This window comes from Somniosus microcephalus, chromosome 19 (assembly GCF_052327205.1).
Source record: "Somniosus microcephalus isolate GS21.2 chromosome 19, FLI_Smic_1.0, whole genome shotgun sequence".
NCBI lineage: Eukaryota > Metazoa > Chordata > Chondrichthyes > Squaliformes > Somniosidae > Somniosus > Somniosus microcephalus.
The window spans coordinates 21178049-21298539 of record NC_141005.1 but is presented as its reverse complement, the minus strand read 5'-3'; the positions used below and the strand labels follow the sequence as shown (position 1 = coordinate 21298539).

Sequence of the window (120491 nt, the reverse complement as noted above, 5' to 3'; positions counted from 1 at the left end):
AGGGGTCCCGACCCCATCCCGCTCCCAACCCACCTCCATGCCAGCTTCAAAGGAGGCGGGTACCCGCCCCGCACTGGGACCCGCCTACCCGAGGCGGGAAGGGATTAGTGCCAATTAACTGCCTGTTAACAGGCAGTTTTTAGCCTAATCCCTATTTTTAAGGTTGAAGTGTGGGATTCCCGACGGCTCCAAACCACGCCAAGTTAGAGGAGGCGGGCCGTCCGGTTGAAGGACTTAGAGGGGTCGAGATGTCGGTGTTCAGGTGAGTGATGTGTGCATGAGTGCAAAGGTAAGTGTGTTTGGTGTGTCTAAAGTGATTAAAGAAGTTTTACATACCTTTTCTTACCTTTTCAGCCTTCCTTCCTTTAGGTTCCGGGAGTCCCTCATCTCACCAGCACAGAAAGCAGAATGGCTGCGAACTGTCAAAAGTGACAGCCTTCAGCTTTCTGTGCAGAAGAGATTTCTAACTGAGTCTGTGGAGAAGAACTCAGGTTAGAAGTAAGACTGTCAGTGCTTGACAGCTTCAAACAGCTTTCAAACACTGATATTTCATCTGTCAAAACCTCTTGACAGATGAAATTTCAGTCTGTGACGTCACCTGTTGCCGGGTGGCCCTTAATTGGCCTGCTGAGCCCGCTGGGCAGGCTCAACAAGGTCAATCAAGTTAAAATCACGTGGATTGGCCGCATCTCGATGGAGGCGGGACTACAACCCCGAAAGTTGCAGTCCCGCCTCCAACCCGACTCCTGAATGAAAATCCTGCCCTTAAACTCCAAACAGAAAATGCTGGACATACTCAGCAGGTCAGGCAGCATCTGTGGAGAGAGAAAAACAGAAAACGTTAACTCTCTTTCTCTCTCCATAGATGCTGCCTGACCTGCTGCGTATTTCCAACATTTTCTGTCTTTATTTCAGATTTCCAGCATCCACAGTATTTTCCTTTTTGTAAAACATTTGCCCATATCTGACTGGACCTCTGAACTTTTCTTCGAATCTATCCGATCTTCTCCGGCCTGTAACCTCTGTTTGTCAGACTTTCTGTTTGTCTGAGATTACCTGCAACCTTCTGCCTTAGACTTAGAAATTCAAGTAATGCAAGTCTATGTCGGGGAGCTAATTTCACACCAACTGTCTAAATTTGACGCAGATAGTTTCATGTTGAGTTACACTTCAGTTTGCATCGATAGAAAGCTAAAGCCACATTGCATGGTTGCAAACTGCACAGTAACGAGCCCTTGCATCTTCTTGTAAGAACATGCCTATCCTGAGATGAAAATAACATTTTTGTTCTCCTCCATGATTAATGAGTAATTAAGCTGTGACTGATGACATCAGCGAACTGCAACACACAGCACCTTCAACAGCAAAATATCCCAAAGCAGTTTACAATTAGGCATAGACCCCAGCAAGAGTAGAAAGAGGACCAGCAGAGGTAGCTGAAGGTGTAACTGAAGTAGGTTTTAAGGTTTTTAAAGGTGAGGTGAGATATCGGAAGAGAGTTCCAGAGGGTGGGGTAACGTTGGCTGAAAGCTCTGCCACCAATTGCAGAGTAGAACGAAGGGGAAATGCACAATAGATCAGAGTTGGAACAGCAGAGGGTGCGGGCAAGGTTGTAGGCCCGGAGAAGATTGCAGAGTTAAGGAGGAGCAAGGGTCATGGAGAGATGAGGGCGAAGACTTTGAGATCAATGTACTGAGGTGACAGGAAACAAATGGAGGTCAGCATGAATAAGGAATGTAAGTGAGTGGGATTATGTGTAGGGTAGGATGTGGGCAGCAGAGGTCTGGATGTGTTGGAGTTTTTGTAGGCTGGAGCTCAGGAAGCAACCTGGGAGAATATTGGAAAAGTCACGTCTGAAGCTCACAAAGGCACAGATGAGGGTTTCAGCAGTGGACATGAGGTAGGGATGGAGACTGGCAATGTTTCAGAACTAGAAGCGGGGGAGCTTGGAGACCAACTGGCAGCATGGGCAGAGATGTAAAAATGGGTTCCATAGGTGTCTTTTCAATCAGGCAATGGTGTGGACACAGAAGAACCTAAAAGAAAGGAGGATAAATTAATGGAGGCAGGGGAAGAATGAAATTGGTTATCACAATGTAGAGGTACATTACGGGCTTTGACTTCACTATCAAGCATGATAATTCAGTGCACTCATACCTGAAGAGCTTATCAAAACTAATAACTCATCCAATAATAATCCAATACCAGTGCAATTTCCCAGTTCTCCCATACACTGTCAGCATTTCAGCGCTGCTCTCTGTACAAACCAGCACACAAGTGAAACAAAAAGAATAGAGATTTCTTATGAATATTGTGAGGGCTGAGGATATGTGCCTGGGGTTAAGAAGAGCTTTAGCACAGGCACCAATTGATCAGATTTCCATCAGTTTCGGAATTTTCACAATTGTCATTCTCCGTCATACTCCAGGCAAAGTAACATTTGATTGACAGCAGCTCCGTCACATGGTAAGCACCGCAATTTAACAACTGTCTGTTCCCATCATTCACTCGGTGGGAAATAAAACTCAATTAAAAGAGACAAGGCCATTGCTCGGCTTACCTAGACTGCATCAAACATAATTGTTAAAACTTATTTCTTGGGTTAAAATCAGGTGAAGCAACATTGACTTCAATGGAAATAAAAATCGGGAGAGATGTAAAGCGGGCTGCCGACTTGCTATCACCCGTTTTACACTAGCGCACAAAGTAAAGATCGATCCCCATCTTGTTTACGTCAAGTCAGATGACCCACTGATGTGGAAAAGGGCGCCGTTATTTATTTTGCAACATTACGTGAAGATAAGTGGGGTTGCTTGCACTAATTGAATCTGATCATACCCGTTTCTCTGTACGTTCATTTGCTGTGAAATAAAACAGCTTAACCATTAATATCAAGCCTTGCCTCACCAAGTGTTTGCTTGGCTCACCATCACAGGTTGCTTAAAACCAACAAACACCAACAGCCTATATATCCTGGCGGGTATCACTCCCCCTGATATAAGAAGAGCGGTAGCCAGCAAGAAAGAGCGACTCCGTCAAACATCAGATGAGAGGCACCCTCTGCATTGTCACACACTTACACCCAGCCGCCTAAAGTCAAGGAAGAGCTTCATGAACAGTGTTGTTCCATTACAATCAACCTCATCTGAAGCCCGCATCGCTTTGTGGAAAGACCGGCTCGCCAGTCTTGAACAACCCCCAGCGATGGAAATTTTACCTGATGAAAGCCTTCCCCCAGGAGCTAATTGCAACTGGGCAACCTGGAAGTGCCTTAACAGACTTAGGACCGGTGTAGGTTGCTCAAAGGTGTCACTAAGCAAATGGGGATATTCAACCAGCCTGACAACTTGTGACTGTGGAACTGCGGCACAGACTATGCAACATCTCCTGCAATGCCCATCGTTAGAGGAACCCTGCACTGTTGCAGATCTTGCCGAATTCAACAACAAGGCGCAAAAATGTGTCCCGTTCTGGCTGGGCTATGTATAGACTGTCCGTGGACACGATAAGAAGAAGACCATCGGAGAGACTGAAGAAGTGCACGTGCAAGAGCAGCATTGGCAGAGACCTGGGAGTCAATCTTCTGCCCGTGCCTAGGAGTAGCTTGTGGCCTGAGGAGACCTAAGGGAGATCGTGAGTTCAAATTCCACCATGGCAGATTGTGAAACTGAATTCACTAAATCTGGTAATACATGGGCTGGCACCAGGAAAATGACCATGCAAGCAGCTGAGTTGTTGTCAAAACCCAACTAGTTCACCAATATCCATCAGGGAAGGGAACTAGACCCCCATCTGGTCTTCCCTACAAAGAATCTTAGAAATTTACAGCACAGAAGGAGGCTATTCGACCCATCGTGTCTGTGCCGGCTGAAAAGAGCTATCCAGCCTAATCCCACTTTCCAGCTCGTGGTCCATAGGTAGGTTACGCCACTTCAAGTGCATGTCCAAGTACTTTTTAAATGCAATGAGCATTTCGGCTCTACCACCCTTTCAGGCAGTGAGTTCCAAACCCTCACCACCCTCTGGGTGAAAAATGTTCTCCTCAAATCCCCTCTAATCCTTCTACCAATTACTTTAAATCTATGCCCCCTGATTATTGACCTCTCTGTTAAGGGAAATAAGTCCTTCCTATCCACTCTATCTACACCCTTCATAATATTATACACCTCAATTAGGTCTCCCCTCAGCCTCCTCTGTTCCAAAGTAAACAACCCCAGCCTATCCAATCTTTCCTCATAGCTAAAATTCCCCAGTCCAGGCAACATCCTCACAAATCTCCTCTGTACCCTCTCTAGTGCAATCACATCCTTCCTGTACTGTGGTGACTCCAGTCCCACTCTCTGTGGTTGACATTGAATGCCCTCAGGGAATATAGGCAATTTAGGGGGTGAAATTGGTCTTGGATGGTAGTGCAAAGCGGACAATAGCGAATCAGCAGCCCAGGAAGTCAATGGATGCCATATAAAAGGGACCACCGATTGGCTGTTGCCCATTTTGCGTTACCGCCCAAGATCAATTTCACCCCCTAAGTGTCACCCACATCCCATGAACAAAGATTCTTTTTAAAATTACGGATCAGATGCACTCTCTGTGCAAATAATTCCCAATAGTTTTAAGGGTGATGCATATTTCAGAGATTTTCCACCCTCACTGTATTATCCAGAAGACTGGATGAAAGTGACTTATTAGCACTGAGATCATTTTACTTTCCTAGTTCTGCCTTTTCCCAATAGTGCCATTTAAGACAAGGGAGGGCTTAAGGTTTAACTATGAATTTGTGCCAGCGCTACTAAAAGTCAAGTTATTTTCAACACCGCAGCTGATAATTACTTTTGTCGAGGTGGACCAGCACTTTCCTAACAGAGCCAGAACCACTGCCCACGTAATATTGACATCATCAATGTCTGTTCTATGTAAAGGAAATCATTGTTTCATTGCAGTGCTCTTGATGTGGAAAATAAACATCAATATAGTAGAAGTGTATTCATTAGAACGCTCCCTGTGTAAAACAGTGTACTCTTTATGCAGTCATTCCAAATCCGTGCTGTAGGATGCATGAGAAATGAGTTTTGACTGGACCAAAGTAATCCTTTTATACAGTTGTTCCCTGTATCGGAGTGTCCAGAAATTGGCATGTTCAGTTCCCTCATGAACAAATGATCTAAAGTTGGGTTTTCTATTTTGTTATTGGTTGCAAGTTAAAGATTCTATGAACAAACCAATGAACATTTTTTTTTTTTAATTCTTGGGATGTTGGTGTCGCTGGCAAGGCAGGCATTTATTGCCCATCCCATTGCCCTTGAGAAGGTGGTGGTGGGCCTTCTTCTGGAACCATTGCAGCCAGTGTGGTGAAGGTGCTCTCACAATGTTGTTCGGTCAGGAGTTCCAACATTTTGACCCAACAACAATGAGGGAAAAGCAATATATGTCCAAGTTAGAATGGTGTATGACATCAGTTTTACTATGGCTCCTTGGTGCTATACTCGGTCAAATGCTGCCTTGATGTCAAAGGTAATCACTCTTACCTCAGCTCCTGAATTCAGCTCCTGTGTCCATGTTTGGACCAAGGCTGTAATGAGGTCTGTAACCGAGTGGTCCTGGAGGAACCCAAACTGAGCATCGGTGAGCAAGTTATTGGTGAGTAAGTGACACTTGATAGCATTGTTGATAATTCCTTCCATCACTTTGCTGATGATTAGGGAGTAGGGTGATAGGGCAGTAATTGTCCAAGTTAGATTTGTCCTGTGTTTTATGGAGAGGACATAACCTGGGCAATTTTCCACTGTCAGGTAGATGTTAGTATTGTAGCTGTGCTGGATCAGCTTAGCTGGTGGTGTGGCTAGTTCTGGAGCACAGGTCTTCAGCACTATAGCTGGGATGATGTCAAAGCCCATAGTCTTTGCTGTGTTCCATGCACTCAGCTGTTTTTTGATGTCACATGGGGTGAATCGAATTGGCTAAAGGCTGCCATCTGTGATGATGGGGACCTCAGATGGAGGCTGAGAAAAATCATTCACTCTGCACTTCTGGTTGAAGATGGTTGCAATTGCTTCATCCTTGCCTTTTGAACTCATATGCTGGACTTTGCCATCATTGAGGATGGGGATGTTCATGGAAAGTCCTCCTCCCATTAGTTGCTTAATTGTTCACTACTATTCACAACTGGATGCGACAGGGTTGCGGAGTTTTGACCTGATCTGTTGGTCATGGGATCACTTAGCTCTGTATATAGCATACTGCTTTCCCTGTTTAGCAAGCATGTGGTCCTGTATTGTAGCTTCACCAGGTTGTCACCTCATGATCAGGATCACCTGATGCTGCTCCCAGCATCCTCTTCTAACTCTCCTCATAAAACCAGGAAGGAAAGGAGGCAGATTGGGAACCAATAGCTTTTAAGGTAAACCATTAAGCTTCCATTCAGAGGACTCTAACTCTAATAGCACAGCATTGAATTCCTATGCATAATACCCAGCAGCTTAGAACTAGAAACTCAATCGGAGGGCTCAGAAGCTTTAGCAGGAGAGTGTTGGACTTTTATTCAGGATTTAGTTGCTCTTAACAGTACAGACTTACTTCCCATTCAGGAGTTACACATGAATGAAAATAGTCTTTTTACAACCTTGTGGTTGAAGACTTAAATCTCTGGCTTGCCAGCCAAACAGATCCAGCAGCCATTTTCATGACCATGTCCATTGTTGGGTCAAGTGCCATGTTTTCCTCCTGCCCCTCTTGTGGTCTCTTCACTCACACCCCCATCTGCGGGCAAGAGGCTGGGAAGGCAACCTGCTCCCAGTTTTCTAACTGTGCTGTTCTGTTACTGGCTGCAAGGAGACATGAAATGGTAATCCGCTCAGGGTAACTCTCCTCCTGATTCTCTTTCTTTTCCTGCAGGGCAACACCCTGACTTTTGCTCAGCAACTCCTAGCATCAGCACAGCTGTGGTCTGTAACTCAGTCTGTGGGGAATCAGGGATGTAAACCTATGCATTACCAGTCTATTAAACGGTGTGTTGGATCTCCAATGGTTAGGGCCACCAAGCTATCTAGTCTTGTGAAACTACCAAGTGCAGGTTTTCCAATAGCATTTGGATTATGGAAGAGCAATATTATTGCTTTTCTGAAGGCTCTCTAACTAACTGCTGCAGTGCAAGAAAGCAATATAGTGGTTCAATCTCAAATGATCTGACCAATGAGGTCACCCAGTTTGTTTCTTGCCGTGGGTTTTCTACTTTGCTGCTAAACATCACAGCTCTAACTTTGCAAGCTCCTCACAAGTTTGCTGCATGCTGAGCATAAGATCATCAAAACAACCACGCCTTGAAACCACATGAATAGTGGTTTTTGTGACTTGCTTGGGTCTGAATCAGCGCGAATGCTGTCCCACAGTAAAACGGAAACACAGCTGATTTAAGACTGAGGTCAGGAAGCTGAGAGAAAGCATCATATGCCAAAGAAAACACGGCAGAAAGATTATGTCATCCTGCGGATTAATCTCAGCCTGTAGTTATTGAACCAGAAAGTATCGGAACCCAAGCTCAGGATTTCAATGACATAATTAAGATTAATTTATAGAAAATCAATAGGCTTAAATTCAATTTCCCAACTAGGAAAGAATTCCAATATTGACACTAAAAGCTGCTTTTTAATGTTTTTCTCTAGTTAACTTTGGCTGATAATATATGGAGCACTAACTTTATATCAAGGGTCACAATCCCAACCATTATCTTGCTCAAGGTCTACTGTCAGGTTTGTAGCACCATAGAGGGATGGGATGTAGGTCTGTACCTGTGATTCCCTACACAATGGGGTCCTGATTTCAATCCTACCACAGTGGGTGCTTGCTCACTGTAACAACTTGTGAGGAATAACTCTGTGTTCCTCCAACTCTAGCTTCTTGTCCATCCTCCCCACTCCCTTTGCCTCACCGTTGTTAGCCGTGCCTTTAGCCGTCTAGGCCCTAAGAACTGGAATTCCTTCCCTAAACCTCGTTGCTTCTCCTCCTCCTTTAAGACCTACCTCTTTGGCCAAGCTTTTGGTCACCTGTCCTAATATCTCCTTCTTTGGCTCATTATCAATTGTCTGATAATCGCTCCTGTGAAGCGCCTTGGAATGTTTTCCTATGTTAAAGGAGCTATATAAATGCAAGTTGTTGTAATTCTGCCTCACTTTGATTAAGGGGACAATTAAAGGGGTTTCTTTTCTGTTATAGTTTACTGGCAACGATGGTGGAGATGGATGTTAAAACTGACAGGAAATCATCTGATACGACAGTTTTATCAGTTTCGGTGCTACAATCAATTTTCTGCCTAGTGAAAAAAGCGACTGGATTAGTTAAGAAAATTTCATTGTGAAATCTGCCTTAGCTCATCAAGACCAATTAAGGCCCTGTTCATTAATTTCCAGTAGAAATTTGAATTATTTTCTGCTGAGTTTTTTAAAATGAAAATGACCGGGGTTTATTGAACTCACCTGCTAAGTTGGAGTTATTTCAATGGACAAGCAGCTCAATATGGATTTTGGGTGCCACTGCCATGTTACTGGTTAAGCACTTGTGTCAGTGGGAGAGAGCTACCTGGAGGAGCAGGCAAGACTAACTACCTACTTGAACAATTACCATCATGGCTTTGAAACAGTTTATTGCTCCTTGTACAGCACGCACTAAACAGCTGAGCAGCTCTCGGGTGATGGGCCCTTTAAACAGGCGAGCAGGAAGCTCTTTACAACCACAGTTTCACCTCGTGTTGCTCGCCTGTATATTTCATTTTCCCCAAGGAAATTTGAGAATCTCATGGCTTGCTTGTCTAAATAAATCATTACAAGTACAAAGCAACGCAAGAAATTAAATATCATTCTAATTACAAGCTGCATAATCAGATAATGGATTTTTTTTTAAATTAAATTGATTTAACATCTTTATTTCTGATGTGAAAATGCAGAGGCTGATAATACACGCAAGAGCAAATGCTTTGATTCGGATATCTCTATATCGGTAAATTAACCTTTCAAAATCAGCGATCCGAGACTGTACAAATTCCCACATTACCACAGTGACTACACTTCAAAAAGTACTTAATTGGCTGTAAAGCGCTTTGGGACATCCGGTGGTCGTTAACGGCGCTATGTAAATGCAAGTCTTTCTTCTTTCGAATTCACAGTTTTGCTTAATTTCTTAGTTTTCCAATTTTCCGGACTGGATTAATGTATGTGGCTGTTACTTGACTGGTTAAATGTTCTTTCGGCCACTTGAGAAGCATAAAATGAGAATTCTTACAAATGTTCCTGGTTGGCCAGATTTCTGGCACAAGTGTCATCAAAATCCTAATGGATGAACTCAGTCTGCGGTAAACAAGGGGAAGTAGCAATTCTATTTGTTGCTAACAGTTTCAAAGAGTAAGATTAACGCTCCTATTTCTAAAAGTGGAAAATATAGTCCCATGGCACTATTTTGAAGAAGAGCAGGGGAGTTATCCCTGGTGTCCTGGCCAATATTTATCCCTCAATCAACATCACTAAATACAGATTATCTGGTCATTATCACATTGCTGTTTGTGAGAGCTTGCCGCACGCAAATTGGCTGCCATGTTTCCTAAAAAAGAAAGACTTGCATTTATATAGCGTCTTTCACGACCATCGGAGGCCTCAAAGCGCTTTACAGCCAATGAAGTACTTTTGGAGTGTAGTCACTGCTGTAATGTAGGAAACGCGGCAGCCAATGTGCGCACAGCAAGCTCCCACAAACAGCAATGTGATAATGACCAGATAATCTGTTTTAATGATGAGAGATAAATATTGGCCAGGACACCGGGGATAATGCCCCTGGCTCTTCTTCGAAATACTGCCATGGGATCTTTTACATCCGCCTGAGAGGGCAGACAGGGCCTCAGTATAATGGTTCATCTAAAAGACGGCACTTCCGACAGTGCAGCGCTCCCTCAGCACTGCACTGGAGTGTCAGCCTAGCTTTATGTGTTCAAGTCTCTGGAGTGGGACTTGAAGCCACAACATTCTGACTCAGAGGCGAGAGTGCTACCCACAGAGCCATGGCTGACACTGTATTACAGCAGTGACGACACTTCAAAAGTACTTCATTGGCTGTAAAGCGCTTTGGGATGTCCTGAGGTCGCGAAAGGCGCGATGGAAATGCAAGTCTTTCTTTTCTTTTATGGAATGAGTTTGCGTAGTGTGAATGCTAGTGGGCCCAGGCTTACAGTGCAAAACTGATCCTAATTTGGCACTAGATTGTCAATGTCACTTAAAGATGACATAAGGCTATTGGCAAAGAAAATGCAATTGTGAACCACAATAGGAGGTGTTCTTCTGAGGTATGGGCCAGGGCAGAAGAGGGGGCTTTATTCTTCAGCTTCTATATCTAATCTTAGAGTGCTTAATGTTGGCTCTGGATGCTTAATATAGTAATGTTTTACATTTTATAATGCTAACATCCATTGATCAGTAAAAAAATCACCAAACAAATTAGGCAAAATAGTCGAGCATAGCAAGAGATGAAGAGGTCAAGGAAGAGAAATGAAGCCAGAAGTTTGTAAGGAAAAAAAACAAGGAAAAATAATAGTAGAGGAAGAAAACAGAGAAACAAGAAACTCTTAAACAAAATCCTATCCTTTTCAACTTTAAATGAGTGCATGTAAGAAACAAGTACAGCTAATGTGCTGCCACTTTTAGTATGGGTTTCAGAGTTTCAAATTGAGGAATATACCGTTCACTGATTTGACAGTTGCAGCATGAATTGAGTGTGGGTGAGTGCATTGGGACTGAGCTGCTGGTGGGCACCACGGTTGGCTGGCACTGCACTATAGCAGGTGTGGTTCGGAGCTCCAATGTTCACTTTTTCAATTGGGCCAATTTCACATAGTTTTCTTGATGGTTGACCACCTGACAGCAGGCCTGCCGCAGGCCCGAACCTGTCATAGTTTGTGGTCCGTTGGAACACTGATGTTTAATCTGGAGTGACACAAGGAGTTCTTTTGGCCGTTCAGTGTGGCGATGGAGAGTGTTTCGCTCGGAAAGAAAAGTTATATAGCTCTTTAGCAGAGCGCTCTCATCAACCCTTTGTTGTACCTTTTCTTAGCTTGCATGTTTGTGGATACACATTTGTCTTTGTCAACATGTATGCTTGTGTATTTATGCCTCCGTTTATATTTACATGCATGCAGTAATAACTCATACTTTTCTAGCACCTCAAAACTGTAGAACTCCTTGTTTCCTTCAGTCTTCCTTCTTCCTATAATTTATGGCCTAGAAATTCCATGAGCATTTTCCCACTCTCCTGCTGTAACTTCAGCGGGAGAGTGACAGAACCTCCCCAGAGAAATATGGTAACTAGAGATCAGGACAACCCCTGCGGAGTTTCGGGGGCTAACATGCCTTCAAAACCCAAACTTTTGTGTGTTGATCTTTGGTGATTGCGGAGTGTTTGTGCAAAACTTTCCCTCAGAGGGATTAAATATGTGGGTCGCGTTCATATTAGGGGAGGTTGTATATGATCTCTGGAGGAATTGGGTTTAAAAACAAATGTATTTTTTTCTATTCCGTGCGCTCTTACATTCTGATATAATTTAGAAATCTCACTCAGATAGGCCATGAAAATGGTTGGTATGAAGAATAGAAAATGTCACACTCGTGCAACAATGTTCTCCCATGGTTCTGCTTCAGATGCATTGTTGGAGCAGAGCAGAGACAGCTTTGTTGTGTTTTCATATATCTGTATCATAATTTAATGCAGAAATATAAGTTAAATATATTAATACAAATATTACAAGAACATGGCTCTGAGAATTTAACTGCTATGTCCTCGGAGAGAGGGGTTATGAAGCCTAATGGTTTGGGAGTGAGCTGCCTCTTACTCTCCGCAGCTCACCCGCATCATGGAAATGAGGCCCGAGGCCCAATATTGGGGGTACCTCAGGCCTCACTATGCAAGGCACAGGGACTGTAACCTGCACCGTCCGTGCACCCAAGAATGGCTGCGATTGAATTTCTACCCCTATAGGTCCATCTAGCCAACCTTCCTGCTGTCCGAGCAGTTGTAACCGATGATGTGTTTCTCTTTGCGATGCTTGTCTAATTTAATCTCGAAGAGCTCTAAGCTGCATGGCCCTACAATTTCCCCTGGTACGATCAACCAAAAACTGACCACCCTCTCACTGAAGTAGTGCTTTTTTATGTCCTGCCTGAATCTATTCCTTTTCAGCTTACGATCATGTTCATCCGGGAAGGCGCCGAACACCTCGAGTCACTTCGCCGGGAGCAAACGCAAGCAGCGCACGTCAACCCGAGCACCCCACCCACCCGCCCCTTCAACCACCGTCTGCCCCACCTGTAGGTTCCACATTGGACTCATCAGTCACCTGAGAACTCATTTTTAATGTGGAAGCAAGTCATCCTCGGTTTCGAGGGACTGCCTAAGAAGAAGGAGATGTTCCCTTGTTCTACTGTGCTATACCAAATCAAATATACCAGACTGATGCTCTACATCCTTGAGCCTTATTAATGTGAATACCATATATCATATCTCCTCAGTCTTCTCCTTTACAGTGAACAGAGTCCCAGTTCTGTGACCTTATTATCATAAGTGTTATTCTCTAATCCCGAATCATTCTGGTAGCTCTTCTCTTCACTTTTTCCAGCTCAGCTGTCATCTTTCCTGTAGTGAGGGGTCCAGACTCCAGACTACACATAGGCCTAGAAATTGAGTTTTGGCGCAGCCAGGGCTTTAGCGCCGGAAGTTAGTGCCGGAGCTAAGTTGCGCTGGTCGGGCCCAAAATTCAATAGTTCTGCGCCCAAACGGCTGCCGGCGCTGCTGAGAGCTGTTTGCGCCTGAAAACTGGCGCAACGCGCTGAATTTCGGCGCTATTCCGGCGCTGCGGCGCCCGCTGCGGTGCGGCAGCTTCGGGAAGTGCAGGCCTCCTCCTTCCCTTAAGGAGGAGCTGCCTGCACCCGGCCGCGGCCGGCGAAAATCTTTTTAAAAATGAGCCCGGCACCTCGGACAAGTGCCGGGCTTGCTTCTGTTCCGGGGGGGGAGGGGGGGAAGTCCGGGGAGGGAGCTGCGGCCAGGCGGCCGGCGGGAAAGCGGCCGGCCGCCGCGGGGCCTTTAATGCGCCGGCGCAAAAACATGTTGGACTCTGTTGCCAGAGTCTTAGTTGCGGCTGCCACGGGCGAGGCGGCCGCAACTGAATTTCGGCGCTGGGGCCCGTCGGCATGGCAACCGGGACGCTGCGCACACCGATGACGTCATCGGTGCCGGCGCAGCGCTACCGGTCTACTGCGGCGGAAGGGCCCCAGGCAATTTAGGCGCCGGCGCCAATTGCAGCGCTAGGCCCTCTAGCGCAGCAAAATCGGCGCTAAGGGCACTGAATTTCTAGGCCATAGTATTTCCAGTATGACCTGACCAATAGTCTATGCTTTTCCTACACAACCCAACTACCTAAGATCAACAGATCACTCTGTCTTAGAGAGTCAAAGCACAATTTTGCTTATTCTATCTCCTGCCATTCCAATTAGTATATGTTTCCAAACTGCACTCGCATCATTCCATCAGAATTCCACTGTGTTGTCAGAAAGGAAATGGGCTTACGCATCCTAGCTGAGTCACTTCCTCCCCATGATCAAAAATGAATGCTCTTTTGAAAATAAAGCCTAAACGGAAATAAAAGTTGATGGCCTAGAAATTCAGTGGGTTGCGCCAGCCGCTAACGCCATAAAAGGGCTCTATTTCCGGCGCTAGACACTTAGCGCCTGAACGCAGTCCGATCTGCGCCGACGCCCAAATTCAGTTGACATTTAGCGCCGGCGCAAAGTGTTTGCGCCCGCTCAGGTGCGCGCGCAGCTTATGACGTCACATCGTCACGCAACGCTGTTTGTGCGCCCCAAACCGGAAATTCAGTGGCGCCCGCCCAATGTGGGCGTGGCGCTGCTAAGAACTGTGAGGTGGAACGCAAAAGAGGCCCTGTGGGCCTCGGGGAGCGCAAATTAAAGGGCACTTACACTGACCTATAAAGCCCAGCCATTTTGCTGCAATGACTTTACTGCTTTGGATTTCTGGACAGAGACCAAGGGACAGAGGTTACAGATTTGGGACAACATAGGAGAGGTATTTTTGGCTTCTGGCCAGTGCTTTGACATTTGATTCATTGTGATTTATCTGTTCTCAACTTTATTATGGGGGCTGTATGGGGGGCCAACCCTCAGTTGCAGCATTATGTGCGAAGGGCTCGCAGACGCTGTGAGAGAGGGCCAGCCATGCCTAGACGCAGAGGGGCCATCAGGCATCGGCAATGTAGGCCTTACCCACTCAGGCAATACCGGCAGCAGGTGTCCTATCTCGCCATGACTGCGGCGCATTGTGTGAAGAGGCTGCGCTTCAGAAGGGAGGTGGTTGCAGAGATCTGCCAGCTGCTTCACACAGATCTGCGTCCACAGCTGATGTGCAGGACGTCTCTCTCGGTGGAAGTGAAGGTCACGGTGGCTCTGAACTTTTATGCAAGCGGCTCCTTCCAAGCCGCTGCTGCGGACATAGCGAACATCTCCCAGTTCGCCGCGCATCGCTGCATCCGGCAGGTCACCGATGCACTTTACGCGAGGAGACACCAATTCATCTCCTTCCCCATGACCCGACAGAGGCAGGAGCAGCGTGCAGTCGGATTTGGCAGGATCGCGGGCTTCCCCATGGTGCAGGGCGCCATTGACTGCACGCATGTGGCTATGCGGGCACCTATCCACAATGCCGAGGATTACCGCAACCGGAAGGGCTACCATGCCCTAAATGTACAGCTGGTGTGTGACCACAGGCAGCGCATCCTAGCTGTCAATGCCCGCTTCCCAGGAAGCAGCCACGATGCATTTATCCTGCGCCAGACTACTGTGGCTGACATGTTCGAGGCACAGCCTCCACCAAGGGGATGGCTTATCAGGGACAAGGGCTACCCTTTGTGTACATGGCTCATGACCCCGCTCCGCGCGCCCAGGACCCCAGCGGAGGAGGCATACAACGAAAGCCATCAAGCCACAAGGAACATCATCGAGCAAACGATAGGCGTCCTCAAGCAACGGTTCCGCTGCCTGGATCGTTCCAGAGGATCTCTTCAGTATTCGCCAGATAGAGTCTCCCAGTTCGTCGTCGTGTGCTGCATGCTGCACAACCTGGCTATCCGCAGGACTCAGGCACTGCCACCTGGCATTGCACCACCACCTCAGGAGGATGAGGAGGAGGAGGAGGAGGAGGAGGACCAGCCCAGGAGGGAGCGACAAGGGCCAAGGGCCGTCCGCCGGGGGCTTATTGATCGACACTTCTAGGCCCCCTGTCAGGGAATGGCCTGTGGCAATGAACGCACCTGAGGCAGCCGCTCCGCAAGCCCTCAGCCGGTTAACGCAACAACCACTTCAAACATGACACCTGGACATGCTGAATAAATCAAAAGCTTTATTTCACAAACTCAGGGCCCTTCCCACATGAAACAGAAAAACAGACAAGACCCCCAAAAAACAGTCAAAAACATCTGTCACTCCCAAAACCTGGGGAGGACTAACAAAACTTGCCCATCCAAAAGGCCTTCAACAGCGGCCTTACAAAAATAAGCCCCCCCCCCCCCACAACAGAGACACCCCCATGAAAACAAAAAATGCCTTGATCCTCGGCCTTAACAAAATAATGCCCCCCACAACACAAGCCCCCCAATATAAAAGAAACCGCTCTCACCACACTCTAATGGGTGTGCCGAGAGGGCGAGTCCTTAGACAGGCTTCTCCGGCCCCTGGCCGACCTGCTGCTCTGCCTCAACCTGGGCCCTGCAGGTGTGGTGAGGCTGGGGGAAGGCTCATGAGGGCCACAAAGCGTGTCGGCAGATGCCCTTGGGGGTCGGCCTAGACGAGGCCTGGCCCGGGAGGGGCCGGCTGCTGACTGCTGCAGCTGTGGCTGGGCAGCATCAGTCTTAGCAGCAGCTCATCGCACCTTGGCTGCGGGAGTGGCAGTGTCGGCAGCACCATTGGGGGCAAGCTGGCTGATGGCAGGTGCGCGCTGCTCGCCAGAGACACTGGCACTCGGCCGGGCTGGCAGTGTAGCAAGCGCAGCAATCTGGGGGAGGCCAGACCGCTGTGCTGCAGCAGGGCGGCGGGTGCCATGGCGATGCCTCCGTGCCACAGCGAGTGTGGCAGAAGTGAGTGCCCGAACTGCCCTGGTATGTGCCCGCATCAGCTCTGCCAGTGTCTGGACGGCACCACTCATCTCGCGAGTCACGTCCTGCGCTGCCGCCAGTTGCTGCACACCCGCGTCCTGCGCTGCCGCGAGTTGCTGCACACCCCTGTCGTGCACTGCGGCCAGTTGCTGGACACCCCTGTCGTGCGCTGCCGTGAGTTGTTCGAACCCCCTGGCCTGTGATTCCCCGAAAGCCACCACACTCTGAGCCAGGGACTCAATGGCGTGAGGCATCTGTTCGACCACCCCCATGAACTCTTGGTGGCGCCGCTCAGACGCCGCCGACATCTCATCAAGGACGCGCACCTCCTGGGCGAGGACCGTGTCCGGACTGGAGGGCGGACTCTCCCTCCGGGGAGAAGGCCACCGAGCTGGCCGACCCTTCCCGCGTGCGTCGACCCCACTTGGGCCAGGTTCTGCCCTCCCCTCCAACACCTCCCCCCTCTGGGCAGAAGGCCGGCGTGCTGCCGGAGCCTTCCCGCGTGCGTCCACCCTACTGGGACCAGCTTCGGCCCTCCCCTCCAACACCTCCCCCTGGCTCTCCTGCAGGCCAGACGTCTCCCCTCCATTGCCATCCCCTGGCACGGAGGAGGGTTCCCCCGATGTGCCGCCTTCCTCCTGGTCCTCGACGTCCTCCTCCTCCAAGGGCCTGGCTCTCTGCGCTTCAGGGACCACCTCCTCCTCACCAGCTGAAAGCAGGAAGGCACAAGAGTAGCTTTAGAGTGAGGACAGGCCATCAGCGAGGGAGGCCTGAGTGGTGCATTATGCGCATTTGTCGGTCAGTGGGAAAGGATGTAGATCTGAAGCGCGAGGGCAACGAGAGAGGTGCAACCGGTCATGTCCTTACCAGTGGGTACCAGTACAGGGTCCACCTCGCCGATCGCGACAGGGCCAGTCACCCGGCCACGCATGAGTCGTGCCACGCTCTCCTCCAGATCAGTGAGCGCCTGGTACTCGGGACAGCCTCCACCAGTGACAGCCTGGCTCCTTACATTGCTCGCCAGCTTGGCCTGCAAGAGAAAGGACGGCCTCTAAGTACAGTGTGGTGCCCTGTCGCTGTGTGCACTGCCTCCCATGGTGGAATAGCTTGGCCAGTGTGGTGCCCTATTGCTGGGTGCACTGCCTCCCATGGTCGAATAGCTTGGCCAGTGTGTTAAGTGCAGAAAGTGCTATTGATGAACATGCAAGTGCCATTGCTGCGGGAGGAGGGCTGCCCATTAGGCCTTTGAGGTCCCTTTGCCCATAATGTGAGGTGCACATGCAAGGATGAGGGGGACACTGGAAAGGGTACTCACCTTCACCATCCGAGTGAGGTCGTTGAACTTCTTGCGGCATTGGTCCGCACTCCTGGGGACATCACAGGTGGATGACACCCTGCGGGCGATTTTGCCCCAGGCTCTCCTGTACTGGCTCCTGGGAGCCTTCCTGCCACTGTCCGGGCACAGGATCTCTCTTCTCTTCTCCACACCATGAATGAGCACACTCAGAGCATGCTCTGAGAAGCGCTGCGCTTGCTCACGTGCCCTCTCCATTGCTCCAGGCGCTATTTTGGCACACCAGTAGTGCTGAGGCCTAGCTGCAGGGCTCCAGTATGCAGGGCGTGGCAGCAGTCAAAGTTGACCCTGCCCCCTTTAAGAGCTGGCCAGCGTCAGGGTGTCTGCTGTCAATCAAAACATGACCGCACCTGCGCTGCGCCCGGCTTCGGCGTTATTAGGCCGCATCGCCGGCTTAGCGCCGGAACACAGCATTTCAATGCCAGTTTCAGCGCTCGGCCAAACTTAGGGCCAACTCTACTGAATTTCGGCGATGTGGCCTACACTTTCCGGCGGGCGCTAACTTTAGCGAGCGCCCGACTTTAGCGCCCCAAAAGTGTCCAGACTGAATTTCTAGGCCGATGTTTTTTGGAATGAAATGGCGCTACGTTACTGAAGGGAAATTTTTCTTTTTCAGTTTTTCTCCTGAAGATATTGACCCCATTCTTCAAGTATGAGCTGACAGTGAGGGGGCGAAACTCGGCTCCTTTGCGCCTGCCGTTAGTGCCCCCAGAGAATGCCGCAAAGGGCTTATCGGCCGGGGGGGGAGGGGGGGGTGATAAAAGCGCCTCCCGAGAAATTCGGTGGGGCGTTGCTGAGGTGCTATCCGATAGCGCTGCACCCCTGCCGGTAGCGCCCCGAGCCGCTGTGCCGCCGTGATGATGTCATCGCTGTGCGCCGTGACCCCTTAACGCCCCGCAGCAGAAATTCAGTTGTGCCACGCGAGGCTGCCACGGGCGGTGTCAGTGCCAGCCTTGCGGGTCATGAGCTGGGCTGACCTCCGCTAGCGGGGCGGTATTTAAAGGGGAGGTGCGGCCGTGACCTGTGTCCCATTTTCTTTCTTTGGCCGTCGTCCAGGTCGGCCCTCCATGGTGGGCCATGGTGTGATCCTGGCCACCATCGCGCAGCCCAGCACTGCGTCACAGTGCCGGACTGCTGCCATGGCACCACGCCACCCTAATGGCCTAGTGTTGGCCATCGGAGGCCCTGCAGAGTGCACAACAGCCCTCCCCTTTAACTGAAGGGGCGGGGTGTTGAAATGCGGCAACGCTCCGTGGAGCGCTGCCGATCACACCCCGACATCACCTTGGTTACCGCCCCACCAGGAAGTGGAGTGTCCGAGATTGCGCCACTTCCTGTGTGGGGCGGTAAGCCGAATTTAGCGGCCGGGGCGGTACTTCCGCGCCAGGCGCTAAATGTCCGGCTTTAACTCGGTTACCGCCCCCAAACAGGGCGCAACCGAATTTCACCCCTCTGAGTGGTCAGTTAGCTTTTCAACCATAGTGGGCGTCACAACTAAATCCGATCCCGTCCTCATTCAATATCCATACATATGTATTTCCCAGCAGGAGTAACTAGAAAGAAAGATATCAGGACATCCCAAAATGCTTTACAACCAATGAAGAACTTTTGCAGTGTAGTTATTGTTGTAATGTAGAAAATGCGGCAAACGATTAGCTTCCACACACAGCAATGTGATAATGACCAGATCATCTGTTTTTGTTATGTTGGTTGAGGGATAAATATTGGCCCAGACACCGGGGATAACTCCCCTGCTCTTCTTCGAAATAGTGCCATGGGATCTTTTACGTCCACCTGAGAGAGCAGACGGGACCTTGGTTTAACATCTCATCTAAAAGACAGCACCTCCGACAGTGCAGCACTCCCCCTGGACAGCACTGGAGTCCCAGCCTAGATTTGTGCACTCAAGTTTCTGGCGTGAGACCTGAAACCACAACCTTGTGACTCAGAGGCTACCCACTGAGCCACAGCTGACACTACTTTGGGAGTAGGGACTCTGGCTGATTTTCCCTCTCCATAGCCAAATGGCACTGAGGCTCATTGCAGCACCCCCTACTGCTACACCAGCTGAGATCAGCTAACTCAACACAGACAAAGGTTCAAACCTGATTTGTATAGTTTAGTACCACGCTGGGCGATGTCAACAAACGTCAGCAAAGTGAAGGGGGAATTACATCCCTTTGACCAGTTGATTTAATGTGTGCGAAAACACAGAAACAAGAGATGGAGAGGCACCAGTAACTATAGATATACGTAGTTACAAAGCAATTCAGTGAATCCACGTGCCCTTTAACTAGAGAAGCTTGCTGAACTTGCAGTGCCTCTGAAGGTAGTAGTTTCTAACGGATATGGGACAGTCAGTGAGATAAACGGATTGTGTGTAATATTCCATCAAAATTGATCAAGAAAACCATCCGCACCAGCATCAGGATCCCTGTTTTCATCTTGTTTGTCCCTGTTTCAGCCCTTTTCACACCTGTAAAGTGGAAGCTTTACTCAACGTAATAACAAATAGGTGCATTATAGGTTCAGGTACGTTTCTTGTGTGAGTTTCTGACTGAGCCAGTTGACGCATCTGTTAAAAATTAAGGATTCATGTTTTTTTGTATATTCAGTATATGGAACAGGCATTTTTGGCACGCCCCCATAGAGTAGGAGGAGTTCCTAAGTTGTTTCAGGCCCACTGCTGATGGAGTCATGACAACGTGCCCAGCATTATGCTAATCAGCTGACTTCAGGATTTCTGATTGGGTCAGCACCTGTGCATAATGACAAACCCCACCCCACCGCAGTTCCAGCAGCAAACTCCAGAAGCATTAACCCATGCATTTTAAATGCATTAAAGCCTCTATTAAAGTAATGGTCAAAGACACTGCATACAAATGTGTTTGTACGCTAATCTTTATGTAGCATAAAATTTCAAGGGCATGATTCGGTATAACAACAACTTGCATTTATATAGCACCTTTAACATAGTACAATGTCCCAAAGCGCTTCACAGGAGCAAAGAGAATGTGACACCGAGACATTAGGACATGCGTCCAAAAGCTTGGTCAAAGAGGTAGGGTGTTAAGGAGCGTCTTAAAGGAGGAGAGAGTTTCCATTTTCTCCAGTTGCCACCGAGTGGATACTGGCCATTTCTCTACAGAAAGAGTCCAAAAACACAGAGGGAAATTATCCAAGACCAACCTCACACAACTCTCTGAAGCCAAATGCAAAGCAGTGCTGCACAAAATTAAAGGAACGGGTTGCCTACACACCCTTGCCCAGGTACATGATACATGACAACAGAAAAAGGAAAAGGAAATATTTTAATGGAAGAATAAAATGAAATAAAACCTCATCAATACAATGCATGTTGGGTTTCTTGAAAATGCCACCTGAGATCAGTCAGGGGTTTATCGTGCGATATCATACTGCCCTCTGTTGGCTTATAACATACATATGGACTGAGTATTAATGGATAACGGTCCCTATAGGATAGTAGAATACGGGAAAGACAAATATGGAACCAAATGTCACGTTAAATTGGGGAAAGGAAAATTTAGGATTGATGTCATGAAGTTCTTCACATGGCTGGACTACTGGGCACAAAAACCTTGCAATAATTTAGGAAATGGTCAGATTCTGTGATTGAAGGTTTGTTCTGGGTGGATGTGCTTGAATATGCCAAATGGCCTTCCTCATTTACATCTATTCTGGGATTTTTGGGGGGGATTTGTGCGTTATTTCTGAACTGATCATTGCTTAACTTCCAAAAAATGCTGTAGTTCATCATGCCAGGCGTGGATATATAATAGTTAACAAGGATAGCAGCATCTTAACGTGTCTTTTATGATTACTGCAATTATAAAAGAAAACATTTAAACATGCAAAAACACTTCTCCAATAGCTCAGACACTAAATGCACTGCCTAGTGCGGTACTCAGCCATTCAGACCAGAAGACCCCAGCTTTGATCTTGATTTGTAGTTAGTTCATCGCAGCTGGGGTGGCGGTAGGAGCGGTAGAATTGGACTAACTGTCTGTGGGCTAAGGAGAGGGGGAAATCAGCCAGGGTTCCCTAACACTATCCAGTGAGCCCTCTTGGAAATTACATGCGTGTGGTAGAATCGGGCTGGGCTGGGCTGTGCCCCCATGATCCAATAGCCTCACTGATTATGTTCACACATATGAAGAAAGGCTACTGTGGTGAGGCTACTGCGGCGAGGGCTGCCGGCATAACTGAAAGGGTCTTTGCACTTCGGAGGGAAAAGAACAAATGTGGCGAGGAAATAAATAAGATTTGCCAAAGGACTCACTTGTTCGTCAGAAAGTAAACTGTTAGAGAGACCTGTGTCTGTAATCCACACCAGTTATGCACCCGCTGTCATTCAATGCTTTCTTGTTTATAGTAAATGACAAAGTCCTACTGTGAATCTTGGGTACAAGTTTCCACTGGTAAAATGGACCCCTTTCCTCCTTATAGTTAGGAAACCGGCAAGACTACATTTGTTCAGCTGGCAAATGACAAATGAAACCCAACACAGTTTTGGAAAACATCATTAGATTAAAAGTAGCAGAACAGCACACTGTGTAATGTAAACATTTGTTCATTAACTACTTTGTTATCCAAGGGCTCAGCTGCAGTAATTTCAACACACCCGTGAATGCATCATTACCCCGGTTTCCTCTCACAGCCACAGTAATGAACTCATGTCACGGGCAGTGAGTTTCATTGCTGCACTCCTGCGCCTGACCGACTGGTGTACAATAAGCCTTTCCTTAATGATGACATAAGGATATAAAAGCCAAAAAAAGTCTTTTAGAATTCTGATTCTGTTCTTCATCAACTTTATGAAATAATCTCAGATAAGATGAGAAATGTTATTCAGCCCATCTAGCTCAAACTTCCATACGAACATAAAAATTAGGAGCCGGAGTTGGCCATACAGCCCTTCGAGTCTGCTCCGCCATTCAGTAAGATCATGGCTACTCTTCGACCTCATCTGCACTTTCCCGCCCGATCCCCATGACCCTTGATTCCCCTAGAGTCCAAAAATCTATCTAGCTCAGCCTTGAATATACTCAACGACTCAGCATCCACAGCCCTCTGGGGCAGAGACGTCCAAAGATTCACAACCCTCCGAGTGAAGAAATTCCTCCTCATCTTAGTCTTAAATGGCCGACCCCTTATCCATAGGAATCTACTCTCCCCATCACAGGATCTAGCTGCCTCTTGAATGTTTTCAGAACTTTTGTCTCAACTGCCCTCTCCAGAAGACCACTCCAGGTATGAAATGAAGAAGTACTTTCTGACATTATCCTCAACTTGCTTTTTATCAGTTTGTAACTATCTTACCTTACCTACCCAATTGTAGCCAGGGCATCTCCAGCAATGGCTTCGCTTCCCGCCACGGCACAATTAATTTTAGATTCCTTTAAGGACCTGTCTTTGTCCCCTCCTCTTTTTCATCTACATGCTGCTCCATGCCAACATCATCAGAGGACATAGGGTCAGCTTCCATGTGTATGCTAACGACACCCAGCTCTACCTGTCCACCTGTGTTGCAACCCCTCCATTGCCTCTGTGTTATCAGATAGTTTGTCCAACATCCAATCCTGGATGAGCTGCAATTTCCTTCAGTTAAACATTGCGGATTTGGCTAATGGAAGGAATCGTAGCCAGGCCAGAATAAATAAAATATTGTAGTGCCACAGGAATTTTAACATGCACCTAAACCAAGGTTTAACATCACATTCATAGGATGCCGTCTCCAACAACAATTCAATGAACAACACCAGAAACAGATGGACATTCATCTCACTGCTGTTTAAGAAACCTTGCTGTCTACAACAGTGGCAGCACTTCAAAGTAATTCATTGTAAGTTTAAATACTTTGGGACATCTTTCAGAGAGGCAATAAGATGCTAAAAAATGCAAGTTCTTTTTTCTTTTGGAAAAGGGACATTGAACAATGAAAAGGGTAACTCATGAAAAGCTGTAATCTATAACATAACTTTCAAAGCTCCAAAACTTGATTGGAATCAGGGGTCTTTCTACACCGTAAAAATCTGATCAATTCCTGAATATTCTTGTGGTTTCTTTTATACATATCTTTACAAGGTAACAGTTGCTCCCTCGGGAAATTAGTGAAACTAATCCTGAAATGGCATGGGCATCATTTATTTCAGATTCCACTGGCCAATCAGCTTGCATAAAAGCCACACTTACTCAAGATACTCATGACACTCAGGGCAAAGGTTAAAGGTGTATTTATTCAGTTTGAGGTCATTTTTTACCATGAGTGCAAATGCCAACAGAAAATGGACTACATATAATTGACGTCTGACAACATTCACATCAAAGGGTTAATGACTATGATATCATTACTACAAGTTTATTAACAATGAATTTGCATTTTATCACTAGAAAATGATATTGCCTGAATATATTATCAACTTTAACTTTACCACTATTACATTTTATGTTCAGTAAACCCTATCAAATTGCACTCTGGTACAATATAGTTCAAGACCTGGACAACATTCAGATTTGGGCTGACAAGTGGCAAGTAACATTCGCACCACACAAGTGCCAGGCAATGACCATCTCCAACAAGCGAGACTCTAACCATCTCCCCTTGACATTCAATGGCATTACCATCGCTGAATCCCCCACTGTCAACATCCTGGGGGTTATCATTGACCAGAAACTGAAATGGACCAGCCATATCAATACTGTGGCTACAAGAGCAGGTCAGAGGCTGGGAATTCTGCGGCGAGTGTCTCACCTCCTGACTCCCCAAAGCCTTTCCACCATCTACAAGGCACAAGTCAGGAGTGTGATGGAATACTCTCCACTTGCCTGGATGAGTGCAGCTCCAACAACACTCAAGCTCGACACCATTCAGGATAAAGCAGCCCGCTTGATTGGCACCCCATCCACCACCTTCAACATTCACTCCCTCCACCACCGGCGCACTGTGGCTGCAGTGTGTACCATCTACAAGATGCACTGCAGCAACTCGCCAAAGCTCCTTCAACAGCACCTTCCAAACCCGCGACCTCTACCACTTAGAAGGACAAGGGCAGCAGACGCATGGGAACATCACCACCTACAAGTTCCCCTCCAAGCCACACACCATCCTGACTTGGACCTGTATCATCGTTCCTTCACTGTCGCTGGGCCAAAATCCTGGAACTCCCTTCCTAACAGCATTGTGGGTGTACCTACACCATATGGACTGCAGCGGTTCAAGAAGACGGCTCACCACCATCTTCTCAAGGGCAATTAGGGATGGGCACTAAATGCAGGCCTAGCCAGCGACGCCCACATCCCATTAAAAAAAAAATTGGTCCCTCTCTGCCGTTTACCACACATACTTTTGGTGCCAACACACTGTTCAGCACATCTCTTATCTGGGGTGTGACCCAGGTGCTACTTGCAAGACTCTATATAGATAAATAGATCGATAGAAAGATTGGACCTAGATGTGTGAGTGTGCCACTGTATGTGAGTGTGTGATTCTTTATGTCAGTTTTTCCTTCTGCACCCAACATCAGACTGTTGCTATCACGTCTCTCCACTGTATGTGCTTATTTGTTTGTTAGTACAGTCGCCTCTCTGCTGTTCAAATTCTTTAGAACTGACACACACTGATTATCCGAGTTGATACAAATTTTGCCTCGAATCTCATCTCCAGACCCCCTCCCCTTTTTTTCTGTCAAATCAAGTGCGTGTTGTACAGACAGATTTCCAGTGCGGATCTATGCGGTGCAGTTCAGGGTTGAGCTGATCTGTGGTGGCCTTGTTTGGTCCTCAAAGAGTGAGTAATCCTGGAAGACGGGAGCAAATCCGGGATTTGTCAGTCGCTTATGAATTTTACTCTACCACAAAAATTTAATAATTTGTACCCATTTACTGTTTTTATTTGATGAATATCCAATGCACGAAAATACGCGTCACAAATTACTAACTGTATTTTCGTTTAAAATAAACCCAACTCGGGTTTAATAAACATCAACAGTGTCTCTCCATTTCAGATTTTGGCAGTGTCAGATCTGAACAGTGTGCTTCTCTCGTATGTTAATGTGGCACTGATTACACAGTCCGTGAACATTGAAGACATGCCGTTTATTTGCTGCCGTACAGTGTAATATGTTTTAAATTAAAATAGAATGCCACCTTCTTCTCGGGGCCTTTTTATATAAATTGGAAAAATCTAACTGAAGGACCCGGACCCTCGCTGCTAGTAGACATTGCCAGGGTTGAAGAGTTGGAGATAAACCCAGGTCCAACTTAAAATAGTATTGATTGGGTGAAGGCAAGCTTGAGTATTGTAAAGTGCAGAGGGGGAGTGAGGAACTGTGTTACCCCTGTGTGTTCTGTTCTGGGACTGCTTGATGCTGACACTAGATGCCAAGAAATCTCCTAGTCTTCAGCACTCGCCATCGCTCGTACTGATTCTCTCTCACAAACGTTGAAAAATTGTTTCCAAAACCCATTTCCAAAATAGTATTTCGGGACTTTGAGAATTTATATTTAAAGATATATGAAGGCTGAGGACAAAATAATTTAGTTGTTCGGGTTTCACTGATGTGAAATTAATTTACAGACTTAACAGACAAGAATTAAAATATAGATCCATGAAGCAGAAAGTTTCTGACTCCGTCAGTCTTTGTCTATCTGAGGGAGCTTTGAAGAAGTGTCAACGGTAACACTGGATATGTCTAGCTGAAAAAATAAACATAGAAAAATACGAAATCAAATCCTCACAAGCTGTAGTATTGCAGGTTCAATGCTAAATTCTCATGGAAGGGCCTCATTTTAATTTTTATTAGCCATTGTGATTTTTACTTATTTGAACCATTATTTGTGAATTATTGCATTTAACAATGTTTCGTTTACAGCCAGATATTGCACTGCAAAGGTTGACTGGACGAATTAATGACCAGATCAAGAAAGTATTCCCTTCTTGATAGGCAGATAGGTGTATGTGTGAACCGATGGATATTTAATCAGAGTGGAAATAAAAAGAAATATAAACAGAAAATGCTGGAAACACTCAGCAGGTCAGGCAGCATTGGCGGAGAAAGAAACAGAGTTTGTTTCAGGTCGATGACCTTTCGTCAGAACTGTCATCGACCTGAAACGTTAACTCTGTTTCTCTCTCCACAGATGCTGCCTGACCTGCTGAGTGTTTCCAGTATTTTCTGTTTTTATTTCAGATTCCCAGCATCCGCAGTATTTTGCTTTTGTATGTGGGGAAATAAAAAGAGCCCGGACAGCTGGAAATCTGAAATACAGCAGAAAATAAGGAAATGTGAGGAGAAAAGATAGGTTCGTGTTTGAGGTGTAGACACTTCGTTGTGAGTCAGAACGTCAAGGAAGGGTCAAACCCCAAATATTAACCCGCCTCTTTTCTCTTTTGGGCGGCGTTCCACTTGCTGAGCATTCCCACCATTTCTAAGTTTATATTTTTTAATCAAAGTGGTGAGTCTAGTTCTTTGTGGCTAAGTGATTGACTTTTAATTCAGCACTTTTCCCAGGGTGAGAATGGGGCTTCTTCATGGGGACATGGGACATCCTGGTCTGAAACGTAGTTTACATCTCTTCCAGGTCGCTGTGGGGATTGGATTCGTTATAATTAGCCAGGCAGGAAAGGGAACCCGAGATAACAACAGAAAATGCTGGAAAAACTCAGCAGGCCAGGCAACATCTGTGGAGAGAAATTAGAGTCGACATTTCGGGTCGAAACCCTTTTTCAAAACTGGAACGGAAATTAAATAGATCGAAAGGAGGGCTGGGGAGGGAACAAAAGAAGAAGAGACATTAAGAGGTATTCAAAACCAGACGAGATGGTGATAGGACTAGTAAAGAGACAAAAGACGGCTCCAGATTAGGTGTGAAATGTACTGGCAGAATGAGAGACAGCTGCCATGTAAAAAAAAAAGAGGAAAGGGGGGGGAGGGAAAACCCAAAACAAAGGGGTGGGGGAAAGAAATATATAAGTAAAAATGTAATAGGGGCCGAGGTTATGATCTGAAATTGTTGAACTCGATATTGAGTCCGGAAGGCTGTAAAGTGCCTAATCGGAAGAGGAGGTGCTGTTCCTCGAGTTTACGTTGAGCTTTCGTGGAACAATGCAAGAGGCCAAGGACGGTGAGGTCTGAGTGGGAATGGAGCGGTGAATTAAAATGACAGGCGACCTGAAGCTCGGGGTCACCCTTACAGACTGAACAGAGGTTTTCCGCAAAGCGGTCACCCAATCTGCGTTTGGTCTCCCCAATGGGAACCTGAGAACTCGGCACACTTCGTATTAACACCCATATGTCCTCCCCACTGGGCTCGGTGCAAATCCAGCAACAAAAAAATGTCGGGAATGAGACCAATGAATGAGATGAGGTGGGTCGAATAGTGTTCCTCATCCGCTCCCCACCCCCACCCCGTCTATCTTGCAATCTTATAAAATCAAAGTGTGTGTGTGTGACCAAATAATTCAACAAAGAACGGCTGAAGCTGTTTTAATGCAGGGCACGTGGATACAGCAAACGGGCATTGTATTCTGTGTGATATAGAGGGCAAACATGGTTAGGCAGAATGAGACCTACGAACCGCTTAGGTGCCCAAATAATTAGTTAAGGATGTTTATTGGTCCAGTGTATTCCGTTTGTCTTGGAATTGTTGATTTCGGGCACACTAGCCCTTCGGTTCTCAATACTATGTGTGACATTTCAGCGGCATTTCTGGTTATTACTGCAATTAAAGTGTTAATTATTGTTTCAATCCATAAATCTCTTCCATTTTGAGGTATTTTAAAGGCAAATGAAAAGTCTGCCTGTTGGATCTGATGCGGATCTTGGATTTGGAAATTGTGATTTTTTTTTAAACGGCTGGAGGTTTTCACCTGGATTTGAACAAGACAGTTTCTGATTCCTCAACATTTGTGCTCGACTATTGGGAATAGGAAATATTCGTTTTCCGGACACTGACTTGCAATTTTCTCAGTGTAGTTGGGAAATATCTGCAAATCCGTCATCGTCTTAGAAATGTTAACAGCATGATTTTTGAAAAGAGTGAGGCAGGTCACAACCCCACTGGAATACACGGAGCTGCGTTTATTTTTTAACAGTGAAATACATCAAAACGGATGATATTTTTTTCGAATAAAGTGAGCGAGTCTCGGTCCAAAGACGCGAGACACCTGTTGCCGAGGCAAGAGAAACAGATTTTAACATTTCTGTGATTAAAAAAAAAAGTTTTACATTGTTACAAAGCTTACAGGGTCTATTTATTCGCCAAAATATCCAATGCAAAATTTCGTTTTATATAATTTCTAAAATACACTTTTTAGTGTTTAAATAATTGGTGAATTCACCTGTGGATTTGCTGAAGCTCTTTCAGACTGTGTTCTTGGCGAGATTCTTTCCGTCACCCTCTCTGATTCCACCGTCTACCCGCCGCTGTTATTTGCCTGCTTATTTACCCCTTTTCGTGTTGTCTCTTCTAACCGTTAACACGGCCGGTCTTATAAGTTCAGCTCTGTCAGAATTAACTTTAAACTAGAAATCTTTCCGAATATAGAACGTGCAATTTAAAGGTGAGATTATCAGGTATCAGCCGGTCTCGAAGATATATTGCAACCGTTGAAAATAACTTTGGAACTAATATTCACACCATCAAAGCGAATGGGATTTACTGTTGGTTCTGTATATTTCAACCGGTTCATCTGCGGATACTCGGACGAGAAGGATGGGTTTTGTCACAAATATAAATACGAAATATTTCTATAAAGCTGCGAGTGATCATTGCAGGCAACTTTTATTTATTATTTGTAAATGTAACAATTGCTTGCAGTTCTGTGCGCTTGTTAGGATAACTCAACTTGTAAAACAAGTTAACTTCTGGACAAAAATGACGTACAGAGCGAGTGTAAAAAAAAAACTCACTAAATCCGGCGCAAGCTTTTTGAAAGATGCGAGGGTAAGAACATGGGGGGACATCGCTAGTTTCTGTGCTGCGGTGCTGCAGCATGTCTGAAGTTGCTATGGTTTCACTCACAGATGAAGAACCACTTGTTTTTGTTACCTGTCTCTATAGACCGATCCCCAATATCAGAATTTAATTAAACTTCGTGTTGCAATCACAGTGGCCTTTAACTGCCGCTAGTTTCCTGCAACGACTTGTTGATTTGAGAGTTTAGAATGAATTAATTTTTAAAGCAATTGGATTTTTGCGGGGTGGGGGGTTTATTTGCTTCGCTTGTGTCCGTGCACAATCTTCCTCGAGTTTCTCCAGGTGTTCCTGTGATGTTGGATGTTTCAGATGATTTACGTCACATCGTCATGGAAACCTGTTAAATATGTTTGCGACAAGCTGCATTTTATTTGCCTCTTTTGTTGCGACTTTAATTACCGACCTGGAGACGGCTGGAAGAGCTGGGGCCGGATCCTGCAATCTCTTGGGAGTTGGACTTGGAATTGTTGCGCTTAGATCTTTTGGACTCCTTCACCTCCACCCGCCCCCCCTCCCCAAAAAGAGGAGGGGGATAGTGTGCGTGATCCACGCTCGAACAGAAAGCTTTTCACTTGGCATCTTCTAGGTGAACAGAGGGGTCCATATGGAAAGCGCTAGGTACAGCAACTCACAGGACAGCGCCGACCTGGTCACTGGACAAAGTGGTTCCACTCCAAAGGGGACCTCATCAGCCAACGGTGGATCCGAGTCGGGCAAGACCTGCCCGGGAGAGAACGGACTCCTGATGCCAGCCAAGAAGGTCCGGGACGGCGTGGCCGCCGGGGACAAGGACTGCCCGTGTCCCGAGCGCCGATTCTCCCCGGGTTACGCGGTGCTGTCGCACAAGAAGGAGTCGCCGGCGGCCGCGGGCGGGCAGGGCGCTATCAGCGCCGACCACCAATCCCAAGCCCCGCCGGGCCGGGCCCCCGACCAGAGGGACAAGTGGAGCAAAAAAATTGACTTCTTGCTGTCAGTTATTGGGTTTGCGGTGGATTTGGGCAATGTCTGGCGGTTTCCTTATGTCTGCTATCAAAACGGTGGCGGTAAGCTTATAGTTATTGTACACAGGCCTCTCTGCAAACCCATCTCACAGTTGTTAATATGTCTAAACAAATGAATTTAAGGATTAAGGTTTACTTTCAGCAATTAAGGAATTGAACAGATTTCTTGGAACAAAAGACACATTTTAAACCCATTTAAAACATTCAAACACGATTTTTGCTTTTGGTTGAAACTTACCTTTCTATTGTACTTACATCCGTTTAACGTTTACAAAAACATATTTAAAACTTGTGGTGGGGGCGGGGGGGGGGGGGGGGGGGACATGCTACTACTCACTGTGTCCCTAACATTTTAAAGTGTTACGAATAGCGCTGTTACATTTCATAAAACGAGTCCTTGATGTGTCTTGGTTTAGTTTCTATTAATTTATTTTTTGTCCATTGGATGCAAAGGGCAAATATTAGTTATCACAAAACCGTAAAAATAGTTTAATTTAAAAAAATGGTCGTCGTGGATTGCAACGAGTAAGCGTGTTTCGGAATGGCCATTCAGCCCAGCCACCTCTTCATGGTCCCCACTGGTCAGATTCCATCTCCCTGGTCTCAGTCCTGAACCAGGAATCTGTGCGGTTCGCTTTTCATTTACTTCATTATTGTAGGTTACTGATGTCGTTACACTTTGGCGCCCGGACCTTTACAAGGTTTGTCACACACACACACACACACACAGTGGTGCCGGGATAAAGCTGCCTGGTGCAGAGTCAGACCGAATCCCTCCGGGAGTACAGGGTCAGGGAGCAGCTCGGTTTTCAGTCAACTGATCCCTTCTGTGTGGAACTGTCGCCTTTGTCCACTCTGCGACAACTTGACGGGGCGATGTCATCTCGGCTCTCAGCTGTTCTCCCGGTCAATACTATACTATACTGGTAGGTGCAAAGCAAAGGCAGTAGTTTTGATTCCCATTAGTTAAACACGGAATACATTGCCACAGTGTGTTGGGAAGTATAGGATCACGAGCTAATAAGTTTAGAGAGAGTAAGATAGATAAGCTAAATACGTGGCTTGAGCAGTGGTGCAAGGGAGAGGGATTTAAATTCCTGAGGCATTGGAACCAGTTCTTGGGGAGGAGTGACCTGTACCAAGGGGACGGTCTACACCTGAACTGTGAGGGAGCCGATGTCCTCGGGGTAATATTTTCTAGGGCGGTTCGGGAGGATTTAAACTAATTTGGCAGGGGGATGGGAACCTAGGTAGTGGAAAAGAGGGAAGTCATATGAAGTCAGAAATAGATGGTAGAAAGGTGAGAAGCAATAAGCAAAGGAGAGAAACACAAAGGGCCAAACTAATTCATAATGAGAGTGTGAAAAAAGCAAGCCTGAAGGCTTTGTATCTTAATGCTAGAAGCATTAGGAACAAGGTGGATGAATTAGTTGTGGAAATAGAGGTAAACAAGTATGATTTGATTGGGATTACAGAAACGTGGCTGCAGGGTGGGCAAGGCTGGGAACTTAACATCCAGGGATATACAATATTTAGGAAGGATCGGCAAAAAGGTAGGGGAGGTGGGGTAGCATTGCTGGTAAAGGAGGGGATTAATGCAATGGAAAGGAAGGATATTAACACGGATGAAACGGAATCTGTATGGGTAGAAATGAGAAATAGCAAGGGGAGGAAAACGTTAGTGGGTGTGATATATAGGCCTCCAAATAGTAATATGGAGGTGAGGGAAGGCATAAAAAGGGAAATTAGAGAAGCGTGCGATAAGAGCACAGCTGTCATCATGGGTGACTTTAATTTACATATTGATTGGACTACCCAAATTAGTAAAAATTCTGAGGAGGAGGAATTCCTGGAATGTTTTCGGGACGGTTATCTGGACCAATATGTCGAGGAGCCGACTCGAGATCAGGCCATTTTAGACTGGGTATTGTGCAATGAGAAGGGACTTATCAGCAATCTTCTTGTACGAGGCCCCTTGGGTCAGAGCGATCATAATATGATCGAGCTCTCAGTCGAGATGGAGAGTGAGGAAATTGAATCAGAGACTAAGGTCCAGAACTTAAATAAAGGGAATTACGAGGGTATGAGACGGGAATTGGGTAAGATTGATTGGGTGGTGTTTCTGGGGGGATTGACAGTGGATAGACAATGGCAAGCATTCAAAGATAGAATGGAAGAATTCCAGAACATGTTTATACCGGTTTGGCATAAAACTAAACCTAAAAAGGTGACTCAACCGTGGATAACGAGGGAAATTAGGGACAGCATAAAATAAAAAAAAAGGGCATATCAACTGGCAAAAAAAAGCACCAGACCGGAAGATTGGGGGCAGTACAGGATACAGCAAAAGAGGACAAAGGGATTAATCAGGAAGGGGAAAATAGAATACGAAAGTAAACTTGCAGCAAACATAAAGACAGACTGCAAAAGCTTTTATCGGTATATCAGGAGGAAAAGACTGGTAAAATCCCAAGTCGGTCCCTTGCAGTCCGATTCGGGAGAATATATAATGGAGAATAAGGAAATGGCAGACCAATTAAACTCATACTTTGGTTCTGTATTCACAAAGGAGGACACAAATAACCTCCCAGGAATATCGGCAAACATAGGGACTAATGAGAGGGAGGAGCTGACAGAAATTAGTATCTCTAGGGATATGGTGTTGGGTAAGTTGAGGGGACTGAAGGCCGACAAATCCCCGGGGCCTGATAAACTACATCCTAGGGTACTTAAGGAGGTGGCCCTGGAGATAGCAGATGCTCTAAGGATCATCTTCCGGAACTCCATTGACTCGGGAACAGTACCCGTGGATTGGAGGGTAGCTAATGTTACCCCAATATTTAAAAAGGGGGGTAGAGAGAAAGCAGGGAATTATAGACCAGTAAGCCTTACATCGGTTGTGGGCAAAATGCTAGAGTCCATTATTAAGGATAAAATAGCGGAGCACTTGACAAATGGGGAAAGGATCGGACAGAGTCAACATGGATTTACAAAGGGTAAATCGTGTTTGACTAATCTGCTGGAATTTTTTGAGGAGGTAACTGGTAGAATAGATGGGGGAGAGCCAGTGGATGTGGTGTACCTTGACTTCCAGAAAGCCTTCGATAAGGTTCCACACAAAAGATTATCATGCAAAATTAAGGCTCATGGGATTGGGGGCAAAGTATTAACGTGGATAGAGAACTGGCTGGCAGATAGAAAACAGAGAGTTGGAATAAACGGCTCGTTTTCGGAGTGGCAGGCAGTGACCAGCGGGGTGCCGCAAGGATCTGTCCTGGGACCCCAGCTGTTCACAATATATATAAATGATCTGGATCAGGGAATTGGATGCAATATTTCCAAATTCGCTGACGACACTAAACTAGGAGGAGGGGTGGGCTCTGATGAGGATGTCAGGAGGCTACAGTGCGATTTGGACAGGTTGGGGGAATGGGCGGATACGTGGCAGATGCACTATAATGTGGATAAATGCGAGGTTATCCACTTTGGGGGTAAAAACAGGAGGGTAGATTATTATCTAAATGGCAATAGATTGGGAGATGGGGAAGTGCAGAGGGACCTGGGTGTTCTTGTGCACCAGTCACTGAAGGAGAGCATGCAGGTGCAACAGGCGATTAAGAAGGCAAATGGTATGTTGGCCTTCATATCAAGGGGGTTCGAGTATAGGAATAGGGATACCTTACTACAGCTGTACAAGGTGCTGGTGAGACCGCATCTGGAGTATTGTGTACAGTTTTGGTCGCCCCATCTGCGGAAGGATGTTCTTGCCATGGAAAGAGTGCAACGGCGATTCACCAGGCTGATACCTGGAATGGCGGGAATGACCTACGAAGAGAGATTAAATAGTTTGGGCTTGTACTCACTGGAGTTTAGAAGATTGAGAGGGGATCTCATCGAAACATATAAAATTATGGCAGGCCTGGACAGGCTGAATTCAGAGAGAATGTTTCCAATGGCCGGGGAGCACAGAACCAGGGGCCACAGTCTAAAAATAGCGGGCAAATCATTTAAAACAGAGATGAGGAAGAATTTCTTCACTCAAAGAGTGGTGAGCCTGTGGAATTCCCTGCCACAGAGGGCTGTGAAGGTTAATTCAATAAATATTTTCAAGAGAGAATTGGATATATTTCTGAAGGCTAAGGGGATTAAGGGTTACGGAGAAAAGGCGGGGACGGGGTACTGAACTGGTAAGATCAGCTATGATCTCAGACGAAGATCAGCCATGATCTCATTGAATGGCGGAGCAGGCTCGAAGGGCCGAATGGCCTACTCCTGTTCCTATCTCTATGTATCTATGTAAATCCAGCATGTTATAGGTAGGTAGCTAGAAGAATAGACGGATGGACAGATTGTTCAGATGGAGAGGTAGATGGATGGATGAACAGGGATAAACAGATCGATGGCTAGACACCTGAAGAAGGAGCAGCGCTCCGAAAGCTTGTGATTTCAAATAAAGCTGTTGGACTATAACCTGGTGTTGTGTGATTTCTTACATTAGACATATATAGACAGTTGGATGGACAGATAGGCGAATGGATGGTTGGGTGGATAGACGGGTAGGTAGTTAGACAGCACGGATAGGTAGATAGAAGTAATGCTAGACTTAAAGCATTATTATTGAGCACGAAGTGCCTATTCCTGATCCCACTGAGTTAGTGTTTCCGTTCCCAGGGAAAGGGAAACGCGCCAATTCGGTAACAGTTTGAGTCATTACAGCTGGAAAAATTGTTATAGTTGGTTAAATAACATAAAACACATTTAGAAAAGATCGGGAATGTAAAATCTAGGAAATGGGGCTACCCAGATTACTACTGTTGGTGTGTATGTGAATACTGGCGGCGTCACACTCGGGAATGGTTCACTTCCAGTCCACTTGTACCCTCTTATCTTACAAGAATCTGTTGCTACAGAAGATTTCATTTTAAAGGGTAATTTTTACTTTGTAAATCTCACACCTTGCGGCATATTCTGAGTTATGGATGTGACAATTACAATATATATAGCATCTTGTGCTATATATACACACACAGGCATAAGTCACTGACAAAATGGAGAGTTCATATCGACTTTAATAGATACAAGGTGAAGTGGACCCTGTGGGTTCGCCCTGAAGAGACTTACTGGGCATTTAACAGCTCCCAGTGCGAATTCTATCCATTTCCTTCCCCTACACTCGAGCGGAGCTCCTGTCCAGGTTTTCGAGGCGATATTCCCCATAAACCTGTGTCTGGAGCAAGCTGAGAATGATCCCAAAGAAGCAGGAGTTGAATCTTCGTTTGGAACTGATTGGAGCGGCGCTTATAACAATTTTAAGTGTTGGTCACATTGAAAGTAACAAGACTGCAAGAAAAATACCCAAATAACTAAAACAGAATACTTGTTCTACCTTTTTATACCGAAATCTGAAAATAGTGTATTGAGTCTTTTTTGGTAGTATCTAATACATGTAACTTTTTTTCAGATTACATGTCCTGAGATATAGTTATAGAACTATTTCCCTCTCTCTCTATCTCTGCTATTAAATGTAAGTCTATATGTGATTGAAAATGAACACTAATCTCCCAACTGCGCGCCTTTGTGTCAATTTTCCCTTATAAATGTTCCAACTTAAACACCTTGGCCCGGAGAGTGGACAGTTTCCATTGTACACTGGGTGGTTGTCATTGCACCTTAGGGTAGATGTCACTGTGCACTGGGCTAGTTGTCATTGCACGTTTGGGACGCGTGTCTTTGTACACTGGGATGTTGGTCATTATACAGTGGAGTGCCTGTCATTGCACATTGGGTAGTTATCATTGCACAGTGGGCTAGTTATTATACATTGGTGTATTTACTACATCGGATTAAATGTCATTGCACATTGGAGTAGTTGCCATTGTACATTGCCGTAGTTGTCACTGTGCAGTGAATAAGTATATTAGAAACTGGACAGTTACCATTGTACATTATGCGGTTTCTATATCTCTACAGAGTACTGGACCCTGAGTTTAATAGATTAGTGCTCGATGACTTGATTATTTCTCATACTGTTTTCATAAATTTGGTTCCTGTTGTTAATTCCAGGTGCTTTTCTCATCCCCTACACCTTAATGGCAATGTTTGGGGGAATTCCTCTGTTCTACATGGAGCTGGCCTTGGGACAGTACCAGAGAACAGGCGTCATTCCAGTTTGGAAGAGGATATGCCCAATATTTAAAGGTGAGTACACCAAAAGCAGGCATCATTATAGCATACAGCAATTATAAAATCATTGCATCTTGTATACAAACAAGACACACGGAAAAGAGCACTGAAACAATAAACTGGAAAACCTGGTCAATTGGTATACTGAAGTTGTGTTTACCGGAAGTAAAGATTCTAACAGTTCAAACGCGGGATTTTAAGAAGTACAAGTTTTTATTCAAAAATGAACAATTGAAACAAGTTCTTATATTTGTGAAAAAATCTAAATTCCAGCTATGTTCAGTCCTTCTAATGTATGCAAGAGTATTGTTACTGAGTAAAAAAATAACTTGTTTCTACTAAATTACTCTCTTCCTGCCCACTGACGTTATGATAATCCAGACTCAGTATTCTAATCTAGTTTTTATTTAATGTGCTCTAAGCTCCCACCAAATGGCGTTGTGGGTAAATGTAACATGTAGATTCGTAAGGAGTCATACAATCAGGAAGGTCCCAGTGTGGATCCCCCAGGCAGTGCTGAGTTAGCCTATGATGACCAGGACAGTAGTGGTGGCATTAAATTGCCTCCAGCACCCCTAGGCTAGAGAGGTGTTGGCGGGGAAACAACAACACTCAGAATTAGTGATCTTGGCTGCAGGGCTGCCAATAAAATAATTTCTAAACAACATAACTGAAGGTTAAGCCCCAAGTACAAGAAGAGAATGGAACAATTTTTGACTCACCTGGTCTTCCATGGGAGAGATCTTCTTTGGGATATTATGTTGCAGGTAAATCAACTAGTTGTAACCCACTAATCATTCAGCAAGTGCCACAATCCCAACTAATGTCTTCCTTGAGAGTTACTTTCAAGAAATATCCTCCACCACACATGATGGGAAATGAGTCTGTGCCTGTGATTTTTGGCATGGTGGACTCCTGATTTCAGTAATGCCATTGTGGGGTGTTTCTGTGTGGAGGCCATCAGGGGGAAAAAAACTACAGGACTACAATCCTATTACAGAGATAGAGTTACATAGAATCTACAGCACAGAAACAGGCCATTCGGCCCAACTGGTCTATGCCGGCATTTATGCTCCATACAAACCTCCTCCCACCCTACTTCATCTAACCCTCTCAGCATATCCTTCTATTCCTTTCTCCCTCATGTGCTTAACTAGCTTCCCCTTAAATGCATCTATGCACTTCACCTCAACTATTCCATGTGGTAGCGCGTTCTATATTCTTAGCACTCTTTGGGTGACAAAGGTTCTCCTGAATTCCTTATTGGATTTATTAGTGACTATCTTATATTTATTACTTCTAATTTTGGACTCCCCCACAAGTGGAAATATTTTCTCCAAGTCTACCCTATCAAATCCTTTCATTATCTTAAAGACCTCTATCAGGTCACCCCTCAGCCTTCTCTTTACTAGAGAAAAGAGCCTCAGCCTGTTCAGCCTTTCCTGATAAGTAGATCCTCTCAGTTTTGGGATCATCCTCGTGATGTTTTTTACATCTTCTCCGGTGCCTTTTTAATAATATGGACACCAGAACCGTGCACAGTACTATGGGGTGACTGGGTCACAGCGGGGTGACTGGACCTTTTCACTTCCTTTATGGAAACTGCGATACCAAGGGTAAGCCTGCCTCCTAATAATGTTTCCTTGTCTTCTTTTGCTAAAGAGCAGCAAAGGAGAAGGAATAATATTGAATTTAAGTGTGGACAATATCAGACAACCAGGCAGACTTTGAATAGTGGAAAATAAAGCAATAAGGTGGTTGAGAGCCACAGGTCGAGGCAAGGCAGGTTGCAAATGGCTTCCAGGCCACATTATGAGTACCATTGCTAAATTCAGCCTCTCCAAATTACCAACGTGTATTGTTTTTTAGGGATTGGATACGCGATCTGTATCATATCTCTGTATGTCTCCTTTTACTACAATACCATCATATCCTGGGCTCTCTACTACTTCTACTGTTCATTCACGGCCACCTTGCCCTGGACTAACTGTGACAATCCTTGGAATACACCCAACTGCACCAACTACTTTGGCAAGAATAATGTCTCCTGGAATAACTTCTCCAAATCTCCAGCTGAAGAGTTTTTTATGTAAGTGCATGTAAGTGGCTAGTGTTTAAGCAGTGATACTGATTCCAAAGGGCTGGGGGGGGGGGCGGCGGGGGGAGGGGGGTTTATATAGAAAATAGAAGCTAGGAGCAGGAGTAGGCCATTCGGCCCCTCGAGCCTGCTCCCCCATTCAATGAGATCATGGCTGATCATTCAAATTCAGTACCCTGTCCCTGCCTTCTCCCCATATCCCTTGATCCCTATAGAAAAAGTTTGTGGGGTAAGAATGGGGAGGGGGAGGTTGTTGTATTTGTCAAGGTGGGATTTAAGTTCTTGGGAATGAAAAATTATCCATTTTTTGCACCCAATGCCAGCATGAAGCATTCACCCAAGTGGACATTCCACATAGAGAGTGCTGTCAGGCTATTCATCTTTTGGATCCTTCCAGTTGAACAGATTTGTGTACTCACTCAGCATATCTACGTGCTCATTTTCCAATCAGAAGTGGGATCCTGGCTGATTTTACTGGTCCCTAGCCAAAGGACACTGAGGCCAATTGTAGTGTTTGGACTGAGATCAATTAATTGAGAACAGACCGGGAATCAAAACCGGCACCTACCTGCTCTGTAATGCTGAAGATCACATTGGGTATTGCGTCTAACCACTAAGCTATCATGGGAGCATGTTAATCTGCCATGTTCTGGATGTGGCTCAGTGGAGATGTATACCATGGAGTGAAACCACCGAAATGATGCCAACAAGGTAAACTGGAGTGACAGTACTGTAGTATCAGTATGTAAACTGCTCACTGCCTGTGGAGGCAAATAACTTGGTCACTTCTGAGATCGTGGTTGAAGTCCAGCTCTCAGGAACCATTTGCATTTATATTGTGTTTTATCACATCCTCAGGATGTCCCAACGCACTTCACTTCCAATGAAAAAGGACCTTGCATTTATATAGTGTGTTTTTATGCCCTCAAGACATCCCAGAGCACTTCACAACCAATTAATTACTTCCTGAAGTGTAGTCACTGTTGTCATGAGGGCAAACAGCAGCCAATTTGAACAAAATATGGCCCACCAACAGCAAATAACTGAATAGTTAGATAGAAAAGCAAAATACTGCAGATGCTGGAAATCTGAAATAAAAACAGAAAATGCTGGAAATACTCAGCAGGTCAGGCAGAGTCTGTGGAGAGAGGAACAGTGTTAATGTTTCAGGTCGATGACCTTTTGTCAGAACGTTTCATCAGAATAGTTAGATTTTGGTCATGTTGGCTGAGGGAAGAATGTTGGCCAGGATACCTCTCTGCTCGTCTTCAAATAGTACCATGGGATCTTTCATAGCCACCTGAGCTGGTAGATAGTTTTAACATCTCACTTAAAAGACAGCACCGCTGAGAATGCGCCAATCCTCAGTACTGCGGTGAAGTCTCAACCCAGATATGTGGTCAATTCAGCAGTGGGACTTGTTACCACAACCTTCTGAGTCAGAAACTGACACCGACAAATTAATTACTTTTGAAATGTGATTACTGTCGTTCTATAGAAATTAGTGATGTATATTCTTCGTTTATGTTTTTCTCTTGCTTTTAGACGGAATGTTCTGGAGATTCATAAATCCAAGGGGTTGCATTATGTGGGTGTGGTCCGCTGGCAGCTTCTCTTGTGCCTCTTTGTTGTATTTACTGTTGTTTACTTCAGCCTCTGGAAGGGAGTCAAAACATCTGGAAAGGTTTGTTTGATGTGTCAAAGCATCTGGTAATGTCTTTTTGACGAGATGGCTATTATAATCCATGATATCTCACAAGAACATAGTGAAACTGCAATGAATAAGCCTCTGTAACAGTTTATTTGGGGCACCATGAAAAGTGTTACAGGGAGGAGCATGTTACAGAAAGGGGTCAAAGAGAGAGGCATGTCATACAAAGCAGTGTCTTATAGAGAGGGATGTGTTACAGAGAGGAACTGAAACGCAGAAAGGACAGCATTACAGAGAGGGGTGTATTATAGAGAGAGGGGTGTATTATAGCAAGAAGGGTGCTTTAGGGAGGGGCATGTTACAGAGATATTGGGGCAGAATTTGTGGTCGGTATGATAGAGTATGGCGCCATACCACCTTTGAAATGGGCAGCAAATTCAGGATTTCCGCAGGCACTTGCGCATGCACTAAATCCCAAACTTGTGATCTGTCAAGTTCCTGCTTGACAGATCATCCGCTCCGACATTGAAATCCTAATTGCTGGCACAGAGTTGGGCTAATTGCCCACCAATTACGCCTGAAAATTTTACGGCTGGTGCAAACAGGCGTAGGAGCATGTTTGCACACCATACTTGTGAATTCTACAAATTTGAGTGATATCCTTATTGGTAGTGCCAGAAAATAAATGACTCTGCTATGGTTTTAAGTGGGTCCACAAGTTGTGCAGATTTCTTCTCACTGTGTAAATACAGAACAATTGTGAGGAAAAGATCGACACTTCCAAAGTTGTGGTCATCCTCCTGCCAGCTTTTCACAAGCAACTATTTTTGGTGACAGTAAACCGACAAATATATTTCTGCTAACTTCTGTACGTTGTTAAACAGTTTAATTTTGGGAAGCTTTTCTGATACGGTCTGACTGGATGTGGCTGTGATTAAACACTGCAATGTTCATAGCTGTAACCCCAATACTTATAAGAGGGTAGAAACCCATCAAGGAGATCAAAGCCTCAGTCTTAAATTGGTCCAAATACGCGTCCAACTTTCATTACACATTACAGAAAGGTTCCAACTTTTAGTTTTTTAATCCAATATCTTGCATCTGTTGCAGATAGTCTGGGTGACTGCCACACTGCCATATCTGGTGCTTTTCATCCTTTTGGTGCGGGGAGCCACCTTACCTGGAGCATGGCGAGGTGTGGTCTTTTACCTCAAACCGAACTGGAAGAAGCTGTTGGACACAGGTGTGAGTACACATAACGAAGGAGACAGAAAAGCTCTGAAATAATTATTTTGTGGTCAAGAATTATTGCACCCACTAGGCTTATATCATACTGCAGTTTTAACACCTTCTAAAATCTATATTTTTTGTTAGGATATATAAGTTCCAATTTCTGTAGGGGTGCATAGGCATATATTTTTATGTTATATAGGAGGTTGGATGGTTATTCACTCTAACCTGATGACTGTTTTTATGGGGAGGCATTTTGAAGGTTGTGGTGTTGATTATCTAAGACATAGGGTTAGACCAGTGTCAAAATGTACTCATCTGGATCAACCCTATATTTTATATTCCTGTACTACTTTGGTCTGGTATTAGTTCCAAGAACATCTTTAGAAGACATAGGAAAGAGATTGGATATTACCATTTCTTGGAAAGTTGGAACTTTTCTTGTAATGGTCCTGCACATATAATGCAAGTATTGCCTATACAGGTCAGGTACCTGTGCAATAATCTGCAACAGCACTGGCCCATCTTTAGCCAGCACTAATATTTACAAGCTGCACTGTGCTCCATTCTTACAAGCACAAACCCTCTTATTTCTGGATTAGCTTGCAGTTGCACAGTTAGAAGTTCAAGTACAAAAAACAAAGAACAGCAGAAATAGCAACACCATTTTTTTGTTCCCGTGGATGGGTCAAAAGTGGTGACGAACTTGCCATTCATGATCACTGAAGAGCTAAGCTGCAGTATGAGAAGGATGTGCTGAAAGTATTACCAAATTCAGCATTCTCCATTATTTCCCAGAGACAGTACCACACATAGGTTTTTATCTCCTCCATGTACGTGAGTGAATCGACAAGTTGAGGGAGGCAGAGCTGCTGAGTCATCTTCACAAGATAATTATAGATGAAAAAAGATCAATCTTTTCATTCATAAAGACCCCCACTACAACATCCAAATATATTTTAAAAAATGATTTCAGGGTTCTTGCCTCCGCAACTCTAAGTTCATTCCATAAGTTGATCGCTCTGTGTGAAGAACGTCCCAATATCTGTCCCAAATTTACCTTTTACTAGTCTGGACCTGTATTCCCTTGCCCTACTCTCGCAATTGAACTATTCTGTTATGTGCCTCTATAAGATCACCTCTCAGATGCCTTCTTTCCAGGCTGAAAAACCCAAGTGCATCCAGTATTTCCTCATAAATCAAATCTCTAACACCAACAATCAGACTCATGACACTTCTATGCACTGCCTCCAGTGGATAAATGTCTTCCTCCTGTCTCAGTCACCAGCAGTATTCAAGATGTAGTCTGACCAGAGCATTGTCCAGTTTGATCATGACTTCCTCTCGCTTATATTCTACTGTTTTGGCTATATAGTTCAACATTGTATTAGCTTTGTTGATTGCTGCTTTTTGTGTGTTGACATATTCAGCATTAAGTCAACTGAGATCCTTAGGTGTCTTTCAACTTCATCCTTAGCTATTTCTACACATTCATGGAATACGCATGTCGCCACTTTTTCCTTTATATGTGCATCGTTTTACACATGTCTGCATTAAGTTTCATCTGCCGTTGCTTTGCTCACATATGTATTTTTTCCAGCTCATACTGCAGTTTCTGAGCTGCCTCCTCTGATTTGGTGTACCAGGCAAGAATTACAGTGGGGGATGGAGCAATATGAATCTTGATTTTAATGCAGTGAGATTTCAGGAGAGTGCGTGGGTCAGCGTATTTGTAGGTTATGAGAAATAAGAGATAAAGTTAAAAATCATAATAACCATAGTGCTTTGATAAAATAGAGAAAGAGAGAAACAAGAAAAGTTGCAATGGAGGGAGAGGCTGGAGACTAGAGTTGAGAGAAGGATCATCTACAATGCAACTAGCTTTCCTTGCATTCCATTTATCTGATCTCTACTTCTGGACTGCAATATGTTGCAACACTCCTGCCTTTTCCTTACCTTCCATTAAGAGTGGTACTCTCTTCATAAATAAACAATGGTTTACATACATGTGCCATATAAATATGAATCACTTTAATATAGAACATCCTATTACTTTCTCTTAATGCCGACATGAAACAAAATGATCCATATCTCTTCCAGCTCTACTTTCTCACTGGCCAAAAAACTTTTTCAATGAAGATAATGCCCTTTAGTATATCACAAATCTATTTAACTTTCTGCATGGTGCAAATGGTTTCCAGCATTGCTTATAACAGGGACGAGAGCTGGTATCGTTGCCATCATAAACATATTTGTGAAAATTTCTTTGGTGAGTATTTATAGTAAAAAAAAATGCCTTTATGAAATACTGACCAGCAAAATCTTTACGATGTCATTACACATTGCAAAATGAGCCATCCTTCTTCAATGTTGGTAATCATTTCTTCCAAATATTGATATTTTTTGATAAAATTAAATGAAATCTAATTGCACAATCTGGCCTGGATTGTAGCATCTTGCTACATGAATCACTGTTGCAATAGCACTCTTGCTCTCACGTTCATTATGTGCCTCATCCCTGCAGACAGCTGGGCTCTTTTTATCCATTAACCACAGGCTTAGCTACAGACAAGTGCTCATCCCTGGGTGGATGGGAGCTCTAAAAGGTAAATGAGTTTATTATTCCATCGGAACAAGAGAGAGGCCCTTGCAAATGTAAATCATATATTGAAGCACACATCTGGTTTATGTGCAGCCTTTGTTCATGCGGTTCTTGCTTCGTGATGACCGTTTTTATAATAGATTTGCTTTCTGTAATTAAAGACTGCTACCCGAGAATTTCTCAACTGCATCTCCCAGTCTTTCCTTCCTCCGACAGTTTACAAATTATACAGGCATTTAAAACACAACCTTGGTGTCATCTAGCCATCATTTCCCAATTTATGTCATCTTTTTTGCTACTCTTTTCAACCTTGGTGATGTCCAGCACTATGGGGGAAATATTCAGTATCACCCCGTTTGGGGCACCATTATCGGCCGTGCGCAAAGTTTAGCGCCTGGCGCTAATTATCGCCTCCGACGGCAAACTTGGCTTTTATTGCCCCTGGAGGCGATTGGAGCGCTAAATCAGGTGCTTCACACCTGTCTTAAAGCGCAAAGGCCGAGGAGCGAGGCGCAACTTCAGAGCGCTGGCGAAGCAAGGAAGGGCAAATCAAAATGAACCTGCAAAGTGCTGCTCAGTACCCAAAACTCCTTCACACAGCGTTGAATCTCTCCAGAAGTCTCTCTCTCTCTCTCTCAGAATGTGTGGTGCAAAAATGTCACCAACAAAGAAAGGTAGGAAGCGGTCGCCTTTAAATAGCGCTCCCCCAGTTCCTTCCTGACTGCAAAATGCTCCCCTCAACCTGTCGTTGCTAGCGGCAGGCGGTAAGGCAGGGGGCGCCACTCAATATCCGGTTTGGGGTGCTACCAGGGCGTTGCGCACTCGACTGACGTCACGATCTGCCGGCGCAGGAGATCTTGGCGGTAGTGTTTAGCGCCGCTGCAAAATGTCTAGTTAATTTCGCGAGCGGCGCAAACATCGCCGTGCCCGGGCGCTAGTTGCTTTGCGCCCCATTAGCGCCCTCTTAAGGCGGGAGGCGCAAACAACTGAATTTTTCCCCCTATGAGCCTTGGCCCTTCCCCTTGATTTCTCAATATAAAACAATTGTTTTGCAAATTTAACTCAACTTCTGTCCGTTTGGAATCTGCAATAGGGCCGACACACACAAGGATGTTCAATGCCTCCTCATGGAATACTATTTCATTTCCACAGGTGTGGCTGACTAGATAACTGACCAGCAACAAAAGTGTAAGTGAGTTGCAACAATCTCAAAGAATTGGAGAATGTTCCCTTGAATGGTGTTGTGGCTAAATCCACCTTCTAGTGTAATAATGAAGCATACAGAGTAGAATACCTTATGTTTGACTCAGAGGGCACGATCTTGCCAGCCCTGGGGAGAGGGGTCTGGAGGCGGGCCTGCCGGGAAAATGGCAGAATTTTGGGGGCTGGTGCCCAACCCGCCTCCATGCCATCTTGTCAGGAGGCGGGTAGCCGTCCAGCGCCGGGTCCCGTCTCCTTGGAGGCAGGAAGGGATTACATCCACTTAACTGCCTGTTAGGCAGAAAATAGGACTATCCCCTTTTTGCCCACACAAGTGCGGACTTCCCGAAGGCCCTGAACCCTGCCAGGTCACTGAGGCGAGTAGTGGGTCTGCGGGGGTCGGAGGGGTCCAAAAGTGTGCTGTGGAGGTGAGTGATGGGTGCAAGGGTGGAGAGGTGAGTATCTAAGATAAGTGGAAAGTGTTAGAAAAAGTTTACTTACCTTTGTTTCTTCCTGCAGGCTTCAGTCGGTGGGTATGCAGAGAGTCTCGCACCTCCGTGGCAGAGATGACAGATGGCCGTTGCATTCTCCAATGCAGCAACCATCTCATTTCTGCAAAAGAAAGAAGTTTGATGAGGCCTTGAATTCAAGACTTCATCAAACTACAGAGAATGTCAGTGTTTGACAGCTTCACAGAGCTGTCAAACGATGACAATTCATCTGTCAAAAATTTTTGACAGATGAAACGTCATACGTTGACGTTCTCTGCAACTAGCTTTCCCTTAATTGGTCTGCTAAGCCCGTTGGGCAGGCTTAACAAGGTCAATCAAGGGAAAATAGCGTGGGTTGGCCAGAAGTTGATGGAGGTGGGACTGAAACTCGACAAGTGGGAGTCCTGCCTCCAAAAGCTCCCCATTGAGAAAATCACCCCCTAAGTCTGTGTTTAGTTAGCAAAATCAGGCAGAGTTCCTGCCCCGGATCACCAGCCAGTGCTGGAAAGTGTGCAGGTGTGGACATTGGCTGTGAGTAGGATTGGACTCAGCTATGACACCACCCACAGTCAAATAGCCTGCCAGCACTCACTGTCTAGGGCCACCATCTGAATAATGGCCACTCGGGAGAGGTCTTGTAGGGCTGTTGGCATTTATGGAACCATAATGCGGCAAGTGTCAGCACCTTCAGGGCAGAGAGCAGAACATCAAAGGGGGAAAGGGACACTAGGGAAGATTTTCTCAAGTTGCTACGTACTGGCAACATTGTGAACACAGTGAGAGGCTTTCCTTTGTTTGCTATTTCTAGTGAAATAGTAAATGCATTTTGCAACATGTTTATGATTTTGCTAGAAACAGTAACCAGTGGAAATCCTCCCTCACAGTCTGCGCCTAAAAAGAGAGAACAGAAAAGCTGCACCTCATTTTTGACATGATGGTGCCACATGTAAGTAGCACAATTACATTTTTGTGACACAGCAACATGCTTTGTTGCAACATAACAACACACGGTTTAATAAACATGTAAAGAACGCACAGTTTAGGGGACACCCAGGTTTACAATGAACTGACCGTGCAACCTCAAAGGAACTAGCTGATGTGGTTTATTCATTTATAAATGTCACTTACATTCATGCATTTTGTTTTAGTCTCCTCTAATTCTTTCGAGCCACAATGTGCGGGGGAGGATGTTAACAGGCACTCCTTCCCCAGGTTCAGGTGTACATGGATCTCTTTCCCCAGGTGGTAGGGAAGGATAGCTCTTCTTCCTCACATTCAACAGGTCTCATATTTCAGCTGATAGGGGAGGAAGTTAAAGGGTCCACGGGACTCCTTCTCCCGGGGAAGGAGGTACGATTCAAACACGATGATCTGGATGACACAAGCTTCCTTTCTACCTATGAACTTTTCCTTTATTTAAAATGGCACCATCCTTACAGTCATGTGGTGCTCCATCCAGCAGTTCAGCTTAGCCCTAGGTGAGACCAGCAAGCTAAAGTGACAAAGGGGGAAAAATTCAGTATCGCCCCGTTTGGGGCGCCATTATCGGCCGTGCGCAAAGTTTAGCGCCTGGCGCTAATTATCGCCTCCGATGGCAAACTTGGCTTTTATCGCCCCAGAGGTGATTGGAGCGCTAAATCAGGCGCTTCACACCTGTCTTAAGGCGCAAATGCCGAGGAGCGAGGCGCTACCTCAGAGCGTGGGTGAAGCAAGGAAGGGCAAATCAAAATGAACCTGCAAAGTGCTGCTCAGTACCCAAAACTCAATCACACAGCGTTGAATCTCTCCAGAAGTCAGTCTCTCTCTCTCTCTCAGAATGCGTGGTGCAAAAATGTCACCAACAAAAAAAGGCAGGAAGCGGTCGCCTTTAAATAGCGCTCCCCCAGTCCCTTCCTGACTGCAAAACGCTCCCCTCAACCTGTCGTTGCTAGCGGCAGGCAGTAAGGCAGGGGGCACCACTCAATATCCGGTCCGGGGCGCTACCTGGGCATTGCGCACTCGACTGACGTCACGATCTGCCGGCGCAGGAGATCGTGGCGGTAGTGTTTAGCGCCGCCGCAAAATGTCTAGTTAATTTCACGAGCAGTGCAAACATCGCCGCGCCCGGGCGCTAGTTGCTTTGCGCCCCATTAGCGCCCTCTTAAGGTGCTAACGGGAGGCGCAAACAACTGAATTTTTCCCCCAAAGTGTCCAGGACAAGAACTTGCTGCTTTGCTGGCTGGGAATCAAGGGCTCAAAAGTTACTTGGCAATCAGCAAGTAGAAATTCCCAGAAGAACATATACTATCCATTCACTACAAGTCAGTCAGCTGCTCGCAAGGCCGATTAGATGTTAGGTTGTAAATTCCAGATGTTATAAATTAGTCTCCAATATTAGCTGTGATGGGTATCCTTCGATCTGCACAGGTAATTTCTGACCTTTTACTCTTTCCTTTAGGTGTGGGTGGATGCAGCTACCCAGATTTTCTTCTCTATGGGCCCTGGATTTGGAGTCATCATGGCTTTAGCGAGCTACAACCAGTTCCATAATAACTGTTACCGGTAGGGCAAAATAATAAACAGTGTCCTAAGTGTTTAAAATCATATTACAGACTTCCCTGACTGCTCAATGATACTGTTCCAAACAGACCAGGAAGGTTCCAGGTTCAACCATTCATCTGTGCTGAGATAGCTGATCCCACAACACGCAAATGAGGGAGGTATAGCTTCTCTGGTGTTATTTCCAGGGCCTGAAATAGGCCTGGGGTCGAAGGGCATCTCCAGGGCTCACCTTACTGGGGATCCACCCCAATCAAGCAGGAGGGGGCAGAAAGCCTGGGCCACCATAGTTGGAGATGGAGTTGGGCAGTTCACGCATCCAGCCTCTTTAAATCTGATGTCATGAAAGGAAGAGGGATTGGCGATGACATGACCTGTGGGAATTCTCAGCAGTCCCGCCTCTGGTTCCCACAACATAATGCAACAATACAGGAAATTCTTTGGTATCCGGCACCGACAGGACCGGCGTGTTACCGGTTGATCAAAAATTCTGGATGATGGAGAGGGTTATCTACCGGGGCTATTTTTAACAAAGAAAAATTAAAAAATCAAGAAATGTGCAGTATACAATAATTGGGTACTCGCCTACAGAATGTTGTGTTAAATGGATGGTGGAAGATGCTTGATTAAGTATAGTACTGCCAGTTGAGGGTAATGCAATGCAATGACTACCAGCAGCGTGGGAGACACACAGTACCCCTGTAAAATGGCGGCTCAGAAGAGACAACCGGCAGCGCGGGAGAGTCAGACTCCTGTTACAGGGGTATTGAGGTGTTCCGACTTCCGACAGCACCAAGAAGCCGAGTAGTGGCAGTTTGGAGAACTACCCCCACTGACTAACTCGGCCACCGCGGGAGACTCGGACTCGGCAACATTGCCGGTTATTGAGGTGTTGTTTTCAGAGTGAGAATTTTGCCGGTTAATAGAGAATTCCAGATATTTAGGTGCCGTTTAAACGAGAGTTTCCTGTACAATGCTTCAAGAAAGCAGAAGTGGGATCTACCAAATTTAGAAAGGTTGGAAAGCAGTTAGTTGCTGTAAGGCAACTGACCTTCATGAAAAAGGGCCAATGTTTTAATACTCTTCAACACTTGACCCCAGTGGATGTTGAACACCACAAGTCCTACCCTCCCCCACCTAGCTGGGGCCTCAACTGCACTGGTGCAGACACCTGCCACTTTATTTAAAATTGCCTGATCCAGGGAATTGTGATGGGGGTCAGCATGTGAATAGCCAGAACAAGGGAAGTCCTGCTCCCTCGTTGCTGTGGCAGCGGAGTGGAACCACGAGCCCTCAGTCTTCAACCAATCAGAAGGTTACTTGATAATATATGGAATAATACACATGGGAGGAAATTTCCTGGGTATGCTCTGCCAGGCCAACGGGGATACTTTCCTGCCCGTTGCGCATATCAAGAAATCTCAGGGGCACATTGAAATCAATGGATGGAAACCAAGGGCACTGCTCCTGCAGCTTCCCGACATGCACAACCAGTGGGTGAAGCTCCTTGCCTCATAAAGTGGGATCTATGGAGTCAACCGCATTTTCTTGTTGGCTTGTCAATTTGACTGCTTTTTTCCTCCCCCCTTGCAGAGACGCAATTGTCACCAGTTTAGTGAACTGTCTGACTAGTTTCCTGTCCGGCTTCGTAATTTTCACAGTGCTGGGATACATGGCTGAGATGCGCAATGTTGAAGTGGAGGATGTGGCAAAAGACAAAGGTTTGTGAATTTGAGCAACTCTGTAACAAAGCTAATCTCTGTCAAACGCAGAAAGAGACTTGGAACAAAGTCATGAGTGGGTTGCAAAGATGTCACTTTCCTGAAATGAACTAAAGTCTATTTTCATGGAAGAACCTATGTGCGTTATAGAAATAGTGAACTTGTAGCACAGCTGGAGGCCATTCGACCCACTGTACCTGTGCCAGTGCCAGTGCTAGCTCTGTAACTGGAGCTTGCTAATCTGATCAATTTTCTTGTTCTTTCTCATATCCTATTATATTCTTTCTTTTTCAAATACAGATCCAACATTTAAATGAGGACTGGGAGTTAAAATACCCCAGGCCTCATTTCTGGAGTGTCGGGTTGAGTTTCTAATTTACACCACTACCCACCCACGGAAAACTGTTCCAGAGTTAAAATTGAGGCTATGGATTTTCAGCAGACCAACCAGACCATCACTTCCCAAAAGGCAACTTCATAAGTCACTCTTCCACATCCAACCCCCCGATCCCAACGACAACAACAACTTGCATTTATATAGGGCCTTTAACATAATAAAACATCCCCAGGCACTTCACAGGAATGATATCAAACAAAATTTGACACCAAGCCACCTAAGGAGATATTAGGATGGATGACCAAAAGCTTGGCCAGAGGTAGGTTTTAAGGAACATCTTAAAGGAGGTAAAGAGAGGTTTGGGGAGGGAATTCCAGAGCTTAGGGCTGAGACAGCTGAAGGTCCACTCTGCATCCTCTGTACCCAGTTCACAGGGACAGTGTATCCCATTCTACTTCTTCAGAGGCTCTCATCCCTCCTAGTACATATTGGCACTTTTTCCCCCTCAATCCAATCTGGCACTCTTCTACCCCTTAAACACAATTCAATCTGCTACGACTCCAACACATCTCTGTTCAAGCTGGTACTCTTTCCCCTCCTATTCGTGTTGAAATGTTTCTCCCCTCAGTTTATACTGGCACTCTTTCCCTCCCCCAATTAATGTTGACACTGATCTTCCTTCTCCACCCCAAAATACTGCTTCCAGCTTCCCCCTTCTTCCATTCCAAAGCACCACTCCCAACTGCTGGCCCCTCCTTTTCAATTACCACTTCTCTCTTCCTTCCACTGCTATCCATTTCTCTCTTGCCCTTCTACAGCATGGGTTAGATGCAAATTCAATAAGAAAATAACATCCTCACTCAGTACAGGACCTTGGGGTCTCCCACTTTACTAACTTGCTGTACTTATTCTGTATCTTCATAAAAAATGAATACGTCTGCATGTTTTTTTGGGTCTGCAGGTTCCGGCCTCCTGTTTATAACCTATCCCGAGGCTATTGCTAACATGGATGGCTCCCCATTCTGGGCAATCCTCTTCTTTCTCATGGTGATAACGCTGGGCTTGGATAGTACAGTAAGTAAAATCTTTAGTAAAGCCAATTTGAAAGGAAACAGTTAGAGTGTCACAATTGAAAGAAAATAGATTCCAATTGAAGAAATAATATTTCAGATGGAGCTTTTTGTAAGCTCTGTGCTTGTTGCAATAAAGGTTAACCATAAGAAATATCTGTGTCAGCAAATGTATTATTGTCAACATTCGGCACTCCCAGATCAAGTAGAGCGCTTGCTACCCAGAGACCCTTACTGAAAAATGCATGAAATCAGCACATCGGGCATTTTGTATGGAGGCTATTGTGGGGGCTCAAAAATTGGCAGGTCCTTAATGGCACCAGCAGGATTCTAACAGCTGCTCGTGCCCACTAACCCACCCCCCTTGACTGAGGCACCCTCGCAGCGCCTCTCCCAGTGCATGTGTAGAAGTCAGGTCAGGGCACAATCAGGTTCAGCTGTTGTGTTGTCCATAATCAAATAGTCTGCTGACACACTATCTAGGCATGACCACCTGGGAGAGGTACTGGCGCGTAGCCAGTGCGCAGGGAACAGCAAGGAGTCAATGTCCAAGGCAGGAGGAGAAGAAGGAAGAAAAGAAAATCTATCCACTCCATGTTCTATAATCAATCCAGTCTACTGGGTGACTTTTTTTTAAAATATCTTTATTTTGGGCAACACTGGCAAGGCAGTCATTATTGCCCATCAGTAGTTGTCCTGAGGACATTAAGAGTCAACCACATAGTGTTGGACTGGAGTTACATGTAGGCCAGACCAAGTAGAGGTGCCAGGTCCCCTCCCTGAATGGGGTTAGGGAACCAGTTGGGTTTTTACAATAATCCAGCAGCATTCATGGCCATTTTTCTGATGCCAGCCACATGCACTGCAGTGTTCAGACACCCCAGACTTCATTTTCAGTCCTCACTTTACATTCTGCAAACACATGGCGACCATTTAGAGTCAGGTATAAAACAAGGAGACGTTCCAATCTTGTTGATTCGGCGGTTTTCCCATTTTCTTGTTTCTGTCCAGATTGAAAATAATATTCCCGTAAACTGTAGAAACCCTGTAGATAGCTGAGGGTTGACAAATAAGTTGCTTTGTTTCTGTGTCCTTCTTCCGTATGGAGGTGGATCAACATTTGATGTTTTTTGGGATGAGATGCAGGGTGATACATTGTGGTATTCTTGTCAACAGTACGGAGGTCTGGAGTCTATCATCACGGCAGTGATAGATGAGTATCCTCATCTGTTTGCTAAAAGGAGGGAGCTGTTTGTTTTGGGACTGGTCATTGTGTGCTTTATGGGCTCTCTCAGCACTCTTACTAATGTAAGTACAATCCTCAAAAATACCTTGTGATAATTTCCTATTTATTTGATTTCAGATTGTCTGCAATATCAAAGAACACCCAATGTTAGTTGTTGAATTGTATGCGAGTGTGCGCTTTTGGAGGGGTGGCAGGACAACAAATGTACAAGTTGTTGTAATGCCTTACCACGTGTCCCAAAGACCTTCACAGCCAATGAATTACTTTTCAAGTGTAGTCACTGTTGTGTATGCAAGCATGGCAGTCAATTTGTGGACAGCAAGATCCTACAAACAGCAATGTGATAAATGACCGGTTGATCTATTCGGGTCGTGCTGGTTGCGGGACAAATGTTGGCCAGCAAACCAGGAGGATTCCCCTGCTCTGCTTCAAATAGTGCAATGGGATCATTTAAGTCCACCTGGAAAGGCTGAGAGGACCTCGGTATAACACATCATCCAAAACACCTCCGACAATGCATCACTCCCTCAGTATGCTAATGAGGCCCAGCCCTGAAAATGGACCGGGCCTCCAGCAGGGACTTTCGGACAACTGGCGGTTGCGTTCTGCCGGCAGTTCGCCCGAAGGCCACACCGCGGAAAATCTACCCCACGGATTCAACACTCTCAAGTCAGGTACAGCGCCGGTGAGGTGCAAAGCAAAGCTACCGCTACTCTACATAACGAAGGGCCTGAACCCCAACTCTTTCATTGTCAGTGAGACATTTTTAGTTTCCCACACCACTCGCCTTTGCGGGCTTTTTGAGTGGGCTTGTGCAGAATTATGCACAATTAGAATTGTGCCAATGATTAACTGGGTTGATACAGATTGAAACTTTTCTACGCAGGGCATTCATAGCCAGCAGAAAATAAGACCTTCATCCCATCAGTTTATGCTGTATTCAAGGCTTTGTCTCAGAGTTAAAAGACCAGTGTATTAACAAATTGCATCTCCTGCTTCCCCTATTCCTCTGGTCTGATTTGAAATGCAATTGAATTTTTCAGGGAGGGGCATACGTGGTCAAACTGATGGAAGACTTTGGATCTGGCTCCTGTCTTATTGCTGTGGTATTATTAGAATCCATAGCGGTGTCTTGGTTTTATGGTAAGAGATCCACCATCACATCAACTCCGCTGTTTGGTTAAATAAAAGTAGGAAATTACGCAAAAAGAAGGTTGCTAGAAATTGGTTCTCGGGCCTCAGCTATATATACGGGGCCAGCAACGAGAGACTTCAATTTCGGCCTTCGCATAAGTCCCGGGAAGGGGAGGAGGACAGCAGGGACAGGGGCCATCAGGAGTGCTATGGAGCCAGGACGAGCATTCCTGGTCCACATTAAAAGTTTAAAAAATATTATACTTACCTTTTTGGCCGCTTGCTAGGCCACATGGATGCCTGCAAATCCTGAACGGAGCAGGTCCAGCTGAGGACAGTGTAATCTGGCACATGGGTCCTTCGACAGGACTTCGGCCCCTAATTACCATGTGCAAGGGGTTTAACGCCTGATTTAGGCGGCCGCTCAGAATGCCTAAATTAGCAGTGATATTGATGTGATTTTCACACATAACATGTGGCATTTTACATTGGAAGATGAGCCCAAACCCCAGCTGAGGTACATGCATGTTATAGGTAAAATGCAAAGTATATATAGAGGGCATTACCACTACTTCAAATGCACACTAAGAAATATTACCATTGCTCACCTGAGCTTAGAGTGTTATATGATTTTATTGTCAGTATTTTTACGAGCTCTGAAAAATTCTCTCCCTTGATTTATGTGCAGGTGTCCAGCGATTCTGCAATGATATCCATACAATGTTGGGCTTCTCACCGGGACTGTTTTGGAGAGTTTGTTGGGTGGGCATCAGCCCTGCCTTCCTAGCCGTGAGTAACAAGCCTAATGCCACCGGTTGGTTTGTATATCATAAGGAAGTATCTCTCCGCTCCCTATTAAAGAGTGTTCCTCCTGCCGTATTGCTGATACGGTATTGATCACCCCCAAGGTCAGAGCACATCTGCACTGTTAATCGTTTCACAAGGTAGATACAAACAACAGGCCCAAATTTTCTGGGCAGTTGAGGGCATTTCAAAAACATAAGGCATATGTGGGGGGGGACTAGAATTTGGGCTAGGTCTTGGTTCTGACCCCTTTTTTCCCCACAATGAGAAACTCTGATGGGGATGTGGGCACTTCTTGACTTTCCCCCTTGTGCTGTTGTCAGAAGAGGAGGTTCCATCTTCTTTGGCCCTCATGCAAAGTGCACCTGCATCCTGCAGTCACACTTGCATGCCACCCTGGCAGAAGTGGGGCCCATAATTGATTGATTTACCTTTCGGAAAGCAACTACCGTGACATTAAAAAAAAAATTTGTTTATGGGACGTGGGCATCGCTGGCAAGGCCGGCATTTATTGCCCATCCCTAGTTGCCCTCGAGAAGGTGGTGGTGAGCTGCCTTCTTGAACCGCTGCAGTCCGTGTGGTGAAGGTACTCCCACAGTGCTGCTAGGTAGGGAGTTCCAGGATTTTGACCCAGCGACGATGAAGGAACGGCCGATATACTTCTAAGTCAGGATGGTGTGTGACTTAGAGGGGAACTTGGAGGTGGTGGTGTTCCCATGCGCCTGCTGCCCTTGTCCTTCTAGGTGGAAGAGGTCGCGGGTTTGGGAGGTGCTGCCGAAGAAGCCTTGGCGAGAAATAGATCTGCTTTTAAACGAAATCTTCCTTTGGGTGGAATGGCTCACCCTCTTTGACTGGCAAAGTGCCACTCAGAAATTCCTGCTCCCCCCTGGGGCAGATTCCCAGGGGGCATTGTAAGTAGCACAGGTACCCACCCACTTTATAGGAAAGAACCTTTCTCTAGGATTTGGGATGGGGTCGAGGCTGCACATCTGGTGGGGGAACAGGCCTCTGTTCTTCCATCCTAACTCATCAATCCAGAAAGATTCACAGCAGACCCCACCCCAACACCCCTGTTATAGTTTAGGCTTCAACTGTACAGCTTGATTATGGTTTCCATTACTGACTCTGTATATTCTGCCATATTTGGGCTAATGTACTCCAGACCTAATAGTTAACCCTGATCGCAGTAAATTGCTTAATGGAGGGTGCCGACTACATCTTCTATCACCTTGGATGTCAGAAATATTATATCGTTAGATTACTTTATTTTATACAGCTAAACTACAGTTCCAAATTTATTTACAGATAAAGTAATAAATAGAAGCAAAGAGACATAGGCAAAATACTAAACAACTCAGTACTTATACAAGAAAACTATGGGTATGGTAGCATAGTGGTTATGTTACTGGACTAGTAATCCAAAGGTTTGGACTAATACTGAGTTCAAATCCTACCATGGCAGTTTGAGAATTTAAATTCAGTTGTTAGAAATCTGGAAATAAAAACCTAGTATCAGTAAAAGTGACCATGATGCTATTGGATTGTCACAAAAACCTAACTGGTTCACTAATGTCCTTTAGGGAAGGAAGCCTGCCGTCCTTACCTGGCCTGACCTCGATGTGATTCTAGTCCCAATCCAATGTGGTTGATTCTTAACTACCCTCTGAAGTGTCTGAGCAAGCCATGCAGTTGTATCAAAACTGTTCAGGAAGACAGCCCACCACTACCTTCGCAGGGCAACTAGGGATGGTCAGTACATGCCAGCCTTGCCAGCAACGTCCACCTCCTAAGAATAAATATATTAAAAATTGGAATTAGTCTACAATGGGTTAATGTATTCATTTTAGAAAGTCACTTCTTTAGTTTCTGGGCACGTAACAGTTCCTTTGATCAAATCAGCGGAACCTTCCCATTGCTTGGTAAATGGGCTGCAGATGAAATGCATCTTTCAAAACAAGAGGTAGAATACGAGTGACAAGCCTCCATCGAGCCTGAATTGTCTCTTCCAGAATTGCTGACTAATGAACTCTTCACATACACCCTTTTTCCCTTTGAACACAGAACTGTCAATCAATCACGATTAATGGAACACTGCCCAAAAAAACCCAATTACATGAAATGCTAATGAGAAATTAAACACACAGCGTCTGGGGCTCGAGCACCTGTCAAAGCCCTTGCACAGTATGCAGTTCGATTTACACCTAGATGAAGGCACCTTTATCAAAATTGATTCTGATCAAGGAGTTTTTCCTTTCTCGTAGCCTGACTGACTGCTGCCTTTCATTTTGTAACTAGCAAAGCAGCAGCCTGCATTTTAAATCCTAGTTATTGAGACTATGTAAAATTACAGCTAGAAACCCTTATCTGTCACATACCATCACAGCTGCTTTTTACCTCTAGTACCCTACCCACTAGTCCATTCTGTACATTGATCACTCTCTGTGTAGACCAATATCAGTCCTAAGTGCATCTTTTGTCAGTGTGCCCTTGACCTGTTGTGTTTAATTTGAAGTTGTGTTGACGATTTACCTTTCCTGTACCACCTACTACTATCTTATACACTTCTATGCACTCCTATCTCAGTTTCTTCCTTTCACACTTCTCAGTCATTCCTCATAACTCAGTCTTCTGGCACTAGGGATTCATCTTATAGCTCTTCCTACACCACCTTCATGGTTTCAGTAGCTCTCAGATAGAGTAAATAAAGAGAAACTGTTTCCAATGGCTGAAGGGTCGGTAACCAGAGGTGATTGGCCATAAAGAACCAGAGGCCCCATGAGGAAAAACATTTTTACACAATGAGTGGTTAGGGTTTGGAATGCACTGCCTGATAGGGTGGTGTGGATGCAGACTCAACAGTAGCCTTCAAAAGGGAATTGGATAAATACTTGAAGGAGACAAAGTTGCAGGATATGGGGAAAGAGTGGGACTAACTGGACTGCTCTTCGAAAGAGCCGGTGCAGACTTGATGGGTCGAATGGCCTCCTTCTGTGCTGTGGTGTGGAGATGCCGGAGTTGGACTGGGGTGAACAAATGTAAGAAGTCACACAACACCAGGTTATAGTCCAACAGCTTTATTTGAAATCACAAGCTTTCGGAGCGCTGCTCCTTCTTCAGGTGAAGTGGAGAAATGCATAGAGACACAGCTTATATAGTCAGAGAATCATGTCAGATGTTTACAGGTAACCTTTCCAACTGCCATTTATCACACCTCGGCAGAGAGATAATCACAGCAGTCAAAGGTGTGAATGGTGTCCAAACCGGTCAGTCAGGGAAACATTACATCAAAGAACAATGAGGTGGGGTCACAAGGGGTCAAATATTGCAGATGCTGGGGTCTGTATGAAAAACAAAAAAACAGACAAAAAACATTTTTTTTGGCTGGAAATCACAGCAGATCCGGCCGCATCTGTGTAGAGAGAACAAGCCAATGTCGACTCGAGTCTGGATGACCCTGCGTCAGGTGGGGTTACATGTAGCGTGACATGAACCCAAGATCTCTGTTGAGGCCGTCCTCATGGGTGCGGAACTTGGCTATCAGTTTCTGCTCGACGATTTTGCGTTGTCATGTGTCTCGAAGGCCGCCTTGGAGAATGCTTACCCGAAGATCGGAGGCTGAATGTCCTTGACTGCTGAAGTGTTCCCCGACTGGGAGGGAACACTCCTGCCTGGTGATTGTTGCGCGGTGTCCGTTCATCCATTGTCGCAGTGTCTGCATGGTCTCGCCGATGTACCATGCTCCGGGGCATCCTTTCCTGCAACGTATGAGGTAGACAACGTTGGCCGAGTCACATGAGTATGTACCATGTACCTGGTGGGTGGTGTCCTCACGTGTGATGATGGTATCTGTGTTGATGATCTGGCATGTCTTGCAGCGGTTGCTGTGGCAGGGTTGTGTGGTGTCGTGGTCGCTGTTCTCCTGAAAGCTGGGTAATTTGCTGCGAACGATGGTCTGTTTGAGGTTAGGCAGCTGTTTGAAAGCGAGTAGTGGAGGCGTGGGGATGGCCTTAGCGAGGTGTTCGTCGTCATCGATGACATGTTGAAGGCTGCGAAGAACATGGCGTAGTTTCTCCGCTCCGGGGAAGTACTGGACGACGAAGGGTACTCTGTTGGTTGTGTCCCGTGTTTGTCTTCTGAGGAGGTCTATGCGATTTTTCGCTGTGGCCCGTCGGAACTGTCGATCGACGAGTCGAGCGTCATATCCCGTTCTTACAAGGGCGTCTTTCAGTGTCTGTAGGTGTCCATCGCGTTCCTCCTCATCTGAGCAGATCCTGTGTATTCGCAGGGCTTGTCCATAGGGGATGGCTTCTTTAACGTGGTTAGGGTGGAAGCTGGAGAAGTGAAGCATCGTGAGGTTGTCCGTGGGCTTGCGGTAGAGTGAAGTGCTGAGGTGTCCGTCTTTGATGGAGATTTGTGTGTCCAGGAATGAGACCGATTCTGAGGAGTAGTCCATGGTGAGTTTGATGGTGGGATGGAACTTGTTGATGTTATCATGTAGCCTTTTCAGTGATTCTTCACCGTGGGTCCATGGGAAGAAAATGTCGTCGATGTATCTGGTGTATAGCATTGGTTGGAGATCCTGTGCAGCGAAGAAGTCTTGCTCGAACTTGTGCATGAAGATGTTTGCGTATTGGGGTGCGAATTTGGTCCCCATGGCTGTTCCGTGTGTTTGGGTAAAGAACTGGTTGTCGAAGGTGAAGACATTGTGGTCAAGGATGAAGCGGATGAGTTGTAGGATGGCGTCTGGAGATTGGCTGTTGTTGGTGTTGAGTACTGAGGCTGTCGCAGCGATGCCGTCATCGTGGGGGATACTGGTGTAGAGTGCCGAGACGTCCATTGTGGCGAGGAGTGTTCCTGGTTCAACTGGTCCGTGGGTGCTGAGTTTCTGTAAGAAGTCTGTAGTGTCGCGACAGAAGCTGGAGGTTCCCTGTACGATGGGTTTCAGGATGCCCTCGACATATCCAGAGAGGTTCTCACACAGGGTTCCGTTGCCTGATGCGATAGGACGTCCAGGTGTGTTGGCTTTGTGTATCTTTGGGAGGCAGTAGAAGTCTCCCACGCGGGGAGAACGTGGGATGAGAGCATGTAGGATGCTTTGAAGGTCTGGATCGAAGGTTTTGATCAGTCTGTTGAGTTGGCGGGTGTGTTCTTTGGTCGGATCTGCGGGTAACTGTCTGTAGTGTTCCTGGTTGTCCAGTTGTCGGTATACTTCTTTGCAATAGTCCGTTCTGTTCTGTATGACGATGGCACCTCCTTTGTCTGCTGGTTTGATGACGATGTTGCGGTTGGTCTTGAGAGCGTGGATGGCGTTGCGTTGTGCTCGGGTGACATTCTGGACTGTCTTGTGAGTGCGGCTGATGAATCTGGCATTGATGCATCTCCTGACAGCTTGAGCATACATGTCAAGCTTAGGGCAGCGACCCTCCGGAGGGGTCCAATTTGACTCTTTCTTCTTCGGTTGCTGCACTGCGGATCCCTCTGTCTGCTGTTCCGGATCATTGATTGTCTCATTGGGTTCGCTGGTGACATCTTGGGATTTGTGGAAGAATTCCCGGAGCCTCATTCTCCTGATGAATTCCTCTGTGTCTGCCGTGAGACCGATGGGGTCCATTTTGGTGGTGGGGCAGAAATTGAGCCCTCGGCTGAGAACTTCAATTTCGTCTGGTTGAAGGGTGTGGTCGGACAGGTTGACGATGGTGCTGTACTAGTCTATGATTCTATGATTCTTGTGTCTTAGTGACCAGAACTGGACACAGTACTAAAGCTTTTTGTAATTTTCACATTAAATCTCACATTCTAACCTGGAAATCTTGCTGTGAAATATTATTATATGAATGCTTTATATGTTTATTTTGAATGATTTATAACACCTATTTTAACAGACAATAGCAGACAAAGGAATTCAATTCGAATGCGTTAAGCATTTGTACGGTAATATTGCACAATGTAATAATACAGACTAAAGTTTGTATCCATGTTGAAAAGAATCTGCCCATAAAAATAAGGTAGTTTCCAAAAGAGCTGTTCAATACAAAGGCAGAAACCCGGCCATGTGGGCAGGGTGAGGTAGCTGGATATGAAGCCATGTGCAAGACTTTACAGTGAATGAAGAAACATTTTTAGGAGGCAAAATCCCGACTGTCCCTGTTTCATTACATAGTTTGAATTTTTGTTTATCTTTGCTAGTTATTTAAACTATTGTTGTGCTTCCTATTATATTTACTTCATTAATTTATTAATCATTCAGTATTGTTATGCTGTCCACGGTCACACAGTCACAACAAATAATGGAAGACAATCAAGAAAATGGTCGGAGGCCAGACTTTGCCCTTCAGGCAGTTGAAGGGGAAATGAGACAGCATCACAAGGTAGATTTTTTTAATTAATTCTCTGGATAGAGGCATTACTAACAAGGCCAGCATTTATTGCCCATCCTTGTTGTCCTTGAGAAGGTGGTGGTGAGCCTTCTTCATAAACCGCTGCCGTCCGTGTGGTGAAGTTACTCCAACAGTGCTGTTCGGTAGGGAATTCCAGGATAGGGATGAGAAAGCCTGTTAAGCTCGTCTGAGCTCCAAGAAGATCCCACAGTCCCACATCAGCGTACTGTATATAGTGGTCTCTTAAATAATTACAGGGTTGTAGTCTCCACTGCCCTAGTTGGAAATCCATTCCATCCTCACCGGGTCACTCCTCTAGGTGGTCAACCTGAGAGTGCTACTGTTGCCAGTCTAGGAACAGTACATCCAATTATACTCCTTGTATGAGAGAGGAGTGGCCTAAAAAGACCTACAAAAAGGATAAAACTGGAAAACCCTAAGCATCCACCCTCATTTAAGAAAATATATGGTATTATTTATTTGATCTGGGCTTAAGATGTCCATTTTCTGTCTGCTTTGCAGTTCATTACAGTGAGCTCACTTTTGTATCCGCCCCCTCTCAGTCTATTTGGCTATGATTATCCAGACTGGAGTATAACAGTAGGATATCTGATTGGAGCTTCATCCTTTATATGGATCCCAATATACATGGTGTATAAACTGGTATGGACCCCTGGATCTCTTAAACAGGTAAGAATGTCACACTTGAAGTAATAACACTTTCCCTGTGCGCTCTTTATACCAGTGCAACTATGGTCACTGCTTCTCTGAAGTTTCCTTTCTTGCTCCTCTCAAACTGCAGAAAATGCAATTCTTCCACACGCTTCATCCTCGCATTGCGGAAATCGAGACCCATCACATTGTCTTCAACTCTACCTCATTTTTTCTTAGGACCTAAAACTGTTGAACTCTTTACTTCCCTCAGTCTTCTTCCTGAAACCGACAGCCTTTTAAAACCCAACCTTGGTGCCATCTATTCACTACTTCACGAGTTACTCACGTCTCTTCTATGCTGTTCATTCTTGGTGGTATCCAGCATAATGTCCTTCAGCAAGGATGCTCAGTAAAAAATCAGTATCTCTCTCTATTCCCTCTTTTTCTCTCTTTCCAGTAGTACAAGTAGTAAAGGTACATATAGCAGATGTAATTATGTGTTAGTGTAAAGGGTGCGTTGCCCAGGTTGCAGAGGCTGATGAATAAGAAATTCAGAATGTTTCCCATTCTAGGAGCTTGAAATGTCACTGAATATGAAACACAGTACTTGTCTAATTCAGGTACTTATTTGATTTAAGCTCTGCTGTTGTTTGTAGATCAATCAAAGGTTCAAATTTAAAATTCTTATTCTTGGCTTTAAATCCCCCCATGGCCTCACCACTCCCGATCTCCAACCCTACAAACCCCTCTCCGAATGTTTTATTCCACTGACTGGCTTCTTTTGCATCCTCCCGCTTCACCCCATTATAGGTCCCATTCTCCAGAGTTCCCTCCCTTAAATCCATCCGCCACTCCATTTCCCTCTCCTCCTTTAAGACCCTCCTTAAAACCCAGCTGTTCGACCAAGCTTTTGGTCACCCCTCCTAATCGCTCCTTCTTTCACTTGTTTTCCTCACACTCTGTGAAGCATCTTGGACGTATTTCTACGTTAAAGGTACTATATAAATGCAAATTGTTGTTGTGTCTTAATAAACATTTTTTTGTATTTAAAAGCACATTAACACAGAATGTGTGTGGGTAAAAGAAATTGAGCTTTTTGAGCTTGTTCATTTGGCAAATGCTAAAATAGAAGTTTCATGCCAGCACATGTTTTACAGGAGGGGAATGTGTGGGCTGCTTCTCATCCACAAAACCTCACAGAGCACGTTTCCGCATCTTGCACTCATGAGCTGAGCAGCTAGGAAGCCAGGGAAGGGAAGCTGGAACACGGAAATCAGTCTTGGATTTGTTTTGGAGCAGCTACAGGCAGCTAGGCTGAGAGCGTCATTGACAAGAGACCTGGAAACAGATCACTCACCTACATCCCAGCAGGGGAATGGTACACAGCCACGAGGCCCTTAAAAAAGCCGGGGAGACGGAAAATAAAATAAGAGGAGTAATAATTTTAAACATGAGATTTCAAACATGTGTAAAACTTGCTAGTTCAACATGTACAACCAGCAATTTACAAAAGCTACCATCTTCATGGGAAAATATTCGGAATTTGTTTTAATTTGTTCACATACACATGATGTGTTGACATAGAGTCTGTTGACATTTTGAAATTAATTTTTGCGCTCATGAGGGTAAGGGATGTAAGTTCTGGAATTTGGAATACTTTTCAACCCAGTGTCAACATCAAGCAATCCCATGTCTATGTACAAAGTAAAGCTCCTTCTGCACTCTCTCATTAAAAAACTTCTGGTGAGGCATACTGCGAGCCAATTGCGAGGGAAAGGTCCCTCTACTCTGTGCCAACAATGTGTTTTAACCTCAAACTGTGATCAGAACCCTCTACTGCACGAGTGTGATGTTTCAGTTTCCTCCACTAGCCAACCGTGTAGTCTGTCTGAGTGAGACTGGCAGTTTAGTGGATAGTTTTGTGCTGCGGACTTTGTCCGTTGGAACCGTGTGGAGACTACCCAAATTGACTTAATGTAGAACCATTAAGAGACAGGAGATTTTCAACCCATCAGCTTGGATTGGAGTCGACCCCAGTTCATAGGGGGCTAACTGATTATATCACCCATATGTCTCCAAAATTATTTCCCCATTCAAACTCCATTCGTATTACAATCGATCGCCATTTTACATTGTGCTATCCAGTGCTCCCACTATAAATGCCTTTAGAGATTCGGTACGTATTCCACTCTGCACAAAATTCTAAGTTTAAGAAGCAAAGCTGCTAGATTTCTTGCCATTTTTACCATGAACATAAAGATTTTCTTTGTCCACACAGCGCCTGGCAGTCTGCATCTGTCCAGAGAAGACAATCAGAGACCAGAAGCCTGACTCACTCTGCATGAACACCATCCCATAATTCCTTGTACATATTGTATGTAGAAACATGACTGGGATTTACATGGATTTTTATAACAATCCATGACAGAATTTGCCTGACGTGGAAAATGGAGAAGCTACTGTTGCTATAATTAACACTCCATCTTCAGCAAGAACAAGAATATGAACTGGATCAAGGAATTCTGCAGAAACCTCGAAAAAGAGTTTGGGATATTTATAAACTAATTATTGGTAACTTATATAGACGGCAGGGCCTTTCACGTTGTTCCTTTGTAATTCCCGTGGGTGCAAAAAAGAACTTGAGAAAAAAATGCTGTTATGAAACTGTTAATAACACTTTGCTAACTCACCTGGAATTACCACTGAGAAATTCTGTTTTGTCAAGTGTTTGAGATTTAAGTTAGTTACTGCCACATAAACTTGTATCGCAAAGTACCCTTCGATAAAGGGATGTAAAAGGATCATTTGTAGTCTAGAGCTTAAAGGAGACCATTGCTGTTGGGGCAGCAGTACTCTCAGTGACCAAAACTTGCCCCATGCCAGATCTTGCACGCTAAATAGTTTTGAAAACTTCTGTTCCCATTTAGTGGAGAAATCTTTGTCTAAATTGAGCCCCGTGCCCCTCACAGTGGAGAACAGACATGAACTCACTGGGGAGGCACACAACCGATCTCAACTGTTGGTTCAGCAGACACCTGGTTTGCTGTCCTTTTTTTGTTTTGTTTTTGAATATTAACAAGAAGCTCACATGTTTTGTAACTTGGACTCAGTGCAAGTGTTTCACAGCTGATAACGTGTCACGCCACAGCTTATACTTGGCGTCTGTGTGCCGGGCGCCAATGATTTAAAAGAGATGGTCAGTGACAAAGCTGGTCATGTCGACTGTGTGCAACCTCTGGCAGACCCAAATTGTCAGGAGCCTGCAGTGAAAATGTGTTTTTGTAACTTCCCCCAAAGGTGCAGTCAGGCGGTGTGTTATACTGAGCCATACAAACCACGAAGGTCCCAGGTTCAGTTCCTGGTCTGTGCTGAGTTCGCTGATTTCAGCTCAGGTGACGGTAGATGCACAACAATTGGCCTCAGTTTCCTGAGCTTAGGTCGGAAAAAGAAAGACTTGCATTTATACAGCACCTTTCTCGACCTCAGGATGTCCCAAAGCGCTTTACAGCCAATGAAGTACTTTTCATCATAGAAATTTACAGCACAGAAGGAGGCCATTCGGCCCATCTTGTCCGTGCCAGCCGACAAAGAGCTATCCACCCTTATCCCACTTTCCAGCACTTGGTCCGTAGCCTTGTACTTTTTAAATGTGATGAGGGTTCCTGCCTCTACCACCCTTTCAGGCAGTGAGTTCCAGACCCCCACCATCCTCTGGGTGAAAAAAATTCTCCTCAAATCCCCTCGAAACCGCCTACCAATTACTTTAAATCTATGCCCCCTGGTTATCGACCTCTCTGTTAGGGGAAATAGGTCTTTCCTATCCACTCCATCTAGGCCCCTTATAATTTTATACACCTCAATTAGGTCTCCCCTCAGTGTAGTCAGTGTTGGAATGTAGGAAACGCAACTCAACCAGGTTTCCCATCCTCATTGCCATCCACTGTCCTCTGCAGAAAAGAACACATCTGGGCCTTAAGTAAAGACTTGGCTGTGATACCTCCCATGATCTACCAGCCTCCTGACACTAACCGTCTGGGCTCACACATGTAGAAATGACACTTTGACAAAGCACCAGAGAGCTAAATGTGCCCCACCATAAGCTTCAGGAGAGATAGGGAGAAAATTGTAGGGAATAAACTAGGGAAGAGGGGTGTCTCTTTCCCGAATGGAACTCTATTCCTTTAATTTCTCCGTATGACCGTTTACTCTCACCTTTTCTGTCTGTCTGCTCTACCTTAGCCCCTTGTTCCTTTTCCATTTTTCCTCTTTCTTTCCACTCCATTCTCCACCTCTTCTCCCCAACAACTCATGCGTCAAGAAAGTGAGTCAGACGTTTGTAATACTAGCAGCACTCAGAACCTCAGCAACCCCTCAGACCCCAAAATTCAGGTTTTGCACCAGTGTGCAAGCCAAGTTCACTGTACTGTACAGTACTGTCACCTGGTGTTTGAACAGTAGCACTACATCAGCCTCGTTGCTCTCAGCCAGGCCGTAGTGGGCAACTGCAGGATTTGTTTCCTGTAATGCTCCCCCAGGTAAAATAGTCTGTTGACAGTCACTGTCTTGGCTCATACGTCAAGCACAGGTACTCGGGCAAGGCCCTGAAGGGCAGCTGCACCAGTGAACCCAGCATGAGTCAGGAAAGACTGGGAGAAAATTTGAGTGAAAAAATATTAGATCATTTAAAAAGGCAATGGTTCCTTAAATGTACAAAGAACTCATATTTTGATAGCTGTAGTGAGCAATCCATCGGGGGATACGGTGGAGTAGGGGAACAAATTAAATCTTGCTCCTTGGCCTGAATTAGTTCACTGTCCCTTATTCCACCATTTAAAACAGTTGGATTGTTCACTATAATCTTTAATCAGTCAATAACGAAACTCCTAAGGCCATTTTAGTGTATATATAAAATGACACCAGGTAAAAGGCTGTTATATTTTTTCTGCAAATGTGTTCTTAAAGAACAGTTGAAGGTTATGATTATTTTTTAACCAAGATTTTGTAAAATAACATAAATATGTTTGTATTTTTGAAGAGTGTGCCTAGTTAAACTCATTCATTCCCGTATGTGCATTTTTTTAAACTGTAAACATTCTCAAACTATGAATAAAATGTAAAGTGAGTGTTAATGGGTTAAATCTAACTGTTGCAACCAGAACATATATGTATGTGCATGACTAACAGCTTTCTGAGATGTTTCATATGCAAAGAGTAATTTGAATGCAAATGTCTGACAGTGGCTTTCTAAAAGAATGTTTTACAATAGTCACTGACAGTCAATGGTTAAAGCACGTTCAGGTTACCTTGTCAATAGTATGGCACATGATGTTGATGCATTGATGCTGAGGGCTGTGGGAAGGGCGGTTGTGGCCATAGTTCCTCTTCCTCCTATTCAGCTATTCACAATATATATTAATGATCTAGACGAGGGAACTAGATGTAATATCTCCAAGTTTGCAGACGACACAAAGCTGGGTGGGCGTGTGTGCTGTGAGGAGGATGCAGAGAAACTGATTTGGACAGGTTGGGTGATTGGGCAGATGCCTGGCAGATGCAATATAATGTGCATAAATGCGAGGTTACCTACTCTGGTGGCAAAAACAGGAAGGCAGATTATTATCTGAATGGCAATAGATTGGGAAAAGGGGAAGTGCAACGAGACCTGGGTGTCCTTGTGCACCAGTCGCTGAAGGTAAGCATGCAGGTGCAGCAGGCGGTTAAGAAGGCAAATGGTATGTTGGCCTTCATAGCGAGAGGATTCGAGTACAGGAGCAAGGATGTCTTGCTGCAGTTGTACAGGGCCTTGGTGAGACCACACCTTGAGTATTGTGTGCAGTTTTGGTCGCCTTACCTGAGGAAGGATGTTCTTGTCATGGAGGGAGTGCAGCGAAGATTCACCAGACAGATACCTGGGATGGCAGGAATGACGTATGAAGAGAGATTGGGTCGATTAGGCTTATATTCGGTAGAGTTTAGAAGAATGAGAGGGGATCACATTGAAACTTATAAAATTCTAACAGGACTAGACAAACTAGATGCAGGAAGGATGTTCGGGAGAGTCCAGAACCAGGGGTCACAGGCTAGGGATAAGGGGTAAGCCATTTAGGACTGAGATGAGGAGGAATTTCTTCACCCAGAGAGTGGTGAACCTGTGGAATTCTCTACCACAGAAGGCAGTTGAGGCCAATTCGTTAAATATATTCAAGAAGGAGTTAGATATATTTCTTAAGGCTAAAGGGATCAAAGGATATGGGAGAAAGCAGGGACAGGGTACTGAGTTTAATGATCAGCCATGATCTAATTAAATGGCGGAGCAGGCTCAAGGGGCTGAATGGCCTACTCCTGCTCCTATCTTCTATGTTTCCTCTCCCAGTTCTTGGCTATGGCATTTAAAGAAGTGCTGAGGCATTTTCACAAAGCAGGGAGAAGTAGATAGCTTTAACCACTCACAAGTATCTCCTTGTGACTGGTTTAGGATCCTGCCATTTGCAAAGGCCTGGGACATTTGTGTCTGGCACGCATCTGGGAGACACAAAGAGTGGAGGAAAAAATAGAATAGGAACCCTCAAAATGTTAAAACCCGTCTTTCGGATGAGATGTTAAACCGCCTGCTCTCTCAGGTGCACATAAAACATCCCATGGCACAATCTTCGGGGATTTAAATGAAAGATTAGCTGAAGCGCTCTTGCAGAGAGCCGGCATGGGCTCAACGGGCCGAATGGCCTCCTTCTGTGCTGTAACCATTCTATGATTGTATTTACCTTCTTTTATCCTGTCTAAACCTTCTTTACTGCTTTTATCTACTCGGGTGGTGCCCCTGAACTATGGGGCTAGGCCCATCACCTCAGCTTCGCAATAAAACAATGAATGGCACATTGGCAGGACAAGGTGTGAATGACATCATCGCGTACCGTGGAGTAAAGCCCCCCCCCCCGGCGTGGACGCGGTGACGTACGTCGCTAGTGGTTGCGCGCGCACCGGTCGGGCGCTAGGACCCGGCCGCCTCGCAGGATGGGCCCTCTCGCCCTCGGCCTGCTCGCCGCTTTACCCCCGGGCCAGGACCAACCGCCAACCCCCCGGGAGCGACCCTTCAGTGTGCTGAAGTACCAGAACCTCGGTAAAGGAGCTTTGAGGGATAAACTGGGCCGCATGCCTGCGGGGTGGGAGTAGGAGCAGTAGTAGTAGCAGTGGTGGTGCAGGGACCGGGCAGCGGCCTGAAGATATTTGGGAGGCGGAAAGCCGCCGGCCAGCTTCTGCGGACAGCGGCTATGGCATGGCGACCATCTCCCTTCCCCTCCCGCGAATTGTGTCGGAGGGCACTTGGCCCTTTAAGAGGTGAATTAAAGGGGAAGGAAAGCCTCTTTTTAATGTGTCAAGCCAGTGGCTCAGTGGGTAGCACTCTCGCCCCTGAGTCAGAGGTTGTAGGTTCAAGTCCCACTCCAGAGACTTGAGCACAAAAATCTAGGCTGAGGGGGTGCAGTCTTTTGGATGAGACGTTAAACCTGCTCTCTCAGGTGAACGGAAAAGACCCCACAACACTATTTCGACGAAGAGCATGGGAGTTATCCCCGGTGTCCTTGCCAAAGTTAACCCTCAACATCACTAAAACAGATTATTTGGTCGTTACCACATTGCTGTTTGTGGGAGCTTGCTGTACGCAAATTGGCTGCTGTGTTTCCTACGTTACAACAGTAACTACACTTCAAAAAGTACATAATTGGCTGTAAAGTGCTTTGGGAGGTCCTGAGGTTGTGAAAAGCGCGATTTAAATGCAAGACATTCTTTTTTCATAGAGCTCCTGATCTTTCCATCTATTGGAGGGGAAAGACTCCTCGTACACAGGCACGATAGGCCGAATGGCCTCCTCTGTGATGTAAATATTGCCAGGGACTGAGCTGGTTGAGTAGCTGAGCCACGAAAGGCCAGCAATCCTTGCTTTCTCTTGAGTTCATTGCTTGTCAGTTGAGCAGTAGTGGAGGTGTCATAATTGACCTCAGTTGCAGCATTGCCAACCCTCCAGGAATGTCCTGGCGTCTCCAGGAATTAAAGATCAATATCCGGGACATTGTTGTGAGCAACCCGGGAGAAAAATTACAGGGGCATTAAAAAATGGTGCTTTTTCATCTTCTTTGAATGCTTTTATTTATTAGTTCTAAAAATCTTGGAGATGGGGGTGGAGGAGTGGTTGGAGGTCATGCACTGAAAGCTTCAGGAACCAGAATTGCCAACCTTATTCAGTGTTCCCAGGTCAAGGAGACGACCGGAGTCCTCCTGAAAAATGAGCCTGTGTGGACAGTGTTACACGACTGCCTGATTGAGGTACCCGAGAGTGCTTTATGCATATGCACACAACTCCGCAGAATACGCCTTGAGAGGAAAAGCAATGTCATTTTGCTTCTCTCAAAGAAAATTAATCCCTCTATTAATTTACCTGCTACTAAACTAAGAGAGATTAACACTTGAATAATATTTCATACAAAGCACCTTTTGCCTCTGTTACAGTCTTTTCTTTTTATTAAAGGTGGTTTGCTTATATAGTATAATATAAACTGGCCTCCCATTTTACTCCAGCACAGGTTAAATTGAATGATGGCTGTACCTTTTAACTTTCTTCATGGTTTACTTTGTGGCACAGTTCAGGGGACAGGAAAAGATCACTGACTGCACAATTGATGCCACATTTTTATCACGGAACCAGTTCCCATCGTGCTGAATTCAGCCCATTTATCCTATGCACGTAAAACTTGCTGCCATCATTTTTCCGATTCTGGTTGCAGATCTTGCCTAATTATTTGGGTGGGGGGGCTGGGGCGATGTTAAACTGTGTTAATCCCCAGCCAGTAAAATGTAAAAAGCATTGCTGTCCTGTAGATGTGAGCTGAGAGTTCCGGTTTCATATGGGTACAGAACTAAATGAAGAATGCGACATCAAACATTACTGGTGGTTTGCTTCAGTAGACAGAGTACAAAAACTGCACTGGAGGACTAATATTCCTCACCTTAATGAACACAAAATTCAACAGAATTGCTTTAGTGGTTAATTTACTCCATTTGTTTTCCTCACGCAGCTCTGAGTGTCAGTGTTCTGAGCATCCTGCTGCTCATCCTGATTGTAATGGTGATCTGCGTGTACAAACCCATCCGTCGGCGGTGAAAGATTGAGTTTCTTCGTGGAATGTCCGCTAAATAGAGATTTTTGTTTTTAATATTTAGAAGAACAAAACCGGCAGCCCCGTTGGCAAATCAACTACTAGTACACACATCACTTTGGCACAGCATTGCATTCTGACATCTTTATTCGCTGCACAGTGAAGGATTGCAACATTTTTTATTGAGCCAGTTGCTCTCTTGCACAACTCGTGAGTCAACACGTACGGATCTGATTGCAACTGATCAAACAGCCTGCAAAAGTCCTGTGAAATTAAACTTGCAAAGAACTACACCGGGGTGGGAGGGGAGGAGATATATACAAACTGATTTTTTTTAACATTTACAATATACTCGTAAGCACTGGGAACTGAGATGTGATAGATATTGTACTATTGCCATAAGCTATCTGATATTTTCACTTTGTGGTTACAAATATTCTGTGGTTACAAACTGATGTTACTTTTATCTCCCCCTATTCTTACCCCACCCCAGCACTTGATGCTGTATTCTCTGGCTGAGAGGAGGATAGTTGGGTGAGCTGCTCTTAATGGTCTCTAGAAGGCAAGTGATTGGCCGGGGATGGATAGCCACCTCCCTTGTGCATAAAGCACTTGGCCTCTGCATAGCATCTCCTCCAGAACACCACAACCAAGGTCTGGGAATCATTCCCCTGCCGAAAGGAGGGCAGGAACCCCACATCTCACCATGTGGTCTAACCAACTCAATGTTTTTTTATTTATTCATTCACGGGATGTGGGCGTCACTGGAAAGGCCAGCATTTATTGGCCATCCCTAATTGCCCTCGAGAAGGTGGTGGCGGGCTGCCTTCTTGAACTGCTCGGAGCAGTCTTTTTTGATACGACAGAGTGGCTTGCTAGTGACCATTTCAGAGAGCAGTTAAGAGTCAACCACATTGCTGTGGGTCTGGAGTCACATATAGGCCAGGCCGGGTAAGGATGGCAGGTTTCCTTCTCTAAAGGGCATTAGATGGGGTTTTACAGCAATCCGGTAGTTTCACCATTACTGCTACTCGCTTTTTATTCCAGATTTATTTAATTAACTAAATTTAAATTCCCCAACTGCCATGATGGGATTTGAACTCTCGTCTCCGAATTATTAGTCCAGGCCTCTGGATTACTAGTTCAGTAACATAACCACTATGCTACCGTACCCCCATGTGCCACCTTCAATTATGTATTTTCTTTCCACTTGGTACAAGTGCCCTGTATATGGGCCTGGGATGAAGCTTTGTTTGAAATTCAGTAAATTGCCATGGTAGGATCATGCATCTGACTGATCCGGGTGATGATCCACTATATCATTTACAACTGGTACCACTATTCTCATAACCGTCCCCCAACACCCCCACCTCCCCAAAAAAAACACTTCTTAGAGAGATAAAGAAAAGGATGGAAGCTGAACATTTTTGTTCCAAAAGGGAAACGGGCTGCTTTTTCAAGGATTCCTTGTCTGGAATTTCACAGCAGAGCAATTGCCATGAATAATTATTTTTTTGGTCCAAGTTTGAATTTGTCTTTAGCAGATCAGGATAAACCAGTGATTTTATTTTTTTAATTAAGTTGCTAAATATTAACACATCATGAAATTACCGATTGGAAAATTCCATTATGATTGACTCTCTTCAACTAAAGAATTGGATCAGATTTTCAAAAAATTCTAAGAGCAAAACACTGCAGATGCTGGAAATCTATAAAAGCTGGAAATACAGATGCTGCCTGACCTGAGTATTTCAAGAATTTCTGTTCAGGTTAATCTTTCAACATGTACTGGAGACAATTTGTGACAGTTAAGTAATGTTGCAACTTTTAATTTTTAAAAGAAAATTGTCACTGACTTAATGTTAATCTTTCTCATCTAGTCAGACATTACCCATGATACTCACCATCTTTTCCCCTGTTTGTGTTGAATAACCATTGTTGAAATATTTAAATAATTGATCTATAGCCAAGAGGATTTTCTTCATTCAGTGATCTGCTTAACATGTTGCACCACATGAAGGAAACCCTCGGTTCTTTTGATATGTTCCTGTTTGTTGATAACACTTTTGCCCAAGAAAATGTTCTGATTGGAAACCTATCTTGTCTTAGCAGAGCCAGTTATAAATGGGTGGTATTCCCTGAAACTACAATATTACAGATTTGAGACTTCCATTAATGTGTTCTGACTTTTTTTTGGGCGTTTTTAAATGTAAAAGTAACTTGTTAGAAGTCTTAATTTTTATTGCTGCTTGTTTCTGTTCTCAGTTTTGTCAGTAGTCATGTTTTTGTGATGTATTTTACACCTCACAATATGCTTTGTTGCAGTGATATTTTGAGATACTGTATATCTGTTCCTCCCAGAACTTGTTTCCTTTCAACGAGCCTTCCTTTGTACAGTTAAGACATCTGCTCTAAAGTCTACCTAAGGCTTGAGAGAAACACTAATCTGTTTTCAGTACAGTATGCACCTTTTTAAAATGTGACTAGTAGCTCGTGAGTTTGGTTTGTACTTTAAAAAAAAACTGACTGAAAAGTACAGAAGAAACAAATTAAGCACAATACAGACCTGAACACTCTTAAACTGTGTACCGTATCTGGACTTGCTTTGTCCCACGAGTTAAAGCTTATCTCTTGGCACAGCTGAGTTTAAAGGAGTGTACTGTAATGTCTGCTGTCTTAGTGCTACTAAAGCTAAGCACCTAATTTTATTTTGCACTGATTGCTAATGTTTTAAACATAACAAACATGAACTGGAATTTTTGTTTTTTTAAAATATTTTTTGCACACTTGATAAGTAATTTATTTTTTTTAACAAAGTTTTAAATTTCTGACAGTGTAACTGAAACATCCATGAATCCCATAATGGCCTGTTTCAAAGACCAGTAGTGTGTGGGTTTTACCTGCGTGGCTCTGCTATCCCTTTTTGCTTTGGGAGACATTGTTGAGCGAGTTGCTGTTCTCTAGGTACCATAAGAGCTTTTTTTAAATGTTGCTGCTCCAATTTCAGCAGAGTGATGCTGTACAAACCTCCTGCATTGCTCTGCCTGTTTACTTCCCACCTGGTGTGCTTTTCTGACCAGAAATGGAGCAGGTGAATTCAGTGGAAGTTTACAAGATCCATGAAAAATTGGGTCTGTAAGGTAGGTCAGTATGTTGGTATTGTCGAGTGCTGTTAGCCGCATTGTAATAAAGTAAAAATACTTTGTGTCTGTATGCTGGTGTTCATTGTTCGCGTGCTGCTTCTTCGTTACCGAGTTATTTTTCATTCCCAGCAAACCTAAGTCCAGTTTTCACCTTTCTTTCTGAAAGCATTTTAATAGCCTTGCTTTAAATCAGTCCCCTTTTGGTCTTTGTTCTAGCTAGGAGTCTGGAAAGGACATCACGCTCAACCAATCTTTGGAATAAAAAGTTACTATGGAGCTGATTGGTTTAGTACTAAGAGGAAGGGACTTGAGTTTGAGTTATGAAGGTGAGAGTTAATGGATTGAATTTAGATTGGGGAAAGTGCATTGTTTGGATTCCGACAGAGTAATAAAATCGGGTTTATTGAATGAGGAGGAAGAGTGGATGAGAGGCGCAGTCTTCTAGATGTGAGGAAAAAGAAAGAGGAATTTATCTAAAATTAGGAGAGAAGGTTGGAGAAAGGAGTATTTAAGTGAGGGAGAGAAAGGTGGTTGTGCTTAAATTGAGATTAAGGAGTTTATAATTTTAAATATATAAATTTCTTGTTTTATAGCAGATAAGCTATCCCAGATTCCAGAATGGAGATTAATATTTGTTCAGACCAGAGATTTGTTTCATGCAGGGCTAACAATTATTGCTGTGTATGTTGCTAAGGAAAGCTTTGAACTGAAGGCTTACAAATTATTTATTCAATGTTTTCTGTTTCAATAGTTGTGATTTTTTTTTTGCAACCTGTTTTCACCTGTCATCCACACATACTTTCCAGCAGGATTCACTGAATGGTTTCCCTTGCCTCCCCTCCTCCACTATCCCATGGGTGATCAAGCCATATTAGTGCTTCTACAGCTGCTCTTGGTGTGATCAACTAATTCAGAACAGGGATTAAACTTTGGCTCAGTTGCTCATTGGGCAGTGACTTATAAAATAATGGTGGGAAATCTATTCTGTGTATGCTTTAGTCAACCTATCAATTCTAAAAGGTCTGGTCTGGAGGCTATGCAATTAAACAGAACCTATTACTGTATATACACCTTATAAAATAATTGGTGCTTTTCAAAGGTCCTGTGACTTGTGCGAAGGACTAAAATGCAATTTGTAAGATCTTTTATGCTACTGAAAGGACCATTACAATGTACAGTTACTGGTGCAATATTCTGTATGTAGTTACCTTGACACTCGAGTTTTGAATTTGTGTGGGAAATTGGTGGACACTAGGTTTTATAAATGTGCAGCATTCATTAACTTTGTTAAAGGTTTCAATGTTAAAGGTTTCAATGTTAATGTTACTGTTATTTTTTTGCCTCGGTGTATTTTGTCGATCATTACTGAAGATTTTAAAATGGGGGCATCCTCTTTGGACCCTCTTTTATTGGTTTGTGCGTTTTGGGGGGAAAAATCAAGTCAATCCTGTGAAACAATAAACTTAATGTTTACCAGTATTTGCAAAACATTGTGTGGTTTCTGTCTTAAAAAACCAGCCTTAGTGCTACAGTGAAATAGACAAGTGTTTTACCCTTCCAAAAATTGTGTTATAGAACTTCCTCTTGAATAGTTACAAATTGTTATTGGGGGGAAAAAAATTGGGGTTAAATTTCATTTGGATTCCTTCCTCTTTTCCTTCTTGGCTTGTGTTGGCATCAACCACTCATGGGTAAAATGTGGCCTATGTCACATGTAGAGCATACATTTTCAAACTGTGTGTTCCCCCTTTTGTGGTCATCAGATTCTGTCCATCCATCATTAGATCTCTATTTATTGACTTATTGGCACAATTTTTCTGTTGCTTTATACTAAAAAAATTTCTGCAATGATAGCATAGTTTTATTTTCATAACTCGGCCTGTCTTGTGGAGGTTACACTGGGTGGGGGGGGTCCCTGGGACTTAATATTTACAAAGGGTCAGTATCAGTATTTGTGAGGGGTGCCTAGGCTCACCCTTCAGTGAAACACTGAGGGAGTGCTGCATTGTCAGAGGTTTCAGATGAGACAATTAACTATCCATTTGTTTAGGTGGATGTAAAAAATCCCACGGCACTAACTGCTGAGTTCTGGTGTCCTGGTCAACATTTATGCCCAGTCAACCCCTCCAAAAACAAATTAACTGGTTATATATCTCACTGCTGTTTTTGAGACCTTGCAATGTGCAAATTGGCTGCTATATTTGCCTACAAAATAAGTGACTAAACTTCAAATGCAATTCATTAGCTGTAAAGTGATTTGGGATATCCTGAATCTTTAGAAGGTATTGTTTAAATCCAATTCTTTCTTTAACTACCGCTTGCCTGTTCCCTGACTACTTTTACTTTTCTATCAATAAGTAATTACTTGCTTCATACGATTACTGACCTTGTTTGCATCATAGGCATCTAGCACTGCATAACTTTGACAAATTTGGGCTCCTAGTTACCCACTTCCCCTTCTTTCTCACTCTTACCTTTGGAGTGACCATTTTCTGAAATGGATATTCCTGAAATCATCTGCATATAAGTTGTAGTATCTCCAGCGCTGGATCAAATGCACAGAATTTCAGCTTGCGTGAGTCGACCTGGAAACATTTCTTGCAGTTGTGCTCACCTTGGACACTTCTGGCTTCCAGAAACCCCAACATCATGACAGTTACGAACAATACTGGCCTTCCTTGTCCTCTCATTAATATTTTGTTGAGTGACTACTGAGAATTAGTATTCCTCCATGAAAGCTCTGAGGGAAGCAAGGGTATAGAATGTACTCTGGGTGGAGGTCTTCAATGTGAATCACCAAGAGTGGCTCGATAGGACCATCACTGATTGAGTTGATGGGAGTCCTGAAGAATACAACTGTCAGACTGGGCCTGTCAGATGGTGAGGGAACCAACAAAAGGAAGTAATCTACTCGAGCTCATTCTCATCAATCTATTGCAGACACATCTGTCCACAATAGCATTAGCAGAAGTGATCATCGCATAGTGCTTGTGAAGACAAAGTCTCGTCTCCACTGTGAGGGCATCCTCAATCATGCAGGGTGGCACTACTACCGTGATAAGTAGGACACATCTAACAGCCCAAAACTGGGCATCCATGAGGTAATGTAGGCCATCAATAGCAGAATTGTCCTCCAACACACTGGCAGGTCCCTCAATCTCTTATCACCATCAAAGCCAGGAGACCAACTCTGGTTCAACGTGGAGTGTAGAAGGGCATACAATAAGAACATAAGAAATAGGAGCAGGAGTAGGCCAATCGGCCCCTCGAGCCTGCTCCGCCATTCAATAAGATCATGGCTGATCTGATCCTAACTGCCAATCCACCATCCCAGAACCATCTCCTGAATCTAACAGAATTAGACACACTAAATAGGAGCAGGATCAGGCTACACGGCCCCTGGGCCCGCTCCGCTACCCACAGGGCCATGACCGATCCGAACCTAGACTCATATCCAAATTCCTGCCCGCTCCCCATAACCTTTAATTCCCTTTACTTCTAGGAAACTGTCTATTACCAGCACCAAGCATACCTTAAAATGAGCTATGATCTACAAGATGCAGTGCAATAAGTCACCAATGTTAATTCAATGGCATCGCCCTCCCCTGCAACCTCTACCATCAGGAACAAGAGCAACAATGTTGTGGGAGGACCTCCAAGTCACGCGCCATCCTGACGGACATATATTGGCATTCCCTCAATGTGACTAGGTCAGAATCCTGCAATTCACTACCTAACACCATTGTGGGAGTATCACTACCAGAAGGACTGCAGCGGTTCAAGGGAAAGGTCCACCACCACCTTCTATGGGCAACTAGAGATAGAACAATAAATTCAGTCTTGTATATATTCTGGAGTTTTTGGTTGATTGCCTTTGTGGATCAGTGAGTATTTATGTGTAACTTTCCACCAGGAAATTAAAATCACAGAAATATCAGTGAAGGAGGTAGTCATTTGAATGAGGTAGAGTCTGACCATGGAGATTGTATATGGTCTTAAGAAGCGAACTACTTGTTTTTATGTTAAAGCAGCCAACAATTCATTAAAAAATTCACTGAACTAAGGCAGGTTTCTTTTTTTTACTAATATTATTACATAATTCAGAAAAGGGTAAAAGCACACTACTGCAAAACTACAATCAGTGTACAGTTTCATTTCAAAGTGTAAGTTAAACATTTTCATGAAGTTATCGGAAATGATTAGCATAGCTTTTCTTTCCCCCCCTCCCCTTTATAAATGAAGAAAAAAATAATTTCACATTACACCAGAATCAGTGCTATGTACGGGACCATGGGAGTGTAGGGCATTCACTTCTGCAAAACCAGAACCGGACAAGATCAAATGCTACATCGTAAACAGAGCTCTAGGGATTACCCAACAAAATCCTCCTCACTGGGTTTTTTGAGCCCATCGCAATATCTTGCTAGTACAGATATGAAAGGTCCTAGAGTTGATACTCAGCGGGGTTGTTAGCTTATTGCAACTGGGGGTGGGGGGAGGGGGAAGGGGGAACAATCAGCCAGGATTCCTGCTCCTGATCACTATCCAGCAACCCCTATTGGAAAGTATGCAAGTGCAGAGATTGGGTTAGCACAGGATGAGATTGGCAATCTTCCCCCTCCCCTCCCCATGATCAAATCGTCTGCCAACACTATCTTCTCAAGCAGCTAGGGATGGGCAATAAATGCAGTGATGCCCGATGCAGGGTTCAAGTTTAATGCAGCCTATATGCAATTCAGTATATGGTCATAAGTGCAAGTATTTGCGTCTGCACGTCTGATTGGAAATGTCAACACGTGTATGTGTATTTTGTTGAAAGCTGTATGTTGTCTGCCTGCTGTTTGTTCCTGCACTGAAATGAACTCAATCTGGCTGTTTCCAACAGCAATGCAATGTCTTCTACAGCTCGCCAAGGTGAGCTCAGCAACAGGACCATGTCAGTAGGCACATTGTATTTCTGCTCTGCAAACAAGGCATAGATGATACTGTGGCTTCTAAGACAAACTATGACTGTGGGTGTGGGGGCGCTAATTCCTAGGGCTGCTGAATGTTATATTCCCATCAGCACACTGCATCCGGGGAGGAAAGAACTGTCAATACAATCTGCTGGTCAGGCGCAGATTGTTCAGTCACATTTCAAAAATATGGAAAAAAAATATATATATACTTTTTTTCAAGAAAACAGTCTGATTAATTTCATGGTAACTAATTAATAAAGTGCTGTGCACCCGTTTCAATTGGCCCACAAGGAGCCTTCACTTCTCCTGGAGAGAGTGCTCCAATATCCGCTTCAGTGTTGCCTCCTCTTCTTTATCTCTTTCCTCTTGCTCCTTAAGCTCTTTGGCAGAAAGCTCCATGGCAACTTGCAACTCGGTGTTGTAGCTGGAGTGCCTGTCTGTGGAGTGAGAGCCATGGGAACCCGCCGTAATGCTTTCATTGATCGCCCTAGAAAAGTTGAATCCACAGGAAGGTGATGGGAACACTTCAGGACTATTTCAGCGGAATAGTTCAATTAAAAGAGCATTTTTTCCCCCTAGATCTGTTGGTAAATGTAACTGATCAGAAAGATCCCAATTTCAATCCACAGCCTCAGTTGAGCTCAGCAGGGTAGTAGCAGTGGTGCTACAAAAGGCTGCAGTGCCCCTGCATTGGAGAGGAAGGACGCAACAAAATCACCAGTGTTCCCAGTCTTGATCACTATCCAGTAACTACATCCACGCGGACACCAAGCATGAACGGGATTCACCCCCTTCCCCAGTTAACTAGCTTATCAGTACTAACTGTCTGGGCCCAAACCTGAAGAAGGGCTGCTTGTCTATCGAACCGTCCCCCAGCATAAGCCAGCACCTTCAGGACAGGAGGAGATAAAAAGCTTTTTGCCCGGTTATACAGTATTCGCCTCAGCTTACACCCTTCCCACCTCAACTATCCTCGTCTGCAAATATGTAATGGCACAGCTCGTAGGACATCAGTGCTGTTCTGCACACAGATGTATTTCAGGAACAAACCACAACCCCAAATGCAGAAACGCAAGATTTCTTTCCTCCCTCAGCCTGGAGACCCAGATGAGGTTGTTAAAGCTTTCTATCCCCCACTTCACTTTCAAAGAAGTCCACATGCTACTTAAGCTCTTTGGCAGAAAGCTCCATGGCAACTTGCAACTCGGTGTTGTAGCTGGAGTGCCTGTCTGTGGAGTGAGAGCCATGGGAACCCGCTGTAAAGCTTTCATTGATCGCCCTGGAAAAGTTGAATCCACAGGAAGGTGAAGGATATCAGACAGCATTTTGATCTCAGCCAACCTGCGTCTAGTACTTTATGTCCCTTTACCTTAGTATCATAGAAACTTACAGCACAGAAGGAGGCCAGTCAGCCCGTCGTGCCTATGCTGCCTCTTTGAAAGAACAGTCGTGCTTAGTCCCAACCCTTCTGCTTTTGTCCCTAAATTCCTCATCCTCAAGCATCTGTCCAACTCCCTTTTAAAATTATTTATGGAATCACCTCCCACCACCTTTTCAGGTAGGGCGTCCCAGATCCCAACAACTTTGACTGAAAAGAGTTCTCCTTATCTCCCCTCTAGATCTTTTGCCAATGATTTTAAATCCATGACCTCTGGTTATTGACCCACTCACCTGAGGCAATAGAGAAAAACTATCAAAACCCTTCATCATCTTGAATGCTGTCTATGAAAGTGAAAGCCATTGAAAATCTCCTGAGAAGTTCAATTTCTTAGGTGCCTCTAATGCAGGACTACTGTCATTGCTAGCCTGCACTGACCTTCCCCTGACATCAGGAGTTAGCAGTTTCTTATCCTGAACCAACACCTGTTGAATCAACTCCACCTTTGTAAATGGAGTGATTCAACAGCAAAGGGAAATATGAAAAACATCACCTCCCTCGAAGGTGTCTTTGTTGTGCGCGGCCTGTTTATTTCAACGCGCGGTCCCTTTAAGTTTCTGCGCATGCGCGGTATTTCAAATGGAAAAGCTTAGAGCGGCCTGCGCGGTACCTTGCAGATTACTGCACGGCCGTGCACGCGCACAGCTTAGAGGGAACATTGCCCTTGCAGTTAGCAAACCTCCCGATTGCAGTATAACTCAATGTGGACCTGTCACTCAAATTCAGCTGCTATAGAGCCTCTCACTAGCAGAGCACTTCTGGGGTTTGAGGTGGGGGAAATGAGAAAGAAATGGAAAATAAGTTACTGCTCATCAGACCCCTTTGTAGAAGTAAACATCTCCCCATCCTGGTTAACTACAACAACCTGCATTTATATAGTGCCTTTAACATAGTGAAAATAGCCCAAGATACTTCACAGGAGCATTATCAGACAAAATTTGACAACGAGCCACATGAGGAGATATTAGAATGAGATCTTCGCAAACATCAACCAAGGAAATCCTGTGAACCAGACTCCCTACTCCCTGGAGGATGGAGAGAGAAAAATCAACTGTCCTAATAAAGATTAAAATAACCGGTTTAATAATGATATAAAATCGGATGGCACAGTATTCAGGAATACCAATATGCTGTGTCCTGACCTGGTGGCAATCTTTAACCCCTGTCTCTGTGCAAATTCCTGACTTTATCTCCGGTACTTCTCCACAGGGAAGGGGAGAAAACCCTCGCTCACTTCCTGCTCTTTGCCCATTTCAGTACCAGCCAAGAATGGGGAACAAAATAGAGAGAACATTCCTTTTTTTTCTTTTTTAAAAAAAAGGAAAGAAATTTTTGAAAAGTAATATTCCCTTACCTTTCACTATCTTGGTCCAAGTTCTGTTCTGACTGTAAAGTCTTGCTGGGAGGTGTCTCCCTTGCACCCTAAAACACAAAACCACAAAGTGTCACCTTTAATTGCTCCAAACTGCACACAGTTATTTACATTTATCTTGTGAATTTTGTCAGGATTTCAGTGCTGCAGAATGGAAGACTTTGTCACATCTTATGGGACAATTATACTGCAGATTTTGCATTGAAGTGTTCGCTTGGCTCAGTTGGTAACATCCCATCCGAGTCAGAAGGCTGTGGGTTAAAGTCCAACTACAGACTTTTACATATAATCTAGGCCGCGACTTCAGTGCAGTATTTGAGATCATTGTTAAACTGAGTCCTATCCATCTGTTCAGGTGGATGCAAGAGATCCCCTGGCGGTACTGAAATGAAGAGCAGGGAGTTCACACGGTGGCCTGGCCAGCATTCTTCCTTCAATCAGCACCACCACCAAAACAGATTATCTGCTCATTCATTCATTTGTCGTTCATTGGACTTTCCTGTGGGCAAATTGGCTGCTGCATTTGTCTAACTGTGAATGCACTTCAAAGGCAATCCATTGGTTCTAAAGCTCTTAAGATATCCTAAGGACATGAAAGGCAATACAGGTAGACTACCCTTTATCCGGACTTCCGAAAACCGAAACCCTCTAAAAACCGAAGGTTTTTTCGTTCAGCGTAAGTCGTGCGTACGAACGAAAAAACCTTCGGTTTTTAGAGGGTTCCGGTTTCGGAAGTTCGGATAAAGGGTAAGTCGTGCGCACGACCCCCCGCCGACCCCCCCCGCCCCGACAACCGCCGACCCCCCCGGCCCCGACAACCGCCGACCCCCCCGCGGACCCCGCCGGCCCCGACAACCGCCGACCCCGCCAGCCCCGACAACTGCCGACCCGACCCCGCCAGCCCCGACAACCGCCGACCCCCCCGCGGACCCCGCCGGCCCCGACCCCGACTGACTTACGCTGAGCGTCAGCGTAAGTCGTGCGCACGACCCCCCCGCGGACCCCCCCCCGCGGACCCCCGCCGACCCACCTTCCGAAATCCGAAATTCTCCTTTATCCGAAACTCGGCTGGTCCCGAGGTTTTCGGATAAAGGATAGTCTACCTGTACTATACATGAATGCAGCAGACTTCGAATTTTGGCAAACGGTGCAAGACTTTTTGCAAGAAGGTAGTTTTAAACGGCTTGGGTTTCATGTCAACTGCAGTGTAAGTGGAACTGGTCTGAAGCCACCTTTTAAAGTATACAAAAGGGCAGAGCTATGGGCCAGGTTTGATGCCCAGTGAATCTTTGGAATTCTCTACCCCAGAAGCCTGTGGATGCTCATTCATTGAGTATATTCAAGACAGAGATCAATAGATTTTTGGATATTAAGGGAACCGAGGAATATGGGGATAGTGCTGAAAGGTTGAGTTGAGGTAGATGATCTGCCAGGATCTTACTGAATGGCAGAGCAGGCCCGAAGGGCCTACTTCTGCTCCTATTTCTTGTGTTGTTATGATGCCTGGTGTGGTGTATGTGCCTTTAAGAGCCCCCTGTGTACTGTAATGCCGGTAATGGCCACTCGGGCTATATAAGCCTGTATATTGTCTTGTATTTGTTAGTTCACCTCCAGACTTTGTTCAGTAAACACCTGTGAAACCAACTCCTGCCTTCCGTGTCTCTATTAACACACGGATACAACAGTGGCGGCGAATTGGAAACTGACTTACCTGCAATTCGGCAGCACCTCAAGGAGATCGATTCCTCAGACGAAAGTCGAAGAAAAGCAAGAAAGAAAAAAAAAAACTGTGGTTTCACCAGCTAGCCGAGCTGGTGGCAGGTACTGCAATAATCCTTCCTGGGCGGCGGGCTGGGGCTCCATCGGCTGGCTCTGCAGCGGGGCCGAGCAGCGAAGGCGGAGGCAAACAGAGACAGAGGGGGGGAGCACTCGGGAGACGGTCGGCGCTGCAAAGCAGGTCGGCGTTCGGACCAAGCAGAGGGAGGGAAAAGTCCCAGAGAGTCCGGCGGGAACGAGTCTCCACCTGTAAATAAAAACCGCGGAAAACAGCGTTGTCAGCAGCAGCAGCAGCGGCGGGAAAGCGCGGGAAGTGCCATTTTTTTTCTGCAGGGAAGAAAGGAAACCGCGGGAGGCGCCATTTTTTTTCCAGGATGCCTAAGGCTGGCAATATTAATGCTTTCGATAACGATATAGAGGATTGGACCACATATGTGGAAAGAGTAGAGGTATATTGCACAGCAAATGGAATAGAAAATGATAAAAAGGCATCAGTACTTCTAAATCTAATGGGCGCAAAGACATACGGGCTGTTACGAAACTTAATCACTCCAGCCAAACCAAAGGACAAGAATTTTAAGGAGATTGTTGATACCCTACAGGAGCACTTAAACCCAACACCGCTGCTGATAGCGGAACGATTCAAATTCTTCAAGAGGAATCAGCACAAGAATGAAAGTAACGCTGATTACCTCACCGAATTAAGGAAGCTATCAAAGCACTGCCAATTCGGGGCAGGACTGGCAGATTCTCTTCGAGACAAATTCGTCTGCGGTCTCCTAATTGAAGGAACACAGAAAAGGCTACTTTCTGAGAAAGATTTGACACTGGACAAGGCTTTCAGTATGGCTGTATCATACGAAGCAGCCGCAACAGGAGCTGCAGAGATACAGCAAAAGACACAGGACTTCGGCACCCAAGAAATGACACAGGGTTTCGAGAGATGTTATCGCTGCGGCAGATCCACCTATGACCAGAGGGACTGCTGGTTCAAGGACAAAGCATGCAGGCAATGCGGAAAGATTGGACACATTGCACGTGTATGCCGATCTGGACACAAAAAATCCACGGCCAGGAAAAAAATCAAGGAAAAATACAGAAAGGTACAAATGATGACGGACAGTAGCTCCGAAGACCAGAAGAGCGATAGCAACTCCGGAAACAAGAGACTAAGCTGTCTCAAATTACATAATGTAATTGCCAAAGAAGATTACCAGACCATTTGGGTTACCCTCACGATAGCGGGGTCCCCAGTTAAAATGGAGCTAGATACAGGATCAGCTCTGACCGTCATAAGTCGACGGGATTACGAGCGGCTATTTCCGCATATACCTTTGAAAGACACATCCATTGTCTTGAAGACATATACGGGGCAGAAAGTATACCCCAAAGGGAAAATAAGGGTGCCTGTTGTATACAACGGCAAGGAAATACAGAAGTTGTATTTATATGTTCTGCAAGATGGTGGTCCACCGCTGTTGGGACGTGAATGGATCAGGAAGGTACGTTTAGACTGGCACTCCATTCAGGCACTGACGGTGACCAGTAAGAAAAAAAATGATGACGTCATACCTGAACGATTAAAAGACATCTTGGCCAACGCCAAGGAAGTGTTTCAACAGAAACTAGGAACCTTGAAAGGCATCACCGCCTCAATAAAAGTGGAAGATGCGGCAATTCCCAAGTTTTTTAAGGCAAGGCCGGTGCCATACGCAATTCGTCCAGCAGTCGAGGCAGAGCTGGAGAATTTGGAAAAGTCAGGCGTATTATCCAAGATAGATTGGAGCGAGTGGGCAACACCCATCGTCCCGGTCATGAAAAAAACGTTGAATAATGATAAATCTGAAGAACAGAGAAAAATTCGCATCTGTGGGGACTTCAAGGTGACTGTAAACCCGGTCCTTCACACGGTACAGTATCCTCTTCCGAGGATAGAAGATATTTTCGCCTCACTATCCGGAGGGAAACGTTTCACCAAAATTGACTTGGCACAGGCATATCTACAGATGGAGGTTGAAGAGGCCTCTAAAAAGTATCTCACGATAAATACACACAAAGGCCTGTACCAGTACAATCGACTGGTTTTCGGAGTAGCATCAGGTCCAGCTATCTGGCAAAGAGCTATGGAGCAAGTCCTCCAAGGGATTCCGGGGACTCAATGCTACCTAGACGACATCCTTGTAACAGGAGAAAACGACAACGAGCACCGTGCCAATTTGGAGCAGGTGCTCACTAGGCTGAGAGAACGGGGCCTACGAGCAAATCGCCCCAAGTGCGAATTTTTCCAGAAACAAATATCATATTGTGGCCACATAATTAACGAGGAAGGGTTGCATAAGTCACCTGAAAAAATTGAAGCAGTCATAAAAGCCCCGGCACCTGAAAATGTCTCACAATTAAGGTCGTTCCTGGGATTGATAAATTACTATCATAAATTTTTACCGAACTTGTCAACTCTTCTGCACCCCCTTAACGAACTGCTACAAACGGGAGTAATTTGGAAATGGAGCGAAGGCTGTAAACGTGCCTTCCATAAATGCAAAGGCTTGATCACGTCCAAGGAAGTTTTGGCTCATTACAACCCATCACTGCCAATCAGACTGGCGTGCGATGCATCCCCTTACGGCGTAGGAGCGGTATTATCGCATAGATTCCCTGATGGCTCGGAGCGGCCGATAGCTTTTGCGTCACGCTCATTGAAGTCAGCTGAGCGTAACTATGCCCAGATCGACAGGGAAGCACTCAGCCTGGTATGGGGAGTGAAGAAATTCAACCATTACCTACACGGACAAAAATTTACCTTGTTGACTGACCATCAACCCCTCGTCTCCATATTCAACCCTAAAAAGGGTGTTCCCATTATGACAGCGCAAAGGCTACAGAGGTGGTCCCTTTTCCTAGGGGCACACCAATATGACATAGAATACAAAGGATCAAAACAGCATGGGAATGCTGACGGTTTATCGCGCCTACCGTTGCCAACGGTAGAAGAGGCACCTACAGTAGACCCAGTGGAGACGTTCCACTCAACCATAGTGGAATGTCTACCAGTAACAAATTCTGCCATTGAAAAGGAAACGAGAAATGACCCGACTCTCACGAGTCTACGATTTAACGGTGAAGGGATGGCCAGCACATGGCGAACCACTGTTGCCAGCATTCTCGCAAAGAAGAGAACAGCTGTCAGTGTGCCGAGGAACCACCACCACCACGGAAAAAACCATCACAGTATTAAGGACCATATTTGCCAGGAATGGGCTGCCTGAACAGATCTGTTCTGATAATGGACCGCAATTTGTGTCTGAAGAATTCAGGAAGTTCTTAAAAAACAATGGGGTTAAGCACTACACGTCCGCCCCATACCATCCCGCCACCAATGGATTGGCTGAAAGGTTTGTCCAGACCTTCAAGAAGGCCATAAAGGCCATGGGTAATGAAGACATAAAACTTCAGCATAAGGTAGATAACTTCTTGTTTGCATACAGGAATGCAACACATGTGGTTACAAACCAAACTCCCGCCATGATGTTCTTCAATAGAAGCCTGAGATGCCGGCTGGATTTGATCAAGCCAAACATCAGAAGGGACGTGGAGAACCGGCAATTTCAAGGCATGAATGAAAGGCCAACTAGAACCTTCCAGATAGGTCAACAAGTTTTGGCCCGGGACTACCGTACCGAGAAATGGCAGCCTGGAACTATTTGCACACGACTAGGACCGCTGATGTATACCGTGGACATGGGAGAAAGCATAATAAGGCGCCATGCTGACCAGATCATAGAGTCATCCGAAAAGGCACAACCTACACCACAACTCTATACGCCTAATGATGAAGTAGAGATACCCATAGTATCTACCTCCGATCCGGTGATACTGGAACCAGATGAACCCGACACTGGCATTCAAGCCGAATCAGCCTTGCCAAAAGAACCTACTACACCACCAGAAACTACTACACCACCGAGGCGTTATCCGGACCGAGTCAGGAAGCCTCCAGAGAGACTGACTTATAATTGATTAAGTGCAGCAAATGTGTAGATTATTGTTCTTGTAACATGTTAATTAATGATTACTTAAAATATTATGTACTGGTTGTCTAAAAGGGGAGGAATTGTGGTGTATGTGCCTTTAAGAACCCCCTGTGTACTGTAATGCCGGTAATGGCCACTCGGGCTATATAAGCCTGTATATTGTCTTGTATCTGTTAGTTCACCTCCAGACTTTGTTCAGTAAACACCTGTGAAACCAACTCCTGCCTTCCGTGTCTCTATTAACACACGGATACAACACCTGGCCTATGGTGATCTCAGGCCAGATACAGTTGGATTCCCTGCACTGATTCAAGGAGATGATAAAAAAAATCCAGGGCCTCACTCCTGATTGTTCTGCAGGATCCTTACTGGAAATTGTTGTGTGTGCGGACATCAGTTGAGGACAGAATTAGGCTCAGCTCTGATGGATTCCACAGTTGCAAAGCTGTCTAGCCTTACATACAAAGAGCTGATACTTGGGTGACTGCTATGATTTACCCTAGCAAGAGTCAACATCTTCAGGAGTGCAGGGAAGAAAATTGGGGGAAAAGAAAGGCAGTGTCCCATTACGTGTCAAGCCACAATTTCCTGCTCGATTTCACACTCACTTCACTGCCATCAGGATGGGAATCCAGCAGGCTCTGCTGGATCGCAAACTGGATCAGCTGATCATTCTCATCTCCATCAGCTCCAAGGACCATGTTCCTTCTGCTGCCGCGGATGTGATAATTTTTTGGTATGGCGAAAACAGATGGGTCCACTTCAAACGCAGAGTCTGGAGACAGTAGAAAAATAGTACAGATTAACTCCACAAGCTGCAACTTGGCACATTAAGTGTACAGGGTAAACATTCTATAGGCAACATTGCCAAATACACTAACAATGACACAGTACTCCTGCAACAGGTTGAGAATTTCATACTAATGGAGGCAGGGCCTACCCATGTTGTTCATCAGCAGTGAAAGTGCTCTATAACTTTACAGATAGTTTTGTAAAAATAGAGACATGTTTGCCTACACTTACTGAGTGTAAAACTGTTCTAGATAGATTACACTTTATGAAGCCGTTTTACCTTTGCTGAGCAGTATGACTAAATTGGTTGCAGTAGTATGAAACTAACTCTCTCCCTACCTGTAATGTTTTCAGCAGTCTCTATCCATTTCTAGTGGGATTTGGCCTGCAGCACAAAGCGTCTGTACCTAGAATAGCACTTAAACAATCTCAGAGGCAGGCCACCACAACTAGCATCTGGGAATGTATCATCACACTGGGCAGTAGGGGGTGCTCTTACCTTGCTACATCTGACCTGGGAATGCTCGAGGCAGACACAGAGTCCCCGAAATGGAATATGTTCCATTCTCCAGCATCACCATCCCTCACCTTGAGCACAAGATTCACCAAAATACTGGATCTGCAGAGGTGGCACGAGAGCACAAGAAAGAGAAAGAAAGGGAATGATAAAAAAAAATGCAAAAGAGAGGAGGAGAGCAAGAGACAGAGGAGTGAGAGGGAGAAAGGAGCAAGAGAGAAGAGCGAGAAAGAGGAAAGACAAAGAGGACAGACAAATGACAAGAGAGCAAGTGCCCAAGAAAGACAAAGAGGGAGCCTGAACGTGAGAGAATGCAAGGAAGAAATTGAGAGTGAAAAGAAGAATAGGGCATGACAGATGAAGAAACAGAGAGCTAGTGCGCAAGAGGGAGAGAAAGAGAGAGACACACAGCCATACACAGAGCAAGAGGAAACAACAGGAAGACACACACACAGAGCAAGGAAAGAAAACAAAGTAGCAGCTCCCTCCATTACATGTCTGAAATCCCAGTGATGAGCCTTTCCTAGCCCACGATTTTTAACTGCAGTTAAATGCCAGGAATCAGAGGGAGTTTCACCATCAGCACTCTCGAGTACTACTACCACCACCAGTAAAAGTCCAACTCCCTCAGTATAATCTTCCCAGAAAACAGTTAGTCTTCCTTCTATGCAAATTTTTCAGAGAACGACGGAATTCTTCCCCGCCATGGACTTTCCTTCTTCCTACTTCATTTTTTAAACGCTAACTCTAACTGCACAGGCAGGTTTAACTGTCAGTACAAAGTGCTTTGCATGGAATTAATTTCCCACATCAGGTTAATGTTTGTGATGGTCTTTGGGGGGGGAATGCAAATTTTCACAAGCCCCAAGTGAAAAGGAATTTCAAATCACCTAAAACATTATACATCAGAGTCAGATTGGGAACTTTTAACGCAGGGCAATGTACGCAGTATACGAACCTCCATTAGACGCCGACACTGCTAAGTTGCTCTGTGATCCCTGCTGTGCTTGTGGCGTTGCTGCCTTGAGAGTGCTGCACGCATTCACGTTTCCAAATGTAATTCGTGCGTTCAGTACGTAGAAGAGTGGGATTTCTGGGACAGATGAAGGTAGGATAATTTTGAATAAACAATTTAAAACCAAACAGCAACACTACCTTGCTGATGGGTAAGCCGGGGTGCCTCAGCTGAGGCCGAACTGTTCAACGTCCTTTTATACACACTCAACGTTACCAATATCAACTCAAACTTTGATGGCCCGGCAAACAACTGTAGGAACTTAGTAACTGTACACATACACCCAGAAAGAAAGAAAGAACTTGCATTTATATAGCGCCTTTCATGGTCACAAGTCACCCCAAAGTGTTTATGGCCAATTAGTTACTTTTTGAAGCGTAGTCAGTGTTGTAATGTAGGAAATGCAGCAGCCAATTTGCACACAGCAAGGTCCCACAAATAACAATGAAATAAATGACCAGGTCATGTGGTTTTAGGTTAGTTGAGGGATAAATGTTGGCCAGGATACCGGGAGAACTCCCCTGCTCTTCATCAAATAGTGCATTGGGATCTTTTACGTCCAGCTGAGAGGGCATACGGGGCCTCGGTTCAACGTCTCATCTGAAGGACGGAGCCGCCGACAGTGCGGCGCTCCCTCAGCACCGCACTGGAGTGTCAGCCCAGATTATGCGCTCAGGTCTCTGGAGTGGGACTTGAACGTACGACCTTCTGCCTCAGAGGAGAGAGTGCCACCACTGAGCCAAGGCCGACAGCCAGTTTCCTCTCTCTCGCCCCTCACCAATATTTTCTCCACCTTTCTATGACGGTGCTGACTCTTGGCGAGATACAGCTCCACAGTTGCCGCAGCTTCCATTGCCTCACCCAGGTGGGCGGTGATTTATGTCTGAGCCTGTACAGCGAGCGCTTGAATCTCATTTGACCGTGGAAGGCAAATCTGATCCTGTCCTCACCAGATGTCGACACACACGTACATCCCAGCAGAGGTTACTGGGCAGCAACGACAAAAAAAAAAAATAGTAATTCAAATGTAGTGCGACTTTTACCTATTTTGACAGGAAATCCTGGCGGCAATTGCAATGTGATGAAGTCCCTGAGTTTTGCAAAGTGCGCGCTGCTCCTCGCCATAAGATCGATGATCGGAATCACCTGCTCCACGAAGGACAGTGGGTAATCCTCGCAGAGCCACAGTGTTGCTTTAAATCTGCTTCGACATAGGGGAGAAATAAAATGCACTGAACAGTGTGGAAAGCCCTGGATCTCACCCAAATGAATAGGCTTATATAGTGCCGTTTACGTAGGAAAACGTCCCAGGAGCGCAATTAGACAAAGGTTAAAACCAAGCCAAAGAAAGAGATAATGGGAGGAGTGAGTAAAAGCTTGGTCAAACAGGTAGGTCTTAAAAGGAGGGGGAGGAGGTAGAAAGGCAAAGACAGTCAAGCAAAGGAATTCCAGAGCTCAGGACCTAGATGGCTGAAGGCATGGCCACCAATGACAAGGCAAAGGGAGTGGCGGATGCACAAGAGGTGCAGAAGGATTGTAGAGTTCTTGGAGGGTTGTAGGGCTGGAGGAGGTTACAGAGATAGGGAGGGGCGAGGCTATGGAGGGATTTGAACACAAGGGTGAGAATTTTAAATGTGAGACGTTGGCAGACTGGGGAGCCAATGTAGGTCAGCGAGCACTGTGGATGCCAGGGCTTGGTGTGGGTTCGGATACGGGCAGCAGAGTTTTGGATGAGCTTAGGTTTATAGAGGGTGGAAGATGGGAAGCCAGTCCAGGAGAGCATTGGAATAGTTGAATCTGGAGGTAGCCAAAGCATGGATGAAGGATTCAGCATCGGATGAGCTGAGGCGGGGGCAGAGACCGGCAATGTTACGGAGGTGGAAGTAGGTTGTCTTTGTGATGGAGAGGATACGGGGTCGGAAGCTCAGCTCAGGGTCAAATAGGACTCCAAGTTTGCAAACAGTCTGGTTCAGCTGGAGATAGTGGCCAGGAAGGAGGATGGAATTGGTGGTGAAGGAACTAGTTTTCTAGACGGATAGAAGTGCCCCATATCCAGTCTCGCAAGAAGAATTTCAATCCAGTGTGCAGCAGCAGGTAGGACTTGGGAGTGGCAGTGAGGGGTGAATAAGGGAAGATTGGAGAAAGAGCAACAGGAGGAGGATCTCTGAACAGTTTACGTTCATATATATATTTTTTGAAGCTATCTGGATGTATCAATCTACTCTTCCCACAAGCAGTGTACTGAGACCATGAATTGAACTTGGGGCTCACTCAGTCTTTATGGGAGAACTAGACCTGCACAAATTTTCTACAGCAGTCTTGACAGAGCAGGAATTGCAAGAGCAGATATTCCTGAAAAGGAGTCGACATGAAAAGGAGAAAATAAAACCAAAAAAAAGGAAAGTTCAAGGGGAAAAAGAACACCACACTGTGTGATAACAGCACGACTGGTCAGTGACTTTCAAATCAGGGTCAGTAATTTTCCCTGTGTCTGGCCTGGGTCCTGGACCAGTAACTCAGAAAAATGCATAGAATAGACAGCCTTCGGTCAGGAGTAGGGCCTCCCCCACCCCCCAGGTAATTAAAGAGGCTTCACTAGAAAGAGTTTGGCAAACTGCTCTTTTAAAATGGGGGGGGGGGGGGGGGGGGAAGGAAGAGGCGACCATGGGCCAATTCGTCCTAATGTTAGATGAAGGTGACAAGCTGATGTGTTTCAACATCATTTACATGGTCATGTCTTGCGTTTGTAAGCTACACTCCTTTAAAGCAGGTGTCCATTCCTTCCCCATTGACAAATTTATTTTTCTTCACTCTTCAACCCCCTCACCTGTCCCATTCCCCAACTCCCTGACCCCTGTCAACTTGACTATTTAACCAGGTGAGGGAGGTTGTCGTGCCCTCTCATTTTCACCCTCATCTCCAGCCTTCAATTAGCAGCTCTCCTAATAGCCAGACTAAAACATTATGGGCATGAACTGGGTGATCTACCACTCTGCAGTGGCAGCAGACCATCTTGCAACTGCTCAATACGTTTTGCTCCAATATTGCATGGCTATTGCCAAGGATCCTACTTGCGTAATTTGATGCAGAGCTCCATGGGTCGACCAATGTCCCGGTCTCCAAGGTCAAACTCTGGGTCAAAATATTCTTCCGGCGTGATGGATGTGGGGTTGTTAATAGTTGCGGTTTCTGTGACGAGGTGCTACAAATAACAAAAAAGACAGCATGTAAGGCAGTGTCTCACAAGCAAACATTAAAACACATCAGCTACCGCAACAAGGTATGCATGTGCAAACCAGAAGATAGGACTATATCTGGATACTTTTACCCTGAATTTAGATTGGTCATGCAATCAAAATAGTGGAATCACCATTCAACAGGGTATTTTATGTGCCCATGCTGGGGAGTCTAGAACTAGGGGTCGTAGTCTTAGGATAAGGGGTCGGCCATTTAGGACTGAGATGAGGAGAAATTTCTTCACTCAAGAGGGTTGTGAATCTTTGGAATTCTCTACCCCAGAGGGCTGTGGATGCTCAGTCGTTGAGTATATTCAAGACAGAGGTCGATAGATTTTTGGGCACTAAGGGAATCAAGTGATATGGGGGGAGGGCGGGAAAGCGTTGATGTAGAAGTTCAGCCATGATCTTATTGAATGGCGGATCAGGCTCGAGGGGCCGATTCCTGCTCCTATTTTTTATGTTCTTATATGATGATCAGGAGAATGGAGGCAATGCACTCAAAGATTTTACAGAGAATTATGCTTCTCATGAGGAATTTCCGAATTCTATTATCCATCTAGTGTGGGCTCAAAAACATGCCCGTCAGTTGTCTAATGACCAATTAGTGATTATCCTCCTTCGGCCAGAGGATGGGGATGGGGGGAGGGGGGGCGTGGGGAAGGAGAAGGTAAACAGCATCTCTTCGGTGTCACGTTGGTTCCTAGATATCTGGAAATGGAAAATAAAAACACGGGAGCCTGCCCAGAAATGTTTCTCTGCAACTTACTCCATTCTGTGGGCTGATGTGTTCCTCCACTTTTCCCAGCAGAGATTCAAGTGGATTTTTATCATCTGTAAAATAAATGAAGAAACAGTAAAATTAGAAAAATTGAGCTGTGATTTGGAGGATTTAAATTGAAGAAAAGCTGCTCAGTGCTCAGATTGATCATCTCGAGTTGGGATTTAAGGCACATGTTTGGAGTTAAGTAGCGAGAGCGTCACTCTATATGCAAGATAGTTTTCTAGATCAGTATGTTGAGGAACCAACTAGGGAACAGGATATTTTAGATCTAGTATTGTGCAACGAGAAAGGGTTAATTAATAACCTTGTAGTAAAGGGGCCTTTAGGGAAGAGTGACCATAATATGGTAGAATTTTATATTGAGTTTGAAAGTGACTTAGTTAAATCCGAAACTAGGGTCTTAAATCTAAACAAAGCCAACTACTGTACATAGGTATGAGGGGCAAGTTGGCCAAGGTAGATTGGGAAACTACATTAAAAGGTATGACGGTAGACAAGCAATGGCTAGCATTTAAAGAATTAATACATAGTTTAAAACAAATATACATTTCTTTAAGGCACAAAAAGGTGGCAGATGGAGTATAATGTGGGGAAATATGAGGTTATTCACTTTGGCAGGAAGAATAGAAAAACAGAATATTTTTTAAATGGTGAGAAACTTTCAATGTTGGTGTTGAGAGAGATTTGGGGGTCCTCGTGCAAGAAACACAGAAAGCTAGCATGCAGGTATGGCAAGCAATAAGGAAGGCCAGTGGCTTATTGGCCTTTATTGCAAGAGGGTTGGAGTATAAGAGTAAGGAAGTCTTGTTACAATTGAACAGGGCCTTGGTGAGACCACACCTGGAGTACTGAGCACAGTTTTGGTCTCCATATCTAAAAGGAAGGATACACTTGCCTTGGAGGCGGTGCAACAAAGGTTCACTAGATTGATTACTGGGATGAGAGGGCTGTCCTATGATGAGAGATTGTGTAGAATGGGCCTATACTCTCTGGAGTTTAGAAGAATGAGAGGTGATCTCATTGAAACATACAAGATTCTGAAGGGGATTGACAGGGTAGATGCTGAGAGGTTGTTTCCCCTGGCTGGAGTGTTTAGAACTAGGGGCATAGTCTCAGGATAAGGGGTAGGCCATTTAAGACCAAGATGAGGAGAAATTTCTTCACTCAGAGGATTGTGAATCTTTGGAATTTGGCTGTGAATGCTGAGTCTTTGAGTATATTCAAGGCTGAGATAGATAGATTTTTGGACTCTAGGGGAATCCAGGGATATGGAGATCGGGCGGGAAAGTGGAGTTGATGTCGATGATCAGCCATGATCTCATTGAATGGCGGAGCAGGCTCGTGGGGCAGTATGGCCTACTCCTGCTCCTAATTCTTATGTTGTTCTGTAGCCTGTGTTGTACAACTGCAAACATGCCGAGTCATGATATCATCTCATGGTCTAGGAATCAAGCAGTTCACAATGCATAGCGTGAAGCCAGAGCAAATTAACTTTTACCCAAATTCTCTGACCTTCCTCAGGAGATTAAATAAGATGTTGGTGGGGGGGGAGGAAAGAAAAATATGTGCGTGCAAAGTACACATGGTCAAAGAAGCAGGCTACATGGGCGAAATGGTCTTCTCTAATTTCACACTTCATGTTTCTATGTCAGTTCTTTTATGCACCTTTATATTTGGCCTTGTCATCATCAGTCAGGTGTTCTGTTCTGCTCCTGGTCACCACATTAACATCGTTCACAGTGAAAACCTAAAAAAAACATTGAACTAAGCGTTAATTTTACCCCCAATTTTCTCCTTTTATCTCCTGGAGACAGAGATTCACAATGTGAAAGCCTTTTAATATTTCACTGAAATGGTTATTCCGCATATAGAAGTTTAAACCATAACTATTAACAGTCTATCTGACTGTGGAGCACAGCACTGTAGGTGAATGCTTATCCACTACCACTCAGTCCCCTTAAACTCTGTACTAATTTTCCTTCTCTTTTCCCCTGCCCATCCCAAAAACAATTATGTAACTAGAAGATATGGATTTCTTCTGGATTTCGATCACCCATTTCATTTTCTCTCTTTCTCCTGGTGTCCCTGGGACAGGAACTATACCCCTACTATGAAGTGATCGCCTCTCTCAGAGAGCTGCTAGGAGCTGAATGGGCATAGCCCAGGATGCATCCCTCAAGAGTTTTCGTCTGTGTGTTTGGGACAGGGATACAGAAAACAGTGAAATAAGTATCAGCGAAACCTCCTGTTTTACTGTACCTTGGCTTCATACTCTTGAACAACATCAGTCTTGTCTGTCCGCCAGCCCCAGAATCCACACTTATTCCTGCAGGACAAGCAGAGAGTTAAGTACTTCGCACTTCTCTTACACCTCTTAATACCATGACTCTTCCTCCCATTCATCTCGGTGAGGTACAACCATCAACACAACACATGTGGCTTTAGATTATTGGCACAACTCGATCACTGATCAGGTTTTTAAATAAAAAAACTATTTGCGAGATCTTTAAAGAATGAATGTCACCATTACTATCCATATTATTCACACCCCCTAGGAGCTGGGTCAAGACTCCTTTAAATTCATTTTTTTTCTTAACCCCAAGAGACTTGCATCCTATCTGCCCAGCTTCTTGCTTTACTCCAAACGATGAAAGGACAGCATTATAAATCCTGACCCCAACAGCATACATATTGATTCCAAACTCCAAAGATACAATTCCACCAGCTCTTCCTCCTCCTTAATGTGTTGGAATCAAGACTCATCCAAGCTTCTGCTAGTTCAGGGTAGCCAACCTCACAAAGCTCAAGAGCTGGAAAAATAAATCATGTACAGATAAAGAGCCACAAATTTAAAGTACGCTCACTGATATTTTCGCTGTAACTACACATATATCCACAGATAGAATAGTCTATCTTCTGACTAGTCTATATGGACTCATTACTGTTTAAAATGTAAAACTATGGTAAGCAACAGTTTCAACTGTTAAGAACATTTAGAGTTTCACCTCTGAATGACACTCCCCTTTCAAATGAGCTATGACTGAAACAAGAGGAACATTTTGCAATTTTCAATTTCAGTGAAATTAAAACACTGATAACGTGGCAATTCCACTTGCCAAACCTCCCCCTTGTTCCGATCCAATTAGTCAAGAGAATGAAAACAGATTGGAAACTCTTTTTTTTTTTAAAGCAACTATAATTTCTCCAAAAGACAAACCAAATGTATGTTTTAGCTAATCTTGCTGTAGTCCAGCCTATTCCAATCTCTTTTCCTCCCCAATCAAAAAAAAACAGCATTTTTCAAACAAGGATATTCTTTCAACTAATCGAGCCATGAAGCTTCTCAACCTGAAGACTGCATGTGATTTCTAAAAATAAGAACTTCTACATCTACCCCATTTTGCAGAGCCATTCTTAATCGAGTTAGCATTTCAGCATGACACAAGTTAAATACTTGTCTTATGTCACACAGATTTATAACTCTGTGATATTTGAGAGAACGAGAGCGTGAGGGAAGTGAGGGAGAGAGAACGACAGAGAGGGACCACGCAAAGAAATCAGTGGAAAAGCACATCAGTTGATCTCTATGGACACAGATTGCAGAGCCTTTGATGTTCTTGATCACAACCTCAAAAGCAGATCTAATTCAAACCTCATGACTGAACATGAAAAAGTTCAAAAACCTGCACACTTGATACATCATTTAAAAAAAAACCTGATTATCCATTCCCCCCTAAAATATCAACTTAAAAGAACCATTTTGCAGAGATTACCTTGCTACAAGCAGTTCATGCAATCTTACTGAAATACAGGAGATATTAGCAAGAGAAACTTTACTTTTAAATCTTTTTAATCCAATTATTGACATTCAAGGGGTGAATTTCCTTTAAAAAAAAATTAAAAGTCAGAAGGATGAAACTTTTGTTAACTGCCTTCATAACTATGTTGAGAAATTGTAGAAGATGTCACTATTTCTTATTACACATTAAGCATGACAACGTTCTGTGTCTACCGTGCATTTGTCACACTCACAAAGTGTTCAAAAGAGAGCAGTCATTTCATTTCATGCTGCTTTCATTTGAAGTAGAATCAAGTCTATAAGCACCTCCAAATCTGCAAACTTCTTTCACCAAAAAAAGATTAATCTTTAACTGACCTCCGGATTCCCTCCGTCAAGATTTAGGCGACACTGGGAATGCCCATCCCTAGTGGCAAGTACTTTGTGTCCCAAAGGGGAAAAGCTATGTTGACCATAGGTCATTCTTAACAGCAGAATAGATTGTGCATTACATGATATAGCAGTCCTGTCGTTATCATACAACTTACTATGAGCAATACCATGGAAGATTCCTTAGTAGCTAATAGACAGTCTACTCTTAATTTAAAGCTGCTTAATTCAAAGAATGATCTGCACTAAGTTATCACTTTGCTTAATATAAATGACTGGATGATTCCTTTTTTTTTTAAAGTGCAAAAAAGGCTGAATTATCAGGGGTATTATAACAGATTCAAATTATATTGGCTAGCCGTCTCAAAATGGAAGGCTTGTTTTGTTGTGGCCAATCATGTCCTGTATTATTCAGCACATCTCACACCAGAACTGAGTTTATGGGCAGGGTATCTAAACAAAGCATTCATAACAGTAACACTTCAGCCACACAAGCTCACACTGCTCACACAAGTGGTTGGTCACTCATAGAATCATAGAAATTTACAGCACAGAAGGAGGCCATTTGGCCCATCTTGTCTGTGCCAGCCAACAAAGAGCAATCCACCCTAATCCCACTTTCCAGCACTTGGTCTGTAGCCTTGTAGGTTACGGCACTTCAAGTGCATATCCAAGTACTTTTTAAACGTGATGAGGGTTTCTGCCTCTACCACCCTTTCAGGCAGTGAGTTCCAGACCCCCACCACCCTATGGGTGAAAGAATTTCTCCTCAAATCCCCTCTAAACTTCCGACCAATTACTTTAAATCTATGCCCCCTGGTTATTGACCCTTCTGCTAAGGGAAATAGGTCCTTCCTATTCACTCTATCTCGGTCCCTCATAATTTTATACACCTCAATTAGGTCTCCCCTCAGCCTCCTCTGTTCCAAAGAAAACCCCAGACTTTCCTCATAGCTAAAATTCCAATCTTTCCTCATAGCTAAAATTCCACAGCCCAGGCAACATCCTCGTAAATCTCCTCTGCACCCCCTCTAGTGCAATCTTGCCCTATTCTCACGCATTTGTTACCAAAATTTCAAAAGCATGGCACTCCTTGCTTCCCTCGGTCTCTCCTTTCTCCTCCAATCCAAAGCCCAAGCTTACTGCCCACTAATCACTTCTCAATTTATCTCGTTCTTTCTCGTATTGGCTCAACCTTGGTCGTGACCAGCACTATGATTCCACAAGTGATTGGGCACGGCTGAAATCCTATGATTTGCTGTTCAGTTACCATAATTTTGCATAAAGTCCCAGAGGGGAGTGAAAGGGCTGCTTTATGACCAATAGCAAATCACTTGCACTACATGGTCCTTGGCAATTCACTTTGGTTTTGGAATGAAACACATCGCACCAACCATACCCCTAATGACTTTTATTTAACATTCTCTTGTCGCACTTGTACACTGAGCTCCAGTGATGACTAAGTATTTCAGATTATGGCGCAAGGTTACCTCTCAAAGGAGATGTTTTTTGTATCAAGGTATGTAGAAACAATGGGGGATGTAAGACGATTTGCGACTTGATCCTTTGTTGGTCTTATGGAGGACAGTGTGAGGCCTTGTTGCTCCTGCGAGAGCTCAAAGTGTTCTCGGTCCACGACCTGGTTATCATGGTCTACCTCTATAAACTCGGCCCAGTTAGCTGTCACCAGAAAGGAAATCATGGCAATCTTAATAGTAAGGAGAAACTAACAGAACATCATTGTAATTTATAAACCATTTACATATTTAGATGACAAATATTTAGTCAGTGAAAACTCATGGGTTCACTTCCGATTTTTCCCGATTTTTCTTCGCTTTGAAAACTTTCCTCACACTGATTTCCGCGCCCCCCCCCCGCCCTCGTCACTTGATGGCACTGATTCACATTGGGAGTATAGCTTCACAAGGGTGGACTGGTGTCCTGTACGTATGGCGATTCTTCTCGCGTGAATCTAGACATCTGTGTGCATGTAGACTATTTGACAATGAGGGTCGACACCGCCAAACTTGACCGTGTCCTTATCCAAGGTGCACACTTTCCAGCAAGAGTTATGGTACAGCAATCAGAGTGGAAGTCCTGCCTGATTTCTTTCCCCTCCCCCTCACTTTCTAGCCTATGAGCACAGAGGGGAGAAGCCAAATGTAAAACCAGTAATGCCACCCTAGCGAAGATCAGCACAGATTGAAGGATGGAACCAGAGGTCTTTCTGGTCTATATCCAACTCAGAATTGCAGCAAGCAATGAATTTACCCACTGAGTGGAAGTGGGCCTTTGGCGTAGCGGTAGCATCCCTGCCGCTGGGCCAGAAGGCGTAGGGTTTCGAACCCCGCTCCAGACAGTCCCGGCAAGTGGAGTCGGAGCTCCGGCTCTAAATTCTGGGTTGACATCCAGCGGGATACTTGCGTCCATGGGTGTGGGTGGCCCCCCCCCCGCCTCGTATGGGTTGTGGGAGCCCGTAAAACCCTCCCGCCATAGGACTAATCACCCTAATGGCTGGTACGAAGATGGTTACAGTCACGGAAGGAGCGTTAATCGCGGCCAGAAATCCTTCCACCACTTCATACAGTTCCCCAAAGGGAACAGTGTGAAGACACGTACAACAACCCACTAAGCCATGAGGGGATCTCTTCCAATGGTCTTGTTAAGTCCAATTACCTTTCCTGCTCCCCATACAATTTTACGATAACTCTGCTTAATGAATTGCTTGGTTTACAATATGGCTGCCTCAGAATTACTATAAATGGAGGGAGGGAAAAAAAATTAAAAACCAACAAAGGCTAGCTACTTGAATTTTTGTTACGATACTTACGCTTGCCCTTAAACATGTAGCTGCGACGGCCCCTTTCCCACTTCATATTCTCGAAGTTCAGTAAGGTGGTATCCACTCGCAGGTTGGCACCACTCTTCCACACACGGTACACATCGCTCGGGCACATCTTTGACACCAGGGGAACTGGGAAAAGTGAGAAAAATTGAGGAAATGTTTAGAGGCAAAAGGAGGATTTTTTTTTTTTTTATAAAGTGGGTTAATGGGGAAACGGAAAAAAATTAAATCATATTTTTATTCTTGTACTTTTAGACACCTTAACTACCACATTGAAGTGTGTGCTTGTAGTGAAAAGATTGCTTTTGATTTGTTGGTTGTCTCTTTACATATAGTCACAATACGCAAGTAGTTCAGTTCTGTGTCACCAGCCTAAATCGATACAAATGCTGAAAGGCTTTGTCGGTCGTCTTCAAGGTTAGAAGCTTGAGAGAGGAAGTTGACCACATAATTCAAACATAAAGAATGTTGTGCGATTGCTTTGGTTACATGCATGACTGACAATGACAGTGGCCTTTTTTTAAAAATAGAGTTGTCTGTTATTTAAATCCACTTAGCCCTGGCAACTGTGTTAGGGGTATGCATGTTGATCTTTCAGATCAGAAGGAATGCAACTGTGTTCAGGTCATGAAGAGTGCTTCAAACCAAAACGTTCTGACTCAGAGCAGCGATGTTACCAACTTAGCCCAGCTCAAATAGACAAGTAATAGATCCTTACTGGATCCAACCAAATTTTCTGCATGTCAATCCTTTCTTATGTTCCCCTTTTGTTATGATGCTATTCTCCCTTAGATGGGGCTTCACTGTTTACTATGTTAAGCGCATTGGGCCATTTTACTACCTTAAAGGTGCTTTATAAATGCAAGTTGTCATTCCAATGTAACATGGAGTAATAGGATACAAGGTTTATCTTCTTACATGGTAACCTCCCAATCTCAATTGGGCCATCTGAGGCAAGACTAATGCAGAAGGGGACACCCATCCTATTGCGTCTCCTTGCAACTAGCACAGGTAGAAGCATAGGAATAGGTTGCCTGCTCAGTTTCTTGGCTAAAGAATTCCACATGCTGGCAGGGAAGGAAGAAAAAAAAACAGATCACCTATAGAAATACACAATGTGCAGTATTTCGGGAGCTCCAACAGTAGGAGGTGGCTCCATGCCTACAGTGCTCACGTTGATCTCAATCTGAGCTATGCCACTGTGATGGCACGAATCCAGGTATCATCTCACACAAAAAGGGCAGGGAGAGTCACTTCAAGTAGCTCATTATCTTAGTAGCTCACTATTAGGGACAATTAATTGGGAACAGATCACCCTTAAAACAAACAAAAAAACGCCACCTGCAGTCGAAGTGGACATACATAGCATTAGATAATATAGAAACGAAGAGCACTTACTCCAGCTGGTAAACTCCCATTTCATCTCCACATAGAAATCAGAAGTCTGTTAAGAAAATGTTTTAAATGGGGGTTAGGCTCATCAAGTCCAAGGCCTGCAGAGTGTATTAAAATCAAAAGAGAACAGTTGAATCCTCAGCTAATAGTGAATTCAATATCCAATAGGCCTAAACCAGTTATATTATAGTTACGATTTACTGTAATATTCACCAAATAAAAAAGGAATCTTTTTGTTTAAGGAGTAACTGGTCAGAAATCATGAAGGGAACCAACTAAGAGGAGTGACTGAGCCACTAGAGTGCAAAGGCTAATTTAGCAACATAGCCCCTTTCTCCTTCCCTCGGTTATTTTTAAGCACAGTAGATTAAGATTTTTGTTTGGAAGGGGAGAAAATAATTTTTAAAAACTCAGCAAGTGAGGGATAATAATGCTGGGAAATTGACTAATGTGTCTTGTGGTAAACCACTGTCGTTCACTGTGTTCACTATTGTTGTTGTGGTTGTTGTTGTCGTTCACTCTTGTTTCACTGTTATACCTGACTATGCCTCAGCTGACTCCGCCCTTGGCTACCTGGTATAAGGACGGCTGCACGGCAGCTCTCTGCCATTCGGTCGTCCACTAGAGGCATAGTCCTGATCTGTTTGTAGTTGCATTCAGTAGTTAATAAAAGCCTGTTGTTCTAAACTCTACTCGGCCTTTTATTAGAATCGATAGCGCATCAATTTTATTAACTACTGACAAAAAAAAAAATAATAATAATAACGATGCTGCAGATACTTAAGATCAAGTGCCTGGAACTCGACCCGCAAGAACCGGACTCGCCTGCTAAGTTCTCACACTGGTTGAACTGTTTTGAGTCTTTTCTGGCTGCATCCAGCGAGACCGTCGCCACCGACGCCGACAAGCTCAGGGTGCTGATTTCGAAAGTAAACCACCGAGCTTTTGCCCTTATCCGGGACGCTACGAGCTACCAGGGGGCTATCGACATTTTAAAGGAACAATATGCACGCCCGATCAACTATGTTTACGCAAGACATCTCCTGGGGTCCCGCAAACAACAGCCCGGGGAACCCACAGAAGCATACATACGGGCGCTGAAGGAACTCGGCCGAGCCTGCGAATGCAAGCAAGTATCAGCCACGGAACATATGGAGGAGCTCATCCGGGACGCCCTCGTTGCGGGCCTCAGGTCCACTCACACACGGCAGCGACTGCTGGAAAGTAGCGAGCTCGACCTGAAGAAGGCGATTTCACTCACCCTTTCGTTGGACATAGCCCATCGGAACATGGAGGCCTACTCCCCGGACCGCGCGGCCGCCTCGTGGACGTCGCGGCCGCCGCCATCTTGGGACGTGGCGCCGCCCCGGGCCCCGGCCCCAACTGCTGCAACGATGTCCCGCCCGAGCCAGAAATGTTATTTCTGTGGCCAAACCAAACACCCCAGGGCGCGCTACCTGGCGAAAAACGCTGTCTGCTCTGCCTGCGGTAAGAAGGGACACTACACTGGCGTCTGCAGAAGTCAGAAGACCCCTACCTTCAGCAGCGCCGCTTGCGATTCGTGGGAGCGGCCATCTTGCCTTCCTCCAGCTTCGTGGGGATCGGGATCGTCATGGGCGCCGCCATTTTGTCCTTCTTCTCCGACGCCGCCATTTTGCCAACGGGCCCCCGACTCACCCACCGCCTCACCGGGGTTTTACAGCGACGCTCCCGACTCCACAGCGGCCTCCATTACGCTGGATCAATCCAGACCCCATCAGCTAGCCAGGTCTACGATGGACATCCAGGTAAATGGCCGCGCCACAACTTGCCTTTTTGATTCCGGGAGCACGGAGAGCTTCATACACCCTGATACGGTACGGCATTATTCCCTCTCGGTCCTGCCAGCGCGCCATCGGATCTCCATGGCCTCAAAATCTCACTCAGCAGACGTCGGCGGCTACTGCGTAGTGACCCTTTCGGTGAGGGGCTCAGTTTATAAAAATGTAAAGCTCTTCGTCCTGCCACATCTCTGCGCTGCCGTTCTGCTGGGGTTGGACTTTCATTGTCACTTTAAGAGTGTCACCTTGACATACGGTGGACCTTTTCCCCCACTCACTGTCTGCAACCAGCAGTTTTTAAATTGCCCACCGCGCCCCACCTGTAGTCTCTCCGCCCTCAAAATCACCCCCCCCCCCCCCGTTCGCTAACCTCACCCGCGACTGCAAGCCTATCGCCACAAAGAGCAGGCGATACAGCACCGGGGACAGATCCTTTATAAGATCTGAGGTGACGCGGCTCCTGAAGGAGGGGATTATTGAGGGTAGTACCAGCCCCTGGCGAGCTCAGGTGGTAGTCGTTAAGACCGGCAACAAGCAGCGCCTGGTCATCGACTACAGCCAGACAATCAACAAGTACACCCAGTTGGACGCATACCCTCTCCCCCGCATAGCCGACATGGTTAATAAGATAGCGCAATATCGCGTTTTCTCGACCATTGACCTCAAGGCAGCATACCACCAAATCCCTATCCGCCCTGAGGACCGCCAGTACACAGCTTTCGAGGCAAACGGCCGTCTTTTTCACTTCCTCAGGGTTCCTTTCGGCGTCACCAACGGTGTCTCCGTCTTCCAGAGGGAGATGGACCGGATGGTCGACGAGAATGCGTTACAGGCCACGTTTCCCTACCTGGACAACGTGACCATCTGCGGCCATGACCTGCAGGACCATGACGCCAACCTTGATAAGTTCCTTCGCACGGCCCAACTCCTAAACCTCACGTACAACAAGGAAAAGTGCATATTCCGCACAACCCGCCTCGCTATCCTTGGCTGCGTGGTGGAACACGGAGTCATCGGTCCTGACCCTGACCGGATGCGCCCCCTGATGGAACTTCCCCTGCCCCACTGTCTCAAGGCCCTCAAAAGGTGCCTGGGCTTCTTTTCCTATTACGCCCAGTGGGTCCCTCATTATGCGGACAAAGCCCATCCACTTATCAAGTCCACTTCCTTTCCCCTGACGGCGGAGGCCCGTTCAGCCTTTCACCGTATAAAAGATGACATTGCCAAGGCCACCATGCACTCGGTGGACGAGTCCATCCCCTTCCAGGTGGAGAGCGATGCATCCGACTTTGCCCTGGCCGCTACCCTTAACCAGGCGGGAAGACCCGTGGCCTTCTTTTCACGAACCCTCCAGGGCTCCGAACTCAGACACTCCTCTGTGGAAAAGGAGGCCCAGGCCATTGTGGAGGCGGTGCGCCACTGGCGGCACTACCTGGCTGGAAAACGATTTACCCTGCTTACTGACCAGCATTCAGTTGCTTTTATGTTCAATAATAAGCAGAGGGGCAAAATCAAAAATGACAAGATTTTGAGGTGGAGAATTGAACTTTCCACCTACAATTACGACATCTTGTACCGGCCCGGGAAACTCAACGAACCCTCAGATGCTCTATCGCGAGGCACATGCGCCAACGCGCAGATCGATAGACTACGGGGCCTCCACAACGACCTCTGCCACCCGGGGGTCACCAGGTTCTTCCACTTCATCAAGGCCTGCAACCTGCCTTACTCCATCGAGGAGGTCAGGAGCTGCCCAGTCTGTGCAGAGTGCAAGCCGCGCTTCTATATGCCTGACAGAGCAAACCTGATCAAGGCCACCCGCCCCTTTGAGCGCCTGAGTGTCGACTTTAAAGGGCCCCTCCCCTCCTCTGACCGTAATGTGTACTTCCTCAAAATAGTTGATGAGTACTCCCGTTTCCCTTTCGCCATCCCCTGCCCGGACATGACCACTGCTACGGTCATTAAATGCCTGCACAACCTCTTTGCTTTGTTCGGTTTTCCCAGCTATATTCATAGCGACCGGGGCTCGTCCTTCATGAGCGACGAACTCCGTCAGTACCTGCTCAGGAGAGGTATTGCCTCAAGCCGGACCACCAGCTACAACCCCCGGGGGAACGGACAGGTTGAAAGAGAGAACGCGACGGTCTGGAAGGCGGCCCTCCCAGCCTTAAAATCTAGGGGCCTTCCGACCTCCCGTTGGCAGGATGTCCTACCTGATGCGCTCCACTCCATCCGGTCACTGCTGTGTACTGCCACCAATGCCACCCCCCAATGAGCGAATGTTCGTTTTTCCCCGGGAGGTCCACATCCGGTACCTCACTACCACACTGGCTGACGTCCCCAGGGCCTGTCCTGCTGAGGAAGCATGTAAGGCCCCACAAAACGGCTCCCCTGGTAGAGAAGGTTCACCTCCTCCATGCCAACCCCCAGTACGCCTACGTGGCATACTCGGAGACTGTATCCTCCCGCCCATCCATTAGAGATCTGGCACCCTTGGGGTCCACTGACCCGTCACCATTGCCCTCCACCACGACCCCCTTCGACACGGCCCAAAATTCAGTAGACCCAATTCTCACCCCTGTCCATTCCACCCCAGTAGACGGCATGCCGCGACCCAGGAACCGCCGGAGTCCACTCGCCCACCCAACACCAAAGGGGACGATACGCCGGTGCTCGATCCCATTCAAGACGCGTCGTTGGAAGCTGTACCATCTCAACCGTCGCCACGAAGATCTCGACGGCAAACGAGGCCGCCCGACAGACTCACCTACTCGAACTTTTGATACACTTCACCCCGCTGGACTTAATTTTAAACGAGGGGTGAATGTGGTAAACCACTGTCGTTCACTGTGTTCACTATTGTTGTTGTTGTTGTTGTTGTCGTTCACTCTTGTTTCACTGTTATACCTGACTATGCCTCAGCTGACTCCGCCCTTGGCTACCTGGTATAAGGACGGCTGCACGGCAGCTCTCTGCCATTTGGTCGTCCACTAGAGGCATAGTCCTGATCTGTTTGTAGTTGCATTCAGTAGTTAATAAAAGCCTGTTGTTCTGAACTCTACTCGGCCTTTTATTAGAATCGATAGCGCATCATGTCTATTTTGGCATCAAGTTTTCCTAGGTTAGGTAAAGCATGGGTTACATGTAAAGCTTCCTCCATACTAATCCAACAATGCACAACTGCATAAAAAGCATCTTAGTGCGATAGTGCAATATTTCCATTTCCCCACACTGGCCGCCTTTATAATTTTCTCTTAATTATGGCAGCTTTGTGTTCTTGACTCACTTACTAGTGGTCCGATTCAGCGTGCCCCATTTAGCCAGCTGGTTGCAAAGACATTCATCCTGAAAGCCTGGGCTGAATTTTAACCTAGCACCATTCATGATGCGATCGGCAAGAACAACGTTAAAAAGGGCAGTAATTTTTTTAGTTATTTATTCAATCACAGGATGTGGGCGTCACATTTATTGCCCATCCCTAATTGCCCTCGAGAAGGTGGTGGTGAGCCGCCTTCTTGAACCGCTGCAGTCCGTGTGGTGAAGGTACTCCCATAGTGCTGTTAGGGAGGGAGTGCCAGGATTTTGACCCAGCGACGATGAAGGAATGACAATATATTTCCAAGTCAGGTTGGGGTGGTGTTCCCATGCACCTGCTGCCCTTGTCCTTCTAGGTGGTAGAGGTCGCACTTTGGGAGGTGCTGCCGAAGAAGCCTTGGCGAGTGACATCCATTTTTAAAAAGACTGACGATTTCAGACAGAAATATAGAAAGGCAATAGGGATGATCCCAGTGCCGAGACCTTTGAGCTACTGAGAGAAGTTCAGAGGGCTCAATTTATCCAAACTGGGAATGATTGTTGAGGGGACATGATTCATGGGTTTAAAATTACAAAGATAGGATGGAAACTAGTGTTGTTTCTACATAAGGAGTTACAATAAATTTATTATGAAATTCCCCCAGTGACTCAAACTGGAGCGGAGCCATACAGATCAGGAAAACCCCCAGTGTGTGCAGAGATTACAGATCCCAGCAGTGGGTGCGACAGTTACCGTCAATATAGAGTCAGAGTTTTACAGCACAGAAAGAGGCCCTTCGGCTCATCGTGTCCGCACCGGCCATCAAGCCCTGTCTATTCTAATCCCATTTCCCAGCACTTGGTCCGTAGCCTTGCATGCTATGGCGTTTCAAGTGCTCATCTAAATGCTTCTTGAATGTTGTGAGGGTTCCTGCCTCTACCACCCTTTCAGGCAGTGAGTTACAGGTTCCAACCACCCTCTGGGTGAAAAAGCTTTTCCTCAAATCCCCTCTAAACCTCCTGTCCCTTAACTTGAAACTATGCCCCCTGGTTAGTGACCCCTCTACTAAGGGGAAAAGTTCCTTTCTATCTACCCTATCTATGCCCCTCATAATTTTGTACACCTCAATCAGGTCCCCCCTCAGCCTTCTCTGCTCTAAGGAAAACAACCCCAGCCTGTCCAGTCTCTCTTCATGGCTGAAGCGCTCCAGCCCAGGTAACATCCTGGTGAATCTCCTCTGCACCCTCTCCCTTCCTATAGTGTGGTGACCAGAACTGCACACAGTATTCCAGCTGTGGCCTAACTAGCGTTTTGAACAGCTCCGTCATAATCTCCCTGCTCTTATATTCTATGCCTCGGTTAATGAAGGCAAGTAGCCCATATGCCTTTTTAACCACCTTATCTACCTGTCCTGCTGCCTTCAGGGATCTATGTACATGGACACCAAGGTCTCTCTGATCCTCTGTTCTTCCTAGGGTCCTACCATTCATTGTGTATTCCCTTGCCTTGTTAGTCCTCCCAAAATGCATCACCTCACACTTTTCAGGGTTAAATTCCATTTGCCACTGTTCTGCTCATCTGACCAACCCGTCTATATCGTCCTGTAGCCTGAGGCTTCCCTCCTCGCTATTTACCACTCCACCAATTTTTGTGTCATCTGCGAACTCACTGATAGTACCTCCTACATTCATATCTAAATCATAATGTACACTACAAACAGCAAAGGACCCAGCACTGATCCCTGCGGTACACCACTGGACACAGGCTTCCAGTCACAAAAACAACCTTCGACCATCACCCTCTGCCTCCTGCCACTAAGCCAATTTTGGATCCAATGTGCCAAATTGCCCTGGATCCCTTGGGCTCTTATGTTCTTGACCAGTCTCCCATGTGGGACTTTGTCAAAAGCCTTACTGAAGTCCATGTAGACTACATCAACTGCACTTCCCTCATCCACACACCTAGTCACCCCCTTGAAAAATTCAATCAAATTGGTTAGACATGATCTCCCCCCAACAAAGCCATGCTGACTATCCTTGATTAATCCTTGCCTCTCCAAGTGGAGACTAATTCTTTCCCTCAGAATTTTTTCCAATAATTTCCCTACCAGTTAGGCTCACTGGCCTGTAATTCCCTGGTTTATCCCTACTACCCTTCTTGAATAATGGTACTACATTGGCTGTCCTCCAGTCCTCTGCCACCTTCCCTGTGGCCAGAGAGGATCTGAAAATTTGTGTCAGAGCCCTGGACTAGGAAGAGAGAAAGGAGAAAATGTCCATCTAGGCTCTTGTTCCTGACTGCAATCCATTAATCCTTGCTTGAAAGGGTGTGTGTGGACATCAAGCGAGGGCAAGAATTACACGGTAGTGCCCACCACAATCGAACAGCTAATCGATACACACTATTTCGGCTTATGCATGAAGAATGGTTACTTGGGCCAGTTACCGGAGGCTGCTGTTGCTTGGGATACATACCAAAAGTTAGAATCAGTACCTTCAGGCGGCAGGGAAAGGGTGGGGGGCAGGGGAAGTAAAGATACTAGTGAACCTGGTTGATGACAGGAGTGAATGAGGAATTTCTTAATTTTTGGAATAAATTGGCACTCAGATCAGTAATGCAAAATCCATTGATTTCGAGAGTGGGATGGCCAGGTTTCTGAGTTGAGAGAAAGTGGAAGAGTACAGATTTGAATCAGGGTGGAAGTGGACTAGCTCCTAGCTTAGGAGAGTGGCGGGGTACATATTTGGGCAAAAGGTTAAATTGTGAACAGATTTATGCTGTGAATTTAATTCTGAGTACAGAATCACAATGGAAATGAAATGCCCGAGTTGAATGGCCTTGATCACGTCCAATAACTTATACTTCTGTTGCTGAAGCTTGGATGCAAGAGCAGCTGTTACCTTTTTTATCTTGTTGAGGAGTTCTGGAACTCCATTCAGCTGCGAGTTTATTCGATTGTAGTCTCGATACTGAAGAATTTTCTCCAGCAGCTCAGGATCTCCTGTGCTGACTGCCTCTTGTAGAACTGAAGAGAATGAAACGTTAAACCAATAATTACCAACTGAGAATGTGCTTACGAGATGCTCTAACACAAGATGTGATAAACAAGATTTGTACTGATTTGCTTCCAACATGTCAACAATAACAACTTGCTTTATATAGCACATTTAATGTAGTAAAAGTGTCCCACGGTGCTTCACAGGAGCGTTATCAAACAAAATTTGACACCGAGCCACATAAGGAGATATTAGGACAAATGACCAAAAGCTTGGTCAAAGAGGTAGATTTTAATTAGTGCCCTAAAGGAAGAGAGGTAGAGCGTTTGAGAGAAGGAAGTCCAGAGCTTAGGACCTAGGCAGCTAAAGGCACGGCCACCAATGGTGCAGCGATTAAAATCGGGGACACGCAAGGTACCAGAATTAGAGGAGCAGCGATCTCGGAGGGTTGTAGGGCTGGAGGAGGTTACAGAGATAGGGAGGGGCGTGTCTAAAGGTTTCATGCCAATGTGATGTCCTTTACAAACCTTCCTCACGTCTGGTCTGCACTCAGTCAGTTTATCGCAACTGAGCAAGCAGTTGGCGTGCTACAATTAGTTTCAGTGCCCATGAGTTAGGGAACAAAGAGTGAACCAGGATTCCTACTCTAGATCGCTATTGAGTGATCCCTGCTGGGCAGGATTCGGCTCATCCAATTTCAGTGGAAAATGAAAATTGGGCGGCCGATCCACAATCCCAGTTTTACGCCAGGACGACAGTTGATAATCTACCCCAGCGTCTTCAGAACAAGGAAGCAAAGTGCAAAGGAAAAAAAACTGGAAATGCATCCAAACAATATGAATTCTAGGTAATTACCTAACTTTTCAGCCCCTGCCTTAAACGCTACTTCCTTGCTACCTAACTACCCAACCACTCACTAGAGCTGAACCCTTGGTGTGCTGTTCAACCTCTAGCTGAGTTTAACCCCCAAATTCTATCCATCACCAAGATTGCTTAATTCCACCTCCACAGTAGCATCCCGCTCCATCCCTACCACAGCCCCTCTGTCCTTGAAACACTTAGAATAGATTTCTCCAATATACACCTTGCCGGCCTGCCATCCTCCACAAACTCCAAATTATCCAAAACTCAGCTATCCATATCCTGTCCCACACCGAGTTCTACTTGCCCATCACCCATCCTCACTGATTTATACTGGCTTCCTGTTCCCCCAATGCAATGAATTTAAAATCCTCATGTTCATAACCCTCCATGGCCTCACCCTACTTAGCTTTGCAACTTCCTCCAGCCTTATATCCCCCTCTTGCACGCTTGGGTCCTCTGAATTCAGGATTTTGAACATCCCCCTCCCTTTAGTCCCCCTATTGGTGGAAGAACCTTGCGCCACCTCAGCCCTTCCTTAAATCTCTCTCTGTACTTTTGCAACTCTTAAAACTCAGCCTTTCCACCAAGCCTCTCCTAACTCTCCCGCCATGGTTCTGTATCCATTCCTTAACCTCTTTTATCCATTTAATTTTTCTCCCCTCGCCTACAAAGCACCTTGGGATGTTTTCTACATTGAAGATGCTATATAAATGCAAGTTGTTGTAGTTGTATTTTACATAGCACTGCCACTCATGTGACTCCTAGTGAATGGGTTGCTGCAGCCTCTGTAAAAAGGAAGTAGTAATGTGAAAAAATGTATAGACCTGTTGTGACCGTCAGTCCCAGTCAGCCAGCCACAAGCCCAATAAGGCTCTGCAGTTCTTCCTTAGCATCAAGGAAGGCCTAAAAGCCATCAGTTCAGTAGTAATAGGTCTGTAAATTGTTTTGTTTTTAAAGAAAGTTACATTTAATTCTTGCACACAACTTCTTGTAAGATGGCCTAATTCTGTCTGCTTTCAGTAATCTTCCATTAGCGAACCCGGAGAAGCAAGCCGATTGCCTGCCAAAGAAACATCTAAATTCAGGCCTGCTCAGCCAGGCTGCTAGAGTTAATGGATGGTTCACTGAAGAAAATGTTCCCCTTCCCAGGTGGTGTGGTCCGTTGCTCTGCTGCCATCTGACCAGACTGTTAGGATGTGGTTTAACACTTGCAGTTCCTCACACTACACGTTTCAGCCGTGCCTGTGTTGTCAGAGGCTAAGCACTTCCTCACAGGGCAAAAAAAAATAGAAAAGGGAGGTCAAGACAGTCTCAGGCAGGAGAGAACTGGTACCATTTTAAATGGACATTTTTTTGTGAGTGCCCACTATAGCAGCAATGGGTTGAATTAGAAAACACAAGTTCTCTGACTCTTCCTAGCCCTCTGCCAGTCTTGCTGTTCTTCTTTCTAGTGTAAACGGTGCTTCTTTCCTCCATTTGCTCCTTCCTAAAGTGTGGTGCCGAGAATTGAACACAATACTCCAGCTGAGGCCTAACCAGTGATTTATAAAGGTTTGGAATAACTTCCTTGCTTTTGTACTCCATCCCTCTATTTATAAAGCCAAAGATCCCATATGCTTTTCTAACAGCCGAATCAACTTGTCCAGCCACCTTCAAAGATTTGTGTACATAAATCCCCAGGTCTCTCTGTTCCTGCACCCCATTTAAAATGGTACCAGTTCTCCCCACCTGCCTGAGACTGTCTTTGGTTCTGTGCCTTTTGTTGACTGGTTACTAAGCATTCCTGACCTGTCCATCCCTTGGCATTCTCCATGGTGACAGAGGCATTGTTCCGAAGCAGCACTTCGACACATTCCAAGTGTCCTAGTGAGACGGCGAGGTGCAATGGTGTCCGACCCCTTGGATCGACTGCTTCAATATCATGCTGTGGGGACAAAAAGATGGTTATCTGATAACATGAAGTACTGAAATTGATTTTGAAAATGGCTCAGTGTGTCTCACAATGATCCACAGACCAGGAAAGTTTCAGATTCAATACCTGGTCTGTGTTGAGTTAGTAGATCTCAGAAAAGGCAGTGGCACCTGAGCTGTGGGAGGCACGAACAGAACTTATTGTCCCCAAGCTAGGAATGTTAAAAAAGGAATAAATCAATCAGAGTCTGCACTCCAGATCCCTGTCAAATGACTCCTGTTCGAAACAATGTGCTGATGTTGGATGAGGATTTGATCAGGTTCAGCTACAAGTCCCTTCGCTCTCTAATAATGTGCTAACACTCACTGCTTCGGCTCACATGTGAATAATGGCCTTTTGGGAAAGATACTCGAGGGATAAAGAGAAAATATGTCAAAGGCTGGCCGCGTTCAAAGTAGAAAAGTTACTGGATAGCATGCATCCCAAGTTAAGGGAAGTAAGGGTGGAAACAGCAGAGGCTCTAGCCACATTCTTTCTAACCTCCTTGGATATAGGAGTGGTGCCAGAGGACTGGAGGGTTGCAAATGTTATACACCTGCTCAAAAAAAAGGGGAAAAGGATAAATTTGATCACTACAGGCCAGTCAGCCTAATGACGATGGTGGGGAAACTTTGAGAGACAATAATCCGGGACAAAAATCAATTGCCACTTGGAAAAACACGGGTTGATAAATGAAAGCCAGCACAGATTTGTTGAGGGCAAATCATTCATGACAAATTTAAGTGAATTCTTTGATGAAATAACGGAGGGGATGGATGAGGGTAGTGTGGTTGATGGTGTGTATATGGGCTTTCAAAAGGCATTTGATAAAGTGCTACATAATAAACTTGTTAGCAACATTGGAGCCCATCGACAACAACAACTCGCATTTATATAGCACCTTTAACATAGTAAAAGATATCAAGACGTGTTAAAGGACAAAAATTTGACACTGAGCCACATACAAAGAAATTAGGGTAGATGATCAAAAGATTGGTCACAGAGGTAGGTTTTAAGAGCATTTGAAAGGAGGAAAGAGAGGTAGAGAGGCGGAGAGGTTTAGGGAGGGAACTCCAGAGCTTGGGGCCTAAGCAGCTGAAGGCACAGCCACCAATGGTTGAGCGATTATAATCAGGGATGCTCAAGAGGGCAGAATTAGAGGTGTGCAGGGATTAAAGGGACAGTGGCGGCATGGGTACAAAATTGGCTAAGGGACAGAAAGCAGATTGTTTTTCAGATTATGGGAAGTATACAGCGGTGTCTCCCAGTGGTCAGTATTAGGATATATATTAATGACCTGGACTTGAGTATACAGGGCATAATTTCAATGTTTGCAGATGACAACAAACTTGGCTATGTAGTAAACAGTTAGGAGGCTAATAGCAGACTTCAGGAGGACACAGAAAGACTGGTGAAATGGGCGGACACATGGCAGGTGAAATTTAATGCAGAGAAATGTGAAGTGATGCATTTTGGAAGGATGAATGAGGAGAGGCAATATAAACTAAATGGTACCAGTTATGTGGAGAGGCTAGAGAAGCGGAGATTGTTCTCCTTGGGGCAGATGTTACAGGGAGACTTAACAGACATGTTCAAAATTAGATGGGGCTTTGATTGAGTAAACAAGGAGAAACTGTTTCCACTGGCAGGAGGGTCAATAACCAACTTTCACTTCAAGCTCCGTGGCCACGCTGCGCTCCAGGGATCCCCCGCAGCCGGCTTTTCAATGTAAAAACCACAGTATTTTGAATGACCAGCGCAGACCCTTAAAGGGGCCATGCGGCACCAAAAACAATTAGAGGGAACATTGTCAATAACTAGAGGACACAGATTTAAGATCATGGTGGTGGTGGTGGAGGGGGGTTTATGCAGCATCTATGATGCACTGTCTGAAAGAATGGTGGAAGCGGATTTAATAGTAACTTTCAAAAGGGAATTAGATATAAAGTTGTAGGGGGGGAAAGTGCAGGGCTGGGGGGGGGGGAAGGAAAGTGCAGGGCTGGGGGGGGGGGGGAAGGAAAGTGCAGGGCTGGGGGGGGGAAGGAAAGTGCAGGGCTGGGGGGGGGGGGGAAGGAAAGTGCAGGGCTGGGGGGGGGGGGAAGGAAAGTGCAGGGCTGGGGGGGGGGAAGGAAAGTGCAGGGCTGGGGGGGGGGGGGGGGGGGGGGGAAGGAAAGTGCAGGGCTGGGGGGGGGGGAAGGAAAGTGCAGGGCTGGGGGGGGGGGGAAGGAAAGTGCAGGGCTGGGGGGGGGGGGGAAGGAAAGTGCAGGGCTGGGGGGGGGGGGAAGAAAGTGCAGGGCTGGGGGGGGGGGAAGGAAAGTGCAGGGCTGGGGGGGGGGGGGAAGGAAAGTGCAGGGCTGGGGGGGGGGGGGAAGGAAAGTGCAGGGCTGGGGGGGGGGGGGAAGGAAAGTGCAGGGCTGGGGGGGGGGGGAAGGAAAGTGCAGGGCTGGGGGGGGGGGAAGGAAAGTGCAGGGCTGGGGGGGGGGGAAGGAAAGTGCAGGGCTGGGGGGAAGGAAAGTGCAGGGCTGGGGGGGGGGGGAAGGAAAGTGCAGGGCTGGGGGGGGGGGGAAGGAAAGTGCAGGGCTGGGGGGGGGGGGGGGGGGGGAAGGAAAGTGCAGGGCTGGGGGGGGGGGGGGAAGGAAAGTGCAGGGCTTGGGGGGGGGGAAGGAAAGTGCAGGGCTGGGGGGGGGGGGAAGGAAAGTGCAGGGCTGGGGGGGGGGGGGAAGGAAAGTGCAGGGCTGGGGGGGGGGGAAGGAAAGTGCAGGGCTGGGGGGGGGGGGAAGGAAAGTGCAGGGCTGGGGGGGGGGAAGGAAAGTGCAGGGCTGGGGGGGGGGGAAGGAAAGTGCAGGGCTGGGGGGGGGGGGAAGGAAAGTGCAGGGCTGGGGGGGGGGGGGGAAGGAAAGTGCAGGGCTGGGGGGGGGGGAAGGAAAGTGCAGGGCTGGGGGGGGGGAAGGAAAGTGCAGGGCTGGGGGGGGGGGGAAGGAAAGTGCAGGGCTGGGGGGGGGGGGGGGGGGGGGGAAGGAAAGTGCAGGGCTGGGGGGGGGGGGGGGGGGGGGGAAGGAAAGTGCAGGGCTGGGGGGGGGGGGGGAGAAAGTGCAGGGCTGGGGGGGGGGGAGAAAGTGCAGGGCTGGGGGGGGGGGAGAAAGTGCAGGGCTGGGGGGGGGGAGAAAGTGCAGGGCTGGGGGGGGGGGGAGAAAGTGCAGGGCTGGGGGGGGGGAGAAAGTGCAGGGCTGGGGGGGGGGAGAAAGTGCAGGGCTGGGGGGGGGGAGAAAGTGCAGGGCTGGGGGGGGGGGAGAAAGTGCAGGGCTGGGGGGGGGGGGGGGGGAAGTGCAGGGCTGGGGGGGGGGGGAAGTGCAGGGCTGGGGGGGGGAAGTGCAGGGCTGGGGGGGGGGGAAGTGCAGGGCTGGGGGGGGGGAAGTGCAGGGCTGGGGGGGGGGGAAGTGCAGGGCTGGGGGGGGGGAAGTGCAGGGCTGGGGGGGGGAAGTGCAGGGCTGGGGGGGGGGGAAGTGCAGGGCTGGGGGGGGGGGAAGTGCAGGGCTGGGGGGGGGGGAAGTGCAGGGCTGGGGGGGGGAAGTGCAGGGCTGGGGGGGGGAAGTGCAGGGCTGGGGGGGGGGGGAAGTGCAGGGCTGGGGGGGGGGAAAGTGCAGGGCTGGGGGGGGGAAAGTGCAGGGCTGGGGGGGGGGAAAGTGCAGGGCTGGGGGGGGGAAAGTGCAGGGCTGGGGGGGGGGGAAAGTGCAGGGCTGGGGGGGGGGGAAAGTGCAGGGCTGGGGGGGGGGAAAGTGCAGGACTGGGGGGGGGGGGGGGAGAAAGTGCAGGGCTGGGGGGGGGGGGAAGGGCTGGGGGGGGGGGGAAAGTGCAGGGCTGGGGGGGGGGGGAAGTGCGGGGGGGGGGAAGTGCGGGGGGGGGGAAGTGCGGGGGGGGGGGAAGTGCGGGGGGGGGGAAGTGCGGGGGGGGGAAGTGCGGGGGGGGGAAGTGCGGGGGGGGGAAAGTGCGGGGGGGGGAAGTGCGGGGGGGGGGGAAGTGCGGGGGGGGGAAGTGCAGGGCTGGGGGGGGGGGGGAAGTGCAGGGCTGGGGGGGGGGGAAGTGCAGGGCTGGGGGGGGGAAGTGCAGGGCTGGGGGGGGGGGAAGTGCAGGGCTGGGGGGGGGGGAAGTGCAGGGCTGGGGGGGGGGGGGAAGTGCAGGGCTGGGGGGGGGGGGGGAGTGCAGGGCTGGGGGGGGGGGAAGTGCAGGGCTGGTGGGGGGGGAAGGGCTGGGGGGGGGAAAGTGCAGGGCTGGGGGGGGGGGAAGTGCGGGGGGGGGGGAAGTGCGGGGGGGGGGGAAGTGCGGGGGGGGGGGAAGTGCGGGGGGGGGAAGGTGCAGGGCTGGGGGGGGGGAAGTGCAGGGCTGGGGGGGGGGAAGTGCAGGGCTGGGGGGGGGGGAAGTGCAGGGCTGGGGGGGGGGGAAGTGCAGGGCTGGGGGGGGGGGGAAGTGCAGGGCTGGGGGGGGGGGGGAAGTGCAGGGCTGGGGGGGGGAAGTGCAGGGCTGGGGGTGGGGGGAAGTGCAGGGCTGGGGGGGGGGGGGAAGTGCAGGCTGGGGGGGGGGGAAAGTGCAGGGCTGGGGGGGGGGGGAAGTGCAGGGCTGGGGGGGGGGGGAAAGTGCAGGGCTGGGGGGGGGGAAAGTGCGGGGGGGGGGAAAGTGCGGGGGGGGGGGAAGTGCGGGGGGGGGGGAAGTGCGGGGGGGGGGAAGTGCGGGGGGGGGGGAAGGTGCAGGGCTGGGGGGGGGGAAGTGCAGGGCTGGGGGGGGGGAAGTGCAGGGCTGGGGGGGGGGGGAAGTGCAGGGCTGGGGGGGGGGGAAGTGCAGGGCTGGGGGGGGGGGGGAAGTGCAGGGCTGGGGGGGGGGGGAAGTGCAGGGCTGGGGGGGGGAAGTGCAGGGCTGGGGGTGGGGGGAAGTGCAGGGCTGGGGGGGGGGGGGAAGTGCAGGGCTGGGGGGGGGGGGAAAGTGCAGGGCTGGGGGGGGGGGGAAGTGCAGGGCTGGGGGGGGGGGGAAAGTGCAGGGCTGGGGGGGGGAAAGTGCAGGGCTGGGGGGGGGGGAAAGTGCAGGGCTGGGGGGGGGGGGGAAAGTGCAGGGCTGGGGGTGGGGGGAAGTGCAGGGCTGGGGGGGGGGGGAAGTGCAGGGCTGGGGGGGGGGGGAAAGTGCAGGGCTGGGGGGGGGGGGGGAAGTGCAGGCTGGGGGGGGGGGGAAAGTGCAGGGCTGGGGGGGGGGAAAGTGCAGGGCTGGGGGGGGGGGGGGGAAAGTGCAGGGCTGGGGGGGGGGGGGAAAGTGCAGGGCTGGGGGGGGGGGGAAAGTGCAGGGCTGGGGGGGGGGGGGGGGAAAGTGCAGGGCTGGGGGGGGGGGGGGAAAGTGCAGGGCTGGGGGGGGGGAAGTGCAGGGCTGGGGGGGGGGGAAGTGCAGGGCTGGGGGGGGGGGGAAGTGCAGGGCTGGGGGGGGGGGAAAGTGCAGGGCTGGGGGGGGGGAAGTGCAGGGCTGGGGGGGGGGAAGTGCAGGGCGGGGGGGGGGAAGTGCAGGGCGGGGGGGGGGGGGGGAAGTGCAGGGCGGGGGGGGGGGGGAAGTGCAGGGCGGGGGGGGGGGGAAGTGCAGGGCGGGGGGGGGGGGGAAGTGCAGGGCGGGGGGGGGGGGAAGTGCAGGGCGGGGGGGGGGGAAGTGCAGGGCGGGGGGGGGGGGGAAGTGCAGGGCTGGGGGGGGGGGGGAAGTGCAGGGCTGGGGGGGGGGGGGGAAGTGCAGGGCTGGGGGGGGGGGGGGGAAGTGCAGGGCTGGGGGGGGGGGGGGGGGGAAGTGCAGGGCTGGGGGGGGGGGGGGGGAAGTGCAGGGCTGGGGGGGGGGGGGGAAGTGCAGGGCTGGGGGGGGGGGGGGAAGTGCAGGGCTGGGGGGGGGGGGAAGTGCAGGGCTGGGGGGGGGGAAGTGCAGGGCTGGGGGGGGGGAAGTGCAGGGCTGGGGGGGGGGGGGGAAGTGCAGGGCTGGGGGGGGGGGGGGGGAAGTGCAGGGCTGGGGGGGGGGGAAGTGCAGGGCTGGGGGGGGGGGGGGAAGTGCAGGGCTGGGGGGGGGGAAGTGCAGGGCTGGGGGGGGGGGGAAGTGCAGGGCTGGGAGGGGGGGGGGAAGTGCAGGGCTGGGGGGGGGGGGAAGTGCAGGGCTGGGGGGGGGGGGGAAGTGCAGGGCTGGGGGGGGGGGGAAGTGCAGGGCTGGGGGGGGGGGGGAAGTGCAGGGCTGGGGGGGGGGGGAAGGAGGGGGGGGGGGAAGTGCAGGGCTGGGGGGGGGGGGGGGGAAGTGCAGGGCTGGGGGGGGGGGGGGGGGGGAAGTGCAGGGCGGGGGGGAGGGGGGGGGAAGTGCAGGGCGGGGGGGGGGGAAGTGCAGGCGGGGGGGGGGGAAGTGCAGGGCGGGGGGGGGGAAGTGCAGGGCGGGGTGGGGGGGGGAAGTGCAGGGCTGGGGGGGGGGGAAGTGCAGGGCGGGGGGGGGGGAAGTGCAGGCTGGGGGGGGGGGAAGTGCAGGGCTGGGTGGGGGAAGTGCAGGGCTGGGGGGGGGGAAGTGCAGGGCTGGGGGGGGGGGAAGTGCAGGGCTGGGGGGGGGGGGGAAGTGCAGGGCTGGGGGGGGGGGGGAAGTGCAGGGCTGGGGGGGGGGGGAAGTGCAGGGCTGGGGGGGGGGGGAAGTGCAGGGCTGGGGGGGCGGGGGGGGGAAGTGCAGGGCTGGGGGGGGGGAAGTGCAGGGCTGGGGGGGGGGAAGTGCAGGGCTGGGGGGGGGGGGAAGTGCAGGGCTGGGGGGGGGGGGGAAGTGCAGGGCTGGGGGGGGGGGGGAAGTGCAGGGCTGGGGGGGGGGGGAAGTGCAGGGCTGGGGGGGGGGGGAAGTGCAGGGCTGGGGGGGGGGGGGAAGTGCAGGGCTGGGGGGGGGGGGAAGTGCAGGGCTGGGGGGGGGGGGGAAGTGCAGGGTGGGGGGGGGGGGAAGTGCAGGGCTGGGGGGGGGGGGAAGTGCAGGGCTGGGGGGGGGGGGGGGGGAAGTGCAGGGCTGGGGGGGGGGGGGGAAGTGCAGGGCTGGGGGGGGGGGGGGA

General features: G+C 46.6%; 2 protein-coding genes and 1 long non-coding RNA gene across 5 annotated transcripts in view; 2 read left to right on the top strand and 1 right to left on the bottom strand.

Annotated features, from left to right (window-relative positions):
• The first annotated feature begins 9272 nt into the window (after positions 1-9272).
• On the top strand, positions 9273-64638 carry slc6a4b (solute carrier family 6 member 4b). Its single transcript, XM_085962174.1, has 16 exons — positions 9273-9340; positions 20005-20072; positions 27173-27228; positions 30472-30580; positions 36602-36736; positions 38591-38810; positions 40365-40503; positions 41581-41715; positions 48431-48534; positions 50125-50252; positions 51551-51663; positions 52836-52967; positions 53949-54048; positions 54728-54828; positions 61743-61910; positions 64153-64638. The coding sequence occupies exons 1-16, from the start codon at positions 9273-9275 to the stop codon at positions 64231-64233; spliced, it is 1857 nt and encodes a 618-aa protein (XP_085818300.1). The 3' UTR covers positions 64234-64638.
• Positions 64639-68834: 4196 nt separating this feature from the next.
• Positions 68835-75645, top strand: LOC147103611 (uncharacterized). Its single transcript, XR_015072288.1, has 2 exons — positions 68835-68991; positions 70943-75645. It is a non-coding gene; the product is annotated as an uncharacterized LOC147103611 (long non-coding RNA).
• A 2586-nt stretch (positions 75646-78231) lies between these two features.
• The window catches only part of ankrd13a (ankyrin repeat domain 13A), a 46011-nt gene continuing 3751 nt past the window's right edge, over positions 78232-120491 (bottom strand). The window contains exons 1-15 of one of the 3 annotated variants that reach the window (XM_085961343.1): positions 113507-113593; positions 113257-113392; positions 110509-110633; positions 102497-102542; positions 101084-101227; positions 99744-99933; positions 96345-96411; positions 95751-95832; positions 94071-94135; positions 93137-93267; positions 91109-91266; positions 90009-90143; positions 88350-88516; positions 81917-81984; positions 78232-79611 (exon numbers count right to left, since the gene is read on the bottom strand). In XM_085961343.1, the coding sequence (XP_085817469.1) occupies positions 79422-79611; positions 81917-81984; positions 88350-88516; positions 90009-90143; positions 91109-91266; positions 93137-93267; positions 94071-94135; positions 95751-95832; positions 96345-96411; positions 99744-99933; positions 101084-101227; positions 102497-102542; positions 110509-110633; positions 113257-113281 (1593 nt within the window). In that variant the 5' untranslated portion in view covers positions 113282-113392; positions 113507-113593 and the 3' untranslated portion in view covers positions 78232-79421. Of the gene's footprint in view, positions 79612-79637; positions 80404-81916; positions 81985-88349; positions 88517-90008; positions 90144-91108; positions 91267-93136; positions 93268-94070; positions 94136-95750; positions 95833-96344; positions 96412-99743; positions 99934-101083; positions 101228-102496; positions 102543-110508; positions 110634-113256; positions 113393-113506; positions 113594-120491 lie in introns of those variants that run through there. The other 2 variants (XM_085961341.1, XM_085961342.1) reach the window with 2 other exon arrangements.

What these genes read in the sequence shown, in the direction of transcription:
- slc6a4b (XM_085962174.1), top strand. Translation starts at nt 9,273, where the DNA reads ATGTTCCTGGTTGGCCAGATTTCTGGCACAAGTGTCATCAAAATCCTA. An exon ending in CTCTCAGCACTCTTACTAAT is followed by an intron (nt 52,968 to 53,948) that starts GTAAGTACAATC and finishes TGAATTTTTCAG; the next exon opens with GGAGGGGCATACGTGGTCAA. An exon ending in TCAGCCCTGCCTTCCTAGCC is followed by an intron (nt 54,829 to 61,742) that starts GTGAGTAACAAG and finishes TCTGCTTTGCAG; the next exon opens with TTCATTACAGTGAGCTCACT.